General features: G+C 40.7%; 6 protein-coding genes across 8 annotated transcripts in view; 2 read left to right on the forward strand and 4 right to left on the reverse strand.

Annotated features, from left to right (window-relative positions):
• Positions 1-12683: 12683 nt before the first annotated feature.
• Positions 12684-58447, reverse strand: slc49a4 (solute carrier family 49 member 4). Its single transcript, XM_026143951.1, has 9 exons — positions 58137-58447; positions 54305-54398; positions 47479-47750; positions 46644-46773; positions 41720-41828; positions 36298-36365; positions 28636-28763; positions 24956-25138; positions 12684-14343 (listed from the first exon to the last, which is right to left on the reverse strand). Exons 1-9 carry the CDS (start codon positions 58429-58431, stop codon positions 14228-14230), a joined length of 1395 nt encoding a protein of 464 aa, XP_025999736.1. The 5' UTR covers positions 58432-58447; the 3' UTR covers positions 12684-14227.
• Positions 58448-58715: 268 nt separating this feature from the next.
• Positions 58716-75076, forward strand: hspbap1 (hspb associated protein 1). Of its 2 annotated transcripts, none has more exons than XM_026143948.1 (8): positions 58716-58775; positions 60516-60729; positions 62677-62867; positions 64348-64484; positions 66518-66689; positions 68416-68499; positions 68898-69008; positions 73917-75076. In XM_026143948.1, exons 2-8 carry the CDS (start codon positions 60531-60533, stop codon positions 74499-74501), a joined length of 1479 nt encoding a protein of 492 aa, XP_025999733.1. In that variant the 5' UTR covers positions 58716-58775; positions 60516-60530; the 3' UTR covers positions 74502-75076. The 2 variants fall into 2 exon arrangements, with proteins under 2 accessions (XP_025999733.1, XP_025999734.1); XM_026143949.1 differs by lacking the exon at positions 58716-58775 and adding an exon at positions 58991-59408.
• Positions 75077-76709: 1633 nt separating this feature from the next.
• On the reverse strand, positions 76710-98215 carry slc15a2 (solute carrier family 15 member 2). 2 transcript variants are annotated; one of them, XM_026145372.1, is made up of 23 exons: positions 98119-98215; positions 97942-98028; positions 96337-96424; positions 95026-95167; positions 94537-94629; positions 94070-94169; positions 93552-93642; positions 93393-93470; positions 92362-92444; positions 92102-92185; positions 91905-91994; positions 89661-89705; positions 89339-89374; positions 86674-86762; positions 84877-84958; positions 84409-84534; positions 83294-83455; positions 80593-80639; positions 80334-80441; positions 79956-80055; positions 79734-79877; positions 78372-78476; positions 76710-77570 (listed from the first exon to the last, which is right to left on the reverse strand). In XM_026145372.1, exons 2-23 carry the CDS (start codon positions 97948-97950, stop codon positions 77364-77366), a joined length of 2109 nt encoding a protein of 702 aa, XP_026001157.1. In that variant the 5' UTR covers positions 97951-98028; positions 98119-98215; the 3' UTR covers positions 76710-77363. The 2 variants fall into 2 exon arrangements, with proteins under 2 accessions (XP_026001157.1, XP_026001156.1); XM_026145371.1 differs by having other exon boundaries at positions 97942-98215.
• Positions 98216-105112: 6897 nt separating this feature from the next.
• cyp27a3 (cytochrome P450 family 27 subfamily A member 3) lies at positions 105113-116622 on the reverse strand. Its single transcript, XM_026145086.1, is given in 11 exon segments — positions 105113-107562; positions 108351-108557; positions 108698-108779; positions 108996-109162; positions 110339-110502; positions 111020-111217; positions 113752-113951; positions 115316-115506; positions 115995-116371; positions 116374-116404; positions 116406-116622. Coding segments are annotated over 11 exon segments (1830 nt in total). The 5' UTR covers positions 116460-116622; the 3' UTR covers positions 105113-107403.
• Positions 116623-122482: 5860 nt separating this feature from the next.
• On the reverse strand, positions 122483-131591 carry eaf2 (ELL associated factor 2). The gene is made up of 6 exons (XM_026145729.1): positions 131382-131591; positions 130817-130911; positions 130318-130454; positions 129150-129319; positions 127754-127981; positions 122483-124034 (listed from the first exon to the last, which is right to left on the reverse strand). The coding sequence occupies exons 1-6, from the start codon at positions 131482-131484 to the stop codon at positions 123988-123990; spliced, it is 780 nt and encodes a 259-aa protein (XP_026001514.1). The 5' UTR covers positions 131485-131591; the 3' UTR covers positions 122483-123987.
• A 7295-nt stretch (positions 131592-138886) lies between these two features.
• The window catches only part of arhgef49 (Rho guanine nucleotide exchange factor 49), a 73018-nt gene continuing 67725 nt past the window's right edge, over positions 138887-144179 (forward strand). Inside the window, exon 1 of the mRNA XM_026143682.1 lies at positions 138887-139200. The gene's annotated coding sequence lies outside the window, so the exon portion shown is untranslated. The remainder of the gene's footprint in view (positions 139201-144179) is intronic.

Genomic DNA, 144179 nt, shown 5'->3' on the forward strand with positions numbered 1-144179 from the left:
AGAAGTGAGGACTCGGTACAGTTGTCTGTGCACGGCGGGTTGTGTTTTACATCAACGTGAAATTGATCCTGTAGCTCAACATATTGAATTGTTGTTAACTCTAAATGCCTTCATTGAAAAGGTAAACAGAGTATGAGATCATTATATTGAATCGGCGCTTGCTACAGGGAAGTGCTAAATAATGCAGACACTGCATGGAAACAGTGAATTTGTCCACATAATAATGTTCTTAGTCTTAGAGGACGATGCAATGTAATTTTAGCAGCCGAAACACTTTAGCCAGACCAGCGTAAAGTCTTTTAGACAAAGTCAAGTATTCGATGTTTTATTGAGGGTTTTTCTCTTCTTCTTCTCTTGTGGTCAATCAGCAACACAGTGAAAATGACCTCTAAATAGATTAAATAAACACAGAAAATCAGGGTTGTAAAAGGGGAAACATGGAGGACTACATAGATTATGGGAACTTTGCACACATCTCAGTGTTATGTAAGACAGAGCGGCAAAGATTCAAAAGGAAAGACTATGAAAAATATTGTTTCTTTGAATGTCCTCGGGCAAATAGTCAGTCGGTGCTCACTGGAAGCTTAAGTCAAGTGCAGGTCAAGTATCAAGTCTACCACTCTGGTTGTGATGTTGTTTTAATTAAACCCTTCTTTTTTAAAGTGAACATATACATGAGGAATTATAATAAGAAACAACGTGCATGATTAGAGACATCAACGTCAAGTTAAAGCGGATCATTAACCCCTTATAGGACAGTAGACTCACAGGAAACGTAAACACCAATATATACAATGTAAGTAGAATAAAAATGTCTTTTTAGAAATTCATAAAAGGAGCAAAATCAGACATATTTGACTATTTACAGCTTGAAACCAACAATGTTACTCAAACCTGTCACAAGATCCAGATTATTACTGTCTGTCAATGTTCTACATTATAAATAATAATGAAAATAATAATATAATACCCTGACTATGGCCTACTAGATGCATCTGGTCTATGTCTAAAAATGAAACTGCATCACTTGTGTCAGTCTGAGTCCAATTTCAATAATATTTAGAAATCCTATGCAATCAACACGTATCTCAACATTTAGAGCAACTTTTCAAGCACATAATGTGTGAATTTCATCAACTTACCACTTTTATTTTCAGTATTATGACCATAGTAGTCAAGTCAAGCCAACTTTATCATACAATCATATGTATATATGTATATATACATATATACTTATACATGCTCACATCATCCAATAAGAGAAGTAGGAGCAACAATACATATTTCCCAAATTCTGGAAGAATGCTGAAGTTTGAAATACTCGAGGCAACTGCTGATTGGTCAGATGCACCTATGTCACTGTCATGTAGATTGATGTTTGCTGACTCGATGGGAGAAATCCGTGTGGTTCTACGACCCCACAGAGAGGCACAGGGAAGCCAGTTATCTAACATCTAATGATGCTTTAGGTATTTTCTGAGTGTTTTGATCACTCGTCTTTATTTTGACGGAGCATACGGTGTGCAGTGGAATCCGTCTTTCAGTGTTGACACCAAAGGAACAACTGCACAGTGTTTCTCTGTGAATCACTTTGGCTCTGAATTGAAACTTAATTTCCTGCATTCACACGTTTTTTCCTCACCAACGCCCGACACATCCAGTGGCTCTGTCTCAGGTGACTGCATGGCACCCTCCTGCAGCTCTTTGACCTCAAAATTAAGTCAAACTGTGAAATCTGCTGCTCTTTCTCCTCACTGCAGGAACAGCGACGGGTTAATGAAACCGCTGACCCAGCCCAGACACTTACTGACATGTTGCACCTCTAATTTTCTGCCCAATAGGATCCCAAAGGCAAAACCCACAAGTTTTTAAGAGAACCACAAAGAGTCCTACGGTGCACTGTTGTGACTTTTGTGTGTGATGTGATTTTCCTTTGGGCACAGACAGGGAATATTAATTCTCTCGGTGAGCTCACACATGGGCCAAGTATTGATCCTCACAAGAATGAGAGCATGATGACAACCATGTAGTGTACACAGAGTGAAAATTACATTTTGTCAGGGCTTAGAAGCAATACTTGCAATATAGGTGCAGGATTTTCAAACCATTTCTTACAGGAAGTAATGATGTAACACCAAGTGTATTATATTTGATACATGAGTTTTTGAGACCTCTGCATAATCAGTGTGATTTTTCTTTTTTGCTTAATAAATCTGAATAAATTGCACAATAAACATTAAAGCGATTCATTGCTCAAAAATGCAACATATAGCAAACATAATACAAATTCAGACTCATGTATGCAAAATTATATTTAATTATTATCTGGTTCAAGCTTTACTTGGTTAACATATAAAATGCTGTTAAGTTTAAAATTTAACACCAGCTTCTCCAAAATTCTTTCTTCATTCACTATTTTCTGGCACTGTTTTGATTCAATATGTAGAAATACCCAGATGTCCAGCAAAGTGCAAATAATATTTTAACATGTAATTTAATTTTTAAAACGTTGTGAAGGGAAAAGCAAATATAAGGTCAAAGGAAAAAGATCTCAAACAAAAGTCTGAGCTCCACTTTTAAATATAACTGTGAGTGACTGTATGCAAACGAACACAGTGGGGGGATCGACAAAACAACTCGGCTGAACACTTAACCAATCAGCTCACTTCAAAACACTGTCCACAGGGGTGCTTTCAGTGCAGGGCGAAAAGGTCAACACGCCAACTTGCTTTAAAAAAAAACAAACCTCAAAATTAAGCGTGCTTCCAACAGCCTTCAGAACGTATTTCATCTGCAGTCTTCTTTTCTTCTAAACAAAAACTAAACATTGCACATTTCCTGGCAGCAGCAGCAGCAGCAGCAGATTACCTCGGAGAGTAAACAGTGCCTCACTAAGCCAATATTTTCTTGCAAAAAACAGTTGCAGTGACGTCCCGATTATTTTATCAGCTGGCATAATGAGCTTTGGTCCTGTTCAGCTTTATTTATGTATTTTTATTGTTTGTGGCTGCATTCTTAACTTCATGGGTACAAGAAAATAGCTTTTTTTAAATTAATAAAGCACATTTTGCAGATGTGCATTTTAAGCATACTGTGCATTTAAACTGAGAGTAGAGAGCTGTTTATATTGATAGCTGTTTACCCGCTCGCCAATAACAACAACTTCATTAACAGCCACTATTACACTGGAACTGCTCATGCAGCACTTTCCTCTTTTAACCACCAAAGTAATTTTGTAAAAATCAATATGTTCAATAGTGACATAAAATGTTTATTTCTGCTTGCGAACCCTAAATGACAGATACATCATAGTGTATGCTGCTTTTTTAACAGCGCGCACGTTTAAAACACCGTCTTTCTAGATTTTCTGCTCACAGAAAAAGGTCAGATTAAGAAAGTCCCTCCTAAGAAAGTGTTTGAAAGCTGTGATATACGCCTCTTTAACACAGTTTGCATGTAGATGTATGTGTGTTCAGTTTCTGTAAAGTATAAAAGGGAGGGATGAGCCCATCCCTGCAGTCATGGGGCAGGAGGTGGGGTACACTCTGGACAGGTCACCAGTCTATCACATGGACAACACAGAGAGACACATGACCATTCACTGCTCTCATTCTGAGCTACAACCAACTTATAATCAACATGGAGGCTCCATATGGAGGGCCCCCAGCTGTGGTTTGAGCACATAACCGCATTGCTTTGAGGTGACGTCTCTAATCACTGTACCACTGTGCCCATCCCTACATTAACGCATGTTTTTGTGCTATTGTGCATTAAAAGCTTCGTAGCTGCTCCATAAGTTCTTTCCATAAGGACCAGTTCTTATTTGTCTTTAAAGAATTTCCACTAATTGAGACATTGTGTAAAATTCCTCCTGAAAAAGATGCACTGTGAAAAAAAATGACATCATCATCAAGTAATGATGAGCTTGTCCTGATTTCTAAACAAGAAGCAGAGATTCTGGGTCCAATTCTCACAAGAAGGCAGCAGCAGGGAGAATTTCATGGTTTGATCCAGGAGTTGAAGCTGAATCACGACCGCTTTCGTACATATTTCAGGATGTCAGTGGGGCAGGATGAGCTCTTGTTGCCAGAGTTGGGACCACATCTGAGGCAGAGAAGGGATGATTTCAGACAGCTGACTGAGCCATAGCAGTGTCTAACTGTGTGTCTGAGTACAATAGTATTCGTATTACAATAGCCTTGCTTGCCAATGCAGCAGTCTGATTGGTCAGATCCGTTTATTCACGTCCAAAAAATCTGAAAACTTGAGCTTGGTTAAAAATAAATAAATGCCGCAAAGTCGTCCAGCAGAATTATGCAGTTGGTGTGAACAGCTGCATTAAGAATAGCTGAGTCCAAAAAAGATTTTTAAAGCACACAATATTTTTGGTATTTAAACGCTTTTACACTAACTGCTGGTACATAATTAAAGTCTAACATTGCAGATTTCATGAGCTGCATGTGGGATGTAACTTTAAAGCAGCTTTAATGACCAACTTATCAACAATCAGTGTAACAGTACAGTGTTTTCTTCCCTCAAAGCCTTTGCCTGCACTACCAGAGGAGCAGCCTGTTCCAAGTCTGTCGCTCCCACCTTCGCTCATCTTTAACAAGGAGCGAGGGCAAGTGAAACATGTGATGTTTCGTGGGGTGAAACAGCTGTGGATCATGACACAGGAGCTCACGGATCCTGCAGACAGCTTCTTTTTTTCACCAACCCCATCTACATTAGCTGAGGACTGCATCTGTAGCAAAGGTGAGCTGTGATTTAAATAGACAGCCTGCCGGATCAAAGCCTGCCTACCTGTTCTTCCGGCTACAGCCTTTCCGCTTGCATGGTTATCATAATTGCTCTTGCTCAGAGGACATGCTGCTTCCGTCAGGGCCACGTCCTCCTGCATTAGAGCTGAGGAGCCTCAGCCAAGCAGAACCTGGCTGTGCAGGTAGATACTTTTTCTCCTTTTTCTCAGAACACCTCCGAAACTCTGTTGAATATACAAGTTGCTCTCCGCAGACTTAAAAGTTCAAAACTTGTGAAAAGAAGAACACCTGGCTCTGGCCAGCTTGACTCGTGGTAGTTAGGAAGCTACAATACAAAGCAAAATGTGCCTATAAAATGTATCTATGCTGAAATGTACTGGCTGATGTGTTAGGAAACGATGCCACGCTGTTTTAATGGAAATGAAAACGATCAACCTACAGAGGGCTGAGTTCAAAGACACCCTGAAAACCAAAGAGAAAAAAACTATGTGTCAGGATGAATTTCATTGGAGCAACTCAAAATGGTACTTGGTAGTTTGCATGACCCCAATGTACGTGCGTGCCTGACAACATTAGGGTATGCATAATGAGATGACTTATGATCCTGGGAGGTCTCCTCCCAGATCTGGACAGTCTGAGGTGCAACCTGCTGGTGCAGGATGGGTCGAAACATCGTGTTCAGGAGCTGCAATGGTGTCAGCTCATTCATCCTCCTAGAACTGCCTGCATACTCTCGCCAGATGAGGCCGGGTGTTGCTGTGCACCAGGAGGAACTCAAGACCCACTGCACCAACATAGGATCTGATAATGGGTCCAAAGGATTTCATCATGATGCCTAATGGCAGTCAGGGTAATGTTGGCGAACCTGTAGAGGTCTGTGTATCCCTCCATCGATATGCCTCACCACACCATCACAGACCCAAACCAGTTATGCTGAACGATGTTGCAGCACAGCTTCTCCAGAACCTTTCACGTCTGTTACATGTGCTCAAAGTGAACCTGCTCTCATCTGTGGAAGGCATAGGGCACAGGCAGTGGACCAGCCGATTCTGGTACCCCCCAGTCGGGTTCCACAGTGTCAGGTAGTGAACACAGAGCCCACTAAGGATGTGGGGTCCAAAGGCCACCTTCATAAAACCATTTCTGACTGTTTGGTCAGAGACATTCACACCAGTCGCCTGCTGGAGGTCATTTTGAAGCTCTGACAGTGTCCATCCTATTCGTCCTTGCCCATCAGCAAGACCAGAGCAGATACCAGTCCTGCTGATGGATTAAGGACCTTCTACGGTCCTGTCCAACTCTCCTGCAGTAACTGCCTGTCTCCTGGAATCTCCTCCATGCTAAGAGTGTGCTGGGAGACACAGCAAACCTCTTGCCAATAGCACAAATTTATGTGCCATCTTGGAGGAGTTGGACTATCAGTGCAACTTCTGTAGGGACAGGGTATCACCTCATGCTGTAAGCAGTGACACTGGCCCAAGCCAAATGCAAAAATAGTAAAGAAACAGTCAGAAAAGTTAAGGAGGGATCAAATGTGAGAGGCCTGTAAAATCATTCCTGTTTTGGAGGTTGTGTTACTGTTGTCCCTCTAGTGCGCCTACCAAAGCAGCTGAAACTGATTAACAACCCCCTCTGGTACTTAACTGACCACAATATCCCACAAGTTTAACTGACTAATGCTATACTCTGATTAAAATGCTCCTTTAATTCAGTTATTTTTTTTATATATTTTATCTTTAGTGAATTATTCGATTCAATTTGTATGGATGTTTTCATTTTTAAAAAAACATCAGGTTTGAAAGTGGCTCTCTTTTATGCAAAAGTACACAAAAGAGAGTATTTTGTCCAAAAAAGGAAAATATCCTCTGTTAAAGCTTCGTATTAAATGAAGTCTGCGTTGACAGATTTTATCCTTTGGACTGAAATGAGTTCACACCTGTTGTCGTGTATGGGAGGCTGTATTGAGTGCTTGCACTTAACTGATGCTTTCGTTCAGTACGCTGAAATGAAATAAGCCTGTGTGAGTCTGACATGTTGCACAGGACACATGGCTGTCACACAGCAGCTGTTGGAGCTCATAAACTTGCGAACAAAACGCCCTGCAAGCTCTAAAAATCAACCTGCTACATGTGCACTTGGAGGCACGTGCGCCTTTTATAACTCCTACAAGTCTGTCTCAGGGTTTTCACAAATACCTGTGTCATATTTATAACTTAATGTATGCTGTGTTTTCCCCACAGGAGCAACCAAATACCTCAAATTCACCTGTGATGAATTGGGAAATTAGTGGCCAGCTGTCAAACGCTGGTAGCGCTGGCTTTTGCAGCCCATCGCTCCTAATCAAGAGCACCTAGCTCCTTTTTAAATATGTTGAAGATAAAGTAGCACTGTGATAGCAATTGTGCTAAATGAGCCATTTGAAAGTGTGGCTCATTTTTCATAATACTGGAGAAGTCAATTAAGGGACTTTTGAAGCTCGGGGAGGCCCAAGGAGACATTGAGGTGCGACGATAGGAAAAGACACCAGTGATTTTGAGTCACAAGAGAGAGAAAAACAAGCAGAGTCTCAGTGGAGAGACAACAGGGAAATGTAACCAGCAGCAGTGTCTGAGAGGAGAAAACAAAGGACAGGGTATAAAAATGTCAGACGCAGCAACAGTGACACCAGTTTTTGTCAGCCAGCCAGCTGCTTTCATAGCCTTTGACAGGCTGAGCAACAAAAGCCAAAATATCCAAATTGCTTGTGGGTAAAAGACGACTATTGTTACACTTTGTGTGGCCCCCATCTGCTCCCAGAGGACCCGGCGCCATGACACCACGTCCCACACTGACAGCGAGCCAGGGGGAGAAATTGGAATTGAACGGCTGCTGAAAGGCTGTTAATAAACAGTTAGTGTTGCATTTGCGAACAGTGTGAAATGTAAGCATCATTACCTAATCTCTCCCTGACAAGAAAACACAGCCACTGCTTTTCCCCCCGGTGTTTGTTAGAGGAGTTAGCTAAAACCCGGGCCTTACTGTAAAAGACAAAAGTGGTTTCTCCTTAATAACATCCCTCTGTGTGAATAAAACATCTGCTCCCTTTGCTAGTCATTTCTGCATTAGCTAAAACCCGATTTAATAAAAGTATTCAACAGCGGTGTTCTGCCTGCAGGAGCTTCTCTTTGAATCTGACTTGAATTTTAAACTTCACTAAGTTAAGATTTGCTTGAACTCATTGGAGATCTGATTCTTTTTTGTTTTCACACAAGATATTTTTCCACCTCAGGTTTTATGAAACTGCTAGATTTCAGTCGAGCACAGCATGGAGTTCTTGGTGGCTCTGGTCCCAACTGCCTTAGTCAGCTGCTCATGTGTAGTTTTGGGCTGATCCAGCACCTTTCTCATGATCGTCCTCACCCTATGAGGTGATGTTAGGCATGGAGCTGCAGACTGATGGCGACTTATGGTCATTATATGTCGTTAACCTCCTAAGATCCAAACTCTTTCATGCCATGCATTTTTAATTTCTCTTTGCTATATTTGGACTGATTGGGACCTGATGAATGTAAAAACAAAGAATTACCTGATTTTTTTTTTATCTGATTTTTGTTTCTGAGAAAACAAAAATCCGCATATGAGGACATTAGTTTTAAATTTCAGTGGCAGTATAATGTCCTGGTAAGTGGATATCAGGCCCTAATAGAGCAAAATTCTGTATTTTGGTCTAAATAACCCAAAATGTGATGTCCTCATATGTGGACGCCAGGTCCTGGAAGGTTATTTTCCAAACAGTTTTCATCTTCCCACCAAGCTTCTGAGATTTTTGGTTGATATTCCGTCTCCATGAAAATGAAACTAACAAAATCAGAGACTGTTGATATCTTTGTAAGTGAGCAAACTCACAAGTTCTGCATGGGACTGAATCATTAAGTCCCCAATGTGCACATCGATTCTGTGTTCTTGTGTTTATGAAGTTAAAATCCTCCAGCTCCACCATCAACAATGGCTGCTTGGACACCATTCCAGTTTCATGATAAAGTTTTACTGAACAACAGCTGCTTTTATATAAACAGCTCCGGGAGTTTGGCTTGACAACCACTTGTAACGAGTAATCGACCTTCCCTTGGAACCATTTCTTGGACTTTGATACTGCAAATAAACAAACAAACACACCCACGGCAAAAAAATGTATCAATTAATAACCTCAGAGTTTTCTTAATCTGCATTGTTGATTAATTTGAAAAAAAAAATCTCGGTGTTATGTCATGTCCAATTTTTGCCCAATCACAGGGGACAAAAAGGATGGAAGATAGGAGGAAAAAACTGAACCTTTGTTAATAAACTTCCAATAAAGCAAAAAAAAAAAAAAAAAAAAGGCATAAGAAGGCACATTTATTTTAACTGTGGTAGTGTCTTCAAAACCAAACAGATCATCATGGATCAGCAGGGACGTAAAGTGGACTCATTTTATGTCCCTGGAGGCTTGCTTCAAATGCCGTGCAATAATTTTTTACGGCACACCCAACCTAAAACCATCAAATCTGATGTTACTTATTTTTTATGTCTCTTTGTGAATCTGACCCCTGATAAAGGTCTTGGCCCATGCAGGTCACAACTCCTGCCAGTCTCAATGGCAATAGCTCAAAGCTTTAAGTTCGCAACAGAATAATATTGTACAGAGGGTTCGATAAATCGCAGCATCTTTTAGTTCGCACGAAGAGCCACTCATAGTAATTGGAACCAGACTGATGACTGTAGCATACACACTCGCCCCAGAGACCTTTTCTCACCAGCAACAGAGCATGAGCTCATCCCCAGCTGGTCCACCAGAGGGAGGGGACCGTGCAGGCAGGATGGATGTAATGCAAGGCTCTAAAAAGAGTGAGGTAATGGGTGAAGCATCTTCTTCCTGATTTTTATCCAAAGAGAGACAAAAGCAGGAAAACTGAAAGATTTCCTAGAATGCAGGTGTCCTCCTGGGAGCTTCCTCTCCTCCTGCCTCAGGATGATGTGCATGGAGGTTGCTGTGCTGCCAGAATAACAGAAAACAAGTCCAGGGGCCCGTTCTTCGTACGTCGCTTACTACATCCAAGATCAAATGACACATCCAAGACCAAACCATCGCGCTAACCGTGAGCTCGCTAATCCGGTTCCCCGAACACACCTGCTGTTGACGATTACTACAGCTGGACGCAGGAATGTGACATCACTGGGCGTCGTAAAAGGGGCTACGCATCGATAGTAGAAACATTGATCGGCAACCCGCTGATTGGTCGGCGAAAATGTCGAAGGGGCGTGCTCGGTATTTTCCGGCAGCAGAGCAAGAACTCTTGAGTGAGGGATTTCAGGAGTTTCAGAGTTTAATTAAAACGCAAGAGAACACTGCAAAGGCTGCAAAAGCAAGGAGAGAGGGCTGGCAGAAAGTTGCTGACAAATCAAACTCGTAGGTAATTTAATAATAATAATAATAATGGATTGGATTTATATAGCGCTTTCCAAGGCACCCAAAGCGCTTTACGATACCACTATTCATTCACTCCCACATTCACACACTGGTGGAGGCAGCTACGGTTGTAGCCAGGCTGCCATATCGCGCCATCGGCCCCTCTGGCCAACACCAGTAGGCGGTAGGGTAGATCTATCATATGACACTATATTGTCCAATATCATATGGCATTATATTATATTATAATATGTTATATTATATCCCCTTTCACATTAGAGCCACAACAGGACCCACAAGAACATGGGAACAAGTAAAAGTGGAATACAGGAGTATTCTACAGAATGGTAATATTTATCTCTTAGATTGCTTTGCGTCTCTTGGAAAGGTAATACTGGCCTGTAATACTCTGTTAGTTTGTTCATAACAGCAACCAAGAAAAGGGCAGAGGAAAAAAAGACAGGTGGTGGTCCTGCACCCCCTCGTCAACAAGTTGGTTAAGTAAATAATACCCTCACGGGAAAATCGATATCTCTCTATGAGCACACTGTCGCGCTGAGCTAAAGGATCCTGTCTATCCCACAATATACGCTGAATTCTGAGGACTCTCCTTATCAATCTTGCACCTTCCGCAATGGGCTGCTCGCGTATACGGACAGGACATGGCTGCAACAGACTTCCCAAATCCACCTTCGCTTTTATAGCCGTGGTCTCTCATCTTGATTACACGAAGTAATTTACAATTACTACTCTGAAATATGAATTACATCTGTAATAATCACATACATGTAATAGAATGTTAATAGTACATTTCCCTTTTTTAGGAAATGACCTGTATGTATCTGTGTGAAATCAATAAATGGATCAGGTGCTGCATTGTCTTTAGTTACATTGATAATATTTATTTATGGTGAAACAGTGGTGGAATATCGCTGTTGCTTTCGTATAAATGAAGCGGACATACCTGCGTGGCCGCGATCTAATCCTGTTTACATAAAGTGAACCTGCTCGGGAGCAGGTTTACGCTTACGGCTCTGTTGCTATGACAGCAAGTCCCGGATGAGCTTCGGGGAACCGACTGATCCAGGATCACGCGAAATCGTCAACAATCTAATCCGGCTAACCTACTTAGCGAGGTACGAAGAACAGGCCCCAGGTCCCACCAGAGTGTGATGCAACCTGCTTCTTAAAGGCCCAATCGCCAATACAAGTGTGAACACAAAGTTCTGCAACTCAAGACGTGAAAACTTATGTTTTATTATGTTAGTAAATATTTATTTGTAACACAATCTTATGTTTTCCAGTGTGACAAGCTGTGTAAGTCAAGTATTTGTGATTGATGTTATAAAAAGCATTAATTGACGTTGTGCGCTATCCTATCAGAAGCAGACACCAGAAGATGGGAACACTGTACTCACAAGTAATGAGCATGGGCAGCAACAATATTCAGGCAGGCTGTGGCTCTTTATGATGCTCGGTTAGTGCTAAGAGGCCCAAAGTGTTGCAAGAAAAGTTGCCCGATACCCTCACACAACCAGCACTACTGGCTGTTGATGCAGAGCAGGATCCATGCTTTCATGTTGTTTACCATCCAAATGTCGCAGTAATATGCCCCGTTAAAGGGGAGATTTTCCTTCCTGCTGCTGCCAAATGCTTGGTCATAGGGAACTGTTAGATTGTTGGAGATTTTTGTTACTGTAAGGCCTTTATTTTTAAATTTTAAGCAACCGAAGCGATTGAGGTGACTGCTGTTGTGAATTAGTGGTGTATAAATAAAATTCAATCGAATTTAACTGAAATCTGCTTCAAGCTATAATAAATTCTGCATTCAGAGAAGAGATGTTTAATGCAGTTATTTTAAAATAACATGACTTACTTTCTATAAACAACTTCATAGTGTGAGCTTTAGTTTTGCATTTTACCTGCATGTTTCTTACAATAACTAGCTGGTCTGCATCTTTGTGACTCAGCTTATACAATTGATAATTGCACCTTGCCAAATATACTTGCTAAAGTGGGTTGATAACTACTACTATCAGTTCTTGTGAACTGATAGAACGGTTGTAAACAACCCAAGAACATGCTAAAAAAAAATAAAATAAAAAAATAAATAAAAAATCGAGATTTCAAAACAGACTTCAATGAGCGATGGTCCGTGTTTTGTATACATACTAGCATGTGCATGGAGCACAAGTGATGATCCAAAATGTTGAAGACTGCATTTTGACTAAGGATCACAGTGCAATGTATGTAAAGCCTAAACAGGGTGCGTTAAAGTGAGAGGGACACAGTGTTTGAAAAAGCTGTGTGAGCGCACAGCACAGGAAACGTCTGCTTCTGAACAAAGGCAAGTGTCCTCTGGGGAAAGGTCAGAGAACGACTGATGTGAAAGAAGAAAAAAGCAACAAATGAACAGGTCAGTGGCCAAAGAAACTAAAATCAAAGATTAACTCTGGGAAGCACAAATTGATGTCAGGTGGCTACAAGTTATCCAGAGGTACGTTTTCAATAACCTTTATTAGCATAACAATAGGAGAACAGCAGCAGTATTATTTGTAAAATGCTCTTTAATAAGGTGCTGGAAATATCTGACAGTCATGTTTGTTCTTTTCCACAGAACATTTATCACCAAAACCTGGGACACCACAGTGTGACCAGAGCATGTGCCACAAAACAGAACATGACCTTTTACAAAATTTACACATAAAATAGTCACAGTGTAGAGGAGAGGGAGGCTGAACGCACTGCACTGGGATATTAAGGCAACACGTCCCTTCTTTTTCCCCCCGTACAAGAAAAAAAAAAAAGTGTGAAAGAAAGAAAAAGACAAAAAAGCACCAGGAAACCGTTTAAAGGACCTAAAGGAAAACACAAACACTTCTGTCATAAGTGATGTGCAAGGCAAAGACACAAACATGAACAAGTTACAAATGTAAGTGACAGATGTTTGGTGCAAAACACCCGCTGGTGCTTTGGAGACCAGCAGCTTGGCAATTCAAATGTTGCGTAATCCAGTCTGTATAATAAAACAACCTGTCTCATCTTTGTGGATCTTAGCAGGGGTTGAAATTTTCATCCTGTTATGATTTTTCTTTTTTAACTCTTTAGCTTTGTTAGTGTTGAGATGTTTCCAGTAAATACTGGCAGATTTCTGAGGAAACAAATGAATAAAAACGATCAAGAAAAAACAAAAACAAAACAAAAAAAACCCCCAAACGAATGTCAAATTAAAAAGCAAACCTCCCAGAAATTGATACAGTTATCTATAAACAGGCAGAACACAGAGAGCATTTTATTTCTTCCACATGTGCAGCAGATTGGTAGAAGACTCCAGGTGTGTCTGATCCCGGCCCATGTCTCGAAATCTGGGAGATTTTTTTCCATGAGATTCGTCTCGAGAGGCTGATAAAACAGGGAGCGAGTCCCTGCCTCTCACTGACAGGCAATATTACAGGCAAACTCACCACGAGCACATCTGCAACAGCCAACAACACCAGGAGATCCAGTACAGCCAGGCCTGCTGATTGGCTGAGGAAACATTTCCTTTCCACCCTCGTTAGGGGCACACCTCTGATGCCGATCTGTAGTAAACGTGATGTGCAGTAATTTTGAGCGTGTCCAGTTTCTGCAGGGATGATGATCAGGAGGAGGGATGCAAACAGCTGCATGGCAGGAAGGCAGGAAGGCGGGAAGAGGGGGGGGGGGGGGGCACACTGATTACAGCTTTAAATGTTACATCATCAGTTAATAAACAACCGTCCGTCATGCTGTACCCGGTAAAGAAAACTCAAGCCGTCACAAAAGCTCGTTTACATACAAACACTGAGACAAAAGGAGGTAATAACGAGTTAAACAGTCATATGGCGTTGAGTCGATCACCTATAAAGAGTAAACATTGAGATCACGCTTATTCCTAAAACATTACATGTTAAAAGAGCGCAGGTGGTTCACTTGCCCTTCATCTCCCTTTTCTCATCTTCGTTGTGCAAGAGTTATCATTTAGTCCTTTATTATTCGGTTGCACATTTGCATCCTCATAGTGTCACACAGAGACAAAGACGTCCAGGTAGAGGCGATCGTAGGACTCCCTGAAGAAGAGGATGAGGACGAGGCTGAAGAGACAGGAGCCAGTTAGACACCAGTTCAGCCACGACACATCTAGATGAAGACAAGAAAGGGAACAAGCACGAGTTAGATTTCTGTTCAATCACCAAAGAGCTTTAAGCAAGTTTTCCTACTTAGCAGCCATCTTGGTACCAAACAGTCATTTTGGCCTAATTAAACCAGACCCCTATCGAAATGGTTTGGGAGACAGCCACACTCTGATTGTGATGGACAACTGTGCATTTCTCATTTGCCTCTTCAACCTTTTCCTTCTTGGCTTCCTGATAACTTTCAGTCAGTACCACTATATTTAAAAGAGATCCCACAATTCACCTCTGTGCACATATCTGGAAAGCATAAGCTGGCCAGAGTAAGAAGCAACCTAAAAAGCATCGCTGTACTTGTATTTTTTAAATGTGCAAAAGGAGCATCAAACTGAGGGTCAGCTTTGATATCAGCTGATCTGAACTGTAGCAAAATCTTGGTTAGGCTCTCATCATGGCCAATTAACACTATCATCATGGTTAAATGACTGTGGTATTGGTGGTCACGTCAAAAAATAAAAAGGATCTGAAAAGGACACGACCAGAGTTCCTGGTACACAGCAGCAAACCCCTACATATGACACTGTGCTCCTTTATAATAATATGACTCCACATATATACAGAAACCTAAAGGAGATGTTCACATGAAATGACACTGAATGATTAATTAGCATTAACAGCCCTAATGGCTAATCAACAGGAATTTCTGACATGCCACACAAAACAGAAGCAGCCTGTGCCGTCTTTCATAATCACTCTCAATAATTCAATGATATTGGCAGTGTTCCCTATTATCATTGACCTACACTTGAACCTAAACATGGTGCAGAATGAGGTGTTCTATTTTCTCTGCTCTGTTCAAGCTCCATTAACCACAGGAGAGGTGCTCTGGCTGTCTGCAATAATGCTGAATCTGGAGGGCAGATGGGAGCCTCACACCAGCGCTGAACCGCCGGCATCTTAACTCACCAGCACACATAACCTCTGCTTGTTCAGCCTCCGTGATGCGTGCCACAGATTGTCATCATGCACGCTTGCACGTGCGTGCACGTGTAAACGCGGGTCTAAAGCCTGGACAAAACGCAAATCGATAAACTCTTCCTTTCACGTGCATTAAGCAGCCCTCGCTGGGAAGCTGCTCGTCTCGCAGCGAGGGCTGCGAGTTGCAGGTGTTTGAGACTCTGTCCTGACAAAGATGTTAGGCTGAATCTTTCCCGCTTGGTGAAGGCCAATATCTCAGCCAGGATACAGGCTGCAGTGGAAGCAGGAAGCTGACAGAGTAAATATAGAGAAAATCAGGTTGTAACAGGCAGCAGAATCCATGAATACATGCCAGGACAATGTGTCACAACTCACACCGGCTCAACTCCGTGTCCAGTCGGCATCCTTTTCATAAAGTCATTAATCAGCTGACCAGATCGATGCTTGAAGAGCTCGCTGCTCGGACTGCACAGCACAGCCTCTTTGTGGTAAATTATGAGTCCTGGCCGTACGACACAAATCCACATGATTGATGCGTCACCGCTTTCGTGAGGAGGAATAATGTGCGGCCAGAAGTGCGAAGATGAAAGTAAAGGATAAACTGGGGCAAAAAGAAGGTGGTGAAGGGGCTTGAGGGGAGAGGGAGGTGAGGGATTGGATAAGGGTGTTTGCAGAGAGAAGTCAAGACTCCTGAATCAGCCTCATTAATCAGAACCGTGCGAGCCGGACAGCAGGAGACCTGGCAAGGAGGCAGGTTAATGGAGTTGTGTTTATCTGACCTGCAGTCTCTGTCTAACTGTCTCTCTATCTTACACGTTCCCACAACAAAGACGTGTCCATTTAAAGTTAGAGACAAAGTGTGCGAGCGTGTGGGTCTGAGCCCACGGCCCTAAATGAATGCTAATGTGGAGTTTAGCAATCAGAGTAATTCAACCAAGTGATGTGGTGAAAACGGCCAATTACTCCTCTCTGATTTCTAAAGACGAACGTGAAGCCAAGTATGGAGGAAAGGGAGTTCAAGTCTGAGTGAGCAAACGGGAACTCAGGAGCAGAGGAGGAAGGGAGAAGATTAAAATTGAATAAAAGGAAGCAGCAAAGAAAGAAGTGAAAGTAGCTCCAAGTCTTTGAAGCTCATCCGATCACCTGTTTGCTTTAATGACCATTATAATATCTTAACGCTTCCTCTGGTTCGAGATGCGTTGCATTCCTGCACTTTCCTTCAACGTAGCGAGCAGCTGATTTCTGTCGTAAACTCAAGGCTGAGCACTTGCTGGACTATTGGTTTTGAAACACTTAAAAAGCTTGGAGAGAGAGAAAAAAAAAGTGTTTCAAACCCATTTTCATCATTTTTCTACAGTATTTTGGATTTTTTTTTTTTATAAATTCCCTCTTATGCTTTTCCTCATGCTGTTACATATTTGATTATTAGGCTTTTATACTCAGCACTGAAGCATTTTGTGGGGCTTTTAAGTTACTGATAAACAGGTTGTCTAAGAGGAAGGTGGTGATGACGGGGAATGTTTTATGAAATAGAAGCTGAGGAGCTGGTAAAACCCATTTCTGTAAAGAAGTTTCTCTCTCTCATCCTTTGTCCTCGTATCTCTACCAGTCCCTACTAATTGTCCCTGTCAGTGCTGCTATGGCATTATGAGGATGAATGAACTGCTCCAAGTTTAAAAACACACGCGTAAAACTTAATGCAGTGGGTTTATTTTTAATTTCCAAACCCTGTCTGGTTTATTCCAGCTGCTATGGTGGAATGTAACTGCAACGACAGAGCAAAACTAAATGTGCAGCATGACATCGTCTGCCCCTCTGTTCACAGAGCATGCAGCCTGCTCATTAGGACACACTGACATACCGTGTCATCGTCTGACAGTTTACATGACATCGCAGAGTAAACATATGGTCGGATCTTTGTAGTCTCAGAACCAATGAATAGATGAGAAGCATCACAGCACCTGCAGTAATAATCATGTTGCATCATTGTGGTGATCAGTTGAAAATAAATAAATACATTTTCTGTCATACGACTGCATCACTGTGTCGGCTTGCAGAGATCTGTGAACAGGAAAAACTCAGATCACATCCAGAGGGTGTTTATTATCATGGCCGTGCTGGCCGTCGCCAAAAAACGTGACATTTATCCATGGTCAGAGGGCCCGGTGGCGCCAGTGTCCGGCAGCCTCGCCTCTGTCAGTGCGCCCCAGGGTGGCTGTGGCTACAATGTAGCTGCCATCACCAGTCTGTGAATGTGTGTGTGAATGGGTGGATGACTGGATATGTAAAGCGCTTTGGGGTCCTTAGGGACTAGTAAAGCGCTATATAAATACAGGCCATTTACCATTTACCATAATGTGGCCAAGATTGATCTTTAGATGTTCTGCCCTGAAAGTCTAAAAAAAAAAAAAAAAAAAAAAAAAAAAAAATAGATGAGTCATTTATCTATAACAGACTTGTGTTTTCCGGCGCAAAGGGGGGAAATAAAAGTGAAAGACTGACTGGCTGACTTTCATTGTACTGTGCTATCAAACACTATCAATCTAACATCAAAATCTACTCCTGCCTAATGTTCCCGTCTGCTCTGTGAATCAATCATCCCCAAGACTTTAACTACAAGCTAATTTTGCATCGTGGGCCACGTACAGCCCACTTTGATCTGAAGTCTGAATTATATTAGAAATAATATAGAAAAAAAGTGCACGTCTCAACATGTCTACATAAAATCATGCCAATAAGATCACGATCACTGTATACAAGGATACAAGCAGCATGCAACAGGTGGCAAAGTTGTATTTCAAGCCACTGGCTCATCTGCTATTTTGCTAAGTTGTGTTAATACTGCCAAAGACCTTGTTCTTGACCAGACCTAACCCAGATTAAGATATTACTATTCCATAAATGATCCTAACGACAGCATCTCTGCACGGGCAGCAGAGGGGCACACGCAGACACTATGAATATTACAGTCGAGCTCAGCGCTCGTGTGAATAACAGTTCTTGTTGGAATGGAAAATGATACACATGGCTTTGATTTCATTGGAAGTTGATTAAGCACTGAAGCATGAGAGGAGATTCTTGTGAATTGTGGAGGGATCAAAATAAAAAACCAGGTCACACTCACGTTCTTGTTATTCAACTCTGCTAAAGTTTTAATACTTACCTATTCAGATTGTTTTGATTCGAGCACAGATGTAAGATGGCATTCTTGACCATCATCAGTCTCCTGATTCTAACAGGACATCAGCCACAAATGGCAATCCGACTGATCGCTGATGTCATGAACTACACTGGGTTCACTGTGACTGTATGATCACAGTCAGAGGACACCGCTGTGAACACTGGACAGTTAATCATAATAACAGCCTATTACTATGGCTGCCAGGTCAGCAGAAAGGTGCCGCAGATGAAGACTGAGACGTGTGCCGACAAGCATCTTATGGCCTTAATCAGTCTTAATTGAGGTCAATGCAGCGGTATAATTAATGAAGCTCGCTTCTCCTTTACAGCCGTCGCCTTTGTTTGAGAGGATTGGGGTCACGCATGAAGATAGCGACCTCAGCTTGGTGTAAAGACCATCCATCACAAAATGACAACTGTCTGCGTACAGGTTGGTGAGAACACTTACTTCAGGAGATCACACAAAGGTGTGTGTGGCACTGTTGCAAAAATGAAAAGCAGCAAATGAAACTTTTATTCTCTCAGGAGTCCTACACAAAGAAAGGTTGTTTGCCTTTTCTTTCTTTCTTTTTAACTTCTCCGCCATCTTTATAGGGGCTTGAAAAAGGCAGCGAAGGCGTTTTCACTTCAGAGACTATAAAGTTTAGCCAAAAGAAAAAGAAAAGAAGCCCTGGGACCTTAGAACTGTGCCAATTATTTCTCAATAGTGAATAATTTGTGTTTTTCTCCTATGCAACTGAAGTTCCACTCATCCTCCACCTCCTAGCGCTCTTCTTCCTCCACAATACCTCTCTGCTGATTTGCATTCCCCTCCATGCTCGCTACAAAATGACACAAATGCGCAGCAGATGAAATCGGAAAAGAGGGACAAGTACAGATATACGGCCCAGAGGCTCCGTTCACGTTTCTGAGTCACATGGTTTAGAGACTTGGGAATTTTTTAAAACATGACAGTCAAGAGGCCAGTTAGAGCTCACTGATCCAAGACCAGCTCCTCACAGATATTAAAACGGACAAGAGGGTAAATTCATAAACGCCCCCTCGCTCTCAGGGAGAAGGAGCTATAATTCAGAATGCATAACGAGGCAGTGGGCAGCCAAAAGGAAAACCCTAAAATGAACAATAAACTGGGAATAGGTGGACATCTTTAAAGGCGAAAGTTGCCATATTCATGAATATCAGAAGGTGAAGGGGGGTTGAAGTTTGCACATTACTTGCTAAATACAATATGAGAGTAAAGAAAGGACATTAGAGCAATTAGCCAGCCCACTAAAACACTCCAAAGGGAATTTACACAGTAATCTAAATTTATTCTTGCAGGAGTGATCTGCTCAACAGAACAGAGTGCTGCCAATTTATAGACCAGGAAGGACACGCCCACCTGCCTTTTGTTTTTTTTAAAGATCAATGGTTACAGTCACAGTTTAATATCCACACTCAAATCGGACACTTCTCCCACAGTAGAGTTACACCGATGAAAGACTTTCAAAGTTTTCTTTTGGACTTTTCTTGGCTGCTTTATACCTGATCATTTTCACTCAAATAGTGAACTTAGGCTACGTTCACACTGCAGGCGAAAGCGCATCAAATCCGATTTTTTTGACCCTATGCGACCCGTATCCGATCATGCTATGACAGTGTGAACGGCACAAATCCAATATTTTCAAATCCGATCTGGGTCACTTTCGTATGTGGTACTGAATCCGATACATATCTGATGTTTTAGAAGGCGACTGCTGTTTGATGGTCAAGTCGCATTAAATCTGTCTTTTACGTCACTGACACAAGACAGACGCCAATTATCATCTCCCGAGAAGACATCGCGAACGCTTCCTGGACATCCAGCGTAGATGTCAGTGAAACTGTTGGGAAGACAACGTTGGAGAAACGTGAACATTTTATTTGTATCTGCAGATTCTGACAGAAATCTGCAGCTATCCTTTGAAGCACCGCTCCTCTAAAACAGCAACAAGGATAATTATTAGGTTATCTACATTATTATGTAAATAACAAAATAACCTAAAGCAAAAATTGGGAAACGTAAAGTCCAAAGTCTTTATATTAAGGGCCATCAGTCAAACAATATTGTTTGCTCTGGGTCTAAACAGAGCGCGTTGTGTGAAATAGGGAAGATGAAAATGCTTTTTTGCACCAACAAGGTGATTCCCAAAGTAGTATTAGCCAAAAACATATCTCAGCGTGCTGCCAGCAAACTCATATGAATTTTAAAACATTCGAAGGGACATTATCAGCATTGAACTGGGCTCCCAGGATCCTGGATCTCATTACTGAAGCAATGTGGGATCCATATGACACAAAATGCAACAAAAAGCAGCCAAATTCCAAAGAAGAGCTTTGAATGTCCTTCAAGAAGCCTGGAGAACTATTCCTGAAGACTGCTTAAAGAAATGACAAGAAAGCTGCAAAAGAGTTCAGGCTGTGCTGTAACTTCATGCATGTTGTGTTTTACCAATAACTCACTGCACAAATATACCTAATAAAATATAAAGAAATTAGGAGTACCTCAAGACTTTGACACAGTACTGTATGCGAGGATTACTTTTCTTTTCTTTTTTAAAGAACAGTTCTGCACTGATGTGGTAATTAGGTCAGATGAGACAGACAGATACCCATCTATCTGTGGTAAACTGAAACTGATGTCACTGTGCCTTGAAGTTGAGCCGATAAGTCTCTGAAACTGCTGGAAGTATGGAAGCAAATGGATAGGAAAGGGTACTCCATCATTTGACATGGTGAGGATGGTGTATAGTGCTTCACATTGGTTTAAAATTCATATAGGTGTTCTTTTAGTTTAAGAACATAATTTTCATATGGAAGACCCCACTGCAATCAGGAAATGTTTCTGTAGATAAACCCTAATCGCCAAGAACAACTATGCATTGATTTCAAGTGAACATGTCACCCAAAGGAGACAACCCCAAACAATGCCAGCTAAGTATCTCAGACTTAACAGTCATCAGATCCCCTCATTGCTGGGCCACAGGCTCATATTTCACTTCGTCTATACAGACAACTTTCCAAATTACACCATTTATATCATTATATGCACAATACGCTAATTTATCTTACTAATGATATCTGACCTCAGACAATGGTTGATGTCATGCGAATTTGGCAGGTAAAACAGACTGTAGGTGGCAATCGGCACAGATTCTGCAAATTAAATTAAAATGCCTGCAGCAGTGAGAACTGACAAGAGAACTCCGATACATCCTTCCCAACTTCGGGGTGAGAAGTGAAGAAAAAGAGCAGCAAAGGCCTCCATCATCTCAGCTTGATCTTCTCCCCAGCTGTCACAGGAAGCTGTCAGGACTCATCTCAGCACAACAGAAACCCTTTAGCTCACCCACCCACCCACCTACACACACCTTCCCTCAAAGACACATGTGTGCATACACATAGACATGCAGCAATGTATTAAGTGCACAATAACATGCAAAGAATGGACCACACACACAGACAAAGCAGTCCATCAGCAGGTGCTGCAGACGGGTGTGGAGCAGAGGGTACAGCATGTATTCTTTATAAGTCCTACTCTTGTGATTAGTGTGTGTGTCCATGTGTGCGGCTGCTCTACCCAAAGCAATTCTGTGTGATCTATGATTTACTACTGTACTGACACGTTTCCGGTTCCATCCATCTTTTTTTTTTTTTAACTGGTTATCCAACTCAGTGTTGCAGAGTGGTTGAAGACTATAACAGCTGACACAGGGTGGATAAAGTACACACTGGACAGGTCATCGCTTCATCACTGGATTATATAGGGAGGCACTCCACCAGTTATCCTAATTTAAAAAACAACAAAAAAAAAAAAAACCTAACAGATTCATATTTTCTTCTATGAAAAGACTTCATCTGACTTACTGGTGCAACTGAAAACCTGCTTCTAATAGCAAATAAATTGGAATTGTAAAATTTTATTTAAAATCCAACCATCTCTATCAGATGACTGAAGTCCCAAATGTCTACTTTGCTGCTGTAATCTTGGAAGTAAAACAATCTGAGCTCAGAGTTTTTTTTAATCTATCTGGGTAAGAAAGTTGTGACAGCAGCAGGTACGTTTAGTTCTGTAAACTAAAACTGACAAAATCATTTCTCAGAAGACAGGAGGTGCTCAAACATGGACTAGGAACTTGCACGTCAGTGAAAGTGTACTGCAGTGCTTCAGTTACACATTTTAAATTGCTGGAGGCCATCTCAGCTCATAAAGTAACAAGAATATCCTAAAATGACAGCCGCACAGCAAGAATCCACAACAAATTACTGACACTTGGGAAATGTGAAAAGAGAAGTAAAACAAAAAAAATGCTGTGAACTTCACCTCAGCAACATTTCACCATTTTCAAATATGACCTACAGATTAACCCGGGATCAAAACTGTTAGCTGAAGTCTTGAAATTGTCCCATAATGCCATCTGTATCACGCTACAGCCTTTTTTCCCTCCCCTCCCAGCAAGGCAAGCAGGTTTCATGATCTGGTTGTTGTACTTGTTAGTGGATCCCGAGGGCCTCTGGTCAAACATTGGTATTCCCTCTGCACTGGCAAAACAACCCAGAAGGCAGGATTGAGATGCAGTTTTCAGGCAGCCGCTGTCAGTAGCCTTGGAGCAATCACAAGGACTTTGAAAATGAAGCTCATAAATATTTATAGGCTTCTGAAAATATCGTATTCATTCAAACAAACAGGGTGAAAGAAGTGCCTGTCTGTGATGGATGTGTAACAGCAGATAATTGGAGCTTTGAACAACAAAACTTACAGAGAAACTGAAGGCAGGTGGGCAAAGACCACAGGGAAAAACATGGTCCCGTGTACACACCAACACACACATTCACGTGGTTGTAAATACACGCACCTATACATGCATGTGCGCACACACACAAGCACACACAGACACACTTTTGGGTTTGTTTTACTTTCACTTCCTCCTGTGAAAACCACAAAGGTTGAAGAGACGCAGGTTATTATATCAAACTCTGTCACGCTGCAACGAAAAGATGAGGCTTTGGCTAAATTTCAGCAGGAAGTTTCTCTCTTTGTTCTAAACATGTCAATCGCACCACAGAAACCTAATTTTCCTGCTGCCCCCCCTCCCTCTTTTATCTGCTGCGTCTATAGGGCTATAATGGATTTTAGTAAACAATGAAAACTCCAGATTTTGGGAAGTGCGAGAAACCTTTACAGGAACAGAAAACCGTCCTTCGCCCCGCGCTGTCAAAAATGACGCCGTCTCGGGAGCTAATGTTCGGCTACTGTAGAAACTGGGCAAAGCAAGCAAAAACAAAACAGAAAGAAGAACCCAACTTGTCATCTAATTATGAGAAATTACAACTGCTCTTAGTGATGGTACACCAATGCAGTAGTTTTCACACTTTCTGGCGTGCCCCTGTTCAAAAGCTGAAAAGGTTCTCTACAGAGTTTTTCCATCAAATATCAATAATAATAATAACAATAATAATAATGATTAAAAAAAAGGATTCAACTTCATCTTAATTGAATCAAAATAGAATAAAGGTCGGTGCAGCAGCAGCAGCGCTTCTCTGTTTTTATACCCCCCACATATTAAAAATAAAATGCAAACTAATTTCGCTTCACATTTTCTTACCTGGTTGTCTGCACCCCACCTGCAGAGGCTTCATGCCCCACCATTTGAAAGCCACTACACTAATGAAGATATAATTATCAGATTTTCATGCTATTCATGCTGGGCAAGAGCATGTGCATGCACACTGGGGCACACGCACACACACACTTTGTGATTTCCTAATAAGTTTAAGGAGTTCATAAAGTTGTCTCGAGCAAATATCTTAATCATTTTGTAACATATATATATTATAAGCAAATAGGCAATCAGTGTAATCCGATGCCTCTCCAGTGAGCATCCGGGCTGCTGAATGAACTCCAACTCCTCGGCATTGGCCTGCAGCTGATGACAGAAGTACTTGTTCTCCTCAGAAACCAGTGTTTACCACCTCCTAAGGCCGACCCTTGAGATCACAGTGGAGCTCCAGAACAGAACAAAGGCTAGTGTTGCCACATGCAGTCCAAGATGGTGGAGTTGAAGTCGTTCTGTCAGAACAACATACTAAAGAGGCAGCTGATGTCAAGGACTGCCACAACAACAACAACAACAACAACAACAACAACAACAACAAGCTCACCCAGTCAACAAGACGGAGGCAGGGCTAGCTGTGTAGCAACGACTGGACTTTCAAAGTAAGCATAAGGGGATTGTTGAGCAGTAACACAGTATTGTTTTCTCAGAGATGAGAACTGTTTGTTATGACTACTATATTACACTTTTGCTCGTAGAGCCTCGTAAAGTACACGAATTAGTGCTTTAACTGGTGTTGTTCTTACCCCATGACACTAAACGAGGGCAGAATAGGGGTGAAAATGAGCGCATTAAATGAACGAATGAGCATTTATGTTTTGAGCATACCTTTACAGTAAAAGGTGAGGAAGAAGAGGAGCAGGCCCGTGACGAGGTTACCCAGGAAAGTGACGACTCCACAGGTGATGCCTTCAGGGACCGGGTACACCGTCTCAATGAACAGCTCGAAGAATATCGGAACACTGCTGTTAATAAAAATGCCAACCAGGATGCAGGAAGTGTACAGGATTGCTGTGAAAACAGAGAGTGGGGCAGAATAAGCTACAGTTTAATTGGAAGCTTTGATGAAAGAAGGTTTCAAATCTCAAATGAGCAATTAAATTAAAAAAAAAAAAAAAAAAAAAAAAAAGGATGCCATACTGGTCAACTTTATGGAACAGCAGTAGTGATTTATTCCACCTTCCACAGCTTCGTACTCTACCATTTGCTTTCAGCAGCACTGAGATTTATGACGAACCCTCATCCTAAAAACAACATTTCATTTGCCAGCTCTTCAGGTGGCAATTTAACACAAACAAAAGCAATATACTGGAGGTGTATTGACAGAAAATGGCCAGTTTGTAACCCAAACAACAAGTCACATCTACCCCAAGCCCACCATCACTTATACCTGGTCTGAAGTGTCACACTGATTAGCTTAATGTGGCAGTTTTGCAATTTGAAATGTGTTTTTCTGCCTTACTGTGTTGTTATTCTATTCCCACTTTATGTGCTCAGCTTTAGAAAGGACCGCTTTAAAGGTTGCACCCTCCACTGAGCACCTGCAAATATAATAGTACATGTACTTGAAACTAAGGCCTGGGTGGTGTTTTTAATGCGCTTGGTTTGCATTTCCATAAATGTATGTAACAAAAAACTTCATTCCCATTCTGAATCAAAATGCAACTCATTTCACAGATTCAACAGTACATTAAAAATAAAATTCCTTTTTCTACTTCCAAAATGCACAGATGTCCATATAATAAACAGCTCGTCTTGTTTGCTCTTTGTGCATGATGAGAATCGTGCGCACTGGACACACCTGCTGATTTATGTGCTGAAGTGGGGAAAAAGAAAATATAATTCAGGTTTGTTTTTGTGTGTTCTTCTTTGCAGACCAATCAGAAATGTTTCAGTAAGTTAGGCACTTGCGTACTCTCGTCCCAGCTGCAGACCTCAGCTGGCCCTAAAGTAAAACACGTGTATTAGAGCGGATGTGCGGCGAGATTAAGCAGTTACCCCTGGAGCATCACGGCACCCTCAATCTCCCTTATCACAGCAGACTGGTCCAAACGAGCTCCCCATTAGCCTGCACGTCCCTTTAATCACAGTGCCTCTGAGGGCCCAGCGTACCCACTTGCCTGCCTGTGACTGGGAATCTAACCGCCACGCCGCAGCCATCAAAGGCAGCTGTCCCCCCTGATTCTTTTCCTTCAGTGCTACCAAAGAGCTCAAATCAAATGCTGCAGCCGCTGCACACGCGCCTCGCGTTATAAGATTAGCCTATATGCCACCAGCTCCTAACAGGTTTAAGAAGATCCCTTGAAGGAAAGAGACATGATTGATCACAACTACCCAAGAACACAGAATATAGACACAGACTATACTAGAATTTGGGGTTTCTGGCCCACAGACTTGTGTTGCATGGGTAATAAATCAGATAGAGGATTTCATTTCCCTCTAAAACTTCTTCGCTTGTTCTCAGAAACCAAAGATTACGCTTATGGGTGTTTAAATGCTAGTGACCGTCCCACACTAGGATAATAACTGGTTTTGGCAGATTTTGTTGCAGTGTCATACCACCCTCTTTGAGATGCCAGGTGGATGGAGCCTGGCAGCTGCAGACTGCCAGTGTCTGGGCTAAGTGGCAGTTCCAGGGCTTGGAGAATGATGATGGATGATGATGACTAAAATTAGTGGCTTCGGGTGACATGCTGCTCTGCCTTTTGATTTGGCTTTGGAAAAGGCAGCCCAAACACTGATATCAATGAATGGATTGGTTTTGATGAATATGTAGCAGATATACAGTACAGCCTGTGAGACCTGTTATTGTGACCTGCATGTACTGAAGACGTTTCCATCCACACTGGATAAAGATCGAGTGACACAGGTACAGTGGGGCAAAAAAGTATTTAGTCAGCCACCGATTGTGCAAGTTCCCCCACTTAAAATGATGACAGAGGTCAGTAATTTGCACCAGAGGTACACTTCAACTGTGAGAGACAGAATGTGGAAAAAAAATCCATGAATCCACATGGTAGGATTTGTAAAGAATTTATTCGTAAATCAGGGTGGAAAATAAGTATTTGGTCAATAACAAAAATACAACTCAATACTTTGTAACATAACCTTTGTTGGCAATAACAGAGGTCAAACGCTTACTATAGGTCTTTACCAGGTTTGCACACACAGTAGCTGGTATTTTGGCCCATTCCTCCATGCAGATCTTCTCGAGAGCAGTGATGTTTTGGGGCTGTCGCCGAGCAACACGGACTTTCAACTCCCGCCACAGATTTTCTATGGGGTTGAGGTCTGGAGACTGGCTAGGCCACTCCAGGACTTTCAAATGCTTCTTACGGAGCCACTCCTTTGTTGCCCGGGCGGTGTGTTTTGGATCATTGTCATGTTGGAAGACCCAGCCTTGTTTCATCTTCAAAGTTCTCACTGATGGAAGGAGGTTTTGGCTCAAAATCTCACGATACATGGCCCCATTCATTCTGTCCTTAACACGGATCAGTCGTCCTGTCCCCTTGGCAGAAAAACAGCCCCATAGCATGATGTTTCCACCCCCATGCTTCACAGTAGGTATGGTGTTCTTGGGATGCAACTCAGTATTCTTCGTCCTCCAAACACGACGAGTTGAGTTTATACCAAAAAGTTCTACTTTGGTTTCATCTGACCACATGACATTCTCCCAATCCTCTGCTGTATCATCCATGTGCTCTCTGGCAAACTTCAGACGGGCCTGGACATGCACTGGCTTCAGCAGCGGAACACGTCTGGCACTGCGGGATTTGATTCCCTGCCGTTGTAGTGTGTTACTGATGGTGACCTTTGTTACTTTGGTCCCAGCTCTCTGCAGGTCATTCACCAGGTCCCCCCGTGTGGTTCTGGGATCTTTGCTCACCGTTCTCATGATCATTTTGACCCCACGGGATGAGATCTTGCGTGGAGCCCCAGATCGAGGGAGATTATCAGTGGTCTTGTATGTCTTCCATTTTCTGATGATTGCTCCCACAGTTGATTTTTTCACACCAAGCTGCTTGCCTATTGTAGATTCACTCTTCCCAGTCTGGTGCAGGTCTACAATACTTTTCCTGGTGTCCTTCGAAAGCTCTTTGGTCTTGGCCATGGCGGAGTTTGGAGTCTGACTGTTTGAGGCTGTGGACAGGTGTCTTTTATACAGATGATGAGTTCAAACAGGTGCCATTCATACAGGTAACGAGTGGGGGACAGAAAAGCTTCTTACAGAAGACGTTACAGGTCTGTGAGAGCCAGAGATTTTCCTTGTTTGAGGTGACCAAATACTTATTTTCCACCCTGATTTACGAATAAATTCTTTACAAATCCTACCATGTGAATTCATGGATTTTTTTTTCACATTCTGTCTCTCACAGTTGAAGTGTACCTCTGGTGCAAATTACTGACCTCTGTCATCATTTTAAGTGGGGGAACTTGCACAATCGGTGGCTGACTAAATACTTTTTTGCCTCACTGTATACATAGATTTTATGCAGCTGTGGACTCACCTGAAGTGGAAGGGAGGTGGGTATAGCTGCTCAGACAGGTGAGTGTGAACCACGTAGAGGCCAGTGAGGCTCCTGCCAGCATCAGCACCAGGATCAGCTTCAGCATCCCGCGGATAGAGTCTGCAAATCTGAGCGCATGCATTGGGAAAAGGAGGGAAAGGCGGACTATAAATACATAAAAGCAGAGTAAAACATGTCAAGGACAAAAAACACTCAAGACTACTGAAGTGAGTACAGACAGCTGCTTGAGAAACAAGGAGCATCCTTCATAAACACAACGAGCATCTATGCAATTTTTCAATGTCTGTTTCTTCGGCGACTTGTGTCATAATCTATTACTGGAGGCATGCATTGTTTCACAGAAGAGCTAGATCATTTCCTTCTCCCACTTGTTTCTGAGTGCATCAGTTGCACTTGTCACTACACAAGGAGACACTACTGCAAGAGTAGATTCAATTTGTCTCACCAGCTAAGCAGGCAGACTTGAGATGCACATTGTATTACATTGTGGAAGACAAGCCATCGGGCCATTCCCAAACTCTCGAGCTCTGCGGTTTCTCTTTGTAGCCCTTTCTAAACCCACATAGTTCATTAGGTTCCTCTCTTCTCCTCTGGGTATGCATATGTATGCATGGGAAAGATTAGATGAAGCTACAGAAGCCTTTAGCGATGACAGACACTAATTACTTTTGTTTTGTTGCTCACAGACAAGATGCTGAGAGAGAAGGAGGGCGGAAATTGACAATGAACTTAACGCAAGAATAAAAAACCCATGTTGGAAAATGGTTGATTAGTTCAACTAGGTTTTGAAGTTCTGTCAGTCTGCCGAGGGCCAGGGGACGCGGGAAAACATCCTTTGGAAGGATAATGAGAAGCTCTCTACTCAGAATGTTCCGGGGTGGCATTTTTAGATGAAATTATGGTCTCTTTGGATTTTATGAGCCGTCACTCATCGTCTCTACATATCATCTCCATATTCACAGAAAATCAGCTGTACTCTGGATTTTTACCTTTGGTCTTTTAAATCACTGTGTGAGGCTAAGATGCACACCTGGTTCCTTCTGTTGGCCTTTTCAGAAAAAAAAAAATCCAACTAAATGGTTCATATTTCTGCTTACAAGAATGAGCTGATAGCAACGGCAGGCTAGACGAGAGGGCCAAGCGCTTGGTGCTACACGGGGATCACAATTCTCTACCCATAGCTACACCCCTGAAATCTCCATCACCCATCTGCCACTGACTGGCTCACATCCACAACCCTTCAACCACTCCTGCTACCAGAGAGGGACGAAATCCTTAGTCTGCAACCAGCCAAGAGCTCATCTCTTATTGCAGAGGGGATCACAGACTGTTCCCCTGTACTACATCCAATCTGATCCTTCAGACTAAAATGCCATAAGTAGCTTATTTCCTATACTACACCTCTGGATCCCCACTCCACTAGATAAAGAGCTTGGTTACTCATTGGCACAATATGGTGCGAGTGACACGTTTTAAATTTGAACTCACGAATGTCAGTTTAAATGTCGCTAACTGAGGTGCACAGTTAGCCACCAGTAATAAAAAAATATCCCATCATAAACCATGTTTTTCTTTTTAAAAGTCGATCAAATTTGCATTTTTTGGACTCCACTACAGTAGCATTGCACGATTTATTATTTAGAGCAGTCTGACGTTTTAGCACACAGGGATTCATTCAAAATTAGATTTAATACCTTTTCAGAGATATATAACGTTAAATTTGATCCTTCTGCTCTAACAGCTATCTTTGGAGAGACACCTCGAAACGTCAATCTCTCAAAATTAAAAAATTCGAATTCTATGTCCTTTGCTTCACTCACTGCAAGGCGCCTTATACTTAAGAAGCAGGAAGCTCCTCCCACACATGAACAGTGGCTTGATGAAATGATGAAATATATACTATCAGGTTCAACCACCAAATTTCTTAAGGCATGGCAGCCATTTCTAATGTACATGGAAACATTTAAAATGACCAGCTTATCAAGACCTGATACCAGATCTCTATATCACTATCATAGTTAACTGTACACTGAGTCCCTTATACATTTCATTTTTATATTTGTGGGTTTTTTTTGTTGTTGTTAGTTTGCTGCTCTCTTTCTGTTATTTTTTGGGGTATTGACAGATAAGGAGGTCCTCGTTTAGAAGTAAGACCAGTAACACTGAGCTGTTCCTTCCTTTACTCTTCAAAAATTACAAGCAGATAAAATTGTGTTTAAAACCTATATACAGTAATTTATTGATCTTCGTCACAGAACTCCATTATCATGCAAAAATCAAATACAAATAGTAAACATTACACTGCGTTCTTGAAGTCAAAAGAACTTGAAAGATATTTTGAGTTGAACCCGCACACATTAACATTTTGCTAATATTTTAGCGTGCTGTTAAAAACCAAAAATATACAACTGCATTTAAAATTTTAATTCAATTAAAATTAACAAAAATAAATAAATAAATCACTACAACTTCTTGTATAAGTGGAACTATACGTCACATTCATGGGAACGAGGTTGTCACATATGACGCATGAAAGAGCCACTTCCATTGGATTTGTTAAATAAGATTAAGATATAACTGTTGCACTACTCACAGAGTAAAGAGGGTCATGTCATCTCATGAGGTAAAGTCAGAATTAAAAGCCTATCTTTTACACTCCCCTAACAGGATTTATTGGCCATAAAGATAGCATCATTTAAGTCATGTAGAATCAGATTCCATTTTCTGCTCCCCGGTGCCTGCAGGGAATGATGAAATATCATCATTAGTATAATTTAGGCCCGTCTACGTTTTTAGTGAGGAGCAGACATCCTGCAAAAGAAAAAAGAAAAGAACGATATGATATGATGACCAACACGCAATCACAGATTGTTCTCGTTTGAAGGGAAAACAAATTAGGCCGCAGCTGATACTCATTTGCGTTTGCTCTATTGGAGTATTTTCCAGCTCAGACCTCCGTGATGTGAAGGAGAATAACCTGGTTCTGTTTTCTGCCACCTCCTTCGTATTCACCCCTCGCCCCCCCTTTTTCCCCAGAGCTTGTAATGGGGAAATAATGAGTGAAGCTTGTTAGTTATTCTTTCCACTCTCCTCAATCTGGAGGAAAATAAATAAATAAAAATAGTGTGCAGTGTCGTGGCGCTGTCGTCCAATCAGCATCTGTCTGGGCCAGACAATTAAACAGATGCCAGATTGTTTGTCAAATGTTTTCATGACGGGGGCCACACCTCGGAGAAGCTACCACTGCTAATTGAACCTGCTGGATCGAGGTCCCTGCCATTCAAACATCCACTGAGCCAAGACACAGGGAGCGCAATGTTTGCACGAGCCTGTGTATGATTTTTATTTATTCATTTATTTTTTGGCAAAGGGCTTGTGCTGACACCCAAAGAAATTTAGCTAAGCAGTAGTAGCACTTTAAATGTGAAACTGCAACACCTGCAGCAAAACAGCATTTAAAGAAGAACATTTCCTGCTCCCTGCGGCAAACTGTGCTCGCGACTGGCACGCAGAGTGCTGACTAAAGGGAGAGGGACGGCTGGTGGCGTATAATAAGCTACAACTTGACATTAACAACTTAAGGGCTGCTAGCGGGTGAGACAAGGGACAGAGATTGTTCTGTTCATTAGCACAATCTTTCCTGGGAATTTATCTAATGATGCTGTGATGCAGCAAGTTGATGAAAAAAAAAGTAAAAACAGAAAGGGGGAATAGAGAGTTTTGGGGAAATGGAAAAAGAATTTAATAAATTTAAAAGTAATTTCTTCTTCTGGAGAAACATTTTTCCAATCAAAGAATGGATTTTAGCTCCTAGATGGTATCTAGGAGCTAAAATCCCAAAGGCCTGTGAGCCTGTTGACTGGAAGTATTGCATGCGAATACCAGCTTCCTGTCATGCAACACCATGGTGCACACTGCAGGGGAGTCTAAAAAGAATACACTTTTCTTCATCATTATGGCGCACATGTAGAATTATGGCTATAATGTATCATTCACGCATGAGGATGATTCATCAATAATTCCTCTTAATAAAACATACCAGCATGCATACCATTCTTGGCATCATCATCAAAGCTTGAAGGTGCAATATCATTCGTCTGACTCACTTTAAGTCAAAAGAATGGGCCATTATTTTACTGGTAACACAGGAAGCCATAACATTTTTAAAAGGACTTGGTTTTCCTTCTCATATCTGGTAAACAAAGCGAGATCTAACATATTTTCTGGGTTTCCGCAGCACTGAAGGGCACTGCTGTGCTGTTTTTTGTTAGATGAAGTTTCTTTGTTGTAGAAATGAAACTTTAGGACACTCAAGTTAAACAATCGTCTCCTGCTTTTACTTCATACTTCAAACAAGGGCAACTGCACATTTGTACAGGTCCTATTATCTTCCCAGTTCTAAAGCTGTCCTCCAACCAGGATCATTTATGTGCTGCAGACAAATATTCATATCATCTTTCCATTCAGATAAAAAGTACAGTAGCTCACCGAGCTCACCAAAAGACTCCACTCATTCTCCAGGCTTGATTGTTTCAGACCTTTCCAATAAAAATTGAGACCTTTTCTAATAATCTGTCAGCGACTACAAAATTATCTCTCCACTTACCTCACTCCAGCACTTGCACAGACAAAACAAAGCTACAAAAGAATTGCTGCGTTTCTTCTGTTTTCAATGTGAATCTTTCTGGATTTACAGCAGCAGTTCAACAGGTAGATTAATCATTACCAACTACAGATGAATAAACTTTGGATGGATGAACGGATATCCAGTGTTCACCACAACCAACCACAAGACCGTCGTTCAGTGGATGAACTTAAGTTATATTCAGTCACTTTCACACGATCAAGCCCCAAGACAACCCAACCCAAATGACACAGGAGCGGTTGGAGGAATTTCATTTACCCATCAACTGTTGCATCAAAGAAAGACTAATTATGCATCCACTGACTCCAAGACTATTGCAATCAACGCCAATAACTCAACAGTTCTGTTTACATATACTTTCACCTAATGCAGCAAACAGCTTCATTGATTAACAGCGGGAGTTATAGGCTCATTTCCCTGATTACAACTTAAAGAAAACACTGGATCTGCTTGGTAGTGCTGATTGCACCTCAGCCTACGACAAATATACATCTATCAGACACGAATGAGTCCCTTCCTTTTGCAGAGTCCACACTTTGTCTTCATAGCGTGGCTCCCGATCCAACACTGGAGGTGAAGTGGTAGCTGCATTAGCATCAATTTCCCTCGCTCTATTGCAGCATCGCTGCACTCAGATCATATATTAAAAGGGAGCAGATGAGAGAGGAGCAAGAGCGGCTCCTATTTTTACCTCAAATCAACCTTCACTGTTCTTTATGATATTTATTAATTATTAACATTGTTAGAAACAATACAGCCTTGCAAGTGGCAGGTGTACACATCAACATATAATATGTACGCAAAGACCAAGTGAACAGAGTGATTAACACAATGAAAAACATTCACAGGCAACACTTTTTAAATATGCCTTTTATATAGAATAGGTGCAACTAAAGTTCTCACGAAGAACACTTGATTATTTCATTGCTTCCTGAATAAAGAAACACTTTGTTCACAAAATCTTTTTGCATTATGTTATTCCATTTGCCAACTCTCCAGCTAGTATTGAACTACATTAAACAAATAAGTAAAAATACACGTGCACTTTATCCAGGCTCCATTTTACCATTTCTTTTAAATATGCAAATAATGTTCAAGTGGGGTTCAGTGTATCTGCTTAACCTTCATCACCATATAAATCGTTCCCTACTCTTTGGCTTTTGGCAAACACAGCATTGTCTTTTCTCTTGAGATCAAATCATCATAAACTCCATGAATCTGTGAGGTGTGTATAGCTTTATGTTCAATTTTATGTTTAAGGAATGAAATTTGCAAGACAGAAATGTGTGTGGGTTTTTTTAAATTCACCGATCATCTCCTGATGCCACAACTTATTCTGCTTTGGTGGACCTGACGCCCAGATTAGGAATGACTGAGTGTCTCTATCCATCTATCTGCAACTCTGTATTCAGATGTATGAATGTGTCAGATTCAGCTGTGAAGAAGGCGTGCAAATGTAAAATGAGGGGTCACAGTAAATGTTTATTTTCTAATTTGACGCCTCACTGATTCTATTGAGTTTTAATTTGATAAACAGACTGAATGCCATTTAAAATCAGAAACGCTAAAACTAGTTCAGCTCTGGAATCAGCAGACTCACACTTTAAGTTAATTAAGTTATTACACAATGCAAAAGTGACATAACATGGGTGAGATTGTTGCTTGGTCCATGTAGTTTGGTTATTTGAGAGGTTTATTAGAAGGTGCAGCAGGGACATGTGTTACACATCAGTGGTCAGGATGTCCAAAAAACTCGCTGAAAAGCCTTCAGCTAATCCAAAATGCTGCAGCAAGAGTCCTGACAGGGACTAGAAAGAGAGAGCATATTTCTCCTGTTTTGGCTTCCCTTCATTGGCTTCCTGTTAAATCCAGAATTTAATTCAAAATCCTGCTCCTCACATACAAGGTCTTAAATAATCAGGCCCCATCTTATCTTAATGACCTTGTAGTACCATATCACCCTATTAGAGCACTTCGCTCTCGCTCTGCAGGCCTACTTGTTGTTCCTAGAGTATTTAAAAGTAGAATGGGAGGCAGAGCCTTCAGTTTTCAGGCCCCTCTTCTGTGGAACCAGCTTCCAGTTTGGATTCGGGAGACAGACACTATCTCTACTTTTAAGATTAGGCTTCAAACTTTCCTTTTTGCTAAAGCATATAGTTAGGGCTGGACCAGGTGACCCTGAATCCTCCCTTAGTTATGCTGCAATAGACGTAGACTGCCGGGGGATTCCCATGATGCATTGAGTTTTTCCTTTCCAGTCACCTTTCTCACTCACTATGTATTAACAGACCTCTCTGCATTGAATCATATCTGTTATTAACCTCTGTCTCTCTTCCACAGCATGTCTTTATCCTGTCTTCCTTCTCTCACCCCAACCAATCACAGCAGATGGCCCCGCCCCTCCCTGAGCCTGGTTCTGCCGGAGGTTTCTTCCTGTTAAAAGGGAGTTTTTCCTTCCCACTGTCGCCAAAGTGCTTGCTCATAGGGGGTCATATGATTGTTGGGTTTTTCTCTGTATCTATGAAGCGCCTTGAGGCGCCTTTTGTTGTGATTTGGCGCTATATAAATAAAATTGAATTGGTCTAAACATGGACAGGTCATTACAGTCTGAACGTGTGAAGTCTTACGCAGTGATCAGTCAATGGTTACGAGTCATTTCCAATGAAAGCCAGTAATATGAAGCTACCAACTGTCGCTCTCATGATGGGCTTGACAATAAAAAAAATAAATAGTCAAAGTTGCACTGCTCTCAACAGTTTTTCAGCACTTAAGTGATGGAGTGAAGCATCCACCATCATTCTTTCATCCTTGCATGCATACACACATGCACAGCACATTTACACCAACACTTCATGGCAGGTCTTTTTGACAGTGTAGCAGACTTGTAATATTTTCACTCATAATGTCAATGCAGTGTTAAAGTACAGCTTCACTTTTAATCCACATTCAGTAGTCAGAGTGGCACAGACACACACAAAAAGGATGGCATAACTCACCGGGCCATTGCCACTCCGAACACACATCCACCAACGGTCGACCAGAAACCAATCCAGCCTGCATCCACCTGTGTTTAAAAAGAGAGAGAGAAAGAAAGAAAACAAAGGAAAATGAGGTGGTGGTTTGGGAGAGAAGCCAAGAGAAAAGAACAGAAACAGAAAAGCATACACCCTGTTCAACATGCAGTCCATGACTGAGGACAGAGCTAGACAGAGAGCAGGCTCTAAGTGCCTGAAGACTGTGAAGGCCTGCCAATCACCGTGTCCGGTAAATTGCCAGGGTTGGCAATGTTGCATGAGTGTGTGTGCGTGCGCAAAGCTTGCTGTCCTTTCTTTATTTTCCAGGATGAAAGTCAACACACACACACACACACACACACACACACACAGTCAGAAGAAAGGACACTTTGACCAAGGGACTGCCACAGAATCAATAAGAGGTAAAATACAGCACGCCTCCCTTTCTCTCTCTCACACACTCACAGGAAAAGTCAAAGTGCCAATAAATGCGTTTGGTTCTCATAAGTCTTCTATTGACAATAACTTTCATTAAGTCAAATTCAGATGGTAGATCATTCAGCGAGGAAGCTGAATCTAAAGCAGGACCTGATGCTTTCTGCTTAATCACACTCTGCACCAATCTGTCAAGAAAGTTCACGATGAAGAAAAGTGGACTATCAAAGTTATTAAGTGTAGACCGATTCTAGCTTACAAGTGATGCATGCCAAAATGCCATTATATTTGATCAGAGTTTTGTGTGGGCCAGCCTTCTGTGAAGCAGTGAAGATCAATGGAAAGGCACTCATCTCATGTTTGCATAGCCTGAAGCAGCACAGAGAGGTGAACTGTACTCCCCAAGTAAATAAAAAAGATCTAAAAATATATATTATAAATCAAAACACCCACAACCCTGTAGCACCTATAATTGCTGTTTATCTTCCATGTAGGCCGTGCAGCACTGATGCTAGGATTTTCTATGGTGTATGTCACATCAGTTTGTGCGCCAGTTCAGGGAGCTAAACACAAATTGCATGCCAAGCCATTTCAATTCAAAAGATACAAATTACTATGTTTCATGTGTGGGTGGAGAGTTAATTAACTGCAGCATTCTCAGTGCTTGGATCCTTTAAAAGGCCAAGCCTGAAGCTTAATCATGTCTGCTATTTTGTGACTGTGTCAATAAGCTGGCGACGACTGCAGTTAGGATGGAGAAAGCCATATCATGTTAATGTGTTTGTTTCTGTTTTCTCTCTTGATCGCTTGTCATAAACCTGATCCTCTGAGAAGAAGTGGCATGTTGTGCTAATGCTGAATCTCTTCGTATAATCCTAAAAATCCACAAAGCAGTGTTTAATGCTGAGAAGTGTTTTATGTGAAGGCAGAACATGTTAAAAAGTGCTTCAAAACTCCCAGTGGTTGTGTATTGGTATTAAAAAAAAAAAAAGAAAAAGAAAAAGAAAAACTAATCTTACTAAAAGAAGCAGGACGCAATCTGCATTCTAAATGGGTCTCCATTAAAAACTGATGAGCTGAAGCACTAAAGCACCCATTTCCCGAGACCTACGGATTGTGATGATACTTGTATCTGCAGGTTTAGCACATTTCCCCTCTAGAGCTCAAATGGCATCCTTAGCATCGGACGTTTGGCGCTTCCCCTGTGCATCTAGTATCCAAATTCCAGAAATACACACCCTTGTTATAATAGAATAGGTGACCATTTTTACTTTTCTCATCCTTTTGCGTTTCGATGGCTCTTGTCCTAGTATCACCCCAACTCCCATTTCCTACCACAAACAATCACAGTGGAGAGGCACAGAAACTGCGGCGTGATTGCATTTGAAGAGAGCGCCCATTTGCAGGTACAAAATTGAAAAGAATGGCAATTCAACCACTGACATGAGTTTTTTACAAAAGATAAAAAACAACACAAATTTTGTTGTCTCAATCTCTTTTCTGGGTGGCCACACAGCACACACCGTGTCAGTATGGAAATATATTGAGGCATGACTTGCTGACTTGTATTTGCTCGCTGGAAGATACAAGGCCTCGGTGGAGTTTGTCATTTTCTTCCCTCCTGGGGTGATTGTATGTGCACACTATGTTCTAAGAGCGTCAGTAATTTCACGCATATTTTTAAGACTCGCATATAAACCAAACAAACATGAAAACGTGAGTTTCCTAGTCGGGCTCCAGTCAAATCACCACATGCTGTGTCATTTCCCTGCCAACAGATCCCCGTGTGCCTCTGCCCCTCTTCCAGTCATTTACTCAATCAATCCTTGTAAGTCGTTAAACATCACTTCTAGGTCGTATTTCATGAAGTCATAAAAAAAACAGCATGACGACTGAGACCAGAGAGCTGGCTAGGTGCTGTAACAGTCTTTGTCACTTGCAGAGCATGTTTTGTTCGCCTTCATGTTTTATTTCTTTATTAGTTTTTCAGACACTCTGCTGTGGGACAAGAACATGTTTGTATTTCCAATAGACTCTGGGGGAGAGGGGAAAAAAAGAAAAGAGACATCAACATTTGTCTAATCCAGTGACAACTGATTGCTCTTACTGCCTCACGGCACTCATGGTCACCTCTCACTCAGGCTGGGTGGCTAGCTGCGGAAACAGATGACAGAAGCATCTTTATTTCAGAAAAGGACCCCGAAGAAGCATGTGTAAGAAAAATGCTGACAGAGAGAGGGAGGAGGAGGAGAGATGAGGTTAGGTCTTGAAACACACCAAGGATAAATGACTGCATGAATCAGCAGCAGAACTGAGTTACCAAATGTGTGCACTAGAAAAGAAAAAGAAGTGAAAATAGAATTTGAAAAACGGTGCAGTGAAAAAAGGATTTGCCCCTTCCTGATTTCATTTACGCACATTTGTCACACATTAAAGATCAAATACATTTTATTTTAGACAAAAATAATTTTTTTTAATGTAGTTTTGAACGAGGATTTCATGTATTAATGGAGGGGGGGGGGGGGGGGGGGGGGGGAGCTATCCAAACCTACGATAAATCATCTGACTTAACTGAATAAATTTCACCAGCCACACCCAGGCATGATTAATATCACACCTGCTGAATCAAGACATCCATCAAATAGAATCTGTCAAACTGACAAAGTGAAGTAGGCCAAACGATTAAAAATTTAAAAAGCAACACATCAAGCCATGATCTAGAGCAGGGGTGCCCAATCCCGGTCCTCGAGAGCTACCGTCCTGCAGCTTTAAGATGCATCCTTGTTCCCACACACCTGAATCAAATGAATGGCTTGTTATCAGGCCTTTGCCAAACATGATGGCATGCTGAAGAGATCAAACCATTTGATTCAGCTGTGTTGGAGTAGGGATGCATCTAAAAGCTGCAGGATAGTAGCTCTCGAGGACCGGGATTGGGCACCCCTGATCTAGAGAAACCGCTAAAAAACAAATATTATGCTGGAAACCCCTCCAGCGTGGATGAATAAAAAGAATTCTGCAAAGAAGACTGAGCAAAATTTCCTCCACAGCAATGCAAATGACTGAATGCTGTTCTGCAGCCAAGGCTGGCACACCCAGTTACTAGGTTTAGGTGGCAATTACTTCCACATCGGTTTGTGATAACCTTTTTTCACTCAAATTAAATCATCAACTGAATGATGCATTTTGCATCTCATCTGGTCATCTTTGTCTAATATTAACATTTGTTTGATGAGCCATTACATCCAATTTCAACCAGACGTGGATTCAGAAAATGATTCCGCAGTAAAGCAAAGGTGTAAACATGTGTTCGTGAGTAAACCTGCACCAACATGAGCAAATCATTGCAAAGCAAGAAGAAATTAACAGGAAATTTCTCTTTTGCTATTAATGCTTTGTTCATTTTAAAATGTCAGTAAGAGCTGAAGGCAAATGCAAAGGGAAAAGTTTGCACTTAAACAAAAATTCCAGTGCAAATGCATTGGTGCTTGGGGAAAGAAGAAAAAGATCTAATTAGATGAGAGCTTGCATTTATATAATGCCTATTTTACTCCCAGCACAGCATCTGTCTGCACCGTCTCTGGATGTGACAGTCAAAGTTTAAAACACACAGAAAAACAAGATAAGCTAGAGCTGCGATTGGGATCTGTGGGTGCATCTTAAGCTAAAACAAAATAAAATGCAGTATTTGCTTTTCCTTAGTTCAACTTGACTTCAATGTCTCCACACCCAAAGAACAAAGCTTCAGTTGCATTCGTACTGCACCACGCACATCGTTTCATTTATTTTTAAGCTCAACTTTTATACCCAAGGGATAGCTCATCTCACTGCAACATACTTTTTGTGTTTTCAAATGTCATGGATAAAAAGAATTTGAGAGAAAAAAAAATCTTTTTAGAACAAATGAAATCTAAGAACAATTTGGTATGCGCCCTGCTTCCTCTTGACAGAGGTATAATGTAGAGGGTGTGACAAGAAGTGTTTCATCCCCCGCTCTGCTGCGTGTGATCTCCTCTCCAGCAGCACCTGTCTGGCGATAACCTTGAAAAGATGCTTCCTTTGCCTTTTGACATGCTGCTGTGTTGAGACCTGGAAGATGCAAACCATCCAGAGCTTTTTTCCTTCCTCCAAGCTGCACCACTCAAAATTACTCTGTTTTTCTGTCTCAAATGGAAGATGGCTGGCAGGCATGCGGATAGCGATTTTCAATCGATTGTGCCCTTCACAAAAGACGCAGCTATGTGTAGGCTCAATAAGTGCAAAACAGAAAAAGACAGCACCAAATCAAAATATGTGATCATATTTGGTTATTTTTAGGTTTCACATGGGGAGTGACAGTGTGTATTTATTCCTGCACAAGAGTGGATTAATACAGGCTTGCAAACGGGTTCTTTAGAATTCAAACGTCAGAATTCCTTCCACATCAAAATATACTTCTCAGTCTTGAATATCATCATGTGTTCTATGTGTGTAATGTCATTTCAGTGCATCATCTTGATAATAACAGACTTTACAGTTTACTGGCAGGAAGAACATCTGAGATATATTTCAAGATGCAACAATGAGAACAAGAGAAAGGACCCCAGCTGTTCGCCCCATTGTTCCACTCAGTGGGCCGCATGTGTGAAAAGCTTTTCAAATTATAGACACAGGTGGATGAAAACTGACTACTTACCTAGTCAAATAAGAGAAATACAAATATTCATACATATTTTTTTGCAGTTCACCCACCTAAAGGGTAACCCAGATGAAAACTAGTCTGTTATGCAGGAAAAATGCCGACCTCGTCTCCACACTTTCCTCAAAAGGCAGTCAAAACACCAGTACTGACCTGTTCTTTCAAAAGGGCACTGGAAAAAAAATGAAATCTGAAGAAACAGCCTCTTACTGAATGCTTTGAGGTACTTCACTTTACTGAAGCTGGTGCAAAGGCAGTATGTTATCCTGTGTGTGCGCATTTGTGCCATACCTGGCTGACTTTGGCTGGTGTAAGAACCATGTCGAGGACGCCCGACCAGCCAGCAATCACTCCTGTGGGGACTGCATAGGCCAGTGCTATCATCAGGAACCGCAGATTGCTGAAAGAGACATTAAACATGTCAATCACAAGAAAACAAACTATATTATACTATACATCATCCAGCCTCCAGACAGAAATTTCAGCACATTTGTAGAATCTATCAATGTAATCTTGGGAAAAAGAAAAAGATTTGAGACCAAAAGTGTTTACAGTATGTACTAATTAATGAGAGATAGTATCTCACTGAATGCTACAATTTAACATGCAGTTATCCAGATCTTTCATACCTTGAAAGCATCTGGGTTTATTTCAGTCCTAAAATAAATAGTATATTAATTGCGTATTGGTGTATTACTCCTACCTCCACTCTTACTTTAGCAAAAACAGATGATTATCTGATATTTATTCGTGTACCTCTAAAGACTTCTGCATATAAATGTGAGAGCTTGGTCACTTGATTTAATTGAAAGGATATCCTCTGCAGAATCACTGAGGGGTTCATAATTATAATCCAAGCACTAAATGTTACTAATTGCATGAATGCATAATGCCGCCTCCAATTACAGCCTACATCCCAGCAGCAGCGGCCCGAGATGAAACAATGAAAGCAGCATAACGTGGTGTGTCTTTCCTGTCCTGTTCATTGATGTCTGGAGGTCTGCCATCAGCTGTCATCCCACCTGACACGCACAGCCACACGCACTCAAGTGCTTCTATCTTTGTCAGGGTACTCACTGACATTAATGCATTCTGTAAATCCTGTGTCTAACATTATATACTTGCCTCCAACACTTGTCCCAGACTAAACTTAATGCTAGCCCCAACTGTAAACGCCCAGCGGTTCATTGAAATTGTGCCAGACAGTGACAACTAGCACAAACTACTCCTGCTACTTGCCAACCTTACTCAATCTTCACTCACAGATTTACTGACCAACATTACTGCAACTTGCTCCTATTCCACTAAACAGTTGTGAGCGCGCCCCGCACCCCCCACAATGTGATTACGCAAACAGATTTTGTCCTCACAACATGGATAATACACAGCACACACAGGCACACCACTTTGGCTCATCTCCCTGTGCCTGTCACAACAGAAAACCCATCCCTGTTCAGAGCACAGAGACAGAGAGATAAGAAGCAACATGAACACTGGTGGGAAGCTGCCAACATTAAGCTAAAGGATCTAAAATAAGGACCAAAAACTCAGAATTAGGAATTTGAATGATCACTCTGAATTCTTGGCACTGCACTGTAAAGCTTAACAGTGTGTGACATGTACTCGTTCAATGACTCAATTATAAATTGTCCATATGGCAATAAAAATAATGACTGCAACCAGTGACTGCTGTTATAGCTGGAACACTTTCTATCACATGAACCTGTTTCAATAGCAAACCTATAAGAGCCTTCCTGCGTTTGCCATCTTACATTTCAGGTACTCTCATGAGAAAACAGTGTAAACACATTTTTACACAGTTGCTGTTAAACCATCTATTGTTATTACTCCACTCTCTAATGAAAGTCAGATCTTTGATACTGTTATGTCTGTCACTGCATAACAATGTGGTTTAAAAGAAAAAGAAAAATGGATTGCTTTTAATTGTAAACTCCTCAAAGACAGCCACTCGTTTGCAATTAATCACAAATGTGACGGGGTTTGAGGTTATAGTTAAGTGCACGTGAGCCACTAGTGTGTGCATTTATTGTTTCATTAGCTGCAAAACCATGTTTAATTGTTTTTAAAAAAAAAACTGTAACAATTGCTCAAAATTAAAAGCTATAAATGCATCTTTGATTTGAGGTAAATCCATTTGTAGATAATAACCGTTCATCAGTTCACTGGAATCAAACTGCAGCAGCAGGAATCTAAATGCTACAGCAGACATGAGGCTGACACAAGCAGTTTAGCTCACAGTGAACTGTTTGCAAAAAGGGAGAAAATTAATAAAGTGTATGTGCATTTATGTATGTGTGCCCAATATACACTCAAAGTTGATCCATTTAGAATATATAACACCTCTCCAATCACATGAAAGTCAAATACAATCACTTGGAGCACAAACACCCACACTAATCACCTTCGCCCAGTGAGGTGACATGGTGATTTAAAAATCAGAGCCACATCCTCAACCCAAACAATGTGATTAGAATCACTCAGTGTCTGACAAATGAGGCAGGGCTGGAAGCAGATTCACAGATTGTTGTTGTTTTCTTCTCCTGCTGTTGGTTTATGGACACCGGTAACTCTTACATTTATTCTGCCCCTGCTTTATTATAATGCAGCCAGCATCCTGAACGGTATCAAGCAGGGACATCTGGATAACACTTTGAGGCCGGCATCGCCCATATGCTTCAAATGCAGACAAAGTTCACGAATACACACAAACTACAGAGAGAGAACTTCCCAGGACAAACTACCTGTACGGCCAAAGTAGTGTTGCTGTAAACAAATCCACAGCCCTTCCCTTTCCTGACACCGGTGAACCTCACACAATGAATCGCTTTATTGGAAGAATGCTTTGATTATACATGAAAAAACAAACGCCGCCAGTCTCTCAGCTGCAGACGGCTTGTCTCATCTTAAGCAGTATGAAGCGGTTTGGCCTTGGACAGAGTATGTAGGGACAGTCATAAAAGCCCTGTGACAAAGTACTCCCCCTGCTTTTCCTATTAGCACCCTTTTCATTAACCTTGCCACAACAACAGGAAATCCATATCCATGCATTTTTTTCCCCTCTAAAGATGAGCTTACTTAGATAACCAAATGCAAGCAGGCAGACACCATCTATTGGTAAGTTTTTTCTCCTCTCCACTTCCTGCTGGGGATGAAATATTTCCAAAGGAGTCTCAAAGCTGCCGGTGTCATCAGCTAAGTGTCCTTGGCAGAACCGGCTGGATCGCAATGCATCAAAATGACAACTTTCAAAGTGAGTATGACTGGGGGTGGGAGGAAGGGGTCATTAATAGTCAAGCTTCGGCCTGTTTAGTATCACCACACCGGGTGATGAGAATACAATGATAACTTTGCACCATGTGTGGAGACATCCAGGTTTCTAATTAGACTGCTGCTGTGGCAGCAGATGTGAACAGCTGGAAGCACTCATCAAGCTGAAGATCGTTAACCAGTGCTCGGACCCTGACAGATAAATGGATGAACAGATACATCAATAGATAAGCATCAAGCTTAATGGCAAGTTAGCGGGTACCTGCCATCACTGTGAAGGCTACAAAATGCTGCGCGAGGTGCACTATTCAAATCTGCCATCTTGGTATCGGGCCCAATACCAAACAGTTCCTGTCCATACAGGACCAATTCCCTGTCTCTATCAGTCCAACTACCAATTATTCCACATGGTGGATTATCAGCTACTCACAGTAAACCCCGGCTTGAAGATACCTAAAAGTGATGCAAAATGATGTTACACAGTGAGGTAAAATAAGTTCAAACAGCCAAATTCTTTGATCCGCCTGTAATCAGGGTGAGAAACACTACTGAACACAATAGTAAACAGTGAAACCTAAAACATCTGGATACGTTTCATGGAAAGCTGCAGTGTGGTTAATAAATTACAATTAGAGTCATATAAGAAGTTAAAATTTCACTAAGTAAAGCTTTAAAGTTCTCAAACTAAGGCAATCGTTTTGTCTAACTGCTCTATGAGTGCACAAGGCCACAAAGACTCAAGTCACTTTTCCTGCTACATGCCCAGTCCCTGCAGGACAACTGTACGGCTTGATGTTGCTGGACTGAGATACAACATGTTGCCCAAACAGGTCACTGGAAGCCTGCCTATCACAAGTGGAACAGAAACCCTCACAGCTGGATGGCCTAGTTAAGTTGGCCAGAAACCTCTGCACGGATGAGCATGTGCGCATGAATAAAATGTGTCAAAAAACGCGTATTAGATCGATATCAGCCTGATCGCATAGGTTTCTGAACTCTTTAATGAGTTAAACCTGTCTGTGCTGGTCAGAGGCCTGTGGAAAGTCTGGCCCTGTAGTGAAGCCATTTCTTACTTCAGGGGACCGAGAGTAGCCAACCAAGCTGGGCCAACTTCCTGGCTGCCATCATCCAGCTTTTTCCCTTCTCTTCACCCTTCCCCAGCCTTAATCCGAACTATGGCCACTGCCACAGGCCTCATTTCTTTACAAGCCAGGGCACTGATTCTGGGGCAATGCTGTTTCCTCGTGGCCCAGAGGATTACTATCCCCATGGTGGAAAGTTTGAAGACATATAGGGATATGGGGCTGCAAGGTTTATAATAAAGTGTTATTTAATCATCGTTTCTAGATTGCCGTGTAGACCTCGCCTGTACCCTTTCCCAGGGTGGAGGAAGAAAAAGCCCACAGAGAGTCAGATCCTCAACATAACAGAACATCTCTCTTCTTCTCCAGCTACATGCATCAGCTGTGTCTCTTGAGAGTTATTGTAAGTAACTAACCCTCACAGTGTAGATGCAGGGTGATGTCTTTTTTCAACAGTGGCCAGAGCTTAGTGACAAATCTAGAGCGAAGGCTGGAGTTTCTTTGATAACAGGCCAGGCAGATGGTGAGTGCCAACTGTAACATAAGATTCTGTCACTTTCTGAGACAAGAAGCATACTTTGCATCACCAAAATAGACTGAATGTATCCACAGAGCAGAATAAATGCTTCAAACAGGCTAACAACTGCTCTCTTAGAGACCGCTTTCATACAAAATAGCACCGCACGAAGCAAAGTCCAAATACACATCTTTTGTAATCTATTTAAAATCAAGGACATATTAAATTAGGCCTCTTGAATAAGGTTTTGAAAGAATGGTCTCAACATCATCTTTCACATGATTTTGGACTACCAGAAGACATCATCTATGTGTGCATTGGACTTTACCTAAGAAGTCTGCAGATGCTGCTCCTGTAACTGAGTCTCTGGCTTGCAGCAGCCACGCTGGGAGGCATTGGTGGGCGTGCAGGGAAATAGAGCAGGACTGCTCCAAAAAGCACAGCAATAGCAGCCAACTCTGCCGGAGCACAGCAACGTAGAGGAAAAGAGACATACATGTTATTTTCAAAGATGAGACAGTCAGTCCAGTTTGACATTTTAAAAAAAGGTCACCGTGACATCTAGAAGTCCTCTGAAGCCATCCCCGTGATGAACATAACAGCCCACTAGACAAGACTGTAGAATAAATGCATCTAACAAAACGATGCAATCTGACATAGCATCAGCTGATATCACAACTCGTCTCTTAAAAAAAGCAATGCATTTACTAAAAAGCTCCATTGTAGCCACATTAGTGGGTCGCTTTCATTCCATCATATGATAAGTGATACAATATCAGCTTACTTCTTATGTGACTCCTTTTTACTTCTGAAAACCTGCAAAACTTTTGATTCACAAAAATGTATCCGCTTTGCCCTTAAGAAATTAATAACAATACTACCTTAGGTTAAACAAAAGCCGCTGCCTCAATCTATTACAGCATGCCTGTTTCTCTTTTCAGCATGCTTTTAATTTTCTGAATCAGTTAAGCATATCAGCCCTAAAAAGCCATTATTCAGAGACGCAGTTATGAAGATTATAATTGGTGTTTTTGGTGTTTGTGCAATATTCTTGGATCCTTTCGCTTGATTGTATTTCTGTCCCTTGACGGGGCTGACATGATGTCGAAATGATGCGATATCGATCCAACTTGCCCTCAGAGGCTCTTGCTTTTTCTTAGTACCTGCATACATTACTAGCTGGATCCTGTCCCGGATGAAGATGTCGGAAACCGCTGCCGAGATCGTGGTTAGTGCCTGAGTGTCATTGGGAGCTGGAACTATCAGAGGTCCCACTATGAATGAAGCGGCGCCTCCAAGGTAGGAGAAGAGTGAGGCCACGGCTGTTGCTGTGGCTCTCTGATCAGGGGCAAACCATGTGGTGGACAGATAGGGGCCGGCGCTCATCATGGTGGGGCCGGCTAAACCATTAAGCAACTGACCTCCGTGTATCAACCTGTAAAAGAAAAAAAAAAAAAACGTTCTTATTTAGAAGACATACATGCCTCATATCAAGATGTGCCAGGAAAACACTTCTCTGATATCCCATTGAAACAAACAAAACGGCAGCAGCAGAGCATCACCCTCAGTATCCCTATTAAGTTCAAAATAAACTAAATAAGGACATAAAGTAATGAGGCATTTCTTTTGAGCATCTAAAGGAAGAATGACAGGCGAGGGAATAAAAATAAAGGCATAATTATCCCAGAGGAGTCAAGTAACCACCTGCCCCTGAAGTTTCTTTCTAACTTCTGCACCTTCAGACTGAATTGTGTGAGACAGATGTATTCTGAGATGTCCCCGGATTCCACCAGCACCCCCACCACCCCACGGCCCCCTCCAGAACTGTCTGACCGAGACAGCCAGCCGCTGGAGACGGCTCACGGCTGATTGATTGTCTGTACGCTCAGTAAAGACTCCCTGGCTCAGCAGGGAGAGAAGAGAACGAGAGAGGAGAGGGGGACACGTGAAGATGTTGGGTTAATTCTGAGCTTATGCCATTTAAAAATCTTCTATAATATTGACTGAAAAAATATTATCAGTATCAAAATTATTAGATTTTACACTAACACTTAATATAAAAAAATTCCTTGAATGGCATTTTGTTTGACAAAACCTTTAATTCTAATACTGAGCCCTGTCGAAACAATATAGTTTATGCCTGCTTTATGTCTAAAGCAGGCATAAACTAGTTTGTTCAGTCTCCACTGTGCTGACATGTCTCTGCCCTCTAACTCGTTCTAACTTTGGAGTCCACTGCCTCTGGGGTTCACAGATAAATGTGTCACAGCAGAATACAAAGTGCTGTGGTCAGTGACAGGCTGATTGGAGAATAACTTGTTCACCCTCTATCTTCTTCCCACATCTCAGACCTGCTAACATCCCCTCCTACACACCAACACCTCCTAAAATACTCTGTGCCTCATACTTTTTATTCATCCCACCTCTTCTTTCCTTGTTTCTCAGTCTTTATCGCTAACTGGGTATGTTTTCAACACTGACACTGAATAACCTGGTTATCCGAGTCCCCGTTTACACGATTCTGACATCATCGAGCTTCTCTGATCTGGTCATTTGCGTTGGTGCAGACATGTCTTTGACTCCTCCGCATCCAACGTGTGTCATTTCTGTACCGAGTGAGTTAACTCGACAGGATGCAGATGAACCCAGTGCCAGGACATTGCTGTATTTACAGCTGTCATTTTCTTCATCTAATTATGTGAGAGGGGAAGTGTGAGCAACAAGCAGTAAAAATTTATCCTCATTATTGGCGTCACACTGTCATTTTCACTTAAGCATGTAGGTTATCATTACATCACTTGTCATTATGTTTTCATTGACTTAACTACATGATTTCTATCAAAGAGTCTCCCCATCATTACTTCTTAACTAAACATAAACACCAGATTCAGCAAACGAGGTGTTGACAGAGCAGCCAGAACCAAAAATAAGTGGTCTTCATGCTCTCAAGCACCAAATGTGCTTTTCTATCTACCCTACTGCATAAAAACCTCTTGAAACATTCAGAAAATGATTTGCAGCAACAGAGACTACTTTGGTAGCTCTGCATCTTTGATTTGGCAGATTTTTTGATTTTCAATCTCCCCGGGATCTAAGCAGGGATCCTCTGCTTGTGTAAATGTGTAAACCACTACACTATGGAGCCACTGGTATAATCTCTGTATGATTAAGACTTGTGTGTACTGGCAAAAACAAAATCTACAGCTGCAATAGTTGGCATCTTATTGTGGCCGTCCTCCATTTGGATGGGTCAGTGTGCAAAGATGGCAATGCAGGTAGCACGAAGCAAGCAGGTCTATGAATTAGGCAGCACGATGTGAGCAAAAGCTAACATTTAATTTGTATTTTATGGTAACAACGACATGATTTATAATATGTTCTTGATACATATGACATTTTTTTACCTACCACACCGAGCCTTTGAGTCAAGCTGGCTGTCTGTCATTGTGTCTGTTGAATTGAAATCGAGAGCTACCCGGAGCCAACTAGCACAACAGTCCCAATCAGGTTTTTGGGCGCACGTACTGATTACGGTCTTATTCAGGACTCAAAAGGGTGCAGACAGAGTGGTCCTGTCCACCTGCTGTACTAGACATTTTCATTAGATGATGATTATTCCAAACCCGGCACTCTAATCAACTTTCTCCAAAAAAACAAAACAAAAACAAAACCAACATTTAAAGAGACAAAGATACGCAGCATAATTTACAACAGTAACTGTGACCTACAGTGATCTCATTTTGAATCTCACCAACAATCGAAGCAGCTCAACTGTTTTGTTTTTAAATTGCATTTCATGCACAATACAAACCAAATTAAAACTTATGGAATCAACTAATAACCTGAACAGTCGACGGTGGCTTTCAGCACTTCACACCTTTTAAAAAGTTTGACAAAGTTTGGTCAGTAACCAGCCTCGCTGTATTAGATTAGAGAACAGATGAGACTAAAAAAAGTGCCTTTAATATGACAGGTGATGAGGACGGATGGTGACTAACACGAGGATGAGCGGTCACATGAGACTGCACTGTGGCTGGCGAAGCAAAGAGAGGGAATAGAGCAGCTTTTTCAAGAAGAGATGATTAATCACTATTTATGAACCCTGTCAGACTGAATCTGATTGAGAATGAGACAAAGAAACCTGCACTACAGCGAAGTCATTTGACTGCTTCTGCTCTGCCTGAGCTGACAGACCAAAATTCAGCCATCACAAAAAGGCCAAACCAATTCCGCCTTGAAAATGGCACCATCGCAATTGTTGGAGTAATACGATGGGATCCACAATTTTTTTTTTTTTCTGATGGCCAATCAGACATTGTCGGAGTGAGTCTGAGATGTAACTGATAGACGCTAATCACACAGCTGGTCTGTATTCGAATTCATAACACAGACGGAGATTGAAATAGCAACAGAAACTAGTAGACGCATGAAAAGCCAGGGAAATGAGAAGGGTTTGAAAAAAGAAAAATAACCTTTGATTTGAGAGCAGAACTAATCACAGCAAGGTCTAATCAGTGACTGCCAATTCAACAGCACCTTTTATCTCCTTGACTGAACCTCACAAAACAAACATTTTTTAAATGTGGCTTCACAGAAGATCTCATTTAAAAAAAAAAGAGAGAGAAAGAAAAAAAAAAAAAAGAGAGAGAAAGTTCCACTTTTCAGTGTTCAAACATTCACAGCTCCCTTTGATTTTCAAAAATGGATCTTAAAACCTCAAAACAAAGAGACGCCTTACTTCCTCAAGAGGTTATCATAAAAACAAAGAGGTAATCGCCTTTTTAAACATGAAAAGGAATCTGGAGCAAACAGATCTGCAGGGGGTTACTGAAGGAATGTCACGGTTTCTAAACCTGGATAGACGTCTCCTCAAACTATTGTTTGATCCCGCCTGCAATGTCCTTGAACACCATATCCAAACTTCAGGAATCTGAAAAACTTAACTGCTCCATTATGTCGCGATTCCCTCTCTAAGGTAATCTACATCATCATCCATCTGATAAGTATCCTCTGCATGACAGGCAGCACATTCATCAGCGACACCCGTCAGTAAACAAAGCCCTTGCATTTTGATCACTACTGCAAAGCAAAGAGTGACCTCTACTGGTGATCCAGCTACATTAAGCTTTGAGTCTCTACAGTTCTATAATAATCCAGTATGCCGTTCATCGCCTTAAGATCTATGACCTATAACATTTAATATGCAAATTAAACTGAACTGTGACACACTAACATTTGCCGTGTGATTCATGTCCTCTTTGCTTTCGCCATCCTATCTTGTTTTCCACTTTGAATGCCGTATCTAAAGAGCTGAAGGTCGCAGCAGAGCAGCATAACTCTCATCGTGGTACGGGTGCACAGCGGGCAGCGTTAAAAACTCTTAGCTCGACCTGAGCGGACATAAAAACTTGATATGTCATGGCTGGATTCAGCAGAGGTGAAATTGAAAGCTTGCTTGTGTGACTGGCTTTTGGACTGAAGTGACACTCGAGCAACAGCGAGAGGCAAGTTGAAAACTTCTAACAATACTGCCCTCGAGCGCGTCCAAAAAGAAGAGGAAGAGCTTGGTATTTTATTCCATTTCCTCTTTACAGTAAAAGCCTTTTGCAACATTAGCGTGGTCGAAATATGTGTGCATGCACGTGCTTTGGGATTTATTTTTTTAAATAATTTATGTCAAGTCAAGGTTATGCTTTGTGGAGATGATATTTTTACCTTCAGCTTACAAGATGTGATTAGGCTAAAAACCACTTCAGCTTCACAGACCAACACTCAACGATGCGCATGCTGTTGTTAAAGTTTAACGATTGAAGCTGAGTTTACATGTCACTGCTGGAGGTATATGAATTTGCAACTGCATTTTCAAACTGAAAAAGAGGAGAGACACCGACCATTACCAGGCAGAGACTAATAAAAATGATAAATAAGAAATATGGAAGTGTAGAATCCAGTATTGCTGCCCTCTAAGAACTGAAAGTCAGGATATAGGATGCAGTCTCTTCTGAATCCGTTTCTAAATAATTTAAATCCACCAACACTTTAGTAGTGTAAAGACACTGGAGTGCTCTTCATTATTCTGAAGTTATGTCTTTAAATTTAGTGCTAAAATAAAAACGTCAGCTCTCTACAGTCTCTCGAACAACAACAACAAGAAAAAAAGATTCCATAGCTCTGTTTGCAGGCCAGATTTAGGTCACTGTCGCTCTTTATTGGAGACTTTTTTTTTAAGGCCATATGGTAGCTTTGATGAAGCTCAGCTTTTACTGCATGAAGACAGATTTCCTGACAAGAAACTCCTTTGCTTTGGTATTTGTCCCTTTTACATAACAGGTAGTTCCAAATGGGAACATCCCTGTCTCAGCGAGAGTAATTTGCCAATGAAAACACATTAATAATATTAAGCTTTTAGGTCACACTGTAATCTATCAAAGGTCAGTTTCCCAGATAAGACATCTGCCCACATCTGCACATGGCCCAAATGTATTGCATCTTTCTTTTAAGAGGACTTAGGCTACTCCTGATTTAAAGCTTTAGGGTTATTACAAACAGGCTGACAAAAATACAAAAACTCAATTTTATAATCATAAATTAAAGTTGCAAAGCTTGATATTTCACTCCAAACTGTAAATACTTTTTTGGGACAGACTATCGCCTGGAGATCGTGGTTATATCAGTTATTCTCCTTGTACACTGCCAGGAGCTTTTCCTGCCTTATTTCTTTCTTTAGGCCATATCACTATATTAGCAGCTAGGTTTTCTTAGTGCAGCCTCACGAGACAGAAAAAGAGAAACAAATTAATTTATCTGCTCTTTGAAAGCCAAAACCTATTTTAAAAAGCTCCAACTGCATAAAGTGAAAGTGATATGTGACTTATTCCATGGAAATATGATTCTCTTTATTCATTATAACATACTGCCTCATTGTGAAGCCCAACAGGAATCATTACACAGATTACCACCAAAAATATTCAAGGAAATTAGATTTTTTAAGGCACTGTATAATTGAAATGACCTTCTCTGAGCTCTTACCCTTTCTAAAAATGAGAACACTGAACTCAAGTGAAAATGAGAATGAAAGTGGGAAACTGGTTTCCAGCAACAGCCTGTCAAAATGCTGTCTGATAAGTGAGAAAACTGCCAGCAAAGACACCAAAAGAAGCAAAGCGTCCACACAGTGTTGATCTGTCCTTCACAATCACATCCTCTGCCACATAAATAGTCTCATTGTCTCTATGCAGTTACAAATCTGCATATCAAGAATGAAAAAGAAGCACGACCTCAGCTTCAGTACAAATGCATACAGTACAAGACCCTAAGAGGCCACTTTTGTGCAGACATTCATGATTTATTGACTTTAGTAACTCTCTGATTTTTCCTGTAGTGATATCAAGAGGTTGATAATTACTGTTTGTTGTGTTGCGATATGTGACCTTTTGTCCCTTCAGTGCAATTTGAAATGTAATTACTTTATTATTCTGTCCAATACTTTTGCTGGTGACCATCTTGGAACATTTAGAAAGCACAAAAGTGACATGACAACAGAAAATTATGGACCTCTGACATCTGTGCATGCCATCTTGATTAAATGATTCATATTTCTTCTTTTAAAAAAAACTGAATGGAAACAATTATATGAAAAAAAGTTTAGTTTTTCACGTACTGCCAAATCCCAATTTGTGTAATCTTGTCAAACGCATTGCACGCATTGGCAAACATCACACAAGGGTAACTTTTCCATGGTCCTAAGTAACTTTGGCCAGTAGCTCATTTCATTTTCAATGAAACGCTGTGCAAAGCTGGTCCTAAAATGATTACGGCACTCACTCAGAAAATTTGCCTAAACTGAGTTATGGAGACTATAGAACCTGTATAACTGCAGTGCAGCTCATGAGTCACTTTGCACCGCCTTTCCAAAATCTTTCAAATGATCATCATCACACTTGCATCGTGCCGCCATCTGCTACCTTAATATTTACACGGGCTTCTTACCATCGTCTCAAAGGCTGGCCTGTCAGTGGGATACTTCTTAGAGCTGCTCCTAGCACCATGAAGAGGGTAGAGAGGAGGAGGGATGCTCGCAAACCTGGAATACACAACACACTGCATCAACACCGACGTGTAAGAAAAAGTAAAGAGACAGCAGTGAACATGGTAGGGATTTCTCAATTTTTGCTACGACAAAGGATTATTTCTGTTCTTATTGAATTAGTTATCTAACAATAAAAAGAAAAAAGTAAAAACAAAATCCAGTTTCCTGGAGCTATAAGAGACTATAAAATAAATAAATAGATAATAAGCAAAGAATGATAACAGAGGAAAGCAGCAAATTAACACATTTTAAAATCTGGAACAAATATTTTACATAATTACCTTGACCAAGGAGATTATGTTTTTGGTAGTGTTGATGTCAGTCTGAGAGCACGAAAAGTTATGAATGAATGCTGATAAAACTCTGAAGGGGTGTAGAGGGGGGTCAGGAAGTACTGCATGAAGATTAAAACATCCTGTCACTGCTGACCTCTGACCTCTCCTTCAAGATCAAAGTGATAATAATGCTACTTAAAACCATGTTTCTTACTGCCTTTGTTTGTATGAGGAGCATTTAAGAATTATGGGGATTAGGGCTGGGTCATATCATACCGTTCACGTTAATACCGGTATAATGTTAGGCAATGATAAGAAAATGAAATATCGCGATAGAAAATGGGTAAAATGCGCATGCGCAGTGCCTTAGTTTACACATGGCGGCGATGGAGAAGGGCGAAAGCGGATCGTCGAATGAAACAGATGAACCAGAATTGGTTTGTAAAAATGCTGCAACTTCAGTGGTGTGGAACTGGTTTGACTTTCTTCCCTCAGATACACACCAAAGCACATTTTTTGGTAGAGCATGCAAGCGCATGCACATAAAAAACAGCTGCTTGTTTAAGTGAAAATACATTGATGGGGTTTTTTTGCACTAATAAAGTTGTGGAGTTGTAAAGTATTTTGTCTCGCGCCACTTATATCATCAGTTATATCGTTGTCGCAAATTTTCCAAATATATATCGTGATAAATATTTTTGGCCATATTGCCCTGCCCTAATGGGGATTCTAAAAATACACATTATTTGCAGCCAACATTACAACGTTACATTTCTCATCTGCCTTTTGAGTTGACAACTTGACCCAAAAATCTGTTACAGCTTTAACGAAAGTATTGCCAAGAGAAAGACTGAGCTGCCTGGTTAGTTAGAAATATACTGTAGTGCAATTATTATACAATAAGCTCTAGTTAAACATGGCCAATTATTCACAAGTGATCTAAATTAATGATTACAGTCTACATAAATACAGTTTTAACCAATAACTGAAAGGGATTGGCCAGCATCACTAACCAAGCAACAACAAAAATCTTAAAACAGAAAATTCCTTCTTAAATATCACTTGTGTAACAGCAAAAGTATGAGAACTGTTTCTTTCACCATTAACTCAAGTCTCATTTCTCAGTTTCATCCACATGACAGCCATTTAGAGAATTATGTGCACTTCCCCATTCTTTTCTGCATGTGAACTACCATTTCTGAATGTTTGATTGACAGGTTCAACTAAATGACCGCTGTGGAAAGAGGATCAACATATTAACAACATCCTGTAGGGCTGGGTCTAACTGATGAGCAGAATGCAGACTTTATTGATACCAGTGCAGTTATGAATTCTGCTCCTCAGTTAGATTATTTATCAATTCCGTTATTGACCCTTGATCCACTTTCTTTTTAGAAAAATGAGGACTGTGCAAGTTTTGAGCATGAAAGCGAAATAACAGCAAGACTGTATGCAACTCACGTACAAGAGCTTCACTGCCATGAGTTGGACAAGTTTATAATATACAACCTCATAAAACCATTCTGAGCAGTATCAACGGAAGAAAAAGAGAAGCTTGAACGTATTCCAATAAACTGGAAAGCTTCCCCACTTCATATCATATAAGCTGATGCTATATTGACTTCCTACTATAATGGCACCTTCATAGACACAGAGGCCGAGAAGCAGTTGTAGTTCTGCATTAAGGTTACATAGAAATAGCCACCTTTGCAAGGTTTGCCAACTAGAACTAGTTGCAGCAGGTAATCCAAAAATTATTATCTTAATATTTGCTAAATTGTTTCTACCAAAGCGCAAACAAAAAAAGGCAAATATTTGCCACTTCCAGCTTTTCCCAATATGCAATTTTTATGTTTTTGTCATTTATTATTCATGCTCCTCAATTGTTCATCAGTACTTATGAGTGAAAAACAAAACATTCATAATGTTTGTCTTGAGAAGGCTTTAGCTGTACTGAGCAGCTCTCTAAATGAATGCATGCACAACTGTGACCACATTTCCAGTAAATGAAAGAAAAAGCCAGCAACATATTTTAGAGAAATGCTGGAGGCCATCTACCGTAAATGAGACCTGCAAGTTTACAGCTGCATACTTCAATGCACAGTATGCATCTACGTGCTCAAGAGACAGTTTGTTGACATGAAGGGCAAGTTAATGATCACTACAACTGCAGCCAAAAAGCTATAGTTACTTCCATATATTTAGATATTCATTTTATGTCCTTGTCACAACTGGCACCATGAGATGGTATATGCAGCCCATTCAATTTACACAGGTAGTCCAGCTACCTGTCTCTTGGCACTGTCTCATGAATGAGGAGATACCAGGGGAGGGCTGGTACATAGTGGCAGTTGGACAGGCCCATTTAAGGCTTTGACACAACAGCAATAGTGTATGTGCAAGTTTGTGCAAAAAGGAACTGGAAGAGCATTCCCAGAGCTCTACAACATGACCACCGATGGGATTACTCATGTGCGTGTTTCTAACCAAACCCTCAAAATCAGACTCCATATGAGTATCATGAGGGTCCAGGTTGCTTTAGTGGGACATGTGCTCACAGAACAAAACCATGCTCACTTTAAATGAGAGGAAAACAGGCAGGTCTGCCACTGGTGCCCAGTTTTCCCAAAGGGAAACCAAGTACTTTCCCCACAGTCGAGCTGAATTAGATCTAAGCATATCACAACCTTTGCAAGTCATAGAAGTCTTTTTGCAAGGGCACACCATGGTTGACACTTCTTAACTCAGATGCAGACATGACCACAAGGTTTTTTGTAAGGTCTGAGTGGAATCTACACCAGGAAGAATTTACAACAAGTTACTGAAAGAAGCAGATACCATTATCGAGTTGCCTACAAATAAATTAGGCAACAAAAACACCTAATTGTTAATGTGATTGTGATCACAAGGTGAGTTATGCAACTTCTTGGCAAGATTGTGCATGGACCAGCAGTCTGGTGTTGTTAGTGCCTTGTTACTGTTTTTGTCATCTGACAACCAGCGTGGTCATTACAAACTTCTACAGTCAGGTGATGCAGAGGAACTGGTTTGGTAAAGCACACGCAAGAGGGCTACTTTCATTCTTTCCAAGAAATACTGCTTTTGAACCTGAAAATAAAGATTTTTTAAAAAGTAAATTAAGACTTGCTTGTCCCATATAAGCACTTTCCCCCCCACCTCCCATGTTTCCAACTCATCTATGTGTCTTACTGGGCACAAACAACCCATTTAAAAACTGAATGAAGACTATAAGGTCTCTTAAATACTGCATTTTATCAGAGTAAATATATTCTGCGATTGCATAAGGTCAAACTAATGATAAGAGAAATTTTCGAAACCTAAAACAAAATACGTCGTTAAGTTACATCGCTGTAGATCTTGGTGGGGTGAAAAATCACCAGGTCAGGCACAATCATCGTTGAGGTATGACACAGTGTGCTAAATTAAAAGAACTCACCTTTTTTATCCATTAACCACATAAACAGCAACCAAGGGAGGAAGCCAGCCGGGCCCCACAGCACCAAAATCGCGATGTCAGACTTGGTAAAGCCGTAAGCGTGAGCGGCTGAGTTCTGTATGGGACCCCAGAAGTTCCACACCATTCCCTGCATCAGTGCCAGCAGGGAAAACAGGGTCAGAACCAGCCATCTTCTCCCATACACTCTGCTGTTTACCGGATTAGTGTTCGTCTCCACATAAGAAGGAACAAGAAGCGGCTCCCTCTCGGCCTCGGTGCTCGAACCGGCACCCATATTAACCTCCCGTTTGTCAGGCTAGTTAAAAATTCCGGTTTTAACGACGGTACAGCAACGACAAACTACCTCGGCCACACAAACAAAAACAGCCGATAGCGTCTAATGTTTGCTTTAACTGCGCATGTCAAACCGGAAATAGTTGCGGGTTTCGGAAACTGTTTCTATGTAGCTGCCATTTCGGCTCGTCTGGTGAATTAGCGTAAGCGGGTTTTTTGTAGTATCACAAGAGTCCAAATGGTGCAGATTCACAGCGATGTGTTATAGACGTAATTGGAACGCGTACGCTGTCATGTGATCTTTGTTTACTTCCGCCCGAACCTTGTCTACACGTGTAGTGAAAGGTGAGTCCTGGTGTTTTTTTCCAAGGATCCTGGTATTTCTTCTAAGCTAGTTTCTTAGCATCTTTCTACAGTGTAAATAGAGAAAATATGTTCACAAAGACGAAACATAGCTAGCCTAGCTATCTCATTACTTCACACCAGACGTTTTAAGTTGTCTGGGGAAATCCCAGGTGTTCCTAATAACATTAATAATGGCCTTGGTCTTTTCCAGCTCTCCTGTAATTAATTATACATTTCACGCTTGTACTTGTTGAATCAAACGCCACCTGAGCGCTGTCTGTCCCTTTATAAAGCGCCTTTTGAGCCTAGGCGTTAATTCTTTCCTCGGAGTTGTTTGATAGTTCTTCAGGAAGTTGCTCATTTCTGTCGTGTAACGCTAGTTAGCGACATTTTGTCAAGTGGGAAATATCAGTGATACCAAGTCTTATTATAATTATTTGACCAATTATAAGTGGAAGAATATACCTAAGAGTATCCGGAAGTAGAAAACGGTACCAATCTGGATCCAAGTTGTTTAAGAAGTTGGTTACAAAGAGCGAGAATCAAAGTTTCACTGATATCCGATTACCAGTTAAATTCTAAATAGGAAATCCCCACTGTCCTGTGGTAGATAAATGCCATCTGATCTGAAAGGTAATAAAACTTCTTGATTTGCTAACAAATAATATTTTATTGCTGTTTTTCCGCCATAAAATGTACATGCACTCCAAGGTCACGTCATCATTTACACGTTGCCAGTACTGGGTTTGAACCCCCCTTTCCCCTCAGAATTGCCTTAATTCCTAAAGGTATATATTCAACCATAGCCTGGGAACCTTTCTTGGAGATTTTGGTCCATGTTGACATAAAATCACACGTTTGCTGCAGATATATCAGCCGCGCGTCAATTATTTGAATTCCCTGTTCCATCAGATCCCAAAGGCGCGCAGCTGGATTTAAACCTGGTGACTGTGGAAGCTATTTCAAGTCACTGCCATGTTAAATAAACCACTTTGAACTTTGTGGTATAGTGTGTTATCCTGGAAACAGCCATCAGAACATTCACACACTGTGATCACAAAGAAATGGACATGATCAGCAACAATAATCGGTTAGGCTGTTGCATTTAAGCAGTTCTCTGCTAGTATTAAGAGGTCCAAAGTGTGCCGTAAAAATAGCTCCTACACCTTTATACCACCATCAGTCTGAACAGTTGGTACAAGGCAGAATGGATCCATGCTGTTTATGGCAAATCTTGACCCCACCATCTGAATGTCTCAGCAGAAATCAAAACAAATTAGACCAGGCAACATATTTCCAGTGTTTTGTTGTCCAATTTTGGTGAGCCCAAGCACATCATAGCCTCATTATAGTTCTGCTTCTCGGTTTGAACATCAGCAGGTTGTTTTGATTGTCTCTACATACACTGACTTGCTGATATGGTAATGGCTTATTATTATATTATATTATATCATGTTTTATTCCGGCACAGTTGAAGCATCCACAATTTCGTTGTACGTGTACAATGACAATAAAGGACTATTCTGTTCTATTATTATGTGAATGCTGTGATGCATTCACACTATTGAGTTTTCTTTTCTTTTATTGAGTTTTCTTTCAGCACACATTAAAAGCTTTGTAGTTTTATTCACTAATTTAACATAGAAGATGAGGAACATGGCTTGTAGGCACTGACTAATAATAAAACATCATCGTTTTTAATCAGCTTTATGTTCCTCGTGTGTTTCATCCTACTGTCAGTGTGTACCAAAGGCTATGGCTGACACCACCGAGATTAATAAACCCTTCAGCCCAGAGGAGACCCGGAGGATTGTGCATCATTTGCAGCAGCCCGCAGTTTTCCTGAACATGACCTGCGACTGGCCTGTTCTCCACTGGACAGCAGTGCATCTGTCAAGCTGTCTTGGTGACAGACTCATCCGATTCCGACTTGGGAGAAAAGAGAAGACACAAGGTAAGTAATTCAATGTATTGAATGAATTTATCTGTAATTACTCACCTGGATTAAACATTCACAATGAAATTTATGTGACCAAAAAGATAAATTCAGTTCCCACAAGCACTCCTATCGGGCTTAAGCTGTTTTATTAGATATTGCATATTTATTAAGCTATAATAAAAAAAAAAATTTTAAAGGAAAACTCAGCTGTTGCTGCATTTAGCTGTTACAAATCTGGGGCTGTGTCATTTTTTTCCTTTCTAATGATTTCAGATGCTGTAACTAAAATTCAGTTTTTGAACACAAAATGAAAGAAGACAAAATAAAAATACAAGACCTGTTAAAATACAAGATAGTGATGATCTATTTCTATTGAGCAATAACTGATCACAATAAACTGAGGTTTGTTTTAGTTCCTAGTATTGTGTGAGCTTATGGAAACTTGTATAGCATTTCAAACAATTTCCAATGAATGAAAATTTATATATTGACATAATCTAATGAAGGTTAGCCGGCTGTTTAACGATGTGATTTATAATGTCTCACAGATGAAAAACACACTGAGGGTCTTTGTTTTTGAGCATCTGCTGTATTTTGCCCTCAGTGTGGCTCTGAAACGGCTCCCGTAATGATTCTTTCTCTGATAAATGACAGAGAGTATGCCCTCTGATAAAAGCTGGCTAATTAGATTTCTAAATCATCTTTTTTAATAGCTGCAACAGCTTACAGGTTGGGCATTTCTCATCATGCATTCTAAATGTCATCACTCAACCACAGACACACCTCGTTTATGGAAAAAAAGAAAGAAATAATAAATCATTACAACTGATTAATTTTTCCTTTGAAGTGGGTTAAAAAAAATCATGTCTGAAAAGTGCTGTGGTTCTGGTAAATGAAACAGTTCTCTTAACACACAGTCTTGTGAAAACAAGTTTAATTAAGACTCATGCAGTCCTGTGAAAAACTAAGTCCACTCCAAATTTAGTAGCTTGTATAACCACATTCAGCATCAACGACCTAAAGTAATTGTTTTCTGTATGATTGTTATTGTGGAGCAGTTTTATCCCACTCTTCTTTACATTTGACATTTGTTTATGCACAGCTCTCTTAAGGTCCCACCACAGCATTTCAGTTGAGTTGAGGTCTGGACTTTGGACTATTACAGTATCTTGTTTTGTTTTTCAGCCTGTGATCATTGTCCTGCTGGATATATCAGCAGAGAAGAGGCTTTCTTCTAGAAAATCTTCCCAACAATCCATATTTGTTCCACGTGTTTCTAATTGTACTGAACTTTAACATTTAGCATGCTGACTGAGGCCTGTCTGGGATGTGACTCTTGGGTTTTTTTGGGTTTTTTTACCCATCAGGCGTAAAAGGCTGATTGGGTATTGAGTGGGTGGTGGTGACATGCAACTTTGTAAACACAATAACTCGAGACTGAGGGGACGTAGGATTTTCAAATTGATACCATAAATCCACTAAAAATCTCTGACAACTTTGAATCTTGGTGGTCAAGTTTCTTTTTTTTCTTTTCTTTTCTGTATTTTTTTAAATCTTTTGTTTGCGATAACCCGAGGAAACGTCACCTAGGATTTAAAAATTGATACAATAGGTGCAGGAGGATTACTGAGAGCTTGGGGATACCGCTGACAGCTGTCAGTATGTGGGCAGTTTTTGCAGTCTTACCTTGTGGGAAATTTGTCAGGACATTCACTCCTGGGAAGATTGCGGCATTGCGTTAACACACACCTGAATGTTCCAGACCAGCAGCCTGTCAAAAATCCTACTTTATGGAGGTGATTACACTCGATAATCATCAGTTAAGCTGCTGTTCTGTGGCTACATATCTACTTAAACCAAAGTTGGTCACTGGTAGTTTAGATCAGCTGAACTGTTTCACTAAAACTGTATAAAACCTTTAACTAATTATTTTCTTGTCTGTGTTTATTGTTATTTTCTCAGCTCCGGCTCCTCTTTTTGAGACCCAGTGTTCCTACGTGGAGGCCAGTGTAGCTCAGTTTCTCAGCTGGACTCAGGGTCAGTCTGGAACAGACGTGGGGCCTTTTTCTGAGTACTCCTGCTCAGAGTATTGGGCTTATGCTGACTACAAATATATTGCCATGATGTTTCAAGATCAGCCTTTCATGTTTGAGGTAACCATCCTGCTGCATGCATGTTGACATGTAACATAAGTTAAACAGTCCAGCTGAAATCTGGCATCAGTGTTTGCACAAGTTTACAAGTTTACTGCTAATCTTAATGATATCTGAGATATTTAATTGCCATTGAAACTAAAGGGCAGTGACAAAGACTTTTGGTCAGGTTATTTTATCAGGTTAAATATCCAAGAAAGCGAGATAAAAGCTAATTAAACTTACCTAAAATTTGAGGATTTAGTGCTTGAAAACATATCGCAGGGATCCATTTTTCACTATATTGATTGCACTTCAAAAAATTCCTTATTTTAAGTGTTGGAGTTTTTTAGTTAAATAATTTTTTCTAAGCATGTAGGCTGCTCAAATATTGAAAACACAACATTTGACCCCAATTTTTTTATTAGTCTGACTCAGAGCTTGCGTTCTAATTTATCCCAATGGTGGTGGATGGGCTGTGTGTTCAGACAAGCCACTTAGTGTGAAGTGGGCATGTAGGGACACACTACACACATTCACAAAAAGTTTTCTTCCTTAGGACACACCTTCGGTCCATTCCTTCCATTCCTTCTCAAACAGTACAGACACACTGACCAAATGTTATGTATTGAACAAGAGAAGCACATGTCGAAGATTGCATGACCAAATGTTTGACATCATATACAGTCTAAGCATTATGCGTTTTATTTACAATAATAATAAAGGTTTAATTTAAAATGTTTCATACTATAAGCTTCTTATGCCTTTTGTAAGAAACTGAAATTAACAAGCGATTCAAATAAGCGAGTCAAAATAACTTTTTCATTCTATTCTTATATTGTTTTGACATTTTCAATTAAAATGTCAAGCTTTTGTGATGGCAGCTTTATACTAGCTGTTCTCATCATCTGGCCGGTAAAGACATAAAAGTGCCATCCTTTCTTGAGCCACTGCCGCAAATTTATTTCATTTTTATCTCTGTGATAAATTTTTATTGGGCATCCACCTCCAATTATTACCTCCTGACATTCATGCCTTTGAGACAGACAGACATGGGCTTTTTGCAGGATAAATGGTGCTGGCAAAAAGGCTGCCTGAAGGCTCGATTGACCAGACTGTCAAAGCTTACAGCTGCCTGCATGTGTGGTAATGACTTCATTATTCAGGATGCCGGTGTGATTGCTACACCTTTGTGTCCTGACGGCACATGATTGACAGACTAGTTTTCCTTGAAAGATGACAAATGCTGTTGCTTGGTTTCTCTACTCGGGGACCTCCATTGGTCACTTGTAATAGGCCCTGTCATTGTAGCTGATGAGGCTGGGTTACATCTGTGAGCCTATAGAAGAGTGGTGACAGTTCTCGTTTCCATGTCACGTTATTAAAGAAGGCACCAAAACCATAATCTGAAAATCGTAAACAGTCGTTTATGCACACGGCATTTTGGATTGATACATGGCATTCGAATGTGTGTGTGTGTGTGTGTGTGTGTGTGTTGCAGCATGTAAAATGGTCCGAGTTTGGCTTTGAGGGGCGTAATGGGAGAGAGAGCACCTTATGGATCGGCACAGAGGGAGCCAACACGCCATGCCACCTGGACTCTTACGGCTGTAACCTTGTACTGCAGGTGCAAGGACGGTAAGATGAATCGCTACCTGTGTTGATGCTTCATGTGCTCCTCAGTAACCAGACGATAAGATAAATGCAAACATACGTACGACATGAGACTGGAAAAACAAAATTGGGTTATATGAAGTGGTTTAAATGGTACTTGAATGCTTTTCTTTTGATGCCGTGATAGCCTGAAGTGCCTTGTTATCAGCTAACAGGCTCAAGCTGCGTTCATAAACCCCATGATCGTTATGTGCACAGAGACCTGCTCATTACTGCTAAGTAAAGCAGGCATCAACAGCACTAAATGGCAGGAATTGTTTATTGACAGGAATTGGCAGAGGTGAACAAATCTTTCAGTCAGAGTGGCCGTGCCTCCAACGTCCCATACAGACAAAAAAAAACAAGCGTTTTGGTTTTTCAGCTGCTAGGTTACATATTTACATAACTGTGGTTATATACATACATATTTGTGTTCCAGTGCTTACAACTCTCAAGATTTATATATTCTAATAATAATTCTTCAATTTTAATAACACAAATTACACGTATGCAGTGAAACTTGATCGAGTTCTCCGCAAAGAGTGCAGTTTTTTTAGTCTAATTGATGAAAGTCCCCTTTTTTTGTGTTTAAAAATCCTACATTTAAAAATGTGGATCTATTTTCTAATGGGCCCGTGTGAAATGAAACTCCTGTTTGTCATTGTTTCATTGTCTCTTACGTTTGACAGCGTTGCTTCAACTTGCATCCAAGGGTTTGATTATGTTGCAAAACAGAACAGGTTGGGTAAAACTAGGGTGTAAGTATGAGTAACTGTGAGTCATGCAAATAGTTTGGTATTCTGTACTGTGATGCTAGCCCAAAAAGTGTTGCAATGCGAGATAGACACACTGTCTGGGTCTATAGTCGAGTTTAACACCAGTCAAACATTTATTTTATCGACACATTTCTCGTTACAAAGAGACGAGCACGTTCATTTTCTAATTGGGTGACAGAAAAAGTTTGCAGTGAGAAGCACTCACTGTCAGGTGTGAAATAAAAAGTGACACTGTCCTGTCATACCTGTGCACTTAATGGGGAGAAGCTGCAGCTGAGCGGTGAGAAGTTTCAGGATTTCATAAAACCACGTCTGTGTTTCACCCCTCTGGTGGTTGTGGAAGTTTTCTGCCTGTTAAGCACTTAGGTCTTCTGCAACACTGGAGGTGCAGAGTACTATAAATGCTGACACGGAGTGCGAGTTGTCCTCTGCCCTCTGAAAAAGAGTTGATTTGTCACACAGCTTGCTAGAGAGGGTGGGAATGAAGACAGAGGGTGAGACGCTTTATGGGGTTCTGTGAGTCACGAAATATAAGGGAGCAGGTCTTCCTTATCTCGCTGCACTGTTCTTCCAGAGAGCAACGGCTATATCTCACCACTTGTAATTGGGTCTTGAGTTCTTTTATTTGGTATTGATCTCTAATGGAATGAAATCCAGCTCGAGCGGTCCTTTGACACCGCTGATCTTTCAAAAATAAAATAGTGTTGATTGATTTCATGACATTTGTGTGAATGGTGGGTCATAGTACCGGAAAACAATCATGGGAGTGGAGTACTTTAAAAAAACGAATGTAGTTTAATGTTCATGTTAGAGAAAATAGAGTTGTTTCACAGCGATGGATTTGTAGCTGGTCGTGTCAGCTTTTGTTGTCTCCCAGAATAAGATGGGTTTTAAAGCTTTCTTTAATTAACAGATATTGGATATCTGGATCTTTACAGCAATATCGTTTTATTTTTTTATTATTGTTCACTGTAGCGCAAAGTAAACGATATGAAGTATTTCTTCCTCTTTTAATGATTAGCATTTTTTGTGCTAAATTTACAGTATATCAATGTTAATATCTGTTAGCACTTTTTAATATTGGTAATTTTTTATCAGTGTTTTATTTGCAAGCTCGATTTACAGCTTAAAAGGTCATTGATTAACACCGCATGAGTCACCAGACAAAAGAGTTAATTTCTAGCATTAATCTTTTAATCTAAAGTCATATTTAGCTTTTCTGTTGATGTGTCCTATATGCAGGAAGCGCTGGCACCTCTTTCCCCCGGAGGATACAGCTAAGCTTTACCCAACTAGAATCCCCTACGAAGAGTCAAGTGTCTTCAGCCAGGTGGCTGTTCTTCATCCTGACCTGAGGAGATTCCCTGCCTTCCACGGTGCCAGTGAACACATCGTCACTCTACAGCCAGGACAGGTCAGGAATTCTGATGACATCATGTCTACAGAGATCTCAGACCAATATTTTTCTATATTTTCTTTTTTTGTAAAGTAATCAATAAAGTAAATGAGCAATAATCATCAGTGTTAGCCCTGAGAGAGCTTTCCAGATGCTTATAAACAAAATTCATAAGAAATTAATAAGAAGAATACAAAAGTACTGTTTAGCCCTAGTCTCTATAATTTATACCTAACGGTGAGCTGACACCTCTTTGTTTGGATTAAATCAGTTGCATTTTCTTCAGACTATAGAAAAACCACAGTGATTTAGTAAAGCCTGAAGTTATGCAATGCTGTGGCTTTACATTTATATGATGAAGTGCTCGTGACACAGAAGCAGTAACCATAAAATATAACTTTATTGGTCCTTAAGCAGTGAACATGTGAAAGTAGACTGAACAGTGAGATTTATTTGTCTTGGTGTCCTTCATAAAAACTTGAAGCAAGGCGACAGTCGTGACTTGCGTCCCAATTAAAGTCAGGCATCTACAGTTACACTGGATCACCTTCAACACACTGTTGTTCCTATAGTGATGAAAGCGAAGGTTAAGCAGCGCTATCGCTCTTGATCTAACTGGGTCAAGTCCAGGCCTGATAAATCGGTCAGGTTTATGTCATGTGCTCAGCCAAAGATACGACCGAGGTTTTGTGGAATCCAGATTTGGTTTTCATGATGGTAATTTTAACACTTGTCCTCCTTTGATCATAAATAATTGTGAAGGTGCTCCTGCATGAAGGTCATCCTTTTTCACCTTGTTTCAGAAAAAGAAACGGTCACTATGGACACAGAGCAATTATCCAGTTGTCTGCTTTCACTATCTGTTTGTTCTGGAGCTCACACAGCTTATTAAATACCCTCCTACAAAAAAACAAGCTGTCGGCTAACCAACAGTCCGTTAGTTGTGATTTGATTTATAGGTCAGGGTCAGAGCTCACCCTTGTGTTTTATTGTTTAATAGTGAAATAAATTGCAACAGTGCGGCACGGTGGCGTGGTGGATAACACTGTTGCTTCGTGGCAAGAAAGTCCTGAGGTCAACTCCACCACGTTTCTGTGTGCAGTTTGCATGTTCTCCCCATGTTTGCGTGGTCTTGGTACTCCGGCTTCCTCCCACAGTCCAAAGACAGTTTTAATCGATTCTAAATTGCCCACTGTGTTAGCCCTGCGATGGACGGACGACCTGTCCAGGGTGTACCCCGCCTCTCGCCCTATGACAGCTGGGATACTTTAATAACCTTGACCTCTTCCAGTCAGTGTTGCAGCAAGCTTTGGCCTGACCTTTTATATACAGCTGACAGCTCTGAGTTTATGCTTCAAAGAAAACCTAGAAATGCTTCAACTGTTGAGACAGAATGAATACTTTGAGTATCTAACACAGTCTCCTCAAAGATGGCCCCACCTCTGCAAATCAGATTAAAAGACGGCTCATTTCTCTTCTCCTGTCAGGCAGCAGGCCACAGACGAATCAAGACTGCTGTGGAGGCCGGGGAATCAATAAGCATTCTTTCTTTTTCTTTAACACACCCGTTGTATGAATGGATGAACGATTAACAGCAGAGGGGGGAAGGTTTATGCTGCCATCTAGCGGATATGTGCAGTCGTGTATTTCCTAGTATTTAGGAAGATGAAAGAAAAAGAGTGGGAGCTGTCATTGACCTTGCCATTACTGATAAGTTTGTGAAGACTTTATCTTCTTTGCACAGGTGCTCTATGTCCCCAGGCACTGGTGGCATTATGTAGAGTCAGTGGATCCTATCACCGTCAGTGTCAACTCCTGGATTGAGCTGGTAAGCAGCATCATGTCTCTTTCATCCTGAGCTCACCAAAAACACCCCAAAATGACACAATATCATATATATTCCAAACATTTCAGAGTAGATGGCAAGTTATTATCCCGAACATGTTGATTCATGTTGTATTAAGTCCTCTGAGATTAAGGCTCCTCTCCTTCTTGAGTAATGAACAGGACCAGCAGTAAAGTGTTTCCTGTCATTATGATGAGTGTATGTATATGAAGGGGCATGAAAAAAGGCTCCCTGGTGCAAGACAAATGTTTATTCGGAGGTTTGCCCCACTCTAGTTGTTTTCTGCCAAGGTCACAGACACCAAAAACTATTTCTTCTTATCATTGATGGTAACCATCTTGATCATGTGTGTTCTTTCTCGGCTCTCTGCTTCTACACAGGAAGTGGATGACGTCGCCAGAGTTGGTGAGGCTGTGACTAAGACGGTTGTCTGCGCCATTAAAAGTGCTCGAAGCGATGACAACACTGACAGCTGGCTCAACCCCACTGAGGTAACGAGTAATTACTCTTTGATATCAATTACTGTGTCAGTTTAAAAGCCGTCTTCTTACACCTACTTCTTGCTTGTGTCTGTCAGGATCATATTCTGATCTAGTGCAAAGAAATGCAGGTTTTTGTTGCTTTTTCACAAAATGAAACGCTTCACTGCTTCATTCACTGTTCTTTGTTGCTGTGTAGGGAGTTATTTAGAGAGCGATACTGTGTGTCAAAGGGCAAAATAGGAATCCAAATTTGGGTGCGCCTCAGTGGGTCCCTTTTATCCGCGATGATTTTATAGCTGTTGACCTTCAATTGAACTACAGGCAGATGATGATAAAACCTGAGCCTTTGTCTTCCACAGTGAGATGTTCTCTTATCTCTCTTTAGCTTTGGGGGTGGGGGTTTGCTGACCTGCTTTGTTTCCAATTGCCCCCTTAGAAGGAAGGGTCACTGCAAATCAATATAGAATCACTCTCAGTAATGATCTTCATCCTGTGATAAAATGCTATCATTCTGAGGGCACTAGTTTCTTCCAGGATGACACTGCATGCAGTTAAAGGGAACAAAAGCCAGATTAATAGTTTGAATATGAAATTTGATCAGAATTAAATGATAACCAGGCTGATTCAACACATCTCAACCTAGTTGAAAGCCAATGAGATTTTTTGGAATAGCACCCTCCATCAAATAACCAGATGACAGAATATCTACCTTACAGCCTTCGAGTAGAGTCTCACATACTTGCCTTGAAGTTCTTATTAAGGCATTTCATGGCTTTATTTAATTTTCCACTCATCCATATATGTGTCCATCTTCTTCCGCTTATCTGGGGCCGGGTCGCGGGGGCAGCAGCCTAAGTAGAGAAGCCCAGACCTCGCTCTCCACAACCACCTCCTCCAGCTTGTCCGGGGGAGCACCAAGGCGTTCCCAGACCACCCAAGAGATATAATTTCTCCAGTGTGTCCTGGGTCTGCCCCGGGGCCTCCTCCCAGTGGGACATGACCGGAACACCTCACCCAGGAGGCATCCTTGTCAGATACCTGAACCACCTCAGCTGACTCCTTTCGATGTAGAGGAGCAGCTCTCTACTCTGAGCCCCTCCCGGATGGCTGAACTTCTCACCCTATCTCTAAGGGAGAGGCCAGCCACTCTTCGAAGCTCACCTCTGCTGCTTGTATTCGCGATCTCGTTCTTTCGGTCACTACCCACAGCTCGTGACCATAGGTGAGGGTAGGGGCGTAGGAAAACCGATAAATTGAGAGTTTAGCTTTTATACTCAGCCCTCTCTTCACCCCAACAGACTGATACAGCATCCGTCTGTCGATCTCCCACTCCCTTGTCCCGTCACTTGTGAACAAGTACTTTAACTCCCCCACTTGGGGCAAGAACTCGTCCCTGACCCGGAGTGGGCACTCCACCCTTTCCTGGCTGAGAACCATGGCCTCAGATTTGGAGGTGCTGATTCTCATTCCCACCGCTTCACACAGATGGTCTGATGATAATCAGCTGTGGCAAATCGAAAGTACAGCCTCTGTCAATTTTAAGGTTTTATGTATGAGAAAATAATAAAAATCATCTGCTTCTTAACAAGGCTTAGATAAATAAAATGACATATTACACTGTTTTTAACCAAAACTAAGCCAAAAAACTAAGGACACCATTACTGCTTCTATTGGAAGTAGCAGCCAGGTACTGCTAATCAAATGCACTGGATTAACTGATCATCATTTTGGAAGTTTGCTGGTCTGGGGTGTTAGGTGTGTATTAACACAATGCCGAGGATGAATGACAGGATCTGAGAGTGAGATGAGACGTAACTGTTGACTTACTTTCCATCAGTCCGGGAAGGATTATAAGGTAATTTCCACACACTGTGAAGTCCACTCTGCACTGACAGATTATCTACAAGTAGAAAACATTTAAGACAGCTGCCAGTCTGTCCAGGAGTGGACGTCCCAGCAAATTCACCCGAAGGTCATATTGTGCAATTCTCAGAAACAGCAATAAGCCCAGGAGCTCCATCTCAGACTACACGGGCCTCAGTTAGCAAGTTAAATGTTAAAGTTCCTGACGGTACGGCTTTTTTGAGAGTGTTGCCAGAAGGAAGACTCTTCTCTCCATCTGCAAAAGAAAAGAATCACGATCGAGTCAAAGTCCAGACCTCAACCCAATTGAAATGCTGCGGTGGGACCTTTAGAGAGCTATGCATAGAAAAAAATGCCCACAGTCCTCAATGAACTGGAGCAACATTGTAAAGAGGAGTGGGCCAAGATTCCTCAAATTCCTCCATTTTTCTGTTTTGACTTTTGGTGAGAGAGAGACCAAAAAAGTCATACAGAAAATGATTACTTCAAACTATTGCTGCTAAAAGTGGGTGTAGAAGCTACTGCATCCTGGAGTGTTCTCAGTATTTTATGCTCTGCTTTTGCATAGTTTTTGCATAAATTTGTATAATGACACACTGTTGTGTATTGCTGTTCATCTGAGGTTGTATTTACCTAATTTTCTGATCTGATAATAACTAGTTAATGTTTTATTATGCCCTGATATGTAAGACCATAGAATTAGGTGTACTTTGTTTTTACCATGACTGTATCCTGGCCAGTGTTGTGATGATGACGTTGTCAGAACCTGTAGAGAGTCAAGCATATAGTGAAGCTATAGCTGCGCACAAAACCTGGAAAATCAAAGATTTTCATTTTTGAATTCAGACGGAGGCAAGTTAGCTGTTTCCCAGGGTTCAATCCTCTGCTAAGCTAAGCTTTTGCTGACTTATAGCTTTATGTGGTACAGACGTGAGAGGGATGCCAGACTTCTCAAACAAAGGACATTTACACTTTGTCTCAGAACATTTATTGAATAGCAAATGATTACAGATGAAGTTCTTCTAGTCCTTGATTAAGTAAAGCACCCTGGAGACCGTGTGTTTATCTTTGGTGAAGTACGAGAAGTCCTTCTTTGTATTGCATTAGTGATTTGAAGTGTAAGTGACTTCTGCATGAGTGTATCCAGGCCTCCACGAACTTGCTGAGACACTGGTTTGACTTTGTTAGATTACTAACCACTTGTCCCCCCCACACCTTCTTATTTCTCTGCTTATCAGTAGGTTCAGCCAGGCAGCTTTTCCCACTTACAGACTATATTTATGTCACTTACTGTGTGTCATTTTCTATGCAGACACAGTATGAGCTGCAGTGTCATAATGTAAGGAGAGCTGAAAGCCTCAGTTGCATAAGTTCATAGGCATTGAACTTAAACCCCTGTTAAAGTAGCTTCTCAGAGCTGCTATGAAATGATTTATTGTGATATTCTAAAAGTCTTTTTTTCACAGTTGTCCTTTTAGAGACGGCTATAAAAGTTGTAATAATAGTTGTGAAGGACGTCTCTACTTTAAACACATAAGGTAGTTATGCTTACATAACTTCAGGACCAATTACGCAGTATTTTTAGTCTAGTTCAACTGTTTGCACACCCAGTTAGTTTCATATCGTTATCAAAATAGACTATGATAACGTTCTCCCTGATGACCTTTCATGGACTTTGAAACTGACTTTGAAGGATTAAAAACAAACAGCGGGGTAGCAGTGATCTGTACGGGGGATAATTACGATGCTGTGATGGATTGATTCTGAGTACTTGTGCTTGAAGTCAGGTAGAGCAGTTCAGCTGAAGTCTTTCTTGTGGCAACAAAAGTAGAGCTTCAGGTAACCTTTTTTAAAAAGCGTTTTTTGCATATTGATTAGCCAAGAAAGGATATAGTCTCCCACCTACAAGGAGAGTCACAGATGCCTTCACTGCGCCAGTTTAAACCTATATTTCCATTTTCCAGAAACTGTTGTGTATTATATATTAATGTGCACAAATTTAGACTAAAAAAAGGAAGACCTAGGTGAAGAAATGCCTCTTGTGTGGGAAAAGTCATGGTTCTTTGAGGAGCTCCCACCACATTTGTGTTGCATCTGATTTCCAGGAAAGGGGGTTAATTGCCTGTTAATGTTCTTTTAATGCTTTAGGCCAGGTAGAATTCCTGGAGGCAGGTTTAGTGAAAATTATACAGATTCTTCTTCATAAGGCTTTAAATGATAAATGCTAATTCCTTTGTAGATATGGAGATTACAGTGGATGTAGTGGGCCATGGGGTTCCAGTCAGTTGCTGCCATTTAGTTGGTCTAATCTTGCAGAAATGGCTTTGGTGTGAGCTGCAGGCCTCCTTGGCCTCACACTTCCCTGACCCTTTGTCTTGAAGGAGAGCTGATGTGTGGCACTCTGCCTGATTGATCAAAGGCATCCTGGAGTCAGTTGTCTCCTCTTTGTTTGTGTTGGTTGCATGTCCAGTGTGGCTGGTTTGTTCCTACAGAAGTAAAGAAGTAGAAGTGCACTCTGAGAAATGTAGTGGGAAGACTGCTCTCTAGGTTCTGCCTGGTAGATTTTGTATAATCTTGCTGAGTTGCAAACAAACGGCACCGAAAAACAACACAATTACTTCCCAGCACATTAATAAAAATCTATGTACAAAGGTTTCCCCAAAATGTATAAGCAAATTAACCGCCTCTGCAAGATGGGCTTTTTCTGGAAATATACAACGTATTAAACATATTAAACAAACTCTAAAGCCTCTGTGAGTTGAATATTAATTCAAGTACAGCTTCTTGTAAATGATTCTAATGGCAGTTCTTGTTTGGAGAACCTTGTAAGCATTAAAGGGATTTATAATGCACTTTTATTAGACCATCTAAGTGTCATTCCAGGCATGCATTGATTAAATTTTTTTTTCTTTATTGCTTTGCCTGAATCTGTTTAGCAGATTGCGCTCAATTAAAATTCAGGCAGTTCATTTTGTAATCTTAAAGGCTGTACACACTGTTTATCTCTTGGCAGCTGTCTCCAGCTTTCTCTCCGTTTTTGTTTTGTTTTTATAGGAAGAAGTAACATCCCATAATGAAAATATGCAGTATCTGAACCTGGCGGCGAGAGCTTGGGCTCAGAAACAAAGGAGTTCCTGCCACAGCAAACTGAGCCCAGAGTTGCGAGACACCTGTCAAGTCAAGCGGGACTCGGGTGGGCAAATCAAGAAAAATAGTGATCGGGTTAGGAATTGTGCACCCTTCAGTATTCCCTACGGACCACATCTCATCTCTGTACGCTGTCAGCAAGAACTGAGGAGGACGACCCCCGAAGATGTAGAGGTCAACTCTTCCAGCAACAGTGCAGTCAGATCTCAAGAGGACTGCGCTGTCAGCTCCGATCCAGCACAGACAACCAAGTTTGCAGCTGCTGTCAGACTCGATCAGAGAACACATGGATGTAACGCTGGTTCAACTCGGTGTAGAGAATGTGACTGTGCAGATGGGACATCAAAGAACCTGTCAGAGGATTATAAGGCATCAACGCATACAACAATAACCACTAACGACTTGTTAGACTGCCTGGTGCATCCAGACATCATCACCCGTGTCACTGAGCTGCTTCTAGAAAAGCATACAGGAAGTGATACGACCACCTGATCATCCTAGTTTTGATATTCACTTATCAGATGCAACATGAACATGGGGTTTGTTGTGAGCCACGATTATTTATTAAGTTTTTTTTACCCAGAAATTGGCCCTCCAAACTACGAGTCATGTTTTGGCATCATTAAGTAAGAGGCCCGACTTTTATTTCTTCTCTCATTTGTCACTCTTGACCTTCTTGGCGTGAACCACAGATGCAGGAAATCGCAGCCAAAAGTCATTCTAGTGCTGCAAGTGACAGTCTAACATATCCTTGTTTTGTTTTCCTGCACATGCTCATCCTTTTTGGTTCTTCCAAACTAGGAAAAATGGCCACTGGAATCAATTTAGTATGTTAAACAACCAAATAATTCAAGATAATATTCCAGGGATACAAACATTGTGCAGAAAACAATGTATCACAATGTCAGTTAGTAAGGGGGGAATCATCATTGAGCAGCCACAAAGGACTCCTTGTAATAGTTTTGTGATTGATGAAAGCTGTGTAAGAAGTGATAAATGAACTGTTTGAATAGTCTGCTGTATGTGTGCGGATAATAAATGTAATATACCCACTTTGCCTAATTGAATTCCCTGTAGTTGGTTTGTCCTAGGTGGGGACATTTTACACATCTAAACTTGGTCAAAGAGTTTTTGTCAGATTTTGGTGCAAAATTGTTGCAGTTATGATAAACGGGAGTAAACGATTGACAAGAATACAAGTTTTAATCTGCATTAAAACTTCAAACATCACAAAACAAGTTTATTTACAGAACTTTGGAGGAAAAATCAAAGTTATACTTTTCCCTGAATAAAAAACATCACATATTGTCAAAAAACAAACCACAGGCAAAAAACATCAGTTTCTGCAGGTTTGAAAAAATCACACACACAGCACTTTGCATCATACTTCTTTTTGTTTTTTAACAGCACACTTGTTGATTTGCAAAGATGGCTCTGTGATGATGACGTGTCCCAATGAGCAGCATGAACAGTAGCAAGAAATTCTTTCATAATTTTTACTTTTTTTCATATCTGTGATTTTTCTGCCTATAAACAGTAAAAGAAATCATTATGTCTGCAAAAACAAAGCTGGATGTTTCTCCACAATTTTAAACTTCAACGTCAGCAAAGCAGAAACCTTTACAGGGAAATCATTCACAGGTGGATACAAGGACTACAATTGGTACAAATGAATGCAAAAAAGGCTGCTTCTTTTTTTTCAGGTGACATAAATAAGACTTTTTGACTGAATAAAAGTGGACTTTTTCAATAGATTACTTGTTCAGCTCCTGTATGGATCCCTTGTGCTCCTCACTGCTTTCTGACCCAGGCCCTCAGAAAGCTTTCCTTTCACAGCTGCTTAGATTGTCTCCTATTTAGAAGGTTACTTGTTCGCTCCCCAGCTCCTGCAGCTGTTGACGTGCCTGTGGGCGAGATGCTGAACCCCAGGTACCTCTGATGAATCCGTCTAGGCTTACATGTGTACGTTAAAACTGTGTCTGTGGTTGCAAAGGAGCCAATCCAAGAACAAAAGAGGATTCAAGCATCGAATATGTGAAAGTCATTTAATCAATGTTAAAAGTCTAAACCTAACTATGTGTGAGTAAAAGGGGAAAACCATTAGCGCTACATGTGACACGTGTCAATACAATCCTTCTATTTTCCGTTGTATAGACTTCTGAAGCAGTTTTGAGTTACAGTCAAAAGCTGATAAATCAGGACTGAAATCTATCCAGTGGTCGAGGTTCTGTAATGAAACAGCTGCTTTCTAAGATCCAAACAACCAGACTGGAACTTTTTTAAAATTCAAGTGGCTAATGTGACTTTTTTTGTCCATCCATCCATTCATTCGCTTCCACTTATCCTTTTCAGGGTTGCGGGGGGCGCTGGAGCCTATCCCAGCTGTCATGGGGCGAGAGGCAGGGTACACCCTGGACAGGTCGCCAGTCTGTCGCAGGGCCAACACACAGGGACAGACAGCCATTCGCACTCACATTCATTCGCACATTCAAACCTAGTGACAATTTGGATTATCCAATTAACCTATCCCCACAAGCTGCATGTCTTTGGACGGTGGGAGGAAGCCGGAGTACCCGGAGAGAACCCACGCAAACACGGGGAGAACATGCAAACTCCACACAGAAAGACGGCCTGATGTTGGAATTGAACTCAGGACCTTCTTGCTGTGCGGCAACAGTGCTAACCACCGTGCCGTTCAAAAAAAAAAAAAAAAACACAGCTCTAGAGGGACAAACTTGTAAATTTGTGTACTTGTTTCCACGACTACTGAAAGATTGTTTCAGACACTGGCTGCACTACATGCAGACCCTTGAAACCTGTTTGAGAAACTCCGTTTTGTTTAGTTGTTCAGGTACAAACAGGCAGAAAAACCCTTGTAATTAGAGATCATATCACATCAGACGTTTAGTAATGATGAGCTTTGTTTTCTGGAAATCAAACATTGTGATAAAGGCACACAAAGCGAACTGAATGCTTTCTGTCCAATATTTGCACAGCTTGTGATTATCATGAACAGCATTCTGACATGGGGTTAATATGCAACAAATATATACAGTGTAGTATTAACATGCTTTAATAACACTATTGATCATTTTGCAGAAATGACTATTTTGTCTTCCTCGAATATTATTTCATATTTTAAGTTTGATTCAGGAAGTCCTTTCCTTGTAAGGTTATAAAGTTTGAAACGGGAGTTTTTCACAACATATGTTAAATGATGTCACGAGTCCTACACTTTAAAACCACAAGAAATCTCCAACAATCACATCTTAGAGTTTCATTTTCACTAAAATAATACCTTTATAAAGCACAAAGCAGCCAAACGTATAATGAGGTGTGACTAATGTCGCGGTATTACATTTTGGTGCTCTTCCCCGTTTTGTTCAGTTCTATCTCGTTGTTTTTCTTCTTGAAGTCACTGTCGTCTTCCTCCCTCACTGAGTTTTCCAGGTAAAGCTTCTCCATTTCTTCGGGGTCAACGTAGGTGTAGAAGTGGGCCATGACGGAGAAGATGATGCAGACGCCCAACAGCAGGCAGGCAAACAGCAAGAACTCTATCCACTGAGATAACAGAGACAGTTTAGTGTTTGCTGCACGCGCTCGCGACCGATTCAGTTCATTTGTTGCTCACCAAGACACAGAACCGTTTAGTTGCTGAAGTACGTTTTATTTAAGCTGGCGATTTTTGGTACACACATTGTGGGATAAAAGAGGTGAGAAACACGCTCCAGTGGATTATAAGATACCCCAAGTTCATCCTTATCTCTCCATTAAACCTTGTTACAGTGCACAGGTAGCTTTGGTTTATTTCTACTTTATGATACATTGCAATAATGAAACTTTTGTACAAAGCACTTCTAATCTTTCTTTTTGTCCATTAGAGTCTGTTTTTATGGCTTTTATTATATTTCTGTTACTTTAAAGCGTTTCAGTGTTTTTATCGCTTAAGTATATTGCTTTACGAATTTCCCAGAGGAACCCACCCGAGGGATTAATAAAGTTCTATCTTATCTTATCTTATCTTATCTTATGACATCATCTATTAGGCCGGTGTGCGATGCAGCTTTCTTTCATTCAACAGACACAACAAATTTTGTTCTATGTGACTCACTGAATTACAATAACGATCCTTACCAGTTATTAACACGTTAAGATGTAATTTTCAGTAGTTAGGGTTTATACACTCTCCGGCCACTTTATTAGGTGCATGTTGCCAGTTGCAGCTGAGTTGCTACAATTAGCTGATTAGATGCTCGATTGCTGAGTAGTTGAACCAAATGAAGTGGCCGGTGATTAAAAGCCTTTCTTTCTTTTTTGTGTAAGAGTTTAAATGTTTCCCACAATGCCCTTCAAGAGTCATACCTGTTCCAGTCCTGCCCCTTCTGCCACAATCAGCACTATCACATTGCCAAATGCCACCGTGAGCAGCCAGCCAGCCTGCAGCACTGACTTCATGTTGGCTGGAGCCTGGGGGTAAGACAGATGCAGGGTTAAAGAAATAAAGACAGCTGGCAGCCCTGGGACATATTTCATTGATTCGTGAAGTAGGAATTTGACATCTTAATAATATGACAGAAACAGATCTGAAGGGGAAATCACTTCCTTGGGCAACGTTCAGTGGATTAAAATTTTAATAGTAAACGCACCGTTTTCTAAGTATTTCTACAGAAAATTCCAATTTCATAGGATCTTTAATAAACAGCTCTTCTAAAAACCTGTGTCCTGTTTATCAGTCTTTAATGTCACAGGTTGCTCTGAAACGCAGCATTCCTCTGACACAGCGAGCTAGTGGATGTCAGCTTTATGGCCATTACATTGGAATAAAAAGGTAGCTAAATGCTTTACATCATCATACTCTGCTTCAGTAAGAATTTCTATTCAAATTGCTTAACAAATTTTATCAGCCCACCTGTCATGAAACCACAAATATTTCCATAATCGGTCAAAAACATTGGTTTAAAAAACCTTTTTCAACTGAATTCACATTTTTATACCCTAAAACTGAGCTGGCACACAGAGAAGTCAGCAGTAAATTTGAAGTCTGTGTATACTGGTGGATTAACCCTTACAGAAACATAAAAAATTATTTTTGTAACTATCAACGCGGTTCATTTAAGGCAGCTGTGGCATAGACTGGCCAGTGGGCTAATACAGCGGTACCCTACCTTTTTTGCGCTACGGACCGGTTTATGCCCAACAATATTTTCACGGACCGCCCATTAAGGTGTCGCAGATAAATACAACAAAATAATACTAGTACCGGTACCAAAAAAGAAGATTTATTCATAACACATGTGAAACAACCCAGAAAAACCAAGCAAACGACAAAAACGATAACAAAATAACGCTAAAAACCGATAAAAACCCTGAAAACCATACATTTCACACCCGAACCTCAACTCTCACGGCCCGGTACCAAACGACTGGTCCGTGGCCCGGGGGTTGGGGACCGCTGGGCTAATACATCTAAGTGCTACAGTTTAAAGCTAAGTATAAGTATAAAGCTTCCTGTGTTTGCTAATATGGACAAAAGTGTTGTAAGACAATTTTCCCTTTTTTCCAACCAGATGTATTCCAGTTTGGAGAATTTTCCTGGTTGGAAGCTACTGTCCTTGAAAACCTTTTTCTTTGAAGCCAAAAAGCTTTCAGTGTTTAATATTCCAAACAAAGATTTTCAGTGGAACGAGTACAGGTAATCCTGATAGGTAGCGTGTATCACTTCACCTGTGAGTAGGAGAACTCCAGGCCAGTGATGGAGAACATGACCTCTCCAGCAGTGATGAGGATGTACTGTGGGATCTGATAGGCAATGTGCACATTGTTGGCTTTCACATCCTCGATCTTGTGAGGCACAATTTTACCCGCCTCCTGAGAAGGGACACAGAAGGGCTGTAAAACTGCTATGATCTGTGATGACTAAATGAAGTTGTTAGAAAGCATCCTGACCTCTGTGAGAATGACAGTGTAACACGCGCCAAAGTCCAGCAGGCCCAGGTTAAGTTTAGAGGTCTTTCCTGAGTTTGAAATGCAGGTGACATCAGTGTATCTGTCCAGAGGGCAGAAGAGGTACGTGATTTAGAGGAAAAAAATCAAACAGCATGATTTAACTAACAAGATATACGTTGATATTAACACTGTTTGTTGCTTTAAACAAAACAAAAAAAATCACAGTTTCAACATTATGATCTCTTTGGACATGGAATTATGAAAAAAGTGATGTCTCTTGTTTTGCTTTTTTGTGAGGTTGGGAAAAGCTTAGCAGATATTTGGCATTAGGGCTTTTCCTTCCAGTTTTGACCACCACTTCCCAAAAGTCCAACTTACTCGCCCCGCTGCACGGTCTTGTTATGAGTCACATTGTACCCGGAGGACATGTAGAAATTATTATCTCCCACCGTTACGTTTAAGGCCTCCGGCTGTGTGTTGAGGAACCTGTTAAATATGAACCAGGAGAACTCGTGAGCAAACCTCATTATTCCAGGTTGACCTATATTTTAAAGCAGCAGGGGAACAAGCAGATTCAGATGCTTTACAGCTTAAGCACAAAAGCTTAGCAACAGCCTCGAGGTAAAAAAGGTTTTACCTCAATAATGGATTCCCTTCTTCGTTTTTTGTTATGTGATCTTCTACCTGAAAGATTAAAAAACATCAACACCTGCTATTTGTAATTTATGCCATATTTTCAATTTAGACTCAAGGAAATTCTTTAGAAACTTGTATAAATATTAATGGAGATTAGCGTTCATAGAGAGTCTGTGTAATCCTTCAGCTTCTTACAGCTGATTTAGACTTCTGTGGTGAATCTTTGTAGAGCCAACGACCTAACCCACTGAGTGCTGGTGCATTATGTGTTCATTGGCTTGTGGTTGTGGCAGCCATGATGGAAACAAATCCTGGGTCGCTCTTTTTGCTTTTGTTTTTATTCAAACATATTCCACTTCTTTGTAAATTTTCGCTTGAGAATTTCAAGTTTTTGCAATCTCCAGGAATTTGCGGACATCTGTGATTCCTTACACTTAGGCTATTAATAATATAATTCCTAATTCTGACGTTAATGTGATTATTATTGGCATGCAGATTCACCCCCCCCCCAGACTCAATAAAAGTTTCTACCCACAGGCTGTCAAAGATGCCCTACCTCCACCTTAATTGAAGGTTAACTGTGCTGTTAACATTTCCACTGTGTTTATAAACCATATTTATTATAATGCAACCATCTTACTCAATTTGCACTACCTCTTTAACTTATTCTAATGGAATTTTAATAAATAAAATATGAATTTTAATATAAAAATCTACCTAGCCTAACTGTCTATCATTGTTCTTGTAAAAGTGACAATAAAGATTTATTCTGTTCTGCGTAGGTTTTTAGAATGATCTGTGGTTATGATGTACCTATGGTGCCGATGTATTAATCTCCTGTTACCGAGTCCCACAATAAAACAGCTTAATCTGAATTTCTGCATTTGTATTTTTGCCTTTCTTTACTAACTGACCTCAGTGTGAACCAGGTGCACCAAACTGCTAAGCGGACTTGTCTGCTTAGTGTGTTTATTTAATGTGATCGAGCAGACACGTCTAACTCCACAACCACAAGATGATGGCAACTCTGGGGTTTCTCTTCCATAAAGAGATTTCATTTAAATGGATCATTTCTCTCTGACTCTTCCTCTTCTGTTGCACCTGAACCAGCTGACCGACAGCTGATATTATAGCACGTATGGAAATGCATAAATGTCTATGTGTTCGCCAGTTCCCTGAAATGTCCAGTTAAATATTTCACGTCCATTCCTGTGGTAATAACTGTTTAAATAAAACTATGATGGTTTAGTCACAAAAAACACTCGTCACTGAAGAATCATTTGCTGTTGTGTTGTAATCTGTCACACTGATGGAAAAATGTATGGCAACATTGGCATCGTGTTGGAGATGATGTCAAGATTGTAAAGATGAGCCGTAAATGGCTTTCAGGTTGTGCAGTGGGACTAAGAGTAGTTTACAGAGTTTCAGAGAACTTGAACATGTTCTGACAACATGTTAAATGTGCGCACACGCTGAAATACAGTCATTAAACGATAATGAACAACTTTTTAAAACGTCTAAAAATTTGAATTTGAACCTCGACATCTTTTCCACTGCAAATGATCAAAATAGGTTGTCCTATTATCAAAGGTCCATGATTCATTTTTAATTAAACTGCCTGCTGCAGATGACAGCTTGTCCCACTTACGTTATAGCTAAATCGTCAGGGGGCTCGGTCTATGACCCAGCATTTTTGAGATTATGGATTTTCTGTGAATTCTTTGTGTTGGTATGTTTTAGTTTTCTATTATTTAGTATTAATTCATTTATAGCATTGACTGTATGTTTACTTACGTTTGTTTCCATGTTGTCTGGTCCAGGTGTTTAAGTCATGTTTCCTGTTTTATTTTGAAGGTCTTGTGTTCCATGTTCAGTGTGTCTAGTTTTGCTTCCCCTGTGGTGTCATGTTCATTTGTGTCAGCTGTGTTTCCGCTTCCCTCATTACCCTGCTGTGTATTTAAGTCCTCTGTCTGCCTTTGTTCATTGTCAGGTCGTTTGCTTTCTTTCCGTCATGTCTATGGATTTCATGTTTCTCAAGTGTTGGTTTTTCTTCATCCTCATCCTTATGTTCATGTTATGGTTTCCATGCGTAGTTTTAGTTTTTCCAGTTCAACGTAACGTTTAGTTTTTGCCTCTGCCTTTTGCTTTTGTGTTTAGTTATCAGCCTGAACAAACGCTTGCTTTTTGTTAAATCCTGTCATCCTGTCTCTCGGTCGTCTGCTTTTCTGTCCGCTCCTCAAACAAACCGCCCTTCCAGCCGTTGACACGAATAATTCAATTTAAAATTTAAATGTTAAGAAAATTCAAGTTGGGAAATGATGACAGGATCTTTTCTCCTCTCTCGTCCACAGTGGCGCTCATTCATATTTCTCGGCCAACTATGTTAAATTGTAGGCTCTGCTCTGTATATACCCGTTGCCATGGAGTTCTGTTGATGACGCCTTTCTCTCGCTACACACGCACATGCTTGACTCACAGTTGAGTTGATTTAACTGGAACAGGAAACTCGGTTTCCCAACACAGAGTTTATGATCAGACTCAGAGTTTGTTGAACCTGCTTTCTGGATCAGAGCGCTGACCTCATGTCGATTTTTAAAAATACTTTTAAAACCAAACTGTACTCATTGCTTATTTAATTCTCAATAGTCAACAGTGTTGGGAAAAAAAGTGAAGATGTGGTAACAGCTCGTAGGAACACTCACTAATGTGTAGGTGATTCCAGTAGCGTCGGGGTAAATGATGACACTGTAGGCCTTTTTCTCTTCAACCTTCTGGGTAGCCGAAAAGTTTCCTCCATTGACTACAGTGACTTCAAGATTCAGCTCCCCGTTGGACAGTGGAACAGTCTCATAACCAGGAGGGTCCTGAGAGAAGCCAGAGAGTTAATGTTTTTAGAAAATTGAATTATAAACTTACTCATTTGCCAGAATGAAGTTATGAAATCTGGGGGTATCTCGGGGTCTTGTTCGCGAGTGATGGGAGAAGGGAGCCGGAGATCGACAGACTGATTGGGGCTGCAGCTGCAGTAATGCGGACGCTGCACCGGTCCGTCGTGGTGAAGAGGGAGCTGAGTGTAAAAGCGAAGCTCTCAATTTACCGGTCGATCTACGTCCCTACCCTCACCTATGGCCACGAGCTGTGGGTAGTGACCGAAAGAACGAGATCGCGGATACAAGCGGCAGAAATGAGCTTCCTCCGAAGGGTGGCTGGCCTCTCCCTTAGAGATAGGGTGAGAAGTTCGGCCATCCGGGAGGGGCTCAGAGTAGAGCAGCTGCTGCTCCACATCGAAAGGAGCCAGCTGAGGTGGTTCGGGCATCTGACAAGGATGCCCCCTGGGCGCCTCCTGGATGAGGTGTTCCAGGCATGTCCCACCGGGAGGAGGCCCCGGGGCAGACCCAGGACACGCTGGAGAGATTATATCTCTCGGCTGGCCTGGGAACGCCTTGGTATTCCCCCGGATAAGCTGGAGGAGGTGGCTGGGGAGAGGGAGGTCTGGGCCTCTTTGCTTAGGCTGCTACCCCCGCGACCCGGCCCCGGATAAAGCGGATGAAGATGGATGGATGGATGGAAGTTATGAAATCTCTTGTTTCTGTAGAACAGCTCAATCAAAGTTAAAATAGCATTTTCACTGTTAACGGCACACTGAGTTTTAGTTTTGTCTTATCTCTCTCTTCTTACATGTATTACTAGTTGAATTCTGTTTATTTATTGTTTCGTACATGTACATGTGAACGACAGGGAAATGTGGTTTTTAATTCTATTCGCCTTGAGCCACAGTGAAAATTATGAAAAGTTTAGCCACCTGCACTCTTCTTACCTCAAGGTACTTGATTGACTGTAGAAACAGATCGGTGCCAGGAGCCTTCAGACTGACATCATCTTTAGCAAGGTTGACAACCTGCAGGAGACACTTCCCTGCAGGTGCAGGATTCACCACAGTTTTCTATTAGAGAGAAAAGCAAATCAGAGCACAGTGATGGAAAAATATCAGCAAAAACACTTTTTGACCAGTCAGACAATCACTATGAGATAAAATCAACAACAAAACAGTTAAAGTATAAGATTCAGGTGGGCATGCTAGAAACAGCAAATGTACTTAATATCAGCAAAAAGATACTGTTAAGTTTTGGCATCCAAACTTTAAAACTGCAAGCTACCATTATGATTATACATCTGAACTGTACACATTCAGGTTTTCCTGGAAACATGAGCAGTAAGGGTTTTGCCGAGTGTGAGTGCTTTTCTGTAGCAAGATGCAATCACTATGATTGCTGCTCATACGTACCACAACGTTCACCTCCACCAGAGTGGCTGCTCCGAAGGCCAGGGCTGCAAACACCATTCCCATGGCCATTTTCCTCAGAGGTCTGAAAACAGAGAGAGTTGGTGCCCAACAGTTAATACCTTTACCTGTTTTTCACTGCTTTTTAAAATATTCTGAAAGCGTGGCTTTATCATTTTATCAGAAGGGTTATTTCCACACCAGTGTCCTCCCTGACAAACTTTCTGTCGCATTATTTCCTTGTTATGGCTGTGCATCCCTAAGTCTGGTCCTAATGTTAAAAGGGAGTTCTTGTTTCCTATTGTCACCAACTCCTTGCTCATTGGGGATCATCTGATTGTTGGGATACTCTCAGAAGCGTTACGTCACTTGGGTGCAAACTCCAGAAAGTCAGGATCTCCTAAAAAGAAAATTGGTCCACTAAGAATATGATTTGGGAAACTTTGGGAAGTCTAAAATGTTCACATTATCCTGTTTTTGCCAAGCATTTCTATTTTCTTGTGTCTGTATATGGATCATGCAAAATGCTTTTACTGATGTGTGAGCTTGAATTTCTTTCTCAGCTTTGCACAACAAAAAAATATGGATGCATTGGTGTAAAGCATGCCGCCACTGGACTTTGGAGCAGTGGAGACGTGTTCTCAAATCACGAATCACACTTCTCCGTCTGGCAATCCGATGGACGACTCTGAGTTTGGCTCTTACAGAACAGTACTTGTCTGACTCCAAGGAGGGAGGATTATGGTGTGGGGTTGTTTTTCAGCAGCTGGGCTTCACCCCTTAGTTCCAGTAAAGGGAACTCTTAATGCCTCAGCATACTGAGACATTTTGGACAGTTTAATGCTGCCAACTTTGTGGGAACAGTTATATATATGCCTATATGTTGTTAGTACAAACGATGGCCTATGGCAGCTTGGATAGGCTGGATGGCAGTAAGAAACACAGTTTTAAATTGCTCTATACAGCGTTATTATGTTTTTTTCAAATCAACCTAAAAATCTTGAAGGAGAGGCCAGAGGTCAAATGTTACTTGATATTTTAAATCCTTTTGCAGTACTTTCTATATGTCAACATTACACATTTCACTAGAACCACCGTCTCTTTATACTTACAGGTTATAAGGTTTTATGTCAGTTTTTAACTAATAGTTGACCTTGAAGACGTTGGTCGATATAAGTCAAATTTTAATGAATTGTTAATATGACCTCACTCTATACGCTTACAAAGATTTATCAGAAATCATTCAAAACTTTATGAGCTATCGTGCACACAAGTAGAATGATTACACACATGCATGCTAATGCGACCAAAAACGTAATGTGGTGGGGCGTGGTGTGCGGTGCCGTGCCGTGCCGTGCAGGGAGGGCGGATGCACCTGCGTGGCATCCTCAATTCCCCATGTTAAAACACGAGGAATCAGGGTTTGGAGAGGGTCGAGAAGTTGTGGTGTGATGCGTGTCGAATGAATAAAGATGGCTTTGACTAACACTCTCTGGACCCTGTGAATTTCCCTACCTGAGAAACAAGTATGGAAATTCATATTTACACTGTGAGAAGTACTTTGGAGTCGGGTTTAAAAGTAAATGTTTAACATTCATTAAACATTCATTTGTAAATGAATACCAGCTTTGTGTTTACAGACACTTCCCTCAATCGTTAACTTTCTTTTCTAAGGCATAATCCTGGGAAATATATGTGGAATCACATGCTTCATTTTTCCCATTTTACGAGATTACAAGATGATCCTGAATGAAATAAAGGTGGCAGTACAAAACAAAGCCAAATAAATCCACTACTCACGTGATCTTGAGTCCGCAGAGTCTAACGAGCGGATATATGATGAGGTCAAAGATAGGCACAAAGACAAGAATCAGCAGAGCATTCAACATCTAGACAACAAGGGGGAGGAAAATTAGTCTTTTAACGACTCTATAAAAGCTCTGTAGAGTCCATAAAATCATAAATGTTGCGTCAATAAAGAGAGATTCTGATTCGGTGTTGCTTGTAAAGAGATGGCAGTGAAGAAGAACCATAAAAGTGTTTTCATGAAAATAGCCTCATCACAGCCTAGTCAAACATTGGTCTTCATTAGTGAGGGGACTTGAGAGATGCTTCTTTTCACTGGATGTTTAAAATCTGTGCCTTAGATTAGCTGGTAGGTTCTGCATTAGAAATATATAACAGCTGTGCAGGACACTCCATCAATTATGGTGCTGTATTCAAGCACACTGGCTTTGAAACCTAACAGAGACTACGAGGGAGAGAGTCTCGGGTTGTTTATATCAGAACAACATGAAGCTCTTTTTTATGCTTAGTCTTTAAATCGTAAAGCTTAAAAACACGGTAACCATTAACACTTTATAGTCAAGTTGTGTAATGCTCTTTACTGGCATAAGTGAAGCTGCAATGCAAGGCTCACATGGTAAGCCTCACTCATGACATCCACAGTGCCTGCTGACACTGGAGATAAAAAGAAACATTTTAATTTTTCCTGATGGCTTTGGTTTATTTTTGACTGTAATGACAGTGTGGCTTTTAACTTTATGCAAGTTTTTGTAACTAGTTTGTAGTTTAAACTACTAATGTTTTAGCAATGAAAACTACAATCACTTTCAACCATAAATTTTGACTATGAACTTCAACACCACACGCTCATTTCAGCAGCTCGTTTATTTATCCATTCGATGATATTTTCAAATTTTTCATATTGCCTAAGCACCACCGACTATATTTAAGCATCTGACACCTTTATACAACCAAATTCTGAAACTAATGGATAGAAATCCAGTTCAGTGGATAAGGGACGAGCTATAAACTCTAAATGCAGCACATCAATTTCGTGCTCTGTATTGGAAATATGTCAAACGGTGTTGTCCCTTTTAAATAAATAAATAGAAAAAAATTGAGTCTGGCATTTATCCAGTGACCATAAAGGCTGCAATGAAGGCCATGACCAATGGTCAAGTGCAGATTAACATGTCACCATCTTTTACTGCTTTTCTTAGCAGGAAAAAACTGTGACTGTAACTATGACATGATAAACTGCCACAAACAAAAAAGAGGAGGAGACACTAATCACATACATTCATGTGAAAAGAAAGTTTTCACAGCTCTCTATGAAGTCCTGAGAAAAGCTAAGTCCACCCCATGATTCAGTAGTATGCAGAACCACCTTTAGTAATGGTTTTCTGTACTTTATCAGCCTCTCATCATTAACACAACATTGTGGGTGAATTTTGGAGGACTCTTCTTTACAGTGTTGTTTCCATTTATTGAGGTTTGTGTGGGCATTATTTTTTGCACAACTCTCATTTAAGGTTCCACCACAGTCATTTCAATCGGGTTGACGGGACCATTTCAACACATTGATTCTTTTCTTTTTCAGTCATTCTGCTGTGCTTGGGGTCATTGTGCTGTTACATGGGCCATTTTGGGCAAAGCTTTAGCTGTTAGGGTGATGGCCTCATATTTCACTCTGGAATACTTTGGTATACACAGGAGTTCATGGCTGACTCAGTGACTGCAAGGTGTCCAAGTCCTGTGGCTGGAAAACAAGCCAAAATCATCACCCCACCATCAACATAGTTCGAATGAAGTGTTTGTCCCTTTTTTAAATCTTCACCAAACATGGAGCTATGCATTACTTCCACTATCCAAAGGACATTGCTCCATTGTTCTTGAGTTTTCTCCAGATGCAACTTTGCAAACCTAAGTCATGTTGCCATTTTCCTGGCCACCCTTACAAACAAGCCAGCACTGTGATGAACTTTAGCATCTAGCATGCTAACTAGCATGCTAACAGACTCCATGCAAACAGAGTCGGAAATGTAGCTCTTGAATTTTCCACTCCTGGGAAGGCTGTGGTATTGTGTTAACAGAGCTCCAGAGCAGCAAACTGCCAACACCTCTGCTTCCATAGAAGTGTTCACACTTGTTCATGATGAATTAAGTGCATTTGATTAGCAGCACCTGGCTGCTGTTTACCCTCTTAATATCTATAGAAACTGTAAGGGTGTACTTAGTTTTTCAGGGGACTGCATAGAGCACCATGAAATGTTTTTAAAAAGCCACAATACATTAAAATATCTATCATTCTTACTGAAATTCAAATATGCTGATCAGCCAGAAAAGCATGTTTTTCAGTTGTCAGCAGTTTACAATTTACCCAGTGATAAATAAAATACTGAATCCTTGCAATATACAGTAAATTTAACTTAACCCATTTCCAAAGGTAAAAATTAGCATTGAAACACAGTGTGTTCGCTTGCTAAACCACTGGAAAACTACTTTGGGTCATATACATACACATATCAGTACTGTTACAAGTATATGCTAAGAAATCTGCATCCATCACAATCATTTTCTGCTTTTCTCTGGACTTTCTGCCGTTCATTATTGCTTTTTTAGATTAGCAGAGACTGCGCACAATTTGCATCCCAGCAAGAGCCAAATAAGCTGCACATACCTGCATTTGGTCAGGCTTAATAGCGAAGGAGTTTCCCTATAATAAAAGAAGACAAAGACAGGAGAGACACTTAAACTTTATCTTTATAAATCTAAACTTGATGAGTTGATGATTTTTTGACTTGATAATGAGCCATAAACAATGTTATTTACTAGAATAAAATGATAAATTGCAGCAACACCCTAACAAAGAAAAGCTCTCTTCTAAAGACTGTTTGTGATATCAGATGCTAATCTAAACCAGCCCACTGATAACAATGTGAAAATACAGCATCAGCTTTTTAACATCTTGACACCATTACTTCACGTAAGTAAGGTCTTACAAAAGCCAGGTTCATCCTCGTGGCTTGAAGTGTCCAGCGGGAACCCTGCAATAAAGAAAAGACATCTGTTACTGTCAAATTTGTTTAAGGCACAGCAGATGGGATTTCCTCATTTTCCCTGGAAGGGACAATAATAATAATAATAAAGGGATAGTGTATTTCTGACATGTCCTCTAAGAAATCAGTTTTAAATCAGTCGAATTACAGGAAGAAACGGATACAGGAGGAAGGAGAAACAGGAATGTTGAATGTGGCTTTGAGGTTTTTCTATAATCAGATGGTTGTGTTGACTGTTGGTCAGAGGAGAACATAACAGACACTTATGGGATTTTGCAAGAAAGTTTCGCCACAAGACCTTGATCTTGTGCTGACACAGAATGCAGTCTGTCCAAGTAGGAAGGGAACTGAGGCAAGTTTTTCTTTTTGATTAAAAAGTAAGTAAAAGCTGTGACTGTAAATGTTGCTTAAACTGGAAATAAAGGCCTGAGTACAACAGTGGAACACAATTTAAATAATACTTAAGAATATTTAATCATAAGTTATTATTAATGATTGGCTCTCTTCCACAGTGTGTTTTTTTGTCCTGTCTTCTTCCCCTAATCCCCAACCGGTCACGGTAGATAGTCTCCCTGAGCCAGAGGGTTCTTCCTGTTAACAGGGAGTTTTTCCTTCCCACTGTCACCAAGTGCTCCTTCACAGGGAGTCGTCTTATTGGTGGGAGGTTTCTTTTTATTATTGTAGGGTCTTTACCTTACAATGCAGGCGACTGTTGTTGTGATTCGTCGATATATAAATAAAACCGAATTGAACTGATGTGCTAATCACATTCCTAGAGCTTATTTTCATTGGGCATTTAACTTTAGTGCATGGTGTATAAAGTATGGGGTTTGGATACATAATGGAGAGCAGCTCATTGTGAAGGTTCATATGTCTTTTTCCCAACCAAAAGTCACTCTTCCCTCTCAATCTCATTCAAAACACATGAGTTCAGACTAACAAAATCAAAAACAAAACACTGCATCACTGCCAGCCTCACTACAATTCACTGGCTACCTGATTCATCACAGCTGATTTAAATGCCTAAATGACATCAACATGTCTTGATGTTCTCCAGAGGCCTGGTAATGAACTAATCATGTGATTCCGGTGTGTTGACCCAGGGTGAGATCTAAAACCTGCAGGACACCGGCACTTGAGACGTGGAGTTCTCCACCCCTGTTTTAAAGTCTTCCATGGTCTTGCTGCTACCTACTGTCATGGTTCTGGGTTTTAAACCCAAGGTTTTGCATTTTTGGACTGTAGTTTTTAAGCTTTTAGTAATGTCATTGAAGGTGTGTTGGTATGTAGTACTGTTTTATATTCTGATCTCTTGCGTAATCTAGTCTTCGACGTATCCTTTTGTGTCTTGATAAGCCTGTCTTGATAGTGGTTACTTGTTTAGTGACTTCCTTTTTTTATTTCAATACTCTGTGTCTAGCCTTGTGTCTCACTCCCCTCAGCTCCACACGCCTGCGCCTCTCTGAAACTGATTCAGCCGGAGGTCTCTTCCTGTTAAAAGGGAGTTTTTCCTTCCCACTGTTGCCAAGTGCTTTGTTCGTCTGGTTGTTGGGGTTTCATCTATATTATTGTAGGTACCAACAGTTGCCTTCACAGGCACAGAAACATGTATTTAGTTTTACTTCACTTTGAAAGTTTTGGCTATTTCCCCACCCCTTACTGTCTTGTTTATATGTTGTCTCAGACTCCTCTTGTCCTTAATTGCATTGTTCACATATCTGGCATTTCGATTTTATTGTCCTATTCTGTAATATTTTGGATTCTGTTTATTTCATTGAACTTGCAGCATTAAAAGATGATTTTTGACTTTATTTCCTGTGTCCTGAGTCTTGCATTCGGGGCCGCAAAAGTGGTTCACAACACCTACATCACAGATTTACTCGCACCTCAGACACATTTTATCTGTTCCTGCACGCTCATTACAGAAGGACAGTTTGTGTTAGAGCTGTGGATTTCTCCAGCAACTACTTTTAAATCGGTAAATAAATTCATTCATTCTTATAAATGTATTTATTTATCTTACCTGTCATAATATTCACACTGTTAAGGTTTAATGTCTTCTGTTTTCGGTTATTTTATTTGTGTGTAGTTGTCTTTTTGATTTTGGATTATGACTTGTTATTGCATTATGTAAAAGTAACTCTGTTTTACAAGTTAAGTTTATTATTATTTATTATTTTGTCTTACCTGCTGATCAAAGAGAGCCCAGAACATTGGGAGGGGGATGTAGAGCACCAGAACTCGCAAAACCATCTTTATCTCCTGAATCAGACGCATCTGTAAAATAAAACACACGCGCGCGCAAACAAACACACACTAGTTAGATGACTTTTAAAAAACTTCTACGCATCACTGAATTAATAGAAGGAGTTCGCTGACGTTACCGAGTACTTCTCCTCAGCCCAGTCCAACCAGTGCTTTTTCGGTGGGTCATGTTTTGATTTGTTCCAACGATTTTTAAGTGCAAACTGTAGGCCAAAGGTAAATAATTGGAATGAAAATGGAGTGTGCACAACAGAGACAGAAACCCCGAAGTGTGAAATTCATATCTTTCTTAATGATTCTTGGCAGTAAAAAGCAGTAAATCAATGTGCTTGCACTTCAGCTCTCAGATAAGTCGAGGGAGAAGTATGGGATTACTCACCCCGATGCAATTGCAGACTTCCCAAAGGACGTTTCCCTGGGGAGGAGTTCTCTTGTACAGACTGCTGCCAGCAATGAAGACAACTGTGTGCGATAAATGAAGAGTCAGACTGGACTTGTTTGAGTGAAGATCACAGCGAGTGATTGCCTTGATGTCAGAACAACCAAAATAATACTGAGTACCTATTTAAGGATGGTTTGTCCTCTCACAGCTGCTAATGAAGGCTTTGGGGTAATAAAACCTACCATGTTGTAAACGTGCTTCAGGCTTTTAGCACTAAAGCTCCTCCTCTGCTTCACCCTCACTGCGATCTGTCTGTGACCTCTCAAGAATTAAATCACAGTTTGTTTTCAAAGCGAGGGTTCAGTTAAGCATGAATCCCATAAGGATCAGGGGTGACGGGGACCGAGAGGCAGAGACAACTGACTGTCAGGACAAATGTGGATGGGTCTTGATCAAGTGTAAGGTCGGCTCGTGAAAACGCAAGCTCAGCATGCTGATCACAGCCTGGAATAAAGCTCAGATCTCGAAATGCGACTGGCAGGTTTGAAAATAGGTCAACGTTTGCAGCATCGGATATCATAAGCACACTTACTGCATTTAGCAACATGTTGCTAAAAACATGGAACTGAAGATTCTAATCGAAGAAGGACAACATGTGAGTTCAGTCCCTATTAGTGGCACTATTTTCATGCCTAAATACTGAGTTGAAAAAGTTGATTAAAGCATTTCAAAAACAGCAGAAAGGGCTAAAAAAAAAACTGTGGACAATGTAGGGACTTGATTTTACAAGATTTTCTTGCCACAGCAGAGGTTTGTGCTATGGCTCAAATAAAAAGGTCCGTTTTTCAGGGAGCTGACCGTGTTTTGTATTTTTTTTCCCTGAAATAATTCTGTTATTGTGCACCAACAGAAATAATGTATGCTTCCCAAAGAAAACTGTCAAGTTAGAAATGCTATGTTGAAAAATCCCTTGCTCTATTTGAAAAGCACTTGGAGAAAACTCTGTAAATGTTGAGGTGGAAACTCACCTAAAGCCACAACCATCAGGGCTGCAGGAACCCCAAAGGCCAAAGCATAACAGTCTCCACCAAAACACTTCACGTCACCTGCAGGAGTGGTGTGTGTTATTAACACAGTGGACCTCACTGGATATAATGTAACATGTAAAACTACGACTATGTGCTCACCTCTCAATATGGGTGTAATAATAGTCGACAGGAAGCTGCCAGCATTGATTGACATGTAGAAAATAGAGAAGAACTTCTGCCTCTCTGTGGTCTAGAAGGGATCAAAAACATAATCACTTACTGAGTTTAACATTGCTACAACAACTCCACATGACCATTGTTGTGTTAAAGAGTATATAAGCCCTCAGAGGAGTTTTCGGATATGTCCTAAACACTGTTTGGACACCAATAACACCGAGTAAATCTAGCACTGCAGTTTAAAGTATTATTTTTACACAGTAACAAAGCAGTTAGCGAGCAACTGCCAATTCCTACATGCCACAGATAACTTCTGAGAAGTATGTGTGGCTCAGTACCTAATGTTTGATGATGGGCAGGTAGTTATCACTAAGCCGCGCCTCAAAAAAAGGCATTATATAAAAGTTATCAGATAGCTGGGATTGGTTTCTGATAACCTTGTTTCCTTGGTGTACCAATAAAAATAATACAAATACTTCCACAAACTAAAGAAGGCTTACATGTTCCTCGTCAAACTGGTCACCTCCGAACGCCGCCACGCAGGGTTTGATCCCTCCGGTGCCCAAAGCTATGAGTATCAGACCTGACATGGACAGAGCACTGTAGGACACACGGACACAAAACACAAACAAACTGCTGATTCAAACTACAACACAGTGTATATTAATGACAGTACAGTGCTGAAAAGAAAGAAGAGATTGGATGAATGGCACTCAAAGAATCGCTGAGTGAAAATTATGGGAAACTGTATGGCATTGGGAACTGTGATGGGCATCAGTTTATCAATGACATGACGTTCATGGACCAAAAAAATAATTTTATCCTGATTCAAAACTTTTGAAATCAATGCTCAAATTCCTTCAGTGCAATAAGGATTATTAATTATTACACCTCCTTACCTCATCCTCTTCTAACAGTGCTGGGCTGTGATTGTGCAGAGTGATAGAATTAGCTCATGACAACTCACATGTGCAATTCGGTGCTTCCCACGGTGGGAATGGCTCCAACCGACTTGACCACATGGCCGATCACATATACAATGGACAGGTAGATGATGGTCCTGTGGGGAGCAAGCTGTGATTATGTACAGGGCATTCAGGCCTTCTTCAAAATCTCTATGTGTGCTCAGAATGATTCATCTCCAGTAGCAGGCAACGTCAGGCAAAGCTAGCAGCTCAAAAGGAGATGATGAAATACTGCACACGCATAAAATGTGCCTGTTTCCACCACTGAAAAATACATTTTTTGCTAGCTATAAGTCAAGATTTCGAGCTATGAAGTGAGACGTTTTGAGATAAAAACCCAAATCTTTGACTTATCGATGGCAACAAATGTTTGTTTTTTCCAGTGGCAGAAGCTTAGAAAGTATCCACATAACATGAACACAGTTTGCACAATGTATTTTTGTTATTTGCTTGAATCCACACTTTAGTGCATTTACAGCTGAGAGACTCACTTGTATTTTCCGAGCCAGGAGTCAGCAATGAAAGCTCCCAGTATGGGTGTGAAGTAGCAGAGGCCGCTGAAAGCATGGTAGACAGCAGTGGAGAGGTCCTTGTCCCATTTCAGGTAGGTGAGGAAATAGAGTGTCAGCAATGCTGTGATCACACACACACACGAGCAAGCATAAGCTGTGAATCAGCTCACAGGATGGAGAAGCCCAAGCCCACACCTAAACACCACAATACATCGTAAGCCTTCAACATGAACTGTCATATTCTAAAAGTATTATTGCACTCAGAATCCTTTCAGCGAATCCTCCGCAGTTCATGAATTCAACAATACCACACGATTATATTCCGTTATAAGATTTTTTTTTAAGCTGGTTAAACCATCACATTAAATAATGTAATCGGTGACACCCACTGTGCTTACATTTAAGCTTAGACGATCCACAAGTAAACATTCTGGGTTTGAGTTTGTCATTCAGGTAAGCTAAGGCATTTTAACCTAAAACCAAAAAGCTGTGGGACATTTTCCTAATAAATAAGCCATAACAGACACGAGAGTCGCGTGGGAAAGTTCAAGATGAACCTTGTGTGCTGCAAAACTCACACTGTTAACTAAGCAACATCTTCATTCAAAACAGACGTCCTAGCTTTTCCCGAGCACTCAACTACATCTCTTGATCTCCGTCAGCAGATGGCATTTCCTGGCAGACTGCAGTTGTGTTAGCTTGTAGCTCTTAAATTACTGTAGAGGCCACCAGAATAAATCCAAAACAACTTGGTTATTCTGATGGTTACAGAATATCAGTAATCCATTATTTTCAAACCACTTACCTCTCTGATGCGATCTCTCTTCTTTTATTCATTAGTAAAATTAATACCGTTGGTATTTTTACTAATGACTGAAATAAATACGATATTTGGGGTCTATTTTTTTAATATTCTCTCACATTTTCGAGACAGTATAATTAAATAAAACCCCCGAGTCTTAAGTTCACTCGGATTGAGGAGAAATTTCAGTAGCTGAAAGTGTGGACACAGTGCATCAGCTTAAAACTGCAGGAAATTGCGTGGTGTATTTACATGTGTGTTTGTGTGTGATCCGGCTGGAGTAAATCTGTCACTTGTGGAGATAAGTGAGGTCGTGTGAGGGAACAAGAGAGATCTTATTTGTTGCCTCTCTATTATATTGCCCCAATAATACTCATAATCTGTAATGTAGCAAGCTAAAAGTACTCTGTGAATCTAGAAAACCTTGCTTTTATTTAGGCTTTATATAGATTTGCACTGTAACATTGCCCAGGCATTTATTTGCATACCTTTCATGCCATAGTAGGAGAAGCGTTCGCAGAATTCATTCACCACTATGAAGCAGATGCTGACTGGGTAATTGGTCCCAAAAATTTTCTAAAAGAAGCAAAATGTATTAACAGAACAAAGTTCAGCACTTTTTAAAGAGTACACATTTTCTCCAAACAATCACACTGAAGTAAAGCACATCCAGAATCCACTATCTAATCTTTTTCCCCCACCTTCGTCAAATATAAACAATAACTGGCAGGTTCAGTGAATAGTTTTATTCTCTGACAGAGAATACTCTGACATGAAAAGAGAGGAATGTAGCTGATAGATTCTTCCTGTTAGTCAATCTCACAAGATACTGAAGTTAATCATTACGCAGAAATAGAAGTTTTATAGGTTTAAAGCTTTAATGAGACCAGGCTCAGTTAAAATGAAGAAAAATATCCATCGCTTGAGTTCTGAGTGGATTTTTGTGGAGTGGATGTTTAGTATTCAACTAAACACCGCGTGGGATGTTTTGATTAACAATGATCTGCAACTTTATGCTGTTGCTTTAGTGCATTTTGACAATTTATGCCATCTGTCAGGTCGTATCATTCACATCAGCTGTAGCCCTGGTATGTAAAGGTACAAACTGTCTACAAGCAGTAAAACACTTTGCACAACCGGCTGCTAAAAATGGAGGCTTCTGTAGAATTTTACTGGTAATGATGTGCTCACTGATCTGGAGCTGGATGTAATTAATATGAGGTCAGTGTTTTAATCATCATCAACATCATCATCATCATAGGTCCATGGCCTCATTCAGTGAGCTTTAGGCAGTCAGTGAGTCACAGTCACTCCAGTGTATACAAGCAGATAAACACTTACTAGGAGTAGTTAGACTTGTGCCTCCCTACTTGGTAATGTTTCTTTTTTTTTAATTGCTAAGACTTAATTTAAGGGTTTGTTTACCAAATGTTCAGCGAACACATTTACTCCCATCCCCATGTCAGTTTTGGTGTCATTTAATTTCAATTAATCAAAGCATGAAAACATGTCCATTCAATTTGCCTCTGATATATAATTTTACCTCGCTGTATCAACAGTTTTCTACAACTGAGGAAAATCAAAGCGTGGTAGATATTGTCCATTTTCTGCATGATACCCCTGGAGATTAAACAAATCTGTACAGTAAGCATATTAAAAATGATCCTTTATTGGATTTGCTACCTCCAAAAACATAATCGCTCAGGCCACATGTGGCACCAGCTTTCTCCAAGCAGCAGTTAGTGTGGGTTTACTTTTAGAGGGGAGGGGGTGCCTGTTGCATCATCTTACCAATAATAATTTAGCATAGAGCTTCAGTGAGAGCTTGGTCTCAAAGCAGACTTCCCTCTGTCTCCTTAGCCCACTTCTGCATGCTTCGCATACACGTCAACAACACATCTTTGCGTGTTTTATTTCCACAGACGTGGAATTTGCACGCGTTCCAACCCGCGTACAACTTTTCTTGTTTTTCTTTTTTTGTTTTCTTTTCTTTTACTACGCATCTTTGCGTGGTAAAAATCAGAGATGCACAACAAAACTAACCGAGCAACTCAGCGCATGATCCGCAAAACATCACAAAACAGCACTTTTACCTTTCCCATGTTGTCGTTTTAGATGAGAGAGTTTGGGATCTTTACGGCAGCACTGTCATCCAAGTCCGTCCCACTCCGTTCCGCTCTCTGAAGGCACAGATGCAAAAACCTCGGACACTTACACTCTTAAAGCACACTCAAAGTTAATATTCCACCACAGAACACTGGACTTGTCACCTCAGGAAAAGCAGCGAGCCTCCGTACTTCGGTCTTTTGTGAAATATTAAAAAGGAGGTAGCAGATGAGTGTTTATATATGCGTATATTTACAACGCCTTTCACTCGATTTTTTTTTTTTTGGGGGGGGGGGGGGTCCGCAAGTTGCAGTGAAGCGGGATCTACTGGTACAATAGAGTCGTTGTTGCACTCAGCCGCAGACCTGACTGTGGGATGGATGTGCGGGTCAAAGCGCATATCTCTGGTTGGATGACTTCGAGTGCATCATTTATTTCTTTTTTATTCACCCTGAGTAATATCAGCGGTGGTGGTGGACGTGTGTCCCAAGTACACGTGTTAGTTGGTTGCTGTTTGAGGGATGGGTTTTAGGGTTAGGCTTAGACATTCAATCATAGTAAAGGTAAACCTATAAGTCTGGAGAATGCATGATGTCAAAGGAATTACAGTTGTTGTTTCATCCACGATCATATCCCCACAAAGGTGTGTGTGTGTGTGTGTGTGTGTGTGTGTGTGTGTGTACTTGAATAACTCATATTGTGGGGACATGCGTCGTTTACACATATATAGTCAAAGGAGCTTGCAAAGAAAAGCGTCTGGACTTCTTTAAGTTACTTGAAGACGTTTCATCTCTCATCCAAGAAGCTTCTTCAGTTCTAAGGTCAAATGGTGGAGAGTCCCAGATATAAACTTAGTGGGAGTTTCCCCCCACAGAGGGACAAAAGGACCCCCTGATGATCCTCTAATCGCCTGAGCCAAGGTGGGAAACTGGGCGTGGGTCCCAATCAGCCAGAGTTTCGGGTGTGGTCATTGTGAAACCTGGCCCCACCTTATCATGCGAATTCCTGAGATCAGATGGCCCAGGATGTGAGTGGGCGTTAAGGCGTCTGGGAAGGGATCTCAAAACTGGATTATAGATGGCAGAGAGTTGGTGTCGTAAACCCCCGCCTCTGTTCAAAGATGGTCGCTCACAGTGGACATAGATGCTTCTTTCACTCCTCTTTCAAACCATCTGTCCTCTCTGTCCAAAATGTGAACACTGGCATCCTCGAAAGTGTGACCTTTATCCTTAAGATGCAGATGGACTGCTGAGTCTTGTCCTGTGGAGGTGGCTTTTCTGTGTTGTGCCATGCGCTTGTGAAGTGGCTGTTTGGTCTCTCCGATGTAGAGGTCTGAGCATTCCTCGCTGCACTGTACAGCATACACCACATTGTTAAGTCTGTGTTTTGGCGTTTTGTCTTTCGGGTGAACCAGTTTGTGTATGAGCGTGTTGCTGGGTCTGAAATACACCGGGATGTCATGCTTGGAGAAAACTCCTGAGTTTTTCTGATACACCGGCTACATAGGGGATGACAATGTTGTTGCATCTGTCTTTCTTATCCTCTCTCGCTGGTGTCTGGTCTTCTTTTCTGTGCCTCTTTGCTGACTTTAAGAATGCCCATTTAGGGCCTCTACATTGGAAATGTACATAGATCTACATAGAAATTAATACTTAAAAAATGTGCTTGGACTTTTAGAAAACACACATGATTTTAAAACTCACAGATACAGAAATAACTGTTAAAATCTTTGCAGTGCCATTGTTCGAAATTACTGAAAGTGTGTTACATACAAAGCCAATTTCGATTACTTTCAAGTAGGATATGCTTTACTCATTCCAAAAGTTTTTTTCTTCTTTTTTTAAAAATTATTATTTTTACATTACTTTGCCTGGATCCACCATTTATAACACTGGTCAAAAACTGCAAACAACATAACAGACAAATTAGCCTGAAATCATGGGTGGGGCACAGATAACCAGGAGAAAAACCATAAAACATAAAGTTGACCAGAATTATTTTTCGGAGAGGGAGGAAATAAATGAATAAGAGCTTTATGATGCCATATATGTATTATATACTTACTTTAAACAAATGTTTATTTGGATTTTCTATTAATATTTTCTATTAATATTCTTCTGAAATGGAGCATACCAGAAGAGGTTTGAGAACCACTGGTATAACATCCCATGCAACATGCCAAACCTTGAGAGATGAGACTTAAGGAAACAGTAGATGTCATCTCCGGCTGTTTGAACATCAGTCCAAAACCACCACTGGCCAACACTGTGCTGGCATTAATTCAATTCAATTCAATTCAATTTTATTTATATAGCGCCAAATCACAACATAAGTCGCCTCAAGGCGCTTCATAGATACAGAGAAAAACCCAACAATCATATGACCCCCTATGAGCAAGCACTTTGGCGACAGTGGGAAGGAAAAACTCCCTTTTAACAGGAAGAAACCTCCGGCAGAACCAGGCTCAGGGAGGGGCGGGGCCATCTGCTGCGACCGGTTGGGGAGAGAGAAGGAAGACAGGATAAAAGACGTGCTGTGGAAGAGAGACAGAGGTTAATAACAGATATGCAGAGAGGTCTGTTAATACATAGTGAGTGAGAAAGGTGACTGGAAAGGAAAAACTCAATGCATCATGGGAATCCCCGGCAGCCTATGTCTATTGCAGCATAACTAAGGGAGGATTCAGGGTCACCTGGTCCAGCCCTAACTATATGCTTTAGAAAAAAGGAAAGTTTTAAGCCTAATCTTAAAAGTAGAGATAGTGTCTGTCTCCCGAATCCAAACTGGAAGCTGGTTCCACAGAAGAGGGGCCTGAAAACTGAAGGCTCTGCCTCCCATTCTACTTTTAAATACTCTAGGAACAACAAGTAGGCCTGCAGAGCGAGAGCGAAGTGCTCTAATAGGGTGATATGGTACTACAAGGTCATTAACCCTTGTGTGGTGTTCATATTTTTGTTACTCAGCCAGTGTTCATGGGTCTAGACTTTTGGCTTTCCAAATTAACACTATCAAACAATTTTATGTTAAATTACTCAACAGATGTTCACTTCATCCCAATTACAAGCCATATGAACAGCAAACATGGTTAATTTTTTCCCTTTACCTTTATTAGCTCACATTTATGAATCAATGTGCTTCTCGTTTTTTTTTTTTTATTTTTTTTTTTTTATAAAATGTTATAAAAAACATAAATACGTTATAATCAAGTGGAGTGAGTGGAAAGACACAACACATTTACACGTGAAGCAACATGTTTCACAACTAAATGGGATCAGCTGCTCATCAATGGTGACATTAGGCCCAGGGTTGTAAAACAGGGGAGGTGGTGCACACACTTATCCCACACTGTCCTGATGGCAGCTAGCTTGTCTCTCTGCCGTCGAGCTGGTCTGTCGTCTCGGTTATCAAAACGGATAATCCTGGAAATTTTGTTGAAGTTTTCCAGAGACACTGATGCACGGAAAGGTTTCTGCATCCCACAGGGATTCTGTGGATTCCCCTTTGGACCTGAAAACTCCTGCAAGGATAAAAACCCCAAAGTAGGCCTTTGGGGTTGTTAGATAGATTTGGTCCATCTCCTTCCACCTCTCTCCAAAAACACACCTTCCTTCTAGATTACTGCAATCCAGAATAATTTTCTGGATGGAATCTGGGATGAAAAGCTCAAATGAAGACTTGATGTCCTGCACATGAGTACCTGTCAGCCGTGTTGGCCCTGGCTTATCACAGTAACAGCTCTGCAGGGTGGCTCATTTCTTGGGCAAGAAGACCATTCGATTTCACCAGTTATTGACATCCTTATTTCTTCACTTGCTGTCTGGTGGGCTTGTTCTGGTCCTGGAGCTGGCTGCAGATGGGGTACTCGTCTTCGTTTTGTTACTAAATGGTGCTCAACCTCATCCTCTTCTTTAAAGTCACTGTCAGACTCTGAATTTTCAGAAATGTGAAATATTCTGAAACCTCTTTGTCAACATCATCATCTGAAGCTCCTCTCTCTTCCAAAATCAATTGGATGGCCCTCGCAGCAGATAATATTTTGCCATCTTGATCAGTTGTGATAAAGAACCACACTGGCAAAGTCTTATTTGTAGTATTATGCCCCTAATTTGCAGGTGGGACAGGGTATGAGAAAATAAAATTTGGATCCCTCAAGAAAGAGGGTAAAATGTGTGAGATGTCAGAGCAGACGGTGTTGATAGTTGAATTTTCAACAATGTTGCAACTTTGTGTGGGAGCAGGAGGGGAAGAAAACACTATCAGCAGCACCAGAAAGGAGGAGGACAGAGTGTGGGAACACAGGACCTACACTTTCAACACTTTTACTAGACCTGGGTCCAGTGGACCCGAACACCTTGTATGTAATGTAAATGCGTGGGGGGAGGTACAGTATGAGGTCATTGAAAATTAGTTCAGATTTATGTTCTTCACAGAAAATAAGCCAAAGCCAATGAATTTCAGGTTGAAAAAATAATTAATTGTTTAATTTTTCTTTTGAAAGAAACTGAAAACGGGTCTCACAGACCCGAACACCATACAAGGGTTAAGATAAGATGGGGCCTGATTATTTAAGACCTTGTATGTGAGGAGCAGGATTTTGAATTCAATTCTGGATTTAACAGGAAGCCAATGAAGGGAAGCCAAAACAGGAGAAATCTGCTCTCTCTTTCTAGTCCCTGTCAGTACTCTTGCTGCAGCATTTTGGATTAGCTGAAGGCTTTTCAGTGAGTTTTTTGGACATCCTGATAATAATGAATTACAGTCGTCCAGCCTGGAAGTAATAAATGCATGAACTAGTTTTTCAGCGTCACTCTGAGACAGGATATTTCTAATTTTAGAGATGTTGCGCAAATGGAAGAACGCAGTCTTACATATTTGTTTAATATGTGCATTGAAGGACATGTCCTGGTCAAAAATGACTCCAAGGTTCCTCACAGCGTTACTGGAGGCCAAGGTAATGCCATCCAGAGTAAGAATCTGGTTAGATACCATATTTCTAGGCTTTTCAGGGCCGAGTACAATAACCTCAGTTTTATCTGAATTAAGAAGCAGAAAGTTAGCGGCCTTCCAGGTCTTTATGTCTTTAAGACATTCCTGCAGTTTAACTAATTGGTGTGTGTTATCTGGCTTCATGGACAGATAGAGCTGGGTGTCATCTGCATAGCAGTGAAAATGTATGCTATGTCTTCTAATGATACTGCCTAAGGGAAGCATGTATAATGTAAACAGAATTGGTCCTAGCACTGAACCCTGTGGAACTCCATAATTAACCTCAGTGTGTGAAGAGGACTCTCTATTTACATGAACAAATTGGAGTCTATTAGATAGATATGATACAAACCACTGCAGTGCAGTACCTGTAATACCTACAGCATGCTCTAATCGCTCTAATAGGATATTATGGTCGACAGTATCGAATGCTGCACTAAGGTCTAGCAGGACAAGCACAGAGATGAGTCCACCGTCAGAGGCCATAAGAAGATCATTTGTAACCTTCACTAAAGCTGTTTCTGTGCTGTGATGAGCTCTGAAACCTGACTGAAACTCTTCAAATAAACCATTCCTCTGCAGATGATCTGTTAGCTGTTTGACAACTACTCTTTCAAGGATTTTTGATATGAAAGGAAGGTTGGAGATTGGCCTATAATTAGCTAAGACTGCTGGGTCTAGAGATGCTTTTTGAGTAAAGGTTTAACTACAGCTAGGCCTTCAAGCCTGTGGTACATAGCCGATCATTAGAGATAGGTTGATCATATTTAAGATCGAAGAATTAATTAATGGCAGGACTTCTTTGAGCAGTTTTGTAGGAATGGGGTCTAAAAGACACGTTGATGGTTTGGAGGAAGTAATTATTGAAGTTAACTCAGAAAGATCAATTGGAGAAAAAGAGTCTAACTTAACATCAATGGTACTAAGAGTAGCTGTAGATAATATTACATCTGTGGGATGATTTTTGGTAATTTTTTCATGAAATTCATGAAGTTCATGAAGTCATTACTAGTTAACGTTAAAGGGATTGTTGGCTCAAAAGAGCTCTGACTTTTTGTCAGCCTGGCTTAATGGCAACCAGTGTAGTAGCCAGAAGTTTAGAAGTATCTAAGGTAACAAGTTACCGGTGCCAAGATTCGGGCAAAAAAATAACTGTTGTAAAACAGTGTTTTTTCTAACTGAAATATCGTCTTAAAAAGAATGGTGTTGTTTCGTTGGGTTGCCAGAAGAAAGCCTTTTCTCTTTAAAAAGGACATGGCAACATGGCTTCTTTTTCCAAAGCTGAATCTGAACGAACCAAAAGATTTCTGATTTGTGCAAACAATGTCCTTTGCACAATTCAGACCAAAGTGGAGGAGTGTCCAATAACTGACACAGTGGTGCTTAGACAACAACCTTGTGCTTAACAGCAGCAACACCAAGGAGGTCATTGTGGATTGCAGGCGGTCCGGCAAGACAAAACACGGTCCTCTCCTCATACACGGAGAGGCAGTAGAGCGTGTGGACAACATCGAGTTTCTGGGTGTGATGTGCCCAGCAAAGGCTCTTCTTCCTCAGGAAGCTAAAACGGAACAAACTCTCTTCTCAGCTGCTCATGAACTTCTACAGAGCCACAAAAGAAAGTATCATCTGTCTTAGTATGACCCTTGGCCTGGGTGATGAAAACACCACAAGGGATTGTGGGAAATCCACTTCCACATCTGGACTCGGTGTACGCTAGACAGATCCCAAAAACAGGGCCAGACGTGCTTCCTTCAGGAAAGTTGCATAGGAACATGAAAACGTACCACCAGCCTGAGAGACAGCTTCATTCCCCAGAGCTGTGCAATCCAATTCTGTGACTTTTTGCACATATTATTTCTGCACACCTGCACACATGGATAGTGTGGTTTCACTTGTCTTATAGTGTATCTGCATATGTATGAACAGTATATTTATGTATGTAAAAGGGAGTTCTCTTCTGTGCCAATAGCTACCGAACAAAATTTCGTTACGCACATATTAACAATAAAAGGATTTGTCTTCTTCTTTTTCTTCTTCTTGGGCTTGCAGCCCACAGGATCTGAGCACCTTACAGGTGTTATGGCCCACAAAGCTCTCTGGGGAAAAGAGACTTTTTTCTAGTTGAACATACAGCATTAAACAGATTATAAAAGAATCCAAACAATCACAACCTTTTGACATGTAGGGATTTATTAATCACTTTGAGGGTCATGACTTGTAAGTGTAGGATTAACATTTTTCGAACAGCTAATAGAAGTGGTAATAACAATCACATGGCTGTTCAAACAAGTCACCAGAACACAGCTAAACATTTTCTTGCTCACTGGCCACCTGATCATTTTATTGTGACTATAAAAGCTATGTCTGGACAGTGACACATTAAAGAAGCTTAAAAAAAATCTATTGTCTCTGCAAAGAAAGAAAATGAGTAAGGCGTGAATGAAAAATGTTTTCAAGGACAAAACAGACCACAAGAGGGCAGCATTGGTCTACGACAGTATATACTACTAATAGTAAACATTAAAACTTTCCAACAATCAGCAATAAAACCAAAATTTAAACTTAAAATGATAGATTTCCTGAAGAAAGTTTACTTTATGTTAAAATGCCTTTAAAAACCTGTGCAGTATAGATCTATTTTCAGACATGATCATTGATGGGATATCCACCTATTAATTTCCTTCCGTTTATGCAACTCTGGCTAACACAGAGAGACAGATAACCATGCACATTAACATTCAGAACTACCACACACACATACACAATGCAACACAGAAAAACCCCACCCTAAATACAAATATTTTATGTGCCTCAAATCTAACTGGGGACAGTAGTCCCAAATCAACTGGTGTGTGAGCTGATATAGGTCTCCAATTTCTACATAAATGAACTCACACCAAACCTCCACATCCACACACAAGTACTGCATGTGCATTCAAAGTCCTTCACTTGCATTGACAGACATGTTCCTTAATTAAAGCAAGATTACATACTGCTTGTGTGTGTGTGTATTTGTGAGTGTGTTGTCAAGTCTGAACATACACAAAAAGTAAAACACACCAAAGTAAAGTGATTTGTCTCCTTTCACCTCAGACAGCACTGCTATAAAGCTCCTTCTCTTTCACTTGATGTGTGGCTTTACGTTACTGCCATCTTGTGACCACTGGTAACATTGTCACTGAAAGATGTGCTTATTTCAGTCTCCTAGGAGACCACAGCTTTGTCAGTCCCTGAGGGTGTGTCCATCTCCTGTTACCAATGACTAAAGCTGGGCAAGCTGAGAGGCCAGAAACCTTTTTTCTTGTGGTTTGCACATGTGCATTGTGGACAAACCACTGGTCTGCCAGTAAACCGATGGCAGACTAGCGTGACAGGCAAGCTGCCGCTAGCTCAGCTTTTACTGCTCTGAGATCAGTTATGGTCTGCATTACCAAGCAAACCAGCTTCAGAGATTTAGCATCATAACAGAGAAGTTCCCTCTTGCTAAACACCCTTGGTTAACATATGTGATGTAAAGAAGAGCATGAAAAAGCTTTTAATAACTTCTTTAGTACATTAACAAGGAAAGCTGTGACGATTTCTCTGAACATGTCCAGTCTAATAAAAACAGGCAAGTTGACCAGGTGCAGGGTCAGCCAGCACTTTCAGATTAGCATCTATGAGAATGTCTAAATGTTTAACCAGCTGTTTTGCCAACACTCCACATTCTTTTTTCATTCATATTTGAAATCACCCTATAGATATTGACAGTTAACCATGTCACACGTTGCTCAATCCTTTTAATTCTGCTTTTGCTGAATGCTAAATGTGCAAAATAAAGACGTAGACTTTTGTTTCTGTGGTCATGAACAGCTTCCTCACTGGACAGCTACTACAAACTCATAATTAAGATATTTTGTGAATGGAGCTGGACATTAAACACAATATAAAGCATTTAAAATTAGGTCACCCTTAAACATATATAGCAGTAATTTTAATCAATTTAACGTTGATGAGAAATAATTTTCTTCAGAATAATTATCACAGTTTTTATACTTTATGCACAATTTTCCACTAATACAGTTTTTTCTTTAATAAGGTGTTTCCATAGTGTTTTATTGCTTCCTTTTCCCAATGAAATGGTTTGAAAAATTCCTCCACTGCTTGTCATTTTCAGCCAATAGTATATCGTTTTTTTTATAATATAGTAGATATTTATCTAACTATAGTAATACTAATAGTAATATTTTACAATTCTTCAGTCATGAAGGAGTGCAGAAGGGTGAAGATGTCAATGTAGAGGGTGGCCAGGCAGGTATGTTTGAATGTGATCCAGTTTATCTTGTTAAATTGGTAAGCAGTGGAGGAAGATGTATGTGTGTCTCCATTATATACTGTACAACATAAATCCAGTTTTCATGAAATAAAACTCCACATAAACAAGTGGTTAGTGAAATGAAGACTTTGAATAGAAAAACAGCTCACGGAGAACCCGCTAACTTTGCTCTTGGCTCCGCCTGCTTAACTTGTCTGCCCAGAAACTGTAGGTTGATTGGTGTAGCAGGGCAAAGCAGAGTTCTGGTGATTGGCTTCACTGGTTTTCCAGCAGGATCAGGCTTCACCTCATAGTGCTTTATCAACTTCAAACACACAAAAAAGAAAGAGTACTCTTTAAAAAGAAAAACATGGAATTGACATTTATTTATGTGAGCAGAAATTTTAAACTCACTGATTACCAGCTGCTTGCCAATTGACTACTGTGTATTTTGGATGACTCAGGTCAAAGAGCCTGATGAGTGGTTTGTATTCATGTGCATGCCCAGGCCGACAAAAGAGTAAACAGCTTTGAATGGGCCGAGAAGTTACTTTAGGTTAATACTGCTCCCTGAATGAAGCTGAAGAACAACCGATTTCCAGGAAATTTAAAAAAGCAACGGCACAATGTTTTGACCCTGTTTGTTTGCATATTTCAGTCTTGCAGTCTTAGAGTTATAAAGTTGTATGGATCCTTTAACATAATATGCAGTGGAATAATAACCTGACCTTAGCTTCTAAGTCTTTAAAGTTGTAAGCATCAAGCTACTGTTGAGTTTTTATAATAACTTGTTCAGCAACTCACATAAAGCAAAGTATTAATTCACAGCACTCCTTCCAAACCTTATCCATTACCTTTTCCAATTTTGCACTTAAAGTTATATTTTAAGAACTTAAAGTGCAAGTTACAGTTTGTCAAAACATGCAAACTGTTTTTGGATTAGATGTATAATCTAGTAGCTTTTATCACTATCCACTCTGCTGCCTGAGCAAGACTTGACACAGTAGCTTTGCATGCTCAACTCAAAGCCAAAGTACACTGCTGTGTTGGCAAAAGTTGCTTCTTTATAAGCAAGCACGGAGCATCATTAGCATTAGGAACAGATGTTCTTACCCTGGAGAGGAGGAGATACATCTCAAGTTCAGCCACCCGCCGACCTAGACATGCCCGGATCCCAAAACCAAATGGTACTGACCCGAACGGGTGCTGCTTGGACTTATCCTCCCCTCCTCGGAGCCAGCGCTCCGGCAGGAAGGTGTGAGGGTTGGGGAAAATATTCTCATCATAGGACACGGCGTAGTGGCACAGGTGGAACAGCGTCTAAGAGAGGAAACCCATGACGTTTGCTATTGTGCTATGACTGAACCCCAACAACCCCAACTGATTTCAGATGGCGCTGTATAGACAAGACTGCATTTATTTACTAGTAAGAGGCCAGGAGTGCTTAACGTGCATCTTACCTTTTTTGGGAAGAGATGATTCCCCACCACAATCTCATTTTCAACAGTGACGCGGGCGTTTCCTGGCACAACTGGATACAGGCTGGCGACCACAAAACGCAGAAAGGCATCAACACAGTTTCCATTTGTTCAGTAAATGCAACTCTTTGCTATCTCACCCCTTACAAACATGTAAGTCTATAAATGGTGAAGTATTCTTTTAAGTGGTTTTATTTCTTTAACTTCCATGTTTAGGAGCAGATAAGTGTTTCATTTCACCTTAGTTATTATCTTATTAATAAAAAGATTCCCCTCCTACCGCAGTGTCTCTCTGATGATGGCCTTCAGGTACGGCATCTGAGCTATGTCATCACTGTTTGGCACCTTGTCCCCAGGGCAAACGCTTATCACTTCCTGGTACAGCTGTTCTTGGATCTCAGGCTCCCTCGCCAAATGGTACAGAGACCAGGAGATAGTGTTGGAGGTCTGCAAATCAGAGAAACACAGAGTGTAATGTTCTGTTTTATGTAATGTTTCGACATGTTCCATTTGTGTTTGACTTTCAGGGAGGTTGATCTTTGGGTTGAGAAATATCTTCCAGAAAACTTCACTGCATTGATTAAGGAATGGCATACCTTTCATGTTTTTACATGACGATTACTCATCTGCAGCATCTGAGACAAGAACACCTCATTTATATTACTGAAGATTTCCAATCCAGGACAAAGCTATTTCATATTTAAGTGGATGAAATGCTGCTTTGAGTAAATCCGTAGACAAGACAGATTGACATGACAGCATTGCACAGTGTGTGGCAAAACCAGTAGTTACAGAGGAATCAGCCCAGTGAGTAGTCTATAAACTGTATGCTGAATTAAGGCATCATTCTATATAGTAGAGTCTATTTAGAGAAAATCAGCCTCCGTGTGGAAAAGCACAACTGGTTTTCTAAGTCAACTTCAACTTCTTGTTTTTATATGCATTCTTTGACTTTAAGAAGACTTTTAATATGTTCAAAAATTATCTCTTAACTTGTAGCTGAGAGCTATACTCCAAAGTTGGACTGGTAATCTGCCTGATGGGCCGCCACAATTAGGTCAGTATAGTTTTCTTTTTCTTTGTCAATATAACTATACAGGCTGGCTTGAAGGGCTGCTGTGCACCGTGCATTGTGCACAGCAGCCTATTTGTTCATTTTCATTACTGACAATACAATGCCCAATCAATTCTGGTCACATCGCTGGCCCCTCCCCTACCTTCCCTGTGCACTCGTGCACCTTGTAGAACAGAGTTAATGTGAAAGAAGTGTTTAGTAAAGAGGAACAAACAAAAGCAAAAAGAAAAAAGGTGGAACTGAAAAGAGAGAAAAAGAAACTTAAATTAACCAACATGTTAGCAGCTCCACTGTCAGCAATAGTAGAAACAGAAATTAGAAGTAGAATAGAAGAAGTAAAACTGTTTCCCAATAACTGCGTCTCTATCTAGGGTGAGTGGCAGTGGGTTGTTTTTATATAAAGGAAAACTAACATTTTTTTTGTTTCTTATTAAGTGGCTCTGGGAAGATGGAAACCTGGAAGCCTAAACGAATAATGGGAGACACTTTAATGCAAACAAATTTATTTTGGGAATTGGGAATGACGGAGCGGTGTAGTTAGTACTCACTGTGTCTACTCCTGCCAGGAGGAGTTCAGTGATGCTGCCCAGGATCTCTGTGCTGTTCATCTGTTCACTGAGCAGGAGGTGTGTGAGATACGCTCCCTCCACGTCTTTGTCCAGGTGGACATTCTCCTGGATCTCCTCAATTTTCTTATTCACCAGTTCTTCAGCTACGAGAGACAACATCATCTTATCTCATGTGAAATTAAAAGAAAAAGACTGTGTGAAGACATGTTTGCCCACTAGATGGGGAAAGAGAGACACAGTTAGGGATCTTGTTAGCACACTGATTGTGTGAAAAGCCACATGTAGGGGTGGACTTTGTCTCTTTGTGTGTGTTGTGTGTGCTGACCTTGAAATTAGCTGATAGTGCTACTTGAAAATGTCCATGAACCCTGAACTGAACTAACCTTGGTGATCCACAACCAGTATGGAATCGGGAGTAGGTAATGTTTCCATGAATTAAATCCTACAGATTTCTGACAACTAGAAAAGTCTTTTCAATTTTAAATCGTGAATATTTAACGAAAAGCCTGAAAGGTGTTTGGTTTTTTTGCACTAAAACAGAAAACATGTTTCAAAGTGGTTTTAGAAATCACATAATGGCAGAAAGCGGATAAATATTCAGCAGTGAATTTACCAACACACCACACTTTTATTTACTCGTTAAAAATTAATGTTGCTCACCAACTTTGAAGAGATGATCCCAGGCTGCGACAAACCTTTTCCAGGACTGCAGGTAGGGCCAGAGGAACTGTGGGAAGAGGATGACGACTTGGGAGAGATGGAACATTTCCCCCACGGAGACAATGAACTTTTGGGTTTTCTCGGGGATCACCTCACTCATGCAGCCCATACGGGTTTCAAAAAGCACTGAGCATATTCCTGTGTTTAAAAACAAAACGATAGTTTGTCAAAAGAGCTCAGTGCAACTTGACAAAACAACATCAATTTGACAGCACATGCATACAATAGAAAAACCTTCCTGCAAACAGCACAGACCACTGAAATGTGTCCAGGGTCGCTCTCGCTGATCCCTGTTCTGTGACCTTTGGAGCTGCTGATCTCGGCATCTTGTCATTCATTATTTGCTTTCCTTGGAAAAGATTTTGTTTTGTTTGTGGTTTTTCTATTTGTTTTCTTACACATACTTTTCACCAGCTTTTTATTTAGTTAAAAGAAAAAACATGATAAACCTGATATACTGATGAACTTATTTGAGCCTCATTTCCTGATGCATACGCGCATGTCTGCACATTAATTGTGTGTATAAATGTTTCGCACACAGATTTGTTCATATTTCATACCTGAATTTTTCTGTACAGTCCCTCTGACCATGCATACAAACAAACGACAGCCTGGCTTACTTAGGAATATAAACACAAGTATTTACAATTAACACTACTACTGCTACTACTGCTGCTGCTACTAATTATTAATATTATTCTGCTATCAAATTTTGGTCATTATTTACAGTTTTCACAATATGGTAAACGCTCAGAAATGCAATAAAAATAAATAAATATAAAGAAAACATTTATATATTTAACCTTTTTCCATGTAAACATATTGCACTGTCCCTTATCTCATCTTATTGTATCTTAAATGTTCTTATCTTTCATTACAAATGACTTCTGTCATTGCTGAATAGGTTTTTGGCACTATCCCATGAATGCTGGATAATCTGGCTTTTATTGTTCTCTCATCTGGGGCTGACAGGTCACATGATCCTTGTCCTCCACCTGTTTTCTTCCTTCCTTTCTTGTTGTTTGCCAATCTTTTCATATCAACTTTGATTCCACATTTTTCTTGTCTCAGCTGAAATGACTGAAAGATGGTCACTCCTGTGGAAACACTTTAGAAAGCTGCACCTTATCTGGCTTCCACCTCATCTCAGTCACCACGTTTTCTACTTCACCTGGCAGCAAATGTGTTTCTTTATATAGATTACTGGAGGCACTGATAAAATGCAATTCACTAGCTTGGACCACATCCTCATTTTAGGTTTGACTGCATTTCTAGCAGATAATGGCAGATGGCTTGAGTATGAATTGAGGCTGCAGTGTGGGGAAGGTCTCAGAGGGGACTGGCCGAGGCTCCTGGGCCGGGCAGATCCCCACGTACTAATGAATGGTGAATGGATTTAAAAGGGAGGGAGGGTGGGGCACGAAAACAGGTACAAACAACTTGTAGTGCCGGGGGTGGTCATGTATAGACAGACAACCAGAAGGGGTGTGGAGATGTTATCCCACTGCTGAAATTCAGATAAATCATCTCCGTGTATGGATATTGTGAGCTGGTCCCGAATGATTCTGATTTACTAGCATATGCACGGTGGTGAGAACAAAATAGACTGATACTCGTATTTTATAAATGCTACAGTAAATTTGCATGCAAAACTCATTTTTTGCACCAATTAAAAATGTTTCCACGCTAATATTTGTGAATGAGGCCCATTGACCATTAGCCACTCGTCAGTCACTCAGCAAAGCAAACCCTGCTTTAGCCTCCTTTCTGACTCTGATGGCAAGCATAATTAAACTCGGCTGTATTCAGTAAAACTGAGTGTGAGCGCTCATTTCTTGGACCTGCCACTTGATTCTTAGTTTGCTGATTGTGTTTTCACCTCTGTTGTATTTATTCCCTCAGGTTGTCTTTGTTCCTTATGTATGTTATCCTTAAGTCATTTTGTTTAGAGCTTGTGATGCATCTCTAGTATTTCCCTGTGTTTATTCTTGGACTCCGGTTGAATTTTTCCACTTCACTAGACCTGACACGGAGCCAACGACCTGTGACCTCATTGTTTACTGAGGTCACAGACGAGACATCTGAGGGAAACCACCCTTCGCTTTTGTCACCGAGATGCTACTGCGATCTTTTATATGTGGTCAGTTCATGTGACGCAAGCTTCACATAGCGCACCTTTAAATGTAATGTGCTGTGAAATGGAAGAAATCACATTCTGTTTATGAGGCTACAGCCAGCAGCCAGTGTACCTTAGTGTAAAGATCTGCTAGCATAAGATAAATTTAACACCACCAACATTCTAAGCAGGAACGTGTCATCTTGGAAGATGGATTTCATTTGGACGGTGCTGCTGTCGGATTTTAGATTTATGATTGAGACCGGACTGTAACACTTAAAAACAATCGCAGTCAAAGTGACCGTGTCGCATTATATGACCACATTATCGTGTCTAATCAGCGGTCAAGGCCAAAAGAAAAAGCAGCTGTTGGCTTACTGAATGACACACAGAAAATGAGGTCTGCAGGTTTGAAAAAATCAAGGACAAGAACAATTACACAGCATATTCCTCTGTTTTCTTCTTGTTTCCAAGCATCTAAATGAGATGGACTGCATGAGTTTCTAAAGCTTATTAATTAACAACATTTCATTTATTTGTTTTGTTTTCTGCTAACCTTCAAAAGCAAATTTGTAGAGCTCTGCAGTCAGGTCATTGACCACGACTCCCTGTCCACTGGTCTCCCTCAGCCAGTTCACTCTGCAGATAAAATCTGTCACCACCTCATTGATGGTGTTGGCATAGGAGGAGACGTGCTTGGGTTTCAGCATTCGTGGATTCAAGATGCTGCGAATCCGCTGCCATTTGGCCCCCATCCTAAAAACCAATATAAAAACAAGGGAATCAGGCTCCAGAGAGCAAGTCATTGAAAATTACTTCTTTGAAAAATAATTTTATGATAATATCAATCTATAAGTATAGATTTGTATTTGGCTTATTCTTGCTTACATTTAAATGGACTCACTTTACAGGCAAGGCTAGTAAGAGTCTACATATTTCCCTTCTTTATCAACAAATCCCGTCCAAAGACCAAAGTCAACAAGGAATTAATACTAATAACAAGTGTTATTGTTTCCAAAGTGCTTCAAACTGTTCAAAATGAAATATCCATAGCAGATGGGCAAATCTCTGGAAACACAAGTGGGTGTTTGAGATCTTTAAACATATCCAAATGCACATGAACGAGTGTACCCTGAGTAGTTCCGGGTTGTCTAATAGTGTCTGAAAGCCTGTTAGTACTGCTCCAGGGTCTTAACTTTCAACACTGATAAGTGCTGCTAAAACAAGTCGGACAAGAATAAATGAGGAGCTGAGAAAGTGTCTGTTATTCTGCAAGAACATTGTGGTCCACAGGCCCTTCCTTTCAATACTTTAGATTTTATATGAAACTGACGAAGTCTATATTGGTCTCAGTCTCTAACACTAAAAAAAACCAAAAAAAAAAAAACCTGAGCTGCAGGCCTGGACTGAATCCCTGCACGCTGCCAATGTTCCCTGTCAGCAACAAGTATGCATCACAAATACTAACCACAAAGTAATTTCATACAGAAGGTATGAACTGAAATGAGGTGAGATTAAATTATGTTAAATTATAGTTTCCAATTTGTTAGAACTGTTTCAAGGCAAAATCAAGAGGAGAGAGGTGCGTAATCAACAACCACAACCTCTATGAAGAGGAAGAACAGTAACAGTAACCTCTGTCTTAGGTCACATATCAAAAATTGTCAATCCATACTTTTAAAGGCATTGCACTCCTATATACACCTATATCTATCTATCTACATCTATATATATATATCTATATATATATATATATATACCTACATATTTTATATTGACTGGATTATATTATGGATTTTTTTTCTTTTTTGTTCATAACATTGCATTCAAAGTCCACGTATTTGCTCCCATCTTAAAGAACCTGAACACCTAGCAAAGTTTGGCACTGGACAAAGTTTTTTCGCATAGCAACTGACACAACAAAAAAATCAATGTATCGTGTTTGTTTGTTTGTAGAAAAGAAATGATCTGCAGTTGCTACATCACATGTTATTGCAGCTTAATCAGACAGATTTCATCAGCGGAAACAAAACAAACAACATGCTGTCAGCCTGCTCAGAGTTACAGTGCAGTGTGGATTCAGGACACAGATGTGGTGGATCTGTGATGGTTTCACTCACTCAGTCAGGGGTCCATGGGCCTGGTTCCTGAGCTCTCTGTAGTTCCTCCAGTGGGGCATGTCTGTCCGGATTGGGTGTTTACCCTCCTGCCTCAGCACCTGTTCTATCAGGTCGGCACTGGCCACATTCACCACGACCAAAGGGCCGTATTTGGACTTCCACAGGGGGCCGTATATCTTGCTGTGCTCGATCTTTGAGCAAATAATGGGAGTTAATAGGTTAGTTGCATGTTCAGAGTTATCAGGAGGTAAATGATGTTTAAGGAGACCAACAGTTTCCTGTTGGAATTAGAAAATATCATGACATATCAGTGCATACTTATCTTTGCTTAGAGTATCCTCATTATAAAAAAAATATCTCTTACTTATCCTCTACTGTGGAAAACTCTCCTAAGACTGTGACTGTCTCTCAAAGGAAAACTAATATAGATTTCTTTTTATTCATTTATTTGTATTACAGGATTTGTTAAAGATGATTTTAATCGTTGTTATTAAGCGCTTATTAAACCAAGATTCAATTCTAAACCCCAAACTGTGCGTGAATAAATACCACAGTGGGGTCATCAGGATACACTGATCGCTCTAGCAGCTCCAGGGGATGGTGCACTGTAGTTCAAGGGCGCGGACTGAACCCTTAGTCCAGAAGGAAAACTCTGTTTTCACCTTCTTTTCCAACTTACTTGCATTTGTTGCGTCGTTTGGAAATATCCCTTTATAAAAAGCCAATACAAGGTAGTCATGAAACTCGGTCCGCCTAAATCATCCATAGTTTTCATTTTGTTGACACCCATGACGGTGCTGGTGGAGGCTGCCTCGCGGCGGAGGGTGTCCCCATAGTTGGCAGGGTTTAGTCCCGCTGTCACTCTCTGGATCCCTTTAAGCTGCTGACACTTCACGCGCAGTCCGACGTTCATCAGAGATCTCCCGAGCATTTTAACCATGCAGTGCGTCTTACCTGTCCCTTCTTTGTGCCGTGACAGGAGGCTAAACAAGTGAATCAGCCCCGGTGCCTGTGCCTGTATATGTCTATGTGTGTGTGTGTGAGAGAGAGAGCGGTGAAATAATGCCTCTTTGTTTGTGAAACAGCAAACCCGATGCTCGTGTACCAGCCTCCTACCAACAACTGTGGACTTTGACATTATCATAAACGTCAGCAAGTGAACCTACAGGACGCTGTTTGTAACCTGCGCAAACGCAGAGGAACAAATATTATTCATATACATATAAAGCTCTGGTGAAGATAAATTAGTCAAACACATTCATAATTCACAACCTATACAAACAAGGTTAATGTGGAGTTGAGCCAAAGCCCCGGTTTTCCGTTTTCCTTTAAAGGATGTTGGGGGTGGAAACACGTCTGCTTCCTTACTCTTCCTTACCCGTGGCTATATAAAACACACTCCTATATTTATTTGTGGGAAATTACCGTCAAACACTGTTGCGTAAACGCCCGTTTCATAGGCGTGAATGCAGTTTGAATAAAATTTCATTATAGCCTGAAACTACCGGAGGACAGCGGCTGGAGGTACAGCCTTGCGGGGATTGGTGGATCCGGTGAGGGTGGGTCGGATCAGACGGCAGAGTTTTGCCCACCCAGACGTACCAGCTTTTGTTGTTGTTGTTGTTGTTGTTGTTGTTGTCTGTTAGCTACAGTGTTACCTAAGGAACCTAAGAAAGACAGATAACCGCCCCAACATTGCCCTCTTCCTCCTGTTTTTAATTATTACTACGTTTTCTTCGTACTTCCGAGTCACCTGCCTCTTCTGGAACCACTGTGAGTCAACTCTACACGTTTTCAAATGGCCTTTATAAATTAAAAGTATTTGACTTGGCACAAATTGAAAATATTGCAACAGGAAAACCTAATAATAATAATAATAATAATAATAATAATAATAATAATAAATATTATTATAATAACCGTAACAATAATTAGTTCGGAGTTATTAATAATAATAACTGGTTAGTCAGGCTCATGCCTATATGTTTTTATTGTTGCATTATTTGGGCGCATATAGCCTTCTGTATAAAACCAAACATGAGCACGGCGCTAAAAATGTGTTTAAAAAAAATCAACAAAAAAGTTACAAAATAACTTATTGAAGCAAGACTGCCTAGCAAAGGCGAAGATTATTGATTTCTGTTTTTCAAACTTTTGAAAAGTTTGCAAACGTTTAGAGAATGTTGTTGTTACCCACAGTGTGCTGAGTGTATGTAAACCTCAAAAATGCCATTCAAGTTTATTCACTACTTTTAATGTTTAGGGATGTTTGAGTTCTACTTGGTAACAAAGTCATAATGTTTAACCCAGCGCCTCCATCATCAGTGATCAGTGGAAGTATAGAGAAGCCTAGTCTGTGTTTTTCAACTTATAGTTATTTTGACTTAAATGCTTTACAATTATTATAAAAAGTGTGACAAAACATTTTTAAACTTTACATTTTAAAGTTAGAAGAACCACCTGTTTTGTTCAAACTAATGAATACCCCCCCCCCCCCCAAAAAAAAACACAGACACACAAAAACCAAAGCTTATTTATCCCTTTTTCACTATTTTATTTTAACACTATTTAAACAAAATGCATATATGTATATATTTGTGAATCATACACAATTGTCTTAAGCATTGCTGGTAATTTGCAACGTTTTTTTTTTTTTACAAATACCTGTTAAGTACTGGTTTTTAATCATGACTTTATTGTTGTTTCAATAGTAACCAAGGGTGCAAAAGCGATGGAAAATCAACATCAGAATTCAACAGTGATTCAATATCAGAATCTGACGTTGTTTCCACATTAAAAAAGGGTGCAAGAGTGATGTCACCATCAGATTTCAACATTGATTCAATAGAATGACCTGATATTGACTAAACATTGTTTCAATGTCTCCTTGCTATCTGGGTACACACACACACACACACACACACACACACACACACACACACACACACACACACACACACACACACACACACACAAAAGGAAAATGAAACAAAAGATTAAGCAAAATTAAAACAATGCAGACACATCAATAAAACAACAAAAAAGCAATTACCACATGTCAGGTAACATAGCTGGAAATCTCAGATAATATTGCACCTGTGTACTAGAGCTGCAAGATGTTCAAAAATACATCAGATCTGTTTTTTTCTGAGGTCCATCTGCTATAAATAGACTTCTATTAACTTTGCTTGGTGTTTGCTTACAGATCCACTGACCTTTGTCACATTTCCTAGTAAACTCAGTTCAGGATCTAAAGGAACAGTGATTCCCATGATATGAGTTAATATACAGTCGCTTGCAAAAGTATTCGGCCCCCTTGAACTTTTCCACATTTTGTCACATTACAGCCACAAACATGAATCAGTTTTATTGGAATTCCACATGAAAGACCAACACAAACTGGTGCACACGTGAGAAGTGGAAACAAAATCATACATGATTCCAAACATTTTTTACAAATAAATAACTGAAAAGTGGGGTGTGGTAATTATTCAGCCCCCTTTGGTCTGAGTGCAGTCAGTTGCCCATAGACCAGGGGTGGGCAATTCCAGGCCCCGAGGGCCGCTGTCCTGCAGGTTTTAGATCTCACCTTGGGTCAACACACCTGAATCACATGATTAGTTCGTTACCAGGCCTCTGGAGAACATCAGGACATGTTGAGGACCTAATTTAGCCATTTAAATCAGCTGTGTTGGTTCAAGGACACATCTAAAACATGCAGGGACACCGGCCCTCAAGGCCTGGAGTTGCCCACCTGCCGTAGACATTGCCTGATGAGTGCTAATGACTAAATAGAGTGCACCTGTGTGTGATCTAATGTCAGTACAAATACAGCTGCTCTGTGACGGCCTCAGAGGTTGTCTAAGAGAATATTGGGAGCAACAACACCATGAAGTCCAAAGAACACACCAGACAGGTCAGGGATAAAGTTATTGAGAAATTTAAAGCAGGCTTAGGCTACAAAAAGATTTCCCAAGCCTTGAACATCCCACGGAGCACTGTTCAAGTGATCATTCAGAAATGGAAGGAGTATGGAACAGCTATAAACCTACCAATACAAGGCCGTCCACCTAAACTCACAGGCCGAACAAGGAGAGCGCTGATCAGAAATGCAGCCCAGAGGCCCATGGTGACTCTGGATGAGCTGCAGAGATCTACAGCTCAGGTGGGGGAATCTGTCCATAGGACAACTATTAGTCGTGCACTGCACAAAGTTGGCCTTTATGGAAGAGTGGCAAGAAGAAAGCCATTGTTAACAGAAAACCATAAGAAGTCCCGTTTGCAGTTTGCCACAAGCCATGTGGGGGACACAGCAAACGTGGAAGAAGGTGCTCTGGTCAGATGAGACCAAAATGGAACTTTTTGGCCAAAATGCAAAACTCTGTGTGTGGCGGAAAACTAACACTGCACATCACTCTGAACACACCATCCCCACTGTCAAATATGGTGGTGGCAGCATCATGCTCTGGGGGTGCTTCTCTTCAGCAGGGACAGGGAAGCTGGTCAGAGTTGATGGGATGATGGATGGAGCCAAATACAGGGCAATCTTGGAAGGAAACCTCTTGGAGTCTGCAAAAGACTTGAGACTGGGGCGGAGGTTCACCTTCCAGCAGGACAACGACCCTAAACATAAAGCCAGGGCAACAATGGAACGGTTTAAAACAAAACATGTGCTAGAATGGCCCAGTCAAAGTCCAGATCTAAATCCAATCGAGAATCTGTGGCAAGATCTGAAAACTGCTGTTCACAGACACTGTCCATCTAATCTGACTGAGCTGGAGCTGTTTTGCAAAGAAGAATGGGCAAAGATTTCAGTCTGTAGATGTGCAAAGCTGGTAGAGACAGACCGTAAAAGACTGGCAGCTGGAATTGCAGCAAAAGGTGGTTCTACAAAGTATTGACTCAGGGGGCTGAATAATTACGCACACCCCACTTTGCAGTTATTTATTTGTAAAAAATGTTTGGAATCATGAATGATTTTCGTTCCACTTCTCACGTGTGCACCACTTTGTGTTGGTCTTTCACATGGAATTCCAATAAAATTGATTCATGTTTGTGGCTGTAATGTGACAAAATGTGGAAAAGTTTAAGGGGGCCGAATACTTTTGCAAGCCACTGTATCTCAGAGGTCATACTAGAACGGGGGCACCTTTGTACAAAGCCAGGTAAAATATCTCTATCACTCTTAAAAGGTAGAGACTTCAAGATTGGGTAGATGTCATTTCTGTGGTGTGAGGTACAATTAAAGAAGAAAGCTTTAATGAACAAGTCTCAATATGCAATTAAAATTGGTATTGAATAACTATTGAAGGAATAAATCTGATAAAAAGCTCTGGTGAAGCTTTTTCATCTAATCTTTTCCTTCTCTCACCCCAACCGGTTGCAGCAGATGGCCCCGCCCCTCCCTGAGCCTGGTTCTGCCAGAGGTTTCTTCCTGTTAAAATGGAGTTTTTCCTTCCCACTGTTGCCAAAGTGCTTGCTCATAGGGGGTCATATGATTGTTGGGCTTTTCTCTGTATCTACTGTACAATATAAAGCGCCTTGAGGCGACTTTTGTTGTGATTTGGCGCTATATATATAAAATTGAATTGAATTGAATAAAAGATATTCCATTGATGCTATGTTTAAATCCACCTGCTGAACGAGTCTCTCTATTTCATGGCCTATATTTGCTCTGAGAAAAGATTGCAACTGCAAATAACATAAAACTGTATTATTGAAGAGATTGTATTTCCTCTCCAGCTGTTCAAGGACATGAAATGTCCATCTTCACAATAGTCTTATTTATCTAATCTTTTACCTTTCATCAGTACTCAGTGTCAACTTTCTGACTTTCAATGCCAAGAGGCATTTATGCCAAAGGCAACTAGGTGTGCTCCACAGTGCTATTGCCACATGAACCCTTTGACAGTCAAAGTTCATCCTATTCACAGAATGTATGGGAGGATCCTTGTATGTAGGTGGTATGTTAACAGCTTCAAAGTTTTATTTGTGCATCTAGTCCCAGAGGCTCAAAAAGACGTGTTTCCTAAATTATCCAGATTTTGCTTTAAAGAAAGTTAACATTGGTGCAGAAGTTGAATAATTGTGCAGCTACTCTAATCAAATTAGCTACGTTAGTGAACATAACTCTATTTTGAAATCTGCAGCTCCTGAAGGCCCAAATACAAAGTTTTAATTACAAATCTGGTCAAAAAGTGCACTGACACATGCACATTAATTGGAATTTTGGCCTTCAGCAATTTGCTCTGCCCTTTCCCTCATCGTCCAGTTATATTCCATCACGGCGTGTAATTACCTTTAACTCTATTCTCTCTTGTAGTTTCTGCTTTTTGTCTCTGTCCTGGCTTTCCCTGTATAGCTCTGCAGGTATCGCTGGCTCTGCAGCTGCACGTTTCTTATCTGCAATTAATGGTCCAACTGACGGAACGAGTGTTTATTTTTCTGTTGTAATCTCTACTCTCCCCACGCTTTCCTTACTCCGTGGCAGATGGTCTCTGAAAAAAGGAGTTTTTCCTCCCATGTGCAGGTAAATAAAGTTTTTTTTCTTCCTTCTACAGCAAGGACAAAACGTATGGTGTAGAACTATTGAACTAACTACAATGAACTATTTTGGAATAGCTGTCAGCAATCAAGAATAAATATTTTTAGTAGTGAAATTTTTTTTATTTTAAATCAGATCTGCTTAAATCAATGCTGCCGTTTCTATTTTCTACTTGTTTGCAATAATTCATGGTTTTCAACTTTAATCTATCACCCAGTCTGTCAACAGAGAAATTACCCGTGATCTTAAATCTTTTATGTAGAGTTGTGTGCGCACTTGAACCAAAAAACATACGTCTGCTCTCTGCCATAACAGAGTTGTGAAAAGAAAACTATACGTGTTTTAACACATACTCTTTCTACGAGCCACAGAAAGGAATTCACTTTGAAATTCTTTCCACATGCTGGAGTTTACTTACATCACACTGAAGGGAAAACCTACGACAGAAAACACTCGCCGTGTTCGTAATGGCTGATTGGAGAAAATAGTCATCTATGCCTTTAGAGAGGTGGAGCATTGCTGCTGGCTCTGTGGTAATACTTTACTATGCAATGTAAATACCTATCATACAAGTAATACACCTAACAGTGTAACAGATAGCTTTCTACAAGGAAGTATCTCAGTAAAATAATAACTCACATCACTTTATTAGGTACACTTGTCGTTGACAACTTAAACCTTTAATCACCCAATCATATGGCAGCAAGTCAATGCAAAAGGTCACCTGGTTTGGAGTAAACGCCAAAGCACAAAGAGCTACAGACGTTGCAGTCACATGAATGAAAATTGACGCCAAAGCACAGGAAAGCATTAAAATCTTTATTTTTGTATAATTGTTCTCGAACAATTCTCTCTCTCCTTTAGACTAAACATGCAACTGAATTTCTCTATATTTCTCTCTCATTCCATCTATCAGTCAGCAGGGATGCCAGAGACATTCTGGACCATAAACAGCAGCTTGTTGCTTGTAGCGACAGCTCAGCAGTGATGAGGAAGCCCCATGTTATAAAAGGCGGAAGGAAACAACACAAGGCACATGAAGTTCTTTAAGACTCACACTCACTATTTACTCGTACTTCCAGTTGCTTGGTTGGTAAATATATATATAAAATATAAGCAAGTAATCATTGGTCGAGTATATTTAGAGATATAAAGATTCAAGTATTGCAGGTTTAAAGCTACAAAGCATGACTCTGAGTCAGCCAACTACATAGTGGACTACTTTGCCTGAAATAATACCCAGCTGTATACTAAATCATCATGATCCACAAGGTTTTGGAGACGTCCTACTACTTCAGGCTGCAATAACCATTATTTATTTTAACAATGAATACATGACTAGTGCAATGCAAGGTGGTCTGAGCTACAGATAATCATCACCTAACTTTTCAGTTCTGCTCCATGGAGCATTTTAGCATCTTTCAGCCCATGTTTTGATAGTCTGGCCTATTTCTCAGGAGTTAAATAAGAAGCAAAGCGTGGAGTTGTATGCATTAGACTTGCATTCTTTGTGTGATGGCCCGAACAATAAAGTAATTAATGTAACTTTAAATTACAAAAAAAAAAAAAAAAGTTTAAGTAAACCAAAATAAAAGGCTCAATGTAACTGAAGCAGCGTGGTTTTCATTTCTGTTAACACAGATATGTCTCTAATAAAACAAACCTAAGCAGCTGAGACGGACCTGAAGCCATCAACTTATATCTTATCCAAGCACAACTAAAGTTTTTTCATGTTTCTAAGCTGAATTGAGGAAGCCAAGTTATTGTTTAAGACGATTATATGAAGACCACCGTCATCCTGCCAATCACATTTTCTCGGTCGGTTTAACTACACAGAAGCATCCAGTAGGATCCATCACAGAGTGCACATCATATGTTACAGCTTCTCTCACATTAATGACATCACAGCGCTCTCAACTAAGGCATCTCTTCACACACAAATATAAAGCAACACATGTGACATAAAAACTGATTTCTGGCAGAGAAGCAGCACATTACATTTGATATGTAGAGAAGACTGTTCCATATTCATGGAAGCAGGACACTGACAGGTCTGTGACTGGCTCCTTCACTCCTCACTGTAAATGCTCCTGAGATCTGCAAACGGGCAGACGTGTCCTCCTGCTGTTCAGTCGTCACTTTCACTGCCTGATTCACTCAGCTGAAGGTCATTTTCTGCAGCAGACGGACAGACAGCAAGTTAAGATTATATACATGTGTCGCTAAAGCTCAGTTTACTCTTTGCACAGGGTCTCTGCATCACTTTTGTATGGTACAGTTTGGTTTGTTTCACCTCTCCCTTTTATTATTCAATTACTACAACAGTAGTTTATAACTTTGGAGTTTAAAGAAATCATACAATTAAACACTTAAAAAAATTACGAATAATCAGACTAATAGAAATGAATAAACAGATAAAGGAAACACACGAACAAGAGAAACCTATGGAGAATTTACAGAGATTATCTTGGAAAAGCAAAATGTATTTGACACATCCCATTCAGATCATAATTCTGACCACAAAAGCCAAAGACAAGACAGGTGTAAAGAAAAAAAAAAAAAAGGACAAAACAACACTGAATAGAGTGCGTGAAGCAGCTACTAATGTGAGTAATGAATACAGTTGATGGTGGAAATACGCTGCAGGTAGAGCTGGGCGATATAATTTTTTCATATCACGATATGTTTTTTTCATTTCAGGCGATAACGATATCTATCACGATATAAGCCAAATAACTATATTTGTAAGATTTAAATGTGCCGTTGCTCACAAGTAAAATGTGAAATAATCAGCAGCTTGTTTTTATTTAAATATTTATTTCCCATAATAAGTTCAACAGGGTAGATGTACTTAAGGAACATGAGACTTTTTCAGATAAATAAAGGCAAATATTGCAAACTACACAAAAGGCAGCCGCTAAAGCGTTTAAGTTTCAAAACAGAACAAACGAAACAGACTACTAAATTGTCAATTCCACTTAGAAACAAAATATTAATTCTAAAAATAAATCTTAGTTTGTTTTACAGAAGAACAGACAAAACTGACTAACTTTTGTCAATATCAAATAAACTGAGAACTAAAAGGAAATTCTCAATCTCTCCTTGTTGTATAGCTGAGCTTTTCAAACAGTTTTAACAGTTACTTTAGTCTGACAAAAGCCGAATGACGAATTAGCGCTTCCAGTCAGAGACTGAGCTGCACCGCTTTATTGTACCGTATTTTCACGACCATAAGGCGCACTTAAAAGTCTTAGATTTTCTTCAAAAAGTGCGGCGCGCCCTATAGCGCGGTGCGCCCTATGTGTTGTAAGGAGGACGTAGTAGAGAACACCATGAGAACGTTAAAGGGTGAAGTGTGGGCGTTGATCGTATATACCGGGACAATCGCACATACCTGTATAAAAGAACAGGTATGTGCATTATGCAGGACATCGTTGTTTTAACAACCCTGAAAATGGCAAAGAGACACGCTTACGAAGCACAGTTTAAACTGAAGGCCATCAGCTACGCGGAGGAACATGGAAATCGAGCAGCGGCGAGAGAATTTAAGATAAACGAATCGATGGTTCGCAAATGGAGGAAGCTGGAAAACAAGCTCCGGCAGGTCAAGAAAACGCAGCTGAGTTTCCGCGGACATAAGGCGAGGTGGCCCGAGTTGGAGGAAAGACTCGAGCGGTGGATCATCGAGCAAAGAGCGAGCGGGAGAAGCGTTTCGACGGTCACCATTCGGCTAAAAGCAGTTTCACTAGCTGAAGAGATGAACATTGAACATTTCCAAGGAGGTCCGTCTTGGTGCTTTCGTTTTATGAAACGGTGCCATTTTTCCATCCGGACCAGGACTACGATAGCGCAGCAACTTCCAGCGGATTATAAGGAAAAGCTGGCCATCTTCCGCTCCTACTGCAGCAAACACATCGGCGACAAAAACATCCAGCCCAGCCACATCACAAACATGGACGAGGTCCCGCTCACTTTTGACATCCCGGTGAGTCACACTGTGGAGAAGAAGGGGACCAGCACGGTAGCGATACGCACAACGGGGTATGAAAAGTCTTCTTTTACTGTTGTGCTTGGCTGCCATGCTAATGGACAGAAACTGCCGCCTATGGTGATTTTTAAGAGAAAAACTTTGCCTAAAGAGAAGTTTCCAGCAGAAATCATCATTAAGGCAAATGAAAAGGGCTGGATGGATGAGGAAATGATGAAAGAGTGGCTGAGGGAGGTGTATGTAAGGAGACCAGGTGGTTTTTTCCACGCATCACCATCGCTGTTGATCTGTGACTCTATGCGTGCCCATCTCACAGCCGATGTGAAAAAACTTGTGAAGCAAATGAACTGTGAGCTTGCTGTCATTCCGGGAGGCCTGACAAAGGAACTCCAACCGCTGGACATCGGTGTGAACCGCCCGTTCAAAGTAAGGCTGCGAGCGGCCTGGGAGCGATGGATGACCGGTGGAGACCACAGTTTCACTAAGAGTGGAAGGCAGCGCCGGGCGAGTTACGCCACAATTTGCCAATGGATTGTAGATGCTTGGGCTAACATGTCTGCTGGCACTGTTGTTCGAGCTTTCGCAAAAGCCGGCATCGTTTCCGAGGAGCCGCACGGCACGGAAAGTGACTCTGACGGTGAAGACAGTGAACCTGGCATGTTTGATGGAGATTTAGCGCAGCTGTTCAATTCAGACACAGAGGATGAGGACTTCGATGGGTTTAATTGATGATAAAAATGTGAGTACCAAACTTTGTTTTGCTCCTGCTTTATTTTTAAATACGCACACTTGTATGCTTGTGTGTTGTTGATGATGACGATTATTGGTAATAAAAATGTGAGTACCAAACTCAGTTTTGCTCCTGCTTTATTTTTAAATATGCACACTTGTATGCTTGTGTGTTGTTGATGATGACGATTACCGGCAATAGAAATGTGAGTAAGGTACCGAATTCACGTTTGCTCCCGCTTTATTTTTAAATACGCATACGGTACTTGTATGCGCCCTATGGTCCAGTGCGCCTTATGTGTGTGTTAAATACAGTAAGGGCACACATAACTGAGACTGCGCCTTTTAGCACAGTGCGCCTTATGGTCGTGAAAATACGGTATTTCCAGACTTGCTTCCGGCACAATTTACAGTGCACGCTACTCTTTTTGTCAGACTTGAAATAGCCGAAATACCGTCACACTACAGAACTTCTATGGCTCTTCCGTTCCACAATCTCTCCGGCATTGGAACCATCATCTGTTTTCTCTTCGGTAACCTTCGGTCACGCTCGGTTGATTTTTCTGTAGTCAGCACACTCATTTCCTCCATTACCCGGGTGGCACGGCGGCTGGCTGCTTCCCAAACAAATACACGTGCGGCTTGGCACTTGTGCTGTACGTGACAAGTCACGTGACGTGACGCTGCGGCTGTGATTGTTTCCGCTCTGCACTACTTAATTTGGATTCGCTGTTCTCTTTTTTTTTCTTCTTTTTTTTTTTTTTTAAAGAGGACAAGAGAGATGAGGCCTATCAGAATAGTTTAATCTTTCTATCGAGAAAAAGTTATTTCGCAATACATATCGTTCTATCGCCCAGCTCTAGCTGCAGGGTTATCCGTTTAGCCAGACGCTTTAATAACCGTCAACTACAAAGCTAGGTGAACTGACTGACATGTGGATGGAGCTTAAGAGCTCCAACTGCTTTCATACTGGGTGACAATAATGAGAACTGCCACTAAAGAGAGAACCTGCCCTTACATGTTATAATGGAAAACTAATCTTTCAGCTCTGTGGTGCGTATGATTCATGTGTTCATATTTATGGTGACAACTTTAACTTAGGAGCAACCAGGTGGTATCGACTTTCATGTAAAGATGACGTCCGTCTAACTTAGATGAAGCTGAGGGGGTTACTCACTGAGCGTGTTCATGAGTCCTCCTCCACTCTCGTGGTGGTGGCTGTTGGAGTCGGTGCTGGTGATGATAGGCATGCTGTGGTTGACTGAGGGTGCCGCGGAAGTACGTTCATCTTCTGAATCGCTGCTGCTGGAGCTGTCGTCGCTGCTGGAGGACGACGAGCTGTTAGAGTCTGAGGAGCTGTCACTGCTGCTCATCTGATCCATGACTCGAGCCTCGGCCATCAGTTCTGGGGGGGGGGGGGGGGGAGAGAAAAAAAAGACAAGGGTGTTAAAATGATCTTGGTTGCCTTTCCAATTTCAAGGCTGGAACATCACCTGTATGTCCCAAGTGTAAAATAAATACAGGCAGTATTTTATTCCACCTTTTGTCCAGCCCCAAAAATGCAGAAATAGCCAAAACAAATATATCAGAAAATCATTTCATCTTCTAATGTCCTCTGCCAGGGACAAGCTACAGGTTTATTTTGGATCACATCCAACGTGACTTCATAACTAGAAAATGTGTTTCAAGTCAAGTCAAGTCAAGTTGGCTTTATTGTCACTTCAACCATATACAGTTTAACAGTACACAGTGAGGCGAAACAATGTTCCTCCAGGAACCAAGGTGCTACATGCAACATAAATTTACAACATAAATTAACAGAAAACACTAAACTAGCTAACTAAGAGGCCTAGTTAGCTGGCTAGCAGAGACAAGACAGACTGACCTAACATAAATTACAACATAAATTAACAAAAAAAAAACCAAACTATCTAACTATCTAAGGAAGACTTTTTTTTTTTTTGTTATCAGACAGCAGACAACAAAGTGCACGTGCAAATGTGCAAACAAGAGCAGCAAAGTGACAGAATGTTTGTGAATATGTCTGATATTTCTAGGGATCGGAATCAAGAACTGGTTCTTCTAGAGAATGGGTTCCCACTAGACCAAGTCCTGGAAATCCTAAGTCTGCCTGCGTATCAATCCTGCTTATCGGCTCTTGCACTCTCGCAGTTCGTGTGCTGGAGGAGAAAAATAATGGCGCAGTCTGCAGTGTGGATATGGACATTACTTAGCTAGCCAAGAACTGAGAGTGATGTTAAAGCTGAGTGAATGCTCACCCACACTTTTAAAAAAAGTGTTCTGTGTAATATGTGTAATATCTTTGATATGCTGCTTAGAGAGGGTGGTGACAATGAGCCAATGAAAACTGAATCAATAAGTGATATTAATAATGGAATTGGAATCGTTAAATTCTTATCAATTCCCATCCTTAAACATTTCTGCATAAGACTTCAAGATATGACGACTAATTTGTCTATGAGAAAAGATGAGTCTTCTTCTGCCGAACCCAATAAAAATGATACAGATGTGGATGTCATCAGTTAAACACACCAAGTGTGACTCCATGTTACCTCTCTCGATGTCATCCATTGGGGATGCTGGGGAAGTCTTCTCTTTTGGTGGAGAACTTTTAGTGCTGGCTGGGGTTTTGTTACTGCTGCTGTTATTACTCCTCATCTGCTGGCCCAGACGACTGGTCTGCTGCTCCAGTCGAGAATGAATCTTACTGCTACCCTCAGCCCTGAAAATCCACAAGAACAGGCAAACACGGACACGCGGGAGCTTTTAATACGGTTTTTTAAGTTTTTTTTTTCTTTTTTAAAAAATGTTGATAACTAACCTTTCGTTAGGGCTGCCACAAACGATTATTTTTGCGATTAGTCGACTAATCAGATCATGCATCTATTGGACGTAAAACGTACAGCTTATTGCACCAGCAGCATCTGCTCTTATATAACTATCATTAGCTTACAGCTTTAAGATTTTAATAAAGACAAGATGATAGTTTATTAAATTTTAATGAAATGTGCAGATTGTTTCGGTGAAGTTTAATAAACTCAGCCGTCTGCTCCTTGCTATCTAGCTTGACGTTTATTCAGCCAAACCGATTTACTCAGGAACAAATAAAATACTGAAAAAAGCCAAACAATAACATTCTTAAGTTATCTAAGTGACTTATATATCATGTTTAACCTGAGTAGCGAAAGACGGCGGTGGGTTTGAAAACAATTTGCCGGGAGTCCGGTGTTCTCACCGGCTCTAGTGAGCCTTGCCCCCCGCTAGCTATCGAGCTGGTGGGTAACAAGACGTCTCTGAAAACGTCGGAGCGCTTTTGAAAATATGTGGTGTCTTGATAAACTGAGCAGATATTTGAGGTTTACACAGCTACATTCTCGCCTGAAAATATGTTAAACGCTTATTTTGTGACCCAAAAAGAATAATAAGAGTAACATTAAAACTAACTAGCTGCCGCAATTGTTGGAAACTGAGCTGGGCCGCGCTATGAATTTTGGGATAGGTTGGGCCACGAAGTATACACCTGACCCACCCTTCAAATCTGGGGAAATGAAGGACTATTAAATTAGTCATTGACGATTTTATTAGTCGACGTAATCGTGACTAGTCGACTAATCACGGCAGCCCTACCTTTCATTCTTTCAAAAAATTTTTGCCACACAAATTTGCAAGGTTAAATGAAATACCACTTTAGATTAGTGTGCTACTTCTTTTTAACCCCACCTCGTCTTTTTCACAGCTATGTTGCTGTTGAGCTTCTCGAGTCTGTACTCTCCTGTGTCATGGTTTACAATGAGGATGCACTCTTTCATGTAAGGCCTCTTGGATCCCTTGAAGACCGTTACAGGAGCACTGGAACCCTAAAAAGCAAAATAAATGTAAGTAAGTATGTATGTATTTAAGCTAGATGTCACAGTACTATTATGCTACTTTTTCAGAGAATATTTTAACAATTTCTCAAAAAATCTGTCAAAAATTTAAACCACAAAGCTGAAAATTTTGTTGCTCCTCTCTCTCTCTCTCTCTCTCTCTCTCTCTCACACACACACACACAGAAAGTTGAGATCAGCAACAGTTGAGATCTATTGTGGATTGCAAACACTCATCCAAGTTAAAAACATGAGCTCCAGAAGAGGTCTTAAAACAAGATTGCACCATAATCCACCACTGAAATCCACATTTATGTCTTGCAGTGTAAAGCTCTAGAGCACCAGACACTAACCTCTAAATTAGGCAACGTAATAGTGACTTGCTCTCCTTTGCCCACTTCGAGCTCCCCCTCACATGAGGTATCAATGGATGCTGGCTTGAAGTCATCTGTGGCAATTAAAAACAACATTTTTTTTTTTTTAAACGCAAACGAAAATCAAGATTTTGTAAAATAACACATACGTAAACAATGTATATGTACATCACATATAACAACGTGTACAATGTTCTAATAATGACAGTGACATTGCTGAATTTGTAAACGTAAACCACGGATGTATTTGACAGTGCTGCAGTGGGGTAACGGCACCAGCAGGTGGTAGTGTTGTACAGACTTAAGCTGGGCTAACATTATCTAGCATATTGACAACTCAGAGCTTAAAGTCTACGTATATCTCAGAGTTAACTTACTACATACTTTTACAAGCATGTCTCACCAGTAAGTCGACAGCTACGAACTGACGAAGCTGCTAAACTGGCTACACACCAAACAGCTGTTTTCGGATCTTCAGCTAATGAGCTAACTAGCATGCTACGGTTAGCGATCACAAAACCAAACGAGTGAAACCACCACTTACATCGCACTGTGTGATAGGCACTTTTAGGGTGTTTCTCAAACGTTTCTCCCAATTTCAGCACATGTTCTTGATTGTCAAAGTTGGAGTAAGCCGTTCCATTCATTCTGTGAGTTTCATGAGCTGTAAACTTTGAGTTTCCGCTGCTCTTTTTTATCCGATAACCATGTACAGCGACAGCATTTCGGCCAGCTCATTGGCACTTTAAGTCCCGCCCCTTCAAAAGTACTGTTCGTCATGATTCGTCAAGCGAAGTGTTTCATTTTCTGATTGGTTCAGGCCAATCAAGATTTTGACGACAGGGCAGAATCAGTGAAAGAACGGCCACTCAGTTCCGAGCAATGACTGTAGAAATCTGAGTGTTTCCAAATCTATGTTGTTTAACTATAATTCGATTAAATTATTCGCTAACTTGTAGTAGTTTTTAAAAGAAAAAAAATATTGTAAATATCTACTCATCTTGTCCCAGGCTAGACAGACTGTGGACGAGTATGCTAAATAATTGATGGTAATTATTTCAAATTTATTGCTGTGGTGCTTTAATAGTGAAACATATTGCAGGGTTTACTCTGAGGTTGCTTAAAATGCAGTCCACATGTAAAACAAAACACGAATTCCTACTGCTTATTTTTAATATGTTAACTTTATAAGTTTCGATGTTGTTTTTAACCTGTTTTTCTGTTTAACAAAGTAAATATTTGCATTTCAGCACTTACCCAGTACCTTGTATGCTAAATTAGCAGCATCACGGGAGCTATTAGCTGAATAACTGAAACAATGTGTCAGAAAGCCCTGGCACTTACTGATTGCAGTTTCAAGCTCCACAGGCTTCAGGGGGCCTGAGCTCTCTGAACCTTGTGTCAGTGAAAATCTCCTTTTCTGTTCTCTAAACTGTTAATGACTCCTAAGCCTCCTAATTCCTGCCGTGCCTGCGTTTTTACAAAGGCCATATGCTCTGCTGCCTTCAAACATTAAAGGATCAGCATCTAAGTCAATTGGAATGATTACACCAATGCATTTTCACCAACTGGTCACAGCATGGTTTTTCTTATCCACGTTGGACAACATATGCAACAAATGCAAGCTGGTGTTTGGGTGGTGGGGAGTGGAATAAGAGATGACAATAGAGAGGAAATTGAGACAGCAGTGGGACTAAATAGTTATCTCTTCAGCGTGGTATTACAGTTAGAGTATAAAAATTGTAAAATAGTTAAACATTATCATGTTATTTTAGGCAATCTTTTTCAGTCTTATCTATACTTGAAAATTAACCACAAACGGATTGCAGAAGTAAAGCAGTTCAGTTACTTTGTATCTGTATCCCATGTGAAAAAGATACCAGCATAAGTCTGTCTCCATGGATGGAGGTAAACAGCAGCTGTCCTCTGGTGATATCAGTTACTGTGGGGGTTGCCCCTGGACTCTGCGAGGTAAGGTTTACTGTTTCCAAGCAACAATCCGCAAGTTCACAATACAGCGGCTGAGCCACAATAGAGAGTTGCTGCAGGTTGTAAGCCAGTGGCAGTGGTGAAAGAGATGACAGCAACACTCTGCAAGGGAGGGGGGGTGGGATACAAGCTCAACCAAAGCTATGTACTATGGGTACAGGCTTGTTGGGTACATACAATTAAATGTTCAACCTCATAACAGTGCAAAAATAATAAATTAGCAAAGGTTTTATTATTGTGCCAGCTAAACAAACCTGACTCGGTTACAAGACACCACAACTTGATGTAAGCCAAATCCAGAAGGCTGTGGATACATCCGCAAACGACACAGATAAATCTAAGTAACTTTAGCAATCACATTTTCAGACCTTCACATCATCAATAAAGTTCACATTTAATACATTATTACATCTGATTATATAATCCACCTTTTGGGAAACTCCTGAAACACGTGAAAAACTAAGCACAATTAAGCATTCAGGTTTTTTAATGACTAGAAGTGATTATTCTGCAGTAAAGGAAATGGGACACCCATTCCACTTTTCTCATAGTGCACAGCTCGCACAATCGTTTTTGAAACTGCAAAGGCAGCAATACAACCTAAATGATCACAGCTTCAGCATAAATACAGCGATGTTAACCTTCATTCTGTATCCTTCGGGTGAAATGTACCTTTGATCACAGCTACAGACTTATCATATACTCCTTTTGTTTTTATGCTGATGTATAGTTTGAGACACGTCTTATTATCTGTGAATTACTGCAGTGTGACGGCTTTCTTTAGCTCTCGCTTTCTCTTGTTTGTGTTATACATATTACGAGGAAGCGCTTTTTGCAGCATCTTTCTTGATAATATGATTTTGATCTCAATAAAAGGTTTGACTGGGTAAAAAAAAGAAGAAGGTGAAATAATAACAGTATGCGCTGTAAGAATTGCAAATTAGATATACAGTCATGGAAAAGAAAGTTTTCACAGAATTCTATGAAAAACAAAGATTAAACCCCATTAACCACCAGCTTGCAGAACCACCTTTAGCAGTAATAACTTGAAGTGATTCCTGAAGTGAGAGTCTTACATTGTTGCAGAGGAATTTTGATTCACTCCTCTTTACATAATTGCTTCAGTTTATTGAGATTTGAGGCCATTTGTTCATACACAGCTCTCTTAAGGACCTAAAACAGCATTTTAGATGAGTTAAGGTCTGGACATCTTGATTCTTTTCTTTTTCAGTCATTCTGTTGTAGATTTGCTGTTGTTCTTGGGATCGATGTCCTGCCGTATGACTCGGTTTGGACGAATCTTTAGCTGTTGGACAGATGGACTCACATTTTGCTATACAGAGGAGTTCATGACTGACTTTGTGACTGCAAGGTCTCCAGGTCCTGTGCCTGCAAAATAAGCCCCAAACCATGACATTTCCACCACCATGCACGCAGTTTCTATGATGTGTTCATGCTGATAACAAACATCTCCACTTTAGTCCTGTCTGTCCTTTGTTCCAATAATCTTGTGGTTTATTCAGATGCAACTTTGCTAACCTAAGCTGTGCTGTCATGTTTATACACACACACACACACACACACACACACACACACACACACACACACACACACACACACACACACACACACACACACACACACACACACACACATATATATATATATATATACAGTGGGGCAAAAAAGTATTTAGTCAGCCACCGATTGTGCAAGTTCCCCCACCTAAAATGATGACAGAGGTCAGTAATTTGCACCAGAGGTACACTTCAACTGTGAGAGACAGAATGTGAAAAAAAAAAAAAAAAATCCATGAATTCACATGGTAGGATTTGTAAAGAATTTATTCGTAAATCAGGGTGGAAAATAAGTATTTGGTCACCTCAAACAAGGAAAATCTCTGGCTCTCACAGACCTGTAACGTCTTCTGTAAGAAGCTTTTCTGTCCCCCACTCGTTACCTGTATGAATGGCACCTGTTTGAACTCATCATCTGTATAAAAGACACCTGTCCACAGCCTCAAACCGTCAGACTCCAAACTCCGCCATGGCCAAGACCAAAGAGCTTTCGAAGGACACCAGGAAAAGTATTGTAGACCTGCACCAGACTGGGAAGAGTGAATCTACAATAGGCAAGCAGCTTGGTGTGAAAAAAATCAACTGTGGGAGCAATCATCAGAAAATGGAAGACATACAAGACCACTGATAATCTCCCACGATCTGGGGCTCCACGCAAGATCTCATCCCGTGGGGTCAAAATGATCATGAGAACGGTGAGCAAAGATCCCAGAACCACACGGGGGGACCTGGTGAATGACCTGCAGAGAGCTGGGACCAAAGTAACAAAGGTCACCATCAGTAACACACTACAACGGCAGGGAATCAAATCCCGCAGTGCCAGATGTGTTCCGCTGCTGAAGCCAGTGCATGTCCAGGCCCGTCTGAAGTTTGCCAGAGAGCACATGGATGATACAGCAGAGGATTGGGAGAATGTCATGTGGTCAGATGAAACCAAAGTAGAACTTTTTGGTATAAACTCAACTCGTCGTGTTTGGAGGACGAAGAATACTGAGTTGCATCCCAAGAACACCATACCTACTGTGAAGCATGGGGGTGGAAACATCATGCTATGGGGCTGTTTTTCTGCCAAGGGGACAGGACGACTGATCCGTGTTAAGGACAGAATGAATGGGGCCATGTATCGTGAGATTTTGAGCCAAAACCTCCTTCCATCAGTGAGAACTTTGAAGATGAAACGAGGCTGGGTCTTCCAACATGACAATGATCCAAAACACACCGCGAGGGCAACAAAGGAGTGGCTCCGTAAGAAGCATTTGAAAGTCCTGGAGTGGCCTAGCCAGTCTCCAGACCTCAACCCCATAGAAAATCTGTGGCGGGAGTTGAAAGTCCGTGTTGCTTGGCGACAGCCCCAAAACATCACTGCTCTCGAGAAGATCTGCATGGAGGAATGGGCCAAAATACCAGCTACTGTGTGTGCAAACCTGGTAAAGACCTATAGTAAACGTTTGACCTCTGTTATTGCCAACAAAGGTTATGTTACAAAGTATTGAGTTGTATTTTTGTTATTGACCAAATACTTATTTTCCACCCTGATTTACCAATAAATTCTTTACAAATCCTACCATGTGGATTCATGGATTTTTTTTTTCACATTCTGTCTCTCACAGTTGAAGTGTACCTCTGGTGCAAATTACTGACCTCTGTCATCATTTTAGGTGGGGGAACTTGCACAATCGGTGGCTGACTAAATACTTTTTTGCCCCACTGTGTGTGTATATATATATATATATATATATATATATATATATATATATATATATATATATATATATATATATGAGCGTGGCTGGCAAGAAAGGGTATAATAAAAGAAGAAAAACTAATGACATGGCCACCTTGTTCACCTGATCTGAACCCCATTGAGAACCTGTGGTCCATCATCAAATGTGAGATTTACAAGGAGGGAAAACAGTACACCTCTCTGAACAGTGTCTGGGAGGCTGTGGTTGCTGCTGCACGCAATGTTGATGGTGAACAGATCAAAACACTGACAGAACCCATGGATGGCAGGCTTTTGAGTGTCCTTGTAAAGAAAGGTGGCTATATTGGTCGCTGATTTGTTTTTGTTTTGTTTTTGAATGTCAGAAATGTATATTTGTGAATGTGGAGATGTTATATTGGTTTCACTGGTAAAAATAAATAATTGAAATGGGTATATATTTGTTTTTTGTTAAGTTGCCTAATAATTATGCACAGTAATAGTCACCTGCACACACAGATATCCCCCTAAAATAGCTAAAACTAAAAACAAACTAAAAACTACTTCCAAAAACATTCAGCTTTGATATTAATGAGTTTTTTGGGTTCATTGAGAACATGGTTGTTGTTCAATAATAAAATTATTCCTCAAAAATACAACTTGCCTAATAATTCTGCACTCCCTGTACTAATACAGTGGGATGCAAAAGTTTGGGCAACCTTGTTAATAGACATTATTTTCCTGTATAAATCGTTGGTTGTTACAATAAAAAATGTCAGTTAAATATCATACAGGAGACACACACAGTGATATTTGAGAAGTGAAAAGAAGTTTACTGGATTTACAAAAAGTGTGCAATAATTGTTTAAACAAAATCAAGCAGGTGCATACATTTGGGCACCACAAAAAAAGAAATGAAATAAATATTTAGTGTATATCAATGTGTGTGTCTCCTGTATGACATATGGGGTGCCTTTGTCTGGACGTGCTTCCCATCCAGAGCTCCACAGCAGAGAGGGAAGTTTCAGCGCTCCTGGAATCCCTCTGCGATGGACCGCCAGTCTCCAGGTGAAGGCACAGCCATGAAATCATCCACTAGACAGTCCCAGATGGCCGTCGCTACCTGGGGGGTGATCTGGCACACCGTGGACACACCAACTCTAAAACTAAACACGATGGTCCTGAAGGAGTCCCCAGTGGCAAGGAACCTGCACAAAATTGTTTAAAATTAGTATTAAACACTTTTACTAACCCCAGGCAGATGGACAGGTATGGCAGCAAGCATTATGTGTTCACTCTCTGCCTGGAGTTTTGAGGGGGGCTGGGGAAGGGGGTCAGTGTGGCAGTTTTTTCATCGTGGCCAATCACAGACAGAGTGGGAGCTTGTCCTATGGCTAGTGCTACTTTCACTTGCAGTCGTAAATATCAATTTCACACGTGTTGTTGATGAATACCAGCTGGCTCTAAACCCGATTTCACCTGTCACTGTAACACATCCAGTGTTGGGGAGTAACGGAATACATGTACCGCCGTTACGTATTTAAAATACAAAATATGAGTAACTGTATTCCGTTACAGTTACTGTTTAAAAAGGTGGTATTCAGAATACAGTTACTTTGTTGAAATAAATGGATTACACTGCGGTACTTTCCTGTTTCATTTTGTCGCGGGTCAGAACTGTTTGGGTTTTGTTTGACAGCTACGTTCTGTTGTTCCAGGCAGCAGCGTTACGGTTGCCATGGTTACAGGGCGACGCTCTCTCTCTCTCTGCGACTGTGTGTTTCCTGGGTGAGAGAGCGCCTTTTCGTTGTTGTTGTTGTTGTGCTAAGCTAACAGGCAGAATGCTACAAGCATAGCTCTAAAGAATGTAGCATCACGGGCAGTGTAGTCCGTGTTGCAGGGAGAATGGACTGCCATACACGTTATGTGTCTGTGAGCGCGAGGAGGGAGAAAAAGGAGAGTGGAAAGGTACGAGTTGTCATCGAGCAAAAACGGGAGCTGGAAACATGTAAATGTAATAATAACCACTTCAGCCAAGAAGAGTGCCTGACGAGCCCAGTTGTAAGTAAGCTATTAAGACTCGACTGTACACTGTGTTCGTGTTTTCCTCCGAAACAATAATTTCCGTTGGAGCAGCCTTTCAACGCCTCTCTCTGTCTCTCGCAAGAAAAGTTGACCCACACAACAAAGTAAAGCTATTTTTCGGCTACGAGCCGACAGGGACCCCGCCGTATTAGTCAGAGGTCCCTTTACTACAGTTCGGAGTCGCGGACCTTCAGTAATAGTAATAAATCACACAGCAATAGTACATTCACGTTGTTGTAAAAAGCATGCTAATCTATTAAGTAATCCAAAGTATCCAGAATACGTTACTGTCATTGAGTAACGTAACGGAATACGTTACAGAATACATTTTGGGGCATGTATTCTGTATTCTGTAATGGAATACACATTTTAAAAGTAACCTTCCCAACACTGAACACATCACATATTACTGAGATGCATTAGATATTTTATGATCTTTATTTTTGACTTATCAGCTGCAAACTCCATAGATTTTTAACATTTACCAGGTTTGCAAATATAAAAACGTATTGGCTCTTTGAAGTTTAGAAATAAAAAACAGATTGTAAATAATCAACTTTTAATGGCAAAACAGTGACATCATCATTATTATTATTGTTGTTATTATTATTATTATTTTAGAAACATGAAGTGCATTGGATTACTACTGTGTAATCATAAAGTTGTAAGGTGAAGGAGGCGTTTTTACGAGCAGCACCTGAAGGCAACACAGTTCCCAAGGAGAAAGCCGCAAAAGCAAGAGGTCGCGTATCCGGGATCCTTCGATAGAAATCCATCAAAAGAGCACGAGGGAGGGACAGAGTGAACGAACGGCCGTGTGGCACGCGGTTTTACGTTAGTGTCGTTATCGATCCACCTGGAGGGAGCCGGTCTGTGTGCAACCGGCATCAGATTCTTAATAGTGAGGAGCTGCGAGGATTGAACCTGCTCTGTGAATCTGAGCCCACGTATAAAACGAGACGTCTTCTTCTGATGTGATGGAGGGGGAAGCGTTCTGGGAGTAACTTTGAGTAAGTAAAAAGATTAGGATGTATTTTGTCGTTTGAATTAGAAGAGCGGTAACAGCTGATTGATGCTGGCAGCTGCATCACCAGGCAGTCAGGTTCAGAGTCACTGGAGCGATCCCTGCAGTGATTTGTGAGTGCTTTTGGTCCTCAGCTGGTATGACTGACCTGCACATAGCTGCTTGAAGCTTTCTTTCCCCATCACTATATTAATTATACACGTAGTATTCTTTGTAACAACCCAGGATAGGGTACTTTGTGTTATGTTTATGTTTTTTCCACACACGGGGTTAAATTTTTAATTTCGTGACTGTTCATATTACCATAGTGCTACTTTATATTTTTTACTTCTTTTGCTCGTTGAGTGATTAATTAATAATTTATTATTATTACTAACAAAACTGCAAATCACAACTTCAGAGTTCTTTCATTCTCAAGTAAAACATCTTACTTATATAGGATCAAATCACAACAACAGTTGCCTCAGGGTGCTTTATACTTTAAAGTAAGAACCCTACAATAATACAGAGAAAACCCCAACAATCAGACGACCTACAGATGACCCAGCGACAGTGGGAAGAAAAAACTCCCTTTTAACAGGAAGGACTCTCCGGTAGAACCAGACTCAGGGAGGGGCGGGGCCATCTGACAAAGACACTGTGGAAGAGAGCCAGTGCGGCTATTCTTGTATCTATTATTTAATTAATTGCCTTTTGAAGCTTGGGAATGAAATTTCTGCTTCAAGTAAAGTGTACATAAAAAATGGAAATTAGAACATTTCAGCATATTTTAAATATTGATAGCTTCAGCAAAGCCAAGATATGAAATTTAGTCATATATAAGTTCTTACATTCCAAGAACACAATAACTAGAAAATATTTTGTATTTTAGTCTTTATGAATAAACGAAAAATTATTTCATTTTACAAATTGCACTTTTTGCAAAAATTAGCAGTTTTTGTGTTTGTAGTGAAAAACTGACTCGCACATGGTGCTTGTTGGTTTAACGGCAAATTGGGACATTTTCAGGTGAGGAGAGTCAGAGCAATGAATATGTTATATAGCCAAGATGGGAGAGTGTAGAACAACGCAGCTACACAACAGTGATTGTATTTGTCTTCATTATCTGCTTTCGCTCTGTGATGCCATTTAGTAAATGAAATAGGAAAACATTGCAGTAATATCTTATTTCCCTTGTGGAATCTGCGGAGTCTCGCAGTTTTACCCTCGGGGCTCCTTTAGTACAGCATTTTTCGGGATGACTGGGCCTCAGCAGTCATCCAAGCCATGACTGGAAATACCTCTAGGATTGATGGGAATACTGGCTAAAATCCAGACTGCAATCAGATAATTTTAATGAAACTGTTATACTCTTGCAGCAGTTTTCTTTGTTTTCTACAAATAAAAAATACAGTATGAAAGACCTCAGGCTTGCTGTGCATACATATTTTATGCCTGTGGACTTAGTAGGAGGTGTTTTTAGTTTTTTTCCCCACCAAAATAAGAGCCACATGACTCTACCTGAATTGTTACTGGTGCTCTATCAAAGGCATTTCCCACTGGACATGAGTTACTGCACCCTGAAGCCTTTTAGTGCAGTGCTTGCACAGCTTTGGGTATGTTTTTAGGCAGAAAGGATTTACTCATTAAGAGAAATCAAATTCTTGGCAAATTGATTTCTTTTGCCAGTAAACCCTCACTATTGCTGTCTCTTCCATTTTCGTTCTCATTTTCTGTGAAAGAATTGAACTGAAGCCTTTTATTGAGACTCTGCCGTCTTAAACGAACCTATCAAGCAGTTTCACTCTGTAAATCATCGGGTAGGGAGATTACATTTAATTGTAGATGTTTCAGTACCGGCTTTGCATTAGGGAATTTGAACTTGTGAACTAAAATTCGAAGATTCTGGCTGCAGCGCCTAATCTTTCATTCGTAAAGACTTTATGCCCATCTGATGTTGGCAACAGATGTTAAGCAAATTTAAGATAAACTTGCTCTGAGGGTGTTTATTGCTTGATAGGCTAACGCTCAGCTCTGCGAGAGGTCTCACACTGAAGAGTCTCAAAGATTTTCCTCCTCAGAGTCTGGCTTTATTGCTCCCTATCTGATCTCTGCATGGACTCAGTCGGTGCAGTGATGTGATGAAAGGCCAAGCGGTGGACCTACAGACTCTCACAGCTTCATGCAAGCTACGCACACACACACAGATATGCACAGCCAGCTAAACAAAGTCAATTATATTAGGTGAGTCTGTCAGGCTAAGCTGGGAGAAATGCGTGGAAGGTATACTAAAGGGCCTAGGCTTCTAATACTAATGCGCATACTTGTGACAGGCATTATAAAATACTGGCTTTGTTTTGGAGAAAGATCAGCCTGACTGGACAGAGTTTAATTACCTTCCATTTACTCATTGCTTCAGATCAGGCACTTTTTTAGTCCATTCACTTCCAATTACTTTGTTCCTTAGTGATGATCATTAGTGTGGTCATTAAAGGATTAGTTTCTATGATATGAGCCTTTTCTGTTTTTTGTACAATATACAAATAATGACCAGGAAATTAAAACAGTGTCACTGCAGTGTTAGCTTGCATATGATTACTGTTTACGATTAGCTTACAGTCTCTGTAGAAATAATGAGTTTTGCCATCCAGTTGATTTCTTTAACAAGCACGATGCTTGTGAGTAGAGTTTAGTTTGGAAAAAAAAGACGTTAACATGTCAGATATTTGAAAAATTGTAGTCGCTGGGTAGGCTATGTAAAACTATACATGTATAAAAAAGGAGCAGCTGTACAGCGAAATACATACTAAGAAAACCCATACAAATTAAAACCACGTTATTCCAAAGATTGCTCTCAAACTGTCGCTTGTTCAAATTGGCTATTTTGTGCAACATGTGGTGAACAAAATGAATACTGAGAACATGGATCACTGCACTAAACATCAGTTTAAATATATTTAATGTGTGATTTACATACAGAATTAAAGTAATATATTGGTATCTTTGGTCCTGTGGCTTCAAGTTATTAAATCAAATTTATTGCTGGAGAGTTCTTATTTATTTTGATGTTGATTTTGATGTTTTGGTAGAGCATCGTTAAAGTCTGTGTGCAAATGGGTCTCTGTGTCAGTCCTGTAAAAGCCCGGTAATTTGTCGAAAGTATACCCAGCATCCTGGCCAAGGTTATATAGGCTTCAGCCACCATGACCTTCACAGTGTACGCGAGTATAGATAATGAACAGATGATTTACGTTACACCACAGAAATGTCTTATCACCGAGGTGGATTTTTTTTTCAGGAAATTACCATTTTTATCATAACACAACACAGAAAAGAGTCTGTAAGAACGTACACAAAACATTTCTGCTTCATTATTGGCGCCATGTAGAAGGCATTCAGCCTTGATTCAAGAGGGGGCACCTGTAAAGAAAACTGAGGAAAATTTAAAAAATACATCCCAAATGTACCGCCGCAAAAGCTCACCCACATATCAGGTTTGATCGGAATGCATTTATCAGGTCTTTGTCTTTGTTATGTTGGTTTTTGGAATTCAAGGCAAAAACAACAATGATAAGAAGAACATGTTGGAGGCAGCCAAGCAGCCTCAAACCTCATAGAGTGAACTCTTCTTCTCCCCCGAGAACCTCCTTTGTTTTTGTGTCCTGCCTTCAGGATAAACTATAATGCATCCCCCTGTGTCCTGTTAGAACATCAGTCACAGCTGCATGCTCAGCCACATGAAGGCAGCTTGACTGACAGTGTGAATGAGCATTCATTTTTTCCCAGTGCTCCCCCCTTTTAGCCATGAACACCACCAACAAAGGCGTTGTGCATGGATGACAGTCCGGGATCTCCTATACCAACGATGGGCAACCCCTAATTACCAGTGGAGTAATTAAAAATGTGGCAGCTGTGGCAACAGTCATGTGCTTCTAGGAAACCATCGAGAAATGCCCAAAGTAAAACAGTTAACAAGCCTCTTAAAGCTGGATGCACGCACCCTCAAAATATTGCAGCACACTCTTGCAGTTTTCAATGTTCAAAGTCAGAGTGAACTATTCCAGTTGAGCAGTTTTGAGTGATGCAGTTCACGTTGGGTCATACAGAGGTATTAGTTGCGTTTTCTGAGGGAACAGGAAGGCTGGAGTGAAAACGAAAACATAAGAGGCAGACTGAAGAGCAGGAAGGTCACTCGATAAAATGCTAATACAAGTGCTTTGGGTCTATGTGCTGTCAAGTCTGACGAAGAAGGGTGGGCTTGTTGGCTTCAAGATCTCTCCAAATAAGCCCACAGAAAGCACAACTCTTACAAGCTCTTGCACGGACAGACACACATTCAGCAGTTTGTTAAAAAATGAAAAAAAGAGTGCAACTAATGACATTGATAGTTTATCAGTCTCCTTCTCCACAAACATTTACTTATTCTGACCATGAGAATCCCAGCCTTGGGCTTCAAATGTTTTTACTCCAGCATAGTTTACATGTAGTGTATTTTTGTTTGGTGTTTTGAGTTGATTCCTATTTTCTGAGGTTCATCTTCAGCTTCAATTTCAGTACTGTACTTTAAACTAGTGGTCGGTAATTGTTACTTACCGGTACTTATGCTTTTACAGACAAAACCTAAAAACTTAGACTTAGATAGATTTTTAGACTAAATTATCAAAATGTATGTTTAATAGTCAAAATCACATTAAGTGCATCAGTAGTAGTCATCCTGCACAATAATGCTCAATAATCCAGGTACTGTAAGTAAATCCCAAAAGGTTGATCCCGTTTATGTGGACGTAGCGATTTCAGTGGGAGAAACGTTCCGTCACTCATCCAAGTGACTTCTTCAGTCTCAGCTGACTGCAGGTTTCCCCAATCTTATAAACAGTACATTTGCACAATAACTGAAACCAACCCACTGAATGAACAATGGGCTGTGAGGTCAGTTCCTTGATCATTAATATGCAAACTGTCATGACCATTGATCAAGAACCATTG

The sequence above is a fragment of the Astatotilapia calliptera genome, chromosome 16 (assembly GCF_900246225.1).
Source record: "Astatotilapia calliptera chromosome 16, fAstCal1.2, whole genome shotgun sequence".
Classification (NCBI taxonomy): domain Eukaryota; kingdom Metazoa; phylum Chordata; class Actinopteri; order Cichliformes; family Cichlidae; genus Astatotilapia; species Astatotilapia calliptera.

Coding starts and splice junctions, on each gene's coding strand:
- slc15a2 (XM_026145372.1), bottom strand. Junction 92,445..93,392: donor CCTGATGGTTGTGGCTTTAG/GTGAGTTTCCAC, acceptor TATCGCACACAG/TTGTCTTCATTGCTGGCAGC. Junction 86,763..89,338: donor TTAAGCCTGACCAAATGCAG/GTATGTGCAGCT, acceptor CTTGTTGTCTAG/ATGTTGAATGCTCTGCTGAT.
- eaf2 (XM_026145729.1), bottom strand. CDS start 131,484: ATGAATGGAACGGCTTACTCCAACTTTGACAATCAAGAACATGTGCTG. Junction 130,912..131,381: donor TGCCTATCACACAGTGCGAT/GTAAGTGGTGGT, acceptor TAATTGCCACAG/ATGACTTCAAGCCAGCATCC. Junction 129,320..130,317: donor ATAGCTGTGAAAAAGACGAG/GTGGGGTTAAAA, acceptor GTGGATTTTCAG/GGCTGAGGGTAGCAGTAAGA.
- hspbap1 (XM_026143948.1), top strand. CDS start 60,531: ATGGCTGACACCACCGAGATTAATAAACCCTTCAGCCCAGAGGAGACC. Junction 64,485..66,517: donor GTACTGCAGGTGCAAGGACG/GTAAGATGAATC, acceptor TCCTATATGCAG/GAAGCGCTGGCACCTCTTTC. Junction 69,009..73,916: donor GCTGGCTCAACCCCACTGAG/GTAACGAGTAAT, acceptor TTGTTTTTATAG/GAAGAAGTAACATCCCATAA.
- slc49a4 (XM_026143951.1), bottom strand. CDS start 58,431: ATGGGTGCCGGTTCGAGCACCGAGGCCGAGAGGGAGCCGCTTCTTGTT. Junction 47,751..54,304: donor GGCCAGCCTTTGAGACGATG/GTAAGAAGCCCG, acceptor TTTCTTTTACAG/GTTGATACACGGAGGTCAGT. Junction 36,366..41,719: donor CACCAGCCAAAGTCAGCCAG/GTATGGCACAAA, acceptor TTTTAAACACAG/GTGGATGCAGGCTGGATTGG.